At 36.9% G+C, this 109,469-nt stretch overlaps 1 protein-coding gene across 1 annotated transcript; it reads left to right on the top strand.

The window, feature by feature from the left end:
- Positions 1 to 26,364: 26,364 nt before the first annotated feature.
- LOC306845724 (collagen alpha-1(XI) chain-like) lies at positions 26,365 to 104,273 on the top strand. The gene is made up of 67 exons (XM_079378683.1): positions 26,365 to 26,767; positions 31,998 to 32,162; positions 33,861 to 34,074; positions 34,864 to 35,026; positions 46,340 to 46,465; positions 49,210 to 49,308; positions 49,951 to 50,034; positions 51,203 to 51,508; positions 52,205 to 52,264; positions 54,708 to 54,749; positions 54,891 to 54,953; positions 56,461 to 56,535; positions 56,939 to 57,022; positions 57,274 to 57,330; positions 58,456 to 58,509; positions 59,686 to 59,739; positions 60,283 to 60,336; positions 61,240 to 61,293; positions 62,037 to 62,090; positions 62,195 to 62,239; positions 63,997 to 64,050; positions 64,142 to 64,186; positions 64,923 to 64,976; positions 66,114 to 66,158; positions 66,720 to 66,773; positions 67,974 to 68,018; positions 68,275 to 68,328; positions 68,423 to 68,467; positions 69,293 to 69,346; positions 69,497 to 69,604; positions 69,946 to 69,999; positions 72,023 to 72,076; positions 72,200 to 72,244; positions 72,345 to 72,398; positions 72,499 to 72,543; positions 72,651 to 72,704; positions 73,408 to 73,461; positions 73,882 to 73,935; positions 74,059 to 74,166; positions 74,346 to 74,435; positions 75,947 to 76,000; positions 84,535 to 84,642; positions 85,248 to 85,355; positions 85,880 to 85,933; positions 86,515 to 86,568; positions 88,534 to 88,641; positions 90,451 to 90,504; positions 91,014 to 91,067; positions 91,147 to 91,200; positions 91,333 to 91,386; positions 92,417 to 92,524; positions 92,628 to 92,681; positions 93,126 to 93,179; positions 93,260 to 93,313; positions 96,473 to 96,526; positions 97,099 to 97,206; positions 97,423 to 97,476; positions 97,588 to 97,641; positions 98,745 to 98,852; positions 98,993 to 99,046; positions 99,467 to 99,502; positions 99,594 to 99,647; positions 99,766 to 100,015; positions 100,164 to 100,276; positions 100,388 to 100,456; positions 100,976 to 101,209; positions 102,549 to 104,273. The coding sequence occupies exons 1-67, from the start codon at positions 26,647 to 26,649 to the stop codon at positions 102,693 to 102,695; spliced, it is 5,451 nt and encodes a 1,816-aa protein (XP_079234809.1). The 5' UTR covers positions 26,365 to 26,646; the 3' UTR covers positions 102,696 to 104,273.
- Positions 104,274 to 109,469: the final 5,196 nt, after the last annotated feature.

The raw sequence follows: 109,469 nt of genomic DNA, 5'->3' as shown, positions 1-109,469 counted from the left end.
ATTTAGCTCCAACCCTAATTAAACACACCTGATCCAGCTAAACAAGTCCTTCAGGCTCAATTGAAAACTACATGGTTCGAGTGTTGGAGCAGGGTTGGAGCTCAACTCTGCAGGGCCGCGGTACTCCAGGAACTCCAGTTTGACACCCCTGCCTTAGAACAAAGGCTTTTCAGACACACATATCCATTGTTCCACCTTCTGCTGTTTTTATTGTCATACCATCACTGCCTTCTTTGACTAGTTCTTTAAATCAACGGCCCAACTTTGAATGTTTCCACCTTGGGGACTTCGATACTGCACATGTGTGCATTTTTTTAACACTTACAAACTAATTTATTTTTGTTTGGCTTACTAGGTCTGTAGCCATATAAAAAATTGTCTGGCCAGCGGAGAACCAGGACATTCATCACAAAAGCAAACTGAACAAATAGTTCCTGTGCTCCAAGTAATTTCATCCACATTGGGGTCTTCCGTTTTTTCTGTGACCTCCACACTGAGGTGTCAAGGTCATAGGGTAAACCTTTCTCAGCCTGGCTCTTCAGCCCTATGGTTGCTATTTATTCAAATATTCTGGGGCTGATGGATCAAGGCTATGGGGCGAAGCCTTGGGTGGAACAGATGTTTGCTAGCTATCTGTCCCCTGAGTCAGCACCATCCCTGAAGACTCTGACGTTACCCACCAAGCTATTCAGTGGCGGTGTTGCAGGCATACCAAAATGGCCTGTTCAAAGATCTGGATGAAGGCGAGGAGATGGGCTCTGAAGATATTAAAAAAAAACTCTGTTTAGTTGGAGATTTGTCTCTCTGGGCCACCAAAGAAATGGCCAGAGCCATCAGCCATTCTATGGCTATGGAGAGACATCTCTGGTTGAATCTGTCTGATATTAAAGAAAAGGACAGGTTCTTCCTTCTGGACATCCCGCTAGTGCCTTCTGGCCTCTTCAAGAGGATTCAGGAGGCTAAAAAACAGAAGCATAAGGCTTCTGAGAGTGAGGCTTCTGAGGGCAGGCCCCTCTGGGGAAAAGCGGTGCATCATGCACTGCCTGTCTCTCTTCAGTGCCCTCAGGAGATTGGTCTGGTAACCCTGCCACCTTCTGTGCTTCAGGGCACAACAGTCTCCAGTGAGCTCAGTTCTCAGTGTCCACCCGGAAACATAGCAGCTCTGGGTGGCTTGCATCCTTGAAGGAGGTCATTAGAGCAGTCAGATCAGTCATCTCTACCAGTCATCCACTTCAGGGCACCAGACTAACTGCTCAGACTACTCTCGCGAGACAGATTCCCTTCGTACACTTTTTGGCAGTGTGGAAGCATCTGCCAAATTTGTCACAATGGGTCCTGCAGACTGTGGAGAGAGGCCACAGCAGGGGTCTCCAACCCTGTTCCTGGGGAGCTACCATCCTGCAAATTTCAGCTCCAACCCCAATCAAGTACAACTTATGCAGCTAATCAAAGTGTTCAAGGTTACTGAAAATCATAGGCAGGCGGTTGGAACTGAAGTCTGCAAGATGGTAGGTGGAGACCCCTGGGGCTACAGAATCCAATTCGATTCTCATCCACCTTGTTTCAACATGGTAACGCCCATGCTGATGTATCCCGAGCAGGCTCTGGTGATGTAACAGGAAGTGGCTGCTCTCTAGATGAATGAGACCATAGAGCATGTTTCACCAAATGTGTGGATGGAACTCTGGCTCCTCTCAGACTCCAGGACATCCGCATAATAAATTATACCTAATACCTATGATTGGTTGATACTGGCTCAGTCAGAGCAGATAATTGTTTGGCATCGATATGTCATCCTCACCCATATGAAAGAGCTGGCGTTAAGGCTGAATGCCAAGAAGACTGTGCTTTCTCCAGTTCAGGTGACCACTTATCTTGGTATGGTGTGGGATTCGACAACAATGCAGGCACATCTGTCTCCTGCTCATACCGTTGCGATTCTCACAGCCGTCAACAGTGTCAGACTAGGCCATCCACTCACTGTGAAACAGTTTCAAAGACTGTTGGGTTTGATGGCAGCTGCATCCAATGTGATACCTTTTGGTGTGCTGTACATGAAACCCTTGCAGTGGTGGCTCAGGACCAGGGGGTTTTCATCAAGGGGCAAACCATTTTACATGATCAAGATCATGCTGCGATACCTTTGTGCCTAAAGGTCATTGCACACTGAGTGCGAATTTTTTGTCCGAAATTTCCACACGTTGGAAAATAAATACGACCTCACATTGTGTCAATCACGTTGATACACTGCCTCCAAAACTTTCGTCCGTCATAAAAAAAATTGGACCAGGTTTGATTTTCTGCATTTTCACATCCGTAACAAACATTTTGATAGGAAAGGAGCTCCTTGTCATTGCATAACAGTTACAATGGATGCATCCCTCATGGGCTGGGGAGGAATCATGAGTGGTTGCTCGTGTTCTGTGGAGGGACCATCTTTCATGGCACATAAACTGTCTGGAGATGTTGACCGTGTTTTGAACATGCAAACACTTCCTCCCAGACCACAGGGGCCATCATGTGCTTGTTCGTACAGACAACACGTTGGTGGTCTCATATCAACTGACAGTGTGGGGGGGTGGGCTTGGGGGGTTGAACTTCCTGTGGGCCAGAGAAAACTGCTCTCCCTGAAGTCTCTATTCCTGGGCACCTCAATCAATGAGCAGGCATCAAGTCGAGGCAGTGGCTGAGGCCCGGGGAGTGATGGAGCAGATTTGGAGGGTAGGGTTGTGCCCGAATAGCAAATCCGTATTCGGAAAGGCACAGAAAACAAATTATGTGTTCTACGGAGCCACAAATATGACATGGTTAGCCGCTTGCTAGCAGTAGCCTGTTACATTGCTGTACATAAAATTTAACTTACCACATAAACAGAGAGAGGTAAGGAGAGATGACCGATAGGACGATGTTGAATGATTTGCAGATCCTGAGAACCACTGACAAACATCTAATCTCCTGGCTCCCTGAAAGCACTGAAATATATTTTTCTCATATATCTCATATATATCGTATTTATTCCCTTAACGGTTGCAGTAGTACACATCATTATCTTTCCGAATACCGTATTCGGATTCGGGCACATCCCTATTGGAGGGTGTTCAGCCATGCTCAATTTGACTTCTTTGTGTCTCCAGAAACCACTCGTTGTCCACTCTGGTTCTCCCTCACACATCCAGCTCCTCTGGAACAGGATGCTATAGTACAGACGAGGCTGAGGCTACCTCTGTATGCCTTGCCCACGTTCATTCTGCTCCTGGGAGTTCTAGAGAGAGTCTGCTGGGATGAGATCGGTCTACTTCTAGTAGCCCAGTTCTGGCCTGCCTGAGTATGGTTCTCAGACCTTGTGTCTCTTCTCAACGTCCCTCTGTGGGAGCTTCTGACTCAGGCGGGCAGCACGATTGCACATCCACTCCCGGAATTATGTAAACTATGGGAGTGGCCTTTGAGGGGGTAGAAATGATAGATTCCGGTCTCACAACTGAGGTTATAGAGACCATTCCCCACTCCAAAGCTCTCTCCACAAGGAAACTGTACTCCCTGAAGTGGAAACTTTTCACTTCATAGTGCGGAGATCAGCAGCTTGTTCCAGTTAAAGGTGGGGTATGTATTTTTTTCAAAAACGCTTTAGAAAACTGAGTCGGGCCGAGTACCAAAACAAACTTGTAGCCAATCAGCAGTAAGTTGTGTGTCTGCTCATGATGTGGAAGAGAGAGCGCTCAGTGCACATGACGGACATTAGCCGAGCCGAGCGACATCAGAAAGATAGAGATGGCGGATAAAAAAACAAAAGAGGAAAACGTCTGCGGAACAAAACAAGGCTTACACTATGTCTACACTGGATGCGACAGTTGTCGTGTCACGCCACAACAGCTAAAGTTTGTCTACACTGGACGCGACGTTAAAAATCATTTGAAATTTGTGTCAATACATCATAAATAGGGGGGGATCACGTGACCCTTCGACGGCGATGCAGGCTTGAATCTTTCGCTCTGCTCACTTTGCCATATTTTGTATGATCCTGTCAGTAAAATTTGAACCACTCTGCATTGGACCTGTCATGAGTGCTAAGGCAGACAAAGGGGATCGGAAAAGAGAGATTGAGCAATCGCCAATGAAGAAAAAATTCAGAGATTCCGCCATCTCCAGAGAAGACCTCGACGAGGCTATTGCTAGCCGCATCGAACTAGCATTTAAAGAGCAACAAAACACGTTGAATTCGGTTGTGAATTTGGCAGTAAGAGAGGCGATGGACTCTGTGCTGATTCCAGCATTACGCGAACTGCGTGAAGACATACAAGCGACCAACAAGTCTGTTAAAGAGCTAAGAGAGGAGTTTGAGACCATAACTACCGCGGCGAAGCAGACACGTGACCGCGTAGATTCTGTTCAAGCAGCTGCACGTGAGGATAGGAGGACAGTCACGGGCTTAAGAAATCAGCTGGAGCGACTCACCGAGAAGGTGACGGATATGGAGGACAGGTGCAGGAGGAACAACGTACGACTGGTGGGGCTGCCAGAGGGGGCTGAGGGATCCGACGCGGCTGGTTTCCTCAGAGTTAATATTTCTAAGTGGATTCCTTCCTTGAAGGGCCGTGACATTGAGATCGACCGGGCACATCGCGTGTATGACGGAGGGAGGGGCTCCGATCGGCCGCGCACCCTCATCTTCCGTGTACTGAGATGGCATGACAGATCAGATATCCTGAAGGGTGCTCGAAAGGCTTATCCGGTGAAATGCGCACAGAACAATGTCACACTGCTATTTTTTCCCGACTTTAGTCCAGCTACAGTGATCAGGAGAAAGGCATTTGGTCCGGTTTTGAAGAAGATGACAGCGCTTGGTCTCCAGCCCTTCCTCATCTATCAGGCCGTAATCAAACTACGGCACAAGGGGGAACAGAAAAGCTTCGATTCCCCTCAGAAAGCAGAGGATTTTATTAGCTCCCTGTCCCAGCAGAAGACGTATGCCGCGGCTCTGCGCGGGGGAACGGCGGCCGCTGTTTCTCCAGCCCGGCGGGAGGAGTTTGATGGTCGGGATGAACATGGTCCCAGCGGCTCAGGAGCGGATGATGGCAGAACGGACATGGACGCTGACTAAATTTGGTTTTTGCTTTTTTCTTCTCTCCACTCTACTACTGAGATATTGTTCCTAACTTCCTATATATTCGGTACAACGATCTCATTGCTGGCAAGACTGACACCCCTTTTTTTCTTTTTGGAGGGGACTAATGGAGAGTTGGTTTAATTTAAAATATTTTTTTCTGGCAGTACGAGCTTTTTGGGAGACATGTCCTGCGTTGGAGTGGATCGGTCACGAACCATCACTATTTTTTGTTGCTCAGTCAGACCTATGTTCTCGGTAATGTGCGGTCTGAGTTGTTCCTTGTTTAAGGTTGTCGGTTGTTCATGTTTTTATGTGGTTTTTACTTTTTACAACAGACATTTATACTTTAATTTATTTTACCTTATTTCTAAAGGGATTTTTCATCTAGGAGGTTTGGTATCTAAAATACACGTCAACGTTTACACGCTATATATTCAATGCATACTCTAAATATTTTATCACTAAATGTGAATGGGTTAAATTCTGCTGTTAAACGAACTCGTGTGTTAGAATATTTACATTGTAAATGTATTTCCTGTGCCCTAATTCAAGAGACACATTTAAAACAATCCGACGTGGCACGTTTCCAGAATAAGTATTACAAATTAGCAGCTTTTTCCTGCGCTCAAAATAAAACTAAGGGGGTGCTTATTCTTGTTAACCGGAAGTTAAATTTAACAATTGAACACCTTGGTAGTGATGAGAAGGGTAGATTTGTTTTTATCCGATGCAAAATATATAATAATAGGTTAGCCTTGGTCTCTATTTATGGTCTGAATGAGACAGACAGTGCAATCCTTTCACAGATCTCCAAAACTCTGCTTGAGCACATTGATTGCCCTCTAGTGGTGGGTGGGGATTTTAATGCTGTCATAAATCCTGCTTTAGATAAATCTCAATCTGATACAACAGCCAATCCATCCTCTAAATTACTGAATAAATTTATCACTGAGTTTAACGTAATCGATCTTTGGAGAATTCAGAATACTAAATCTAAGGACTTCACTTTTTTCTCTAATAGACACAAGACTTTCTCCAGGATAGACTACATATTTCTCAGCCCATCTTTACTTTCGTCAGATTCCTCCATCTCTATATTACCAATTTTATTATCTGATCATTCTGCTGTGCTATGCAGTGTTCCTCTTTCCGATGTTAAAGCCAAGTCCCCTAGATGGCGCTTTAATGTATCATTATTAAGTAATCAGACTTTCATTACTTCTTTAAAAGAATATATTAAGGAGTTTCTTGAAATTAATATGCCCTCTGGTGTGGATCCTCAAAAACTGTGGGAGACGACTAAGTGTGCTATACGAGGTTTCTGTATATCTTTCTCTTCTACTCTTGCCAAAGCGAAAACCCGCCAGTTTACACAATTAGAAAATAAAATCCAATCATTACAAAACCTACAAAAACAACATTTTACGGAGCAGCAGGCTACACAGTTGTCCTCTTTAAAAGAAGAATATGATTTGCTTTCACAATCAAAGTCGGAATTTATTTTACATAGGACTAGGTTAAAATATTATTTTGAATCGGAGAGACCTAGTCATTTATTGGCTCTTAGGTTGAGAGAATGCGAGTCTAAGGCATATATTAGCGCAATAAAATCATCAGATGATCAGGTCACTACAAACCCTGTGGCAATTAATGAAATATTTAAAGGTTTCTACACAAATCTATATAAAGCCGAAACAGATTTTGATGAATCAATCTGTAAGCAGTATTTAGATAAATTGGAACTGCCTCGGATCTCACAGATAGATAAAGAATCTTTGGAGGCCCCATTAAGTTTGGAGGAACTCCATGTCTCTTTAAAAAGCCTTCAAAAGGGCAAATAGCCGGGCCTAGATGGTCTCCCCCCGGAATTATACTTAGAAATTTGGGATTTGGTAGGGACACTTATGCTTAATTCATTTAATTTTGCAATTGAACATGGGGTATTTCATAGAGATCAAAAAACATCACTGATTTCATTACTTCTTAAAAAAGGGAAAGATCCATTAGATTGTTCCAACTACAGACCAATTTCGCTTATCTCATGTGATCTAAAAATGTATGCTAAAGTTTTTGCTTCCCGTATGGAGAAGGTAATTCATAGTCTGATAAAGGAGGACCAAACTGGTTTCATCAAGGGGCGTAATGCATCTGATAACATGCGTCGACTCCTTCATATTCTTGACTTTGCAGACTCCCACCCAACCCCTTGTGCAGTCTTTTCACTTGATGCAGAAAAAGCCTTTGACAGGCTAGAGTGGAATCATATGTGGGCAGTTTTGCAATGTTTCGGCTTTGGTGAACACTTCATTTCTATGATTAAGACATTATACCACTCACCTGCAGCATCAGTCATAACTGGTAATGTTATTTCCCCCCCATTCCCTTTACAGCGGGGAACGAGGCAGGGTTGTCCGCTTTCCCCCTTATTGTTTTGTCTATCTCTTGAACCCTTAGCACAAGCCATCAGGAAGTCTGAAGTATCGATTAAGATTCATGATCATAATCATAGTATTTCGTTATACGCTGATGATATTATTCTATATTTAGACCACTTTGATATTTCAGTCCCTAATATAATTAAGGAATTTGATAATTTTAGTAGCTTATCAGGATATAAAATAAATTGGAGCAAATCTGCTTTAATGCCAATTAACAATATTAAAGTTAATTCTTCTATTCCCTCATTCATCCCTATTAAGGACTCTTTCACCTATCTGGGCGTTACCATATATAAAAACATTCATAAGATTGCCAGGGACAATTTTAATAATATTTTAGTTAAGGTCAAGAATGACATTCAAAGATAGAAGAATCTTAACGTTTCCCTCCAAGGAAGAATCTCCACTGTTAAGATGAATCTGCTACCTCGATTTAATTTTTTTTTCTCTATGCTACCGCTTTCTCCCCCTCCAGGTTACTTTAAGGAGATTAACTCCATAATTACGAAATTTATCTGGAATGATAAATGCCCCAGAATTAAACTTACCACATTACAACATCCTAATAGTGTAGGAGGACTGGCTGTACCAAATTTTGAACTGTATTATTGGTCGTTCCAGCTTAAGGCTCTTCATACTTGGGTTGATCCTCAATCTACAGTTTCTTGGAGAGTGATTGAAGCTGACAAGGTTAAACCAAATAGACTCCAAGATATTTTATTTACTGGCACAGGGAAAAAAGGGGATAATTATAAATTTGGTCCGGTTGTGGCCAATTCTATTAAAATCTGGAAAACGGTTGAACGTCGGATTGGAGGACCCTTCAAATTTTGTAATAGTACACCTTTATGGCACAATTTTAATTTTGTATGCAGAAATCGCCCATTTGTCCAACCCTCTTGGTCTTCTTTAGGTGTAAACACGTGCGGTGATATATATGATAACCAGGGCCTATGTTCATTTCAGACGTTAAGAGCTAAATTTTGTCTACCAGCATCTGCATATTTAGTCTTTCTTCAATTACGTTCCGCTCTCAAAGCGTATGGCGTTCCTTGGTCTTCTCCCGTTTCCTCTCATCCTATGCGGGACTGGATTGCACCATCTGCTGGTCGGCCATCTGCTTCCTTAATATATAATAAGATTCTTGATTGCATTATAAAACCTCTTTCTATTAAAACTATTTGGAATAGGGAATTATCTGACCTTAATTTATCTGTCGACTGGGAGAGGGTGTGGTCTAATCTCAGTTTAACATCTAAAAATCTGGCGCATCGTCTTATTCACTTCAAAGTCATTCATAGAGCATACATAACTCCTTACAAAAGATTAAAAATGAAACTACAATCAAATTTCAACTGCCATATATGTAATACTCCATCATCAGGTACTTTTCTGCATATGTTTTGGGAATGTCCTATCACTAGCAGTCTATGGACACATGTAAACCTGGTTTTATCATCCTTACTGAAAATTGATTGGTCAGTTAACCCAAGTTTGTGTCTTCTTAATGATGATTCTGGTCTTTGTATAAGTTCGATGCAAAAGAGAATGTTGTTTGCTGGTTTTACAGCTGCGAAGAAGACAATAATACAGAACTGGTTTACACCGCATATGTGTGGGAAAACATATTGGATCCGTAGCCTCTTGCAAATAGTGTCTTGTGAATGTACAACAGCACGAATCAATGGAGCCAAGCCTTCTACCATTGATGCTTGGCAGTGCTTTCTCTTTGAAATACGTGACTGTATGGAGGAGTGACTTCTGTGGGTTTCTTTTTTCTGTCCTTCCTTTTCTCCCTCCTTTTGACTGGACTTTGAGATGAGTATGTGTCTGTTGTTTTGTTTTATTTTATTATTTTATTTTCTTAATATATTGTTTTTTTTATGTTGTGTTATGTATGAAAAATAAAAAATGTTGATAACAAAAAAAATACATCATAAATAGAACGCGGCTGCAGTTTACTGTCGGGGATTTGTCGTGTCGCACCGCATCCAGTGTAGACAGCATCACTGATTATAATGAGTATTTTGGTGCGCCGCGCCGCACCACACCGCTCACGTCTGGTGTAGACATGGTGTTACGATAAGGCGAGAAGTAGGACCCATATAAATATCGGATCAGTTTTCCAGAGCTGGAGAGAACGCAAGGAGCAGGAAGGCCTGCGATTGGACGCCGAGGTTGTTTTGTTTCTTCTCGATATGTGAGTAACATTCTTTGTGCTGTGTTTCACAGAACAAATCGTTGCCTGGGTTGCGTACATATGTGTGGGGCGGAGCTATAAAAATGGGGTGAGACCCTTTTGGGGTAGAGGTGTGTTTGTTTTGGTGATTTGAAATATCAACATTGGCTACCAGAAATCACTTACCCAACCCTTAACTGCCCGGTTGGTTCAGTGTTGGAGTTTCTACAAGAACAATTCTCCACAGGGTTGACTCCCTTTACCTTAAAGGTATACGTTGCAGACATAGCTTCTTACCACATCCTTTTGTGTGGTCATTTATTTGGAAGAAACCTGTTGGTGACATATTTACTCTGTGGTGCTAAAAGTGGTAAGTTTCTGACACTAAAAACTGGGTTTTTATTAGCCATTTCATCTCTGAAGAGAGTTGGCTACCTTTAGACCCTTTCTGTGGCCGCATCATATCTTGAGTTTGCACCAGGAATGGTGAAAGGCTGGGTTATGGGTCGAAGGTGCCCACTAATGTCCCATGACCCATAGTGCTGCAGGCATTTTGTCCTGCTTCCTTCAAGGAGCCAGACCAGAAGAAGCTTATTTTAGTTTGTTCAGTTTGAACACAGGGCACCTATGTCCACAGAACTGCCCTCTGGAGGAAAACTGACCAACTTTTTGTCTACGTTGGTCCCCCTGAGAGAGGCCTCCCAGCAATAAAGTAGACATGAAGCATTAAGCTTATGAGTGGTCTGACTTCTCTTCACCTCTGGGTTCAGGGCCTACTCAGCTAGGGGTAAGGTGGCATCCTAAACCTTTCTGTCAGGTGTATCATTACACAACATTTGTGAGGCAGTGGGATGGTCATCCCTAGTGATCTTTGTTAGGTTTTATAACATAGATGTGAGGGCCACTCCAGGCTCTAGAGTGCTCTCGTTCTAGCAGAGGTGGTATTTTTATTCCCAAAGTGTTTCTGATACAGTGTGAGCGCCTTGAATGAGAACGTCTCTAGGTTACATCTAATCATCCCTTACGGAAAGAAAATATATTTTATTATATATGAACGGTCAAAATATTAAAGAATTTTCAGTATATTGGTAATTATATAGAGTAATACATTGTGGTAATATATTACAATATACTGAATAATACATAAGGACTTGCCGCTTTCCATGTATTGGGGAATACATGTCAACATATATGGTGTTCATGTAGTCACATTTATATGAGAATATATATTAGCAATATATGAACACAATTCAAGGTAAAAATTTATTTTAATATATTTTCATATATGGAATTATATATTTGTAAATATATAAATATTGGCTACACATATAATTTAACATATATGTAGTATAATGTCACATATATATGTGAACATGTATACAAAATATATGTCTCCAAATATGAGCAAATTTATTGTGTCATGTATGTGTGAATATATATATATATATATATATATATATATATATATATTAGTGCTGTCAATCAATTAAAAAAATTATCACGTTAATCACAGTCCTGGACTTAATCACGATTAATCGAAATTTTTTAATATTAGGATTTACCTGTAAATGTGTTGAAATAAAGAAGTGCATGACAAACTAGTTTAAGGAACAATTGTGAAAGGTTCTGTTTCCTTAAACTAGTTTGTCATGCATTTCTTTATTTCAACACATTTACATGTAAATACTAGTATTTTAAATTTGCAATTAATCGTGATTAATCACAGTCCATGACTGTGATTAAGGCGATTGCATTTTTTAATCGATTGACAGCACTAGTAAATACCAATTAAGTATGAAGTGTCTGTATAATTTGTGTTATTAATTTGTAGTGCTTGTTAAATGGGTAGATAGGTTAAATGTGTGTTTAGGCAGGACTTGGCTACACTGTATTAAAATGAATGTTTTTTACAGTTTTACCTGTAACAAAGTTGAAATATGGCATTGCCAAAATCACTTTACTTGGCCAGTTTGCTATGAACCACCGATCCAAAATAAAATATTCACAAATGTTCGAAGCTTCATGAAGCAGTGTTTCAAATGGTCTCATCACTATAATCACTATTCATGAGATGCACAAAAGCTAAAAACTCTGACCTAATTTATGCATTTATTTGTTTGTTTGTTTATTTATTGTAATCTAATTATATATTCAACATTATTTGCAGTTTGTCACTATTCAAAACTGTATAAAGGATACTACTTTGCTATTTTTTAAGGAAATTTCCATCCCTGGTCAATGTGATCTGGCCACTAAATAAAAGAAAGATGCAGATCAAATGCTTAATGGAACAGGCGTTAGGTCTGGATTGATTCAAGAAATATAATGAGAAATGTTGTCTTATCAATGGCCAGGTAAGAAAATACATCAAGCTACGAGAAAATGACTCACAAACTATTGTTGCAATTGGAGCTCTGTGGATCACCAGGAATGCAAATGGAAACAAAACTTTGACCACGTTGGTAAAGACCATAATGGAAAACCTGTGCGATTTCTTTCCAGTCAGACTGTTCCATCATACTATTAGAAGCAGATGCTTCAGAACAAGTAAAGTGTCAGCTGATGAATTGGGGAGGACACTGGTGGATCTCCTGTCCTGTATCTGGACATGAGATAGGAGCACCTCCATCATCCTCAGCTAATGGGTTGCAGCAGTGTCATGTCATACTAGGATGAATAACAGCATGTAGCATTGCTTACGGGCAACTCTTTTGTGTTTATCTTAGTCACAGTATTATCTATAATCTGTTTAGTTGTTTAGAATCTCTCCCATTAAGTCCCATGATACTTTTGTTAAATGTTATGAGATTTTTTTACTCTTCTGTGTCAAATATCCAGCATTCCACAGTTGTTAGCTTTTTGCTGATGGACATTCTCTCTTTTCTCTCTGGGATGACCAGTCACCATTCCTTTAATTTTCCTTCCACTGAAAGTGATATGATTACAGTGTGGCTAATCCAGTGCATGTGTTTTTCCAAACCCTTGGCCAGAGCTGCCTCTTTGGTCTTCAGCTTGGGTTTACAGCAATAATTGGGAAGAAAATCAAACCAATATGTTCTTAATTTACGATCTGTGGTGCAGCGAGAAAGTGACATCTTTAAGTTTCTCGAACACAGTTACACCCCCTGCATTTTATTTGCATTCCTCTTGAGTAAGTGTGTGTGCGCGCGTTTTTGTGACAAATCAGGGCATAAATTTGTATAATGACACAGGTATGACATGGGTATTACAAGGTGAAAGTGACTTTTCAGGACATTGCCCCATGTCCCCACTTTTCAAAACGCTTATAAATCATACAGAGTGAGGTTTTTTGGGGGAAAGTAGAAATGCACAGTCTCCTGTGAGGGCTAAGTTTAGGTGTAGGGCAATAGCACATATAGTTTGTACAGTATAAAAACCATTACGCCTATGGGATGTCCCCACTTTTCACAAAAATAAACATGTGTGTGTGTGTGTGTTAACAGATGTCAAAAGGCAAATCCCTTGATGTGGCAATTTACAAGCACGCGATACAGTAACAATTTAAGAATTATGACACCAAATAATAATAATCATAAATCTGAATGACAATTATTGGTTTATGTTTATAACTGTTATTTGTTTTTTATAATAAAAATATATTGTAATGATAGACATTTGAACCTAGTTAGACAATCCATTTAACTTTTTTTTAGATAATGAATGGGACATATAAATAAAGCGGGATAGTGTTTATAGCAAATACTTTTGCTGCCATTTAAATACTACAAAAATATTGCGCAACTTTCTTATATTACAAAAATTGTTATTTAAGCCCATGAGGGGGAAAAAATAGGTTGTTTTTTGGAACATGATAGTTGTTTTTTTACTGGTCAAATTCACACCAGCCCTACACTAGTCTTCTGCTTTTCAGTTTTATCTGGTGACATTTAGATTAGGGAACACTATTCACTATTTACTAGTTACTTATTACCATGCATCTTACTAGCATGTTGGATGTTTATTCATTCTAATAAAGCACATATAAAGACTTACTCTGCATGACCACATTCTAAATCCCTTAGCCATACACAATACCTAGGAGTTTACTGAGGAAAAACTCTTAGTTAATAGTGAATAGTGTAATCTAAGGTTTTAGCTTTTATCTTCGGAGAAAATACCCTAGTAATTTTGCAGGAGTTTCATACAGAAGCTTCTATCACAAACAATAAATAAATAATAAAAGTGCAACTTTTTGTCTCACAATTCAGATTTGTGAGGTTTTTAAACTCGCAATTGCAAGAAAAAAGTAAACAATTTTTTTTCTAACTCTGTGAGATGTAAACTCAGAATTCAGAGGGGGAAAAAGTCAGAGTTGCAGATGTAAACTCAAGATTGTCAAACAGAGGCAAACATTTCTTTTTGTAGTTACATACATTTTACAGCTTGATACTCTTACTGCATCTAATTGTATTTTCCCCAAGAAGGTCTACGTTCATTCTCAATGAGATCAGTTCACTAATAGATGATTGTCATTATAAATATATAACAACCAAATATTGATTATTTTCTCTTGGGCTTTTTAGTTATAACAAACGTTCAAGGAACACATGGTTACAACAGCCAGAGAAAAAGAGGAAAAAAATAACTAACACAAATGTCAAGGGTCAAGAGCCCAACTAAAGCAGACACTGATCTCCAACATGGTTACTTCAAATGAAACAATAAATCAAGATCTAAACCTTAGTTAATTCTCAATAAGATCTTCTGTAGATGTCTGACAGAAATAAAGTCAGTCTGGTTATTAATAAGTGGAGCTGGTCAGGCTGTTTGTCTGGTTGTTTAATCAGATTTTGAGAGATTTAATGTATTTTATTTCAGTTGATTTCATCTAAGGCTATGGCTGAAGTCAGTTGTCGTAGTTCTTGTGTTTCTCTTTTCTTCAGTGATTCTGTTTGTTAACAGCAGGTGTTCATCACTAATGCTCAATCAGCACTTAATTAATCACTTAATTACTTAACTGCATGTTTTAAAACTTACATGGTTTAAGCCAAGGGAAATGTGTTTACTAAAACGGTTTGAGTTACCCTTGTTGGGTTTTACAGTGCATTAGGAAACATGGTGTTAGCTTTCACTGTTATGCTGATGATATGATGCTCTATATTTCTTCGTGACCCGAAACATACCAATTTGCTAAACTAACAGAATGTATAGTTGATATCAAAAACTGGATGACTAGCAATTTCTTACTGCTAAATTCTGAAAAAACAGGTGTTACTTATTGGACTAAAACCTTTTGCATGTAATAACCTAGATCACTGTCTAATACTTGATGGCTGCTCTGTAAATTCTACGTCATGAGTTAGGATCCTAGGTGTACTTTTTGATAGCAATCTTTCCTTTGAAAAACATGTTTCTAGCATTTGTAAAACTGCATTTTTCCATCTTAAAAACACATGAATTATGACCTATGCTCTCAATGTCAAATGCAGAAACATTAATTCATGCATTCATGACCTTGAGGCTAGATTATTATAATGCTTTATTGGGTGCTTGCTCTGCACATTTAATAAACAAACTCCAGCTGGTTCAAAATGCAGCAGCTAGAGTTCTTACTAGAGCCAGGAAGTATGACCACATTAGCCCGGTTCTGTCAACACTGCACTGGCCCCCAATTAAACATTGTATATATTTTAAGATCTTGCTATTTACCTGTAAGTCCCTGATGGTTTGGCACCTCAGTATTTGAGTAAGCTCTTATCACACTATAGTCCTTCACGTCCGCTGCAATCTCAAAACTCTGGCCATTTGATAATACCTAGAATATCAAAATCGACTGTGGGCGGCAGGTCGTTTTCCTATTTAGCGCCCAAACTCTGGAACAATCTACCTAACACTGTTCGGGAAGCAGACACACTCTGCCAGTTTAAATCTAGATTAAAGACCCATCTCTTTAACCTGGTTTACGCATAATACACTATCACATTTCTATAATTCGTTAAAGGATTGTTAGGCTGCATTAATTAGGTCACCCGATGTACTTGTTACATCGTTAGAAGAATGGCATCTACGCTAATATTAGTCTGTTTCTTTCTTATTCTGAGGTCACCGTAGCGACCCAGATCCAGACTGTATCCAGATCAGATGGTCACTGCAGCCCCCCTGATCCAGTCCGTATCCAGATCAAATGGTGGATCAGCACCTAGAGATGACCTCTACAGCCCTGAATGTCAGCGTAGACCACGAAAACTAGATGAACCCCAGAGATTGATCCCCAGTGAAGACCCTGTCTCCTAGACGGCCATCGGGACAAGACCAAAGGAACCACATGAGTCCTTTGCACAATCTGACTCTGCTGCAGCCTAGATTTAAACTGTTGATTTTGCCTGGCCAGAGGAGAATGACACTATTTCGACACACTATTTCCCCCTCTAAATACTGTAAAGCTGATATAAAACCACCCAGCTTCATATCAAGCTAATGTAAAGCTGCTTTGACACAATTTGCATTGTTAAAAACGCTATACAAATAATAGTGACTTGACTCGACTTGAGTTGATGTTCCGTGTGTATGGTGAGATCAGTTCAAGGCTGACCATATCCACTACGATGATGTCAGGCAAATGAAAACTATTTTCTTTTTTTTCCCTCCAAATGACAAAAACAGTTGTGGCAATTACTTAGGAATGTTATATTTTATTGCCCCCTAATATGTAAAGGTTATCTGATCATAAAACGTATTTCTTCTGCTTTACCTTATGTCCTATTTGCTGAACTCCCATTTTAACAATCCCTCCCACTCTAAAGACAACATTAGAACTGAAAGATCTTGTTGACATGTTTAAACTGGAATTTGGTATAGTCTTAAGTCTAAAACTTGTCTAGATTTGTCTTTTTCTAGAAGTCTTTGAATTGGCACTTACTGGTCATTCTTGAACTTCCTGTTTTGTTCTTCAGACTAAGTGACAGACAGTGAATGGAGAGTTGTGAAGGAATGGGATAATGTGTTTTCCAGAGCACCTAGTCTGTCTTAGAGCCTGCAGTGTAAACCTTAAAATGTTCTTTGTTTACTTTTTCTCCAGAGATCTTGCTGAGTGTTTTTATTTTCATAATTTCCATTTGTTTTTAAGCAGCACACTGATTCAAATTAATCAGCTTAACAAAATTAAGATATTGCTGTATATATAAAAGGAAATATAAAGTAGGATTTACTCCTTAAGACATATTTGGTTTGTCTCTTGTGGTGTTCTTAGTCATTTGTAAAGCACGTCCCAAGTGTGAACATTGATTAACCTCCTCCAGTGGCATTCCCTGTGTATCTGCACCTAAGAAAACAGATAAGACTGGCCAATGCTAATAGATGTAGAGAGTTACATCTATCTGTTACAGTCCCTGATGTCAGTGAGTTAACTCTATTGCAGTCAGTTGTTTAAACGAGTCGTGTGATCATTTTAAAATGAATAGCTCTGGGAATAGGCTCTGCTGTAATTAATGTACAGGCGTGCTGTGAACACATGCAGAGAAGCTGGCGCTAATTATACAGTTCAAACTGATTTATCATAAGCCATTTTCTCACTGAATATTCGGTCATGCTTTTCATTTCTCATCAGAAAGTAAGATTTATAGGACGATTGTTTGTACACTATGCTGTATTTCTGAGCTGAAAATCATAATAAGGACAGCAGCACTATTGTATGTAGGCTATTTCAAAGGGAAAGTATTCAAAACAAAACCTTCAGAGCACTGATGACATCGCAGTGAAAACCCTGCTAATAAAGAACATGTAGAGACACTTATAACAGAATTACTCCCTTGTAGGATTACGATAAAAAGACAAAACTATTAAATTCCTATAACATTTTGTTCTTTAAGAGCAACTTCTGACACAGCACAGTACAGCAATGTACATTATGTTCTTTGAAGCTCCATTTAATAGATTCACTGATTAAAACTACTGGTTTCTAAAAGTATACAGCATGTGACCAGTTTCAGTAATTGAATCACATGAAGTGGAAAAGGGTAAACCATAGAGAAATAAAAGAAAATATTTGAAGCTTTATCATTGAAAACAAGGGTCTTGGCTTCTGTAAAACTGTGTAACATCTTCCATTCTTACAGTTTTTTACTACTGTATGTTTCAAGTGTGCTCATATTAAATCGTACCATGGAGACAGACTGCAATCAGTTGATAAGCTTCAGAATCAGAATCAGAATGAGCTTTATTGGCCAAGTATGTTTACACATACAAAGAATTTGTTGTAGTGACAGAAGCTCCACAGTGCAACAGAAAGACAGCAACAGGACAGGACACAGATAATAAAAGAATATATACAAATCCAAATAGGCAATGTGCGAAGCAGCAAAAACACAATATATAATATAGACAACTATGTATGTACAGGTCAAGTATGTGCAAATTAGAAATGAGAAAATAAAAATAAAATAAGTGTGGTGAATGGATAATGTACTATAGTTGTGTGTTCCACGTTTATTGTTGAGTGTTCATGAGATGGATTGCCTGAGGGAATAAACTGTTCCTGTGTCTGTTCGTTCTGGTGCTCAGTGCTCTGTAGCGTCGACCAGACGGTAACAGTTCAAAGAGGGAGTGTGCTGGATGTGAGGGGTCCAGAGTGATTTTACCAGACCTTTTGCTCACTCTGGATAAGTACAGTTCTTGGAGAGTGGGGAGGGCTGTACCAATGATTCGCTCAGAAGTCCGGACTACTCTCCGTAGTCTTCTGAGGTTAGATTTGGTAGCTGAGCTGAACCAGACAGTTATTGAAGTGCAGAGGATGGATTCAATGATGGCGGAGTAGAACTGTATCAGCAGCTCCTGTGGCCGATTGAACTTCCTCAGCTGGTGAAGAAAGTACAACCTCTGCTGGGCCTTTCTGACAATGGAGTCTATGTGAATATCCCACTTCAGGTCCTGAGAGATGGTGGTGCCCAGGAATCTGAATGACTCCACTGCAGTCACAATGCTTTTCATGATGGTGAGTGGGGGGAGAGCAGGAGGGTTTCTCCTGAAGTCCATGATCATCTCCACAGTTTTGAGCGTATTAAGCTCCAGGTTGTTAAGACTGCACCAGACAGCCAGCTCCTTAACCTCCTGTCTGTAAGCAGACTTGCCCCCTTCCTGGATGAGGCCGATCAGTGTGGTGTCGTCTGCAAACTTCAGGAGCTTGACAGAGGGGTCTTTAGCGGTGCAGTTGTTGGTATAGAGGGAGAAGAGCAGTGGGGAGAGTACGCAGCCCTGAGGAGCTCCAGTGCTGAAGGTGTGAGTGCCGGATGTGAATTTACCAAGCTTTACTAACTGCTGTCTGCCTGTCAGGAAGCTGTTGATCCACTGACAGACAAAGGTGGGGATTGAGAGCTAGGTTAGTTTATTCTGAAGGGTTTCTGTGATGATGGTGTTAAAAGCGGAGCTGAAGTCCACAAACGGGATCCTCACATAAGTCCCTGGTCTGTCCAGATGCTGCAGGATGAAGTGCAGTCCTATGTTGACTGCATCATCCACAGACCTGTTTGCTCTGTAGGCAAACTGCAGACGTCCAGTAAGGGACCAGTGATGTCCTTCAGATAAGCCAAAACCAGTCTTTCAAATGATTTCATGGCTACAGACGTTAGGGCCACATGTCTGTAGTCATTAAGTCCAGTAATTTTGGGTTTCTTTGGGATGGGGATGATGGTGGAGCGTTTGAAGCATGAGGGGACTTCACATAGCTCCAGTGATCTGTTGAAGATCTGTGTGAAGATGGGGGCCAGCTGATCAGCACAGGTTTTTAGGCAGGCTGGTGACACACCGTCTGGGCCTTGTGCTTTCCTTCTTTTGTTCTTCCTGAAGACCTGGCATACATCTTCTTCGCTGATTTGAATTGTAGGTGTGGGGGAGAGGGGGGTTGCTGGAGGTGTTAACCTGTTAAACTTCGCCCCCCATTGTGGGCCTCACAAAAGGTGAAAATAACCTACCTAAATTAAAATGGTAACAGTTCCTGACAAAGTGTGCTACACAAACAAATTAGGTATCTTTGGAAAGAAGACACTCTAGGCTTTACTATCTATCATCCAGAGTTGATAATGTTCAAAAAGATAAAAAGTTTAGACACTGACGTGCCTTGAAAAATATTTTTCCACACTGAATGTTTTTTATTTCATATACAAATACATGAAATAAGTCCTTGAGCAATCCAGAAAAGTAATGGATTGAAAGCCTTTCTGAAACTATTTATAGTCCCCCCACCCCCCTGTTTGAGGAAAAATAACCACCAAATGGATTGCAGAATTATACAAGCTATTTTAGTCATTATACATATTCCTGCATAGTTTTTCAATTATAAAATAATAGACAGATTTATTTGAGCACTAAAAAATAAAAAAATAATTATTTGAGTAAAAAAAAACAAAAAAAAACAAAATGCTTTGTATATAGTATGTATACTGAAGTATTCTGATTGCCAGACATGGTCATACAGTCAGTAATCACACGCTGATGTGCTTCCATTCAGATGATAATCATACAGATGGGCCATATAATCAATAATAGCTGAACATTGAATCACAATGATAGCCGTCATAGAGTCGGTAATAAACACGCTGATGTCCGTCCATACATATGATAATCATGCAGATACGGCCACATTCCCCACACAATACACACACACACATATAAAAAATGTAGAAGAAAAAAAAAACAGTTTTTTATGTAAAAAGCAGATCGTTAAGTTACGCCCCGCTCAGATGACAGCTGCGTCACAGCGTGCGTCACGGCTGGCAGGAGAGAGCGCCAAATTCAAATAAACTATATTCCGCTTTTCTGAGCCTTTTTTTCCGTGGACGGTCTCATTCTGTTTGTAAAACTGTATGCTACAACACCGTGTTGTTTTTTACCACCAAGACGTTGTTTTTGAGCGTAATTTATTCCATAACGGACGCGAACAATAACTCTCCCGAAGAAATGAAATGTAAACAAAGGAATATTCATCCTTATTACAAAGTTATTGTTTTGCTGGACTAAAAGTGCTCGCTGGGATGTTGTTCTGTGGACTCTTACCTGTCTAACTAAACTGGGATTTCAGCAGTGGACGCGTTGTGGCTCGTTATTACAATGATAATGGTACGTACTGCTTTTTTATTCTGCCTGTTTTGATGTATACTGCTTACACAAATGTAGGAAATACATTCCTTATAAGCTTTCCATCGGAAAACAGCGATCAATCGTCGATGCTTGAGGCTTAGACCTTCAGAATGATATATAGTTTGTCAAGATTAATGATATTCTTTCACGTTAAATTCATTCATAAACATTAAACTAGTGGGGAAAAAACCCTTCAGTGCGCCGTTGCTCTGGTAAACGTTAACAGGTTAATGGTTGTGTGAGAGGTGTTCAGGGCGGGTGTGGGGTGTTTTCTCAAAATGACAATAAAACTCGTTCAAGTCGTCTGCCAGGTGTTGATTCTCCACAGTGCTGGGGGATGGTGACTTGTAACTGGTTATATCCTTTATGCCTTTCCACACTGAAGCAGGATCACTGGAAGATAATTTTTTCCTTAGCTTGTCAGAATAATTCCTCTTTGCTGATCTCCTTTTCCAGTATGTATTTGGCCTGTTTGTACAAGACTTTATCCCCCTTTCTGTAAGCATCTTCTTTGGCCTGACAGAGCTGTCTGAGTTTTGCAGTGAACCATGGTTTGTCGTTGTTATAGATTAGATGAGTCCTGGTAGGAATGCCCATATCCTCACAGAAACTGATATAAGATGTTACAGTCTCTGTGAGCTCATCCAGATCGGAGGCAGCAGCTTCAAAAACAGTCAAATCAGTGAGAGAGAAACAGGCTTGTAAGTCCTGCTCTGTTTCATAAGTCCATCTTTTAACAGATCTTAACACAGGCTTTGCAGATTTAAGTTTCTGCCTGTAGGTTGAATAAGATGAACCAAACAGTGATCAGAGAGTCCTAAAGCTGCTTGTGGAACTGAGTGATATGCATCCTTTATTGTTGTGTAACCGTGATCCAATATATTATTGTCTCTGGTTGGACATGTGATGTGCTGTCTTTTGGCAGTTTGCGGGAGAGATTTGCTTTATTATATTCCCCGAGAATGATTAAAACAGAGTCCGGGTGTTGTTGCTCACTCTCTGTGATCAGATCAGCGAGTTTCTGTAAAGCTGTGCTCACGTGCGCTTGCGGTGGAATGTATACACTCACGAGAATGAACGAGTAGAACTCCCGCAGCGAATAGAATGGCTTGCAGTTAATGAAGAGCGTTTCTAGATCTGAACAGCACATCTTCTTTAACACAGTTACATCTGTACACCACCTCTCATTGATGTAAAAGCACGTCCCGCCGCTGCACGTTTTCCCCATTGATTCTGCGTCCCGATCTGCTCTGATCAGCTGATAATTAGGCAGATGTAGCACGCTGTCCGGTATGTCGCCATTCAGCCAGGTTTCCGTGAAACACAGGGCAGCAGAGTTAGAAAAATCCTTGTTTGTCCGGGAGAGCAGAAGGAGTTTGTCTGTTTTGTTGGGTAGAGAGCGGAGATTCGCCAGATGGATGCTAGGCAACGCCGTTCGATTTTCCCCCACCTGCGCCTCCTGTAGCGTTTGACCAGAGCTGGCTCCACCAACAACAATGTCCAGCAAAATGTCCGAAAAATCTAAATCCGGAAAAAGATTTTGTGGTGTGTTCTGCCGAATGTTCAGCAGGTCATCCCTGGTAAAACTGATCTTATTTGAATAACAAAATACAGGAAAAACAAACAAAAACAGTACAAACACTGGAGAGCAACGCACAATAGCTGCCATCAGCGGCGCCATCTTGTTTCAATGCCTTCTGTTGTGAGTATGAGATTCAGTTTACTTGTGGTGGGTATTTAGATTCATCCTATGACTCAAATCTTTTTAATCAGTTAGCTAAAATGATTCGTTCAGAAATCTTGTTATGATGTCCTGATTCATTCACTTAACTAATTTGTTAAAAACTTAGATAACGTCATGACATCATTTTAATTATGCATGAGGTGGTCAGCACTTCTTAGACATACATAACTCTTCCACCCATGTCTCGTTGTTTTTAATGTGATTGACTTACATGCCGAACTGAATGAACAGCATTCAGTCTAGTCAGTCCACAGATCCTCATTGACAAAGGGTGACCATACATCCTATTTTTCCTGGTTGGGAATTCTGAATTGCTAAAATGTTCAGGTTTTTGCTTTGTATTCCTCTACAGTCCTCATACATTATTTGTGCATATCTGCATTTAGCATTTGGAGATTCATTGGTAACACTTTAGTATAAGCACCAATTCTCACCTAGTTGCTTATTAGGCTATTATTAACATATTGGCTGTTTTTTTAGTACTTATAAAGTGCATATTCTGCAAGACCTTATTCTACATCCCTAATCTGAATCAATACCTAAATTTAACTACTACATTACTAACTATTAATGAGCAGCAAATTAGGCGTTAATTAAAGCAAACGTCATAGTTAATGGTTTGTTAATTTGACCCAAAAGTAAATGTGACTGAATCATTCATGAAAAAATACTATTTTATAGAAATATTTGAAGATATCCATTGAAGGCTTAGTAGAGGCACAAACAGTATACAGTCATTTGAATAGTCAAAACTTTGCCAAAATTATAGTACTGTCCCAGTGAATTACTTTAAAATGGAAAACTATGAGTTCATATATTTCCTTGGACATTGCTGCAATAGCACAACCAAATAAATGTGACCACTTTTAAATAAATAAATAAATAAATAAAAAGATTGTATTAAGCAGCTGGTTATCCTTCAGCACTGAAATTCTTGCTTAGACTGGAACACATTCCAGAGTCTTGTGGTTAGGTCAGTCTTCCATAACCAACCATACACGTTTACTGTAAGTTCAGCCTACCCTCACGGCCACATCTAATGTCAGATAACGGTAAGTCTGAATATATTAACTCTGTTGATCTCTCCCAACCAGCAGGATGTTTTAACTACCATCCAGCATAGGATGAAACTGCGGCCTCATGTCAGGCCAAGACAGAAGTCAAGACAAAACCTCAAAAGCCAAGATGTAAGCGGTGACCTAGAACAAGAAACTTTGAGGCCAAGATCTGACCAAAATCAAAAGGTCTGGAGGAGCAAAGCAGACCGAGATCAGAGTAGGAGCAGGAGTCATGCCTCAAAACTTCTGGTCAATCAACATACAGTGTAGATTCATTTCAGCTGCTTTTGAGCAAACATCTCAAATATCTGGCGTGAGCGAGTACTCCTTTTGAGTTAAATTTGAACTGTAAATTAAACTAGTCAAACAAATTGAAAGCTTCGGGATGTCTAAAAACAACAAAAGTGAAGGTCATTCACTTACAATGGCTCAATTATAGAATAATTATACTATTCATAACTTGGATGTATGTGCACTGATTGCTTAATCATATGGTTTATATAATGTGCAATACAAATATGGATCTTGCTGTAAATTGTACGTTTCAAACAGAATAAAGACAACTATAAAAACATTTAGAGCTGCGTGTCTTTATATTTCATCTTTTTTAACTCTTCTGTCTGCCTCAGTTAAGGAATCAGTGTATGCTTGTTTTTTTGAGTATGCCAAAAATATGTTTTAATTCAGGGAAATGTGAATGAAAAGAAAAAAATAGAAAATGATACACTAAGAATTAGCATAATTAGCATTCACAAATGTTCAATGGACAAAGTTGAAAACCAGACAGAATGTTCTAGCAGTGGTTTCTAAAACCCCTATTGTGTACTTTGTGGAAAACTAAATGAATGCTGACTGCATAAGGTAGTTTTATCTGACAAATGGAAATCTTTCCATGTTCCCACTCTCGTTACTTTATACCAGCAGGAATGTTTTAAAGCTTGATACATGTATTATTTTGTTCTTGGTTTTTAAGTATTAAACTTAAAAAAATTACACTCAAAAATTTAATTTTCCAGATGAGTTTGAAAATAAGCATTACATCACTTGCTCAACAATGAATGCTCTGCAGTGAATGGGTACCATCAGAATAAGAGTCCAAAAAGCTGATTAAAAAAATAAATAAATCACAAGTAATCTCCAAGACTCCAGTCTATTAATGAATGTCTTTTGAAGTGAAAAGTGTGTGTGTGTGTGTGTGTGTGTGTTAACTTTAAACTGTCCCTTCTGGCCAAAGTAGAATCCATAATCTGTAATAATGCTTTCAGTGAAAAAAAAAAAAAAAAACATTCTGTTGTTCTCTCACATCAAAATCCGTAGACATATTTCTTTAGAACTGTATTGTATTCCAAACACATAGCTTTTTGCTTCCCAAGACATTAATTGATGGACTGGATTTGTGTAGATTATTTCTTGATTATTGTGATGGTTTGTTTAAACTCTCATGCTGACGGCACCCATTCACTGTAGAGGATCCATTTGTGAGCAAATGATGCAATGTTATATTTCTCCTTTAATAATCTGGCATTTTGCCCACTAAGCATCTTTCCAGTGAAACAAGTGCTTGAACCCTGAACCTGTCCCATCTGATATTGAATAGGTTCTCATTTTTTACAGCATTTTGAAACATGTGAAACAGATACATGTGAAACAGTTTCTTTGTTTCAGTTCTTTTATTGTTTCCCTCTGCATTCTCTGAAAGAATCAGCATGGCCCAAATTTAATAACGCATAATAATGGTTAATGTGTTCTGAATTTCAGTGACAATTACCGCTGTTATGCTGTCAATTATGCATCTTAACCTTATACTGTGGACTGACTGCTGGATTATACAGATGCCACCTGCCCGATGACTTTTAAAGAGTAATTATTTTCAGACGTCTGTGGTGCAGCAATCCCATAAGCAGACTCTTTCAAGAATGTTTCTGGAAAGAATTCTGACTTGGCCAAGAAGTCTCATCTGTAGTTCTCATTCATGTGAATGGTATCTTTTCTGGCTATCATTGCTTCTTGTGGAATTTTAAATGGGCTACCTCAGGCCAACAATTGGTTTGCCTCTTTAAAATAAAATTTTTCTGAGCTAAATTCTGTCTAGTTTGACTATAGTACTTGTGTGTGCCATCACACCAATTTAAGTTTAGTGTCATTCCAGCCATTTACACTCAAAAATAGTGTTTCCAAAAGGTTTTTTTTTTTTTGAGCGAATGCCATAGACGAACAATTTTAAATTCCCAAAAAGTGTGAAGAACTTTTTAATAATCTAAAGACATTTTTTTTCCACTTTAAAGACTTTTGCACAATGGAAAGATTATATGGAAGTTAAAGTTTTTTTCATGGACCCAGAGATTCCAAAAAAATTCATTTAAGAATGTATAGTGGAGCAACATGCCATTTCATCAGGTCTGCCGTGGAAATACAGACAGCTGGAAATTCAACAAAATATGCTGAAATAAAATTAATAATTATAATAAAATAACGTATTTCCAAGTGGTGGTCTACAAATGTGTAAAGTAACAAAAGAAAGTAAACTAGTCCTTATACGGTCCTATATCACTCATTTAGGATGCAGGATGATAATCCGGGTTATGTGAGTCTCTCCTCCGGTAAACCGGTGTCCCATCATCATCCCGGTGTTGTATGATCCCTCAGAGTAGATACACCTTTGCTCTGAGTTTTCGGGGGAACGGTGTCAAACTTTTGAAGCTCTCATAAAAATAATGGGCGGATCTTTCCAAGACTAGTGATTTCCCCGTGTTCATTTCTTTTTTTTTTCCTCACGGGTCAGGTTTAGTCCACACGTCCAACCCTCCAAAAGACTTGAGCTCTTCAGAGAACAAACCGGTTTTCTTTTTTTCATGAGAGCCCGTTTACCTTCAGTCTGAGAGTCTACTGGGCGGAGGGACTGAGGAGTTTGTTCACGACGAAAACCAATTGATTTTTTTTTCGCTCATGGCAGTGCAGAAATAAATAAAAATTAATCTGGATCGTGGAAAAGGAACGAATTTTAAAATAAGACACATTTGAGGGCGCTGGTCATGGATAAGGATAAGGAAAGATGGTCCACGAGATGGAAAACGAAAAACTGGCTCAGGAACTCCGCTTTAAGTGCAATCTTCAGTCTGACTTTTGTCCTACAGGCAACACATGTGAGAGCAGGTAAGGAAAAGGTTGAGGAGCATTGTCACGAGCCTTACAGTGATGCCAGCCTTCAGTATAGCCTAGTTATATAATACTTAAAATGTGTAGTGAATTGCACTTGCAGAATATTATAAAATTAGCTTGTATATATTGTAAAATTTATTGGCTGTATCTCAAAACCTAGTGAGCTGCCTACCTAGACAGCATTTATGGCCAAGGCTCGTTCCGAACTACAAGGCATTTCTAAACCTCAATATTTAAAATTATATTTAATAATAATGCCCAAAATGCTGCTTGATGAGAAAAATCTTTGACTAAGCGATATCACTGGCGTATGCTCGGCTGTTAATAATGCCATTGTTTCAATTCAGCTATAGATTTATTCACTAATAGCTACAAGATGCTGCAATTGAAATTTAGATTAGAAGAGCTCTACCAAGACAAATTTTTAAGTATTTCAAAGTGTCCTGTTACATGTAGATTCATCAGAGTTGTTTTAAATGTTGTTAAATTAAATGTGTGGAAATATTATATTTGTGTAAATACATTTTAAATACCAGTTATAATATCACTGGTGACCCTGGTCTTTAAAGGTTTACATATACAAAACAATTGGCTATTTCCCAAAATAGACTGGTTCAATAAATAGCAGAAAGGTTAATGTCTGCAATATTTGACATGTTGATGAGGCAGCATTCGTGGTACCTGCACTACCCTGCACACACCAGTGAGGCACTCGAGTGCCCAGAATTAGTTTAGGAAATTTTATTGCTCAGACAGAGAGAGATACCGTTTCTCCACACTATCCCAGTCCACACTAAAGACCCATCAACTGTCAGAAAGCTACTGTAGAAGTGCTTTCTGGTTTGGACACATTGCCTACCTTTAAAAGTGGACACTTGAGTGTTTTAAAGTGGCCCTATCCATCATTTATACATGTAGTCTTCCTGTAAACGCTACTCTAAGTAATAAGCAAAATTAGGGCATCTTCTTTCTAACTCACCTGTATACTGTTTGAGGATCACAAATAGGAAACAAATATTTTTTTTGTATACTGTCTTTCTAGTAAGCTTTCAAAGTGACTGGTCTCTCCTGCATTAAGCTAATACAAAATATAATAATTAATCTGTAAAATGAGAAAGAGTAGCCTATATTCCTTTGTTGCTGTTCTGATGGCCATTTCAGATATATAACATACCTCTTTCAAAATGGCTGCCTGATAATGTCTTCAACACATTGCGCTTCTCTAGGCCAATTGGGAGGTGGGGATATTTTGAAAGTGAGTTTCCACATTTTTGGTTTAATACGAAGCTTGACCACAACTAAATTCCATGCATGAAAGCTACCTTTTGTCTGTTGTTTTTGGATTTAATTGAAATCTATATAAAATATCTTCTACAGCAGTTCACAAAGTTCACATGAGATATTGGCCACACCTGCTCAGATATTCAATGATTCAACCAATGAGGATACAGGGCCGGGGACATTTCTTTTTTGAAGTTGTTTTTACGTCACAGTACGGATAGGGCAAATGTCATGTACTGGGTTTTATTGCTTGTTGGATCAGTTTGAATGTTATGATTTTCTTGCCTGACCAATTGATATTGCTTCTCTTGTGTATTTGACGGCATTGACATTCTTGCCAGATTTCTTCAAGGTTTGCAGTCATATTAGAGGCTGGATTATGCAGATGATTAATTATTTTCTGCTAAATACTTTTGTCATATTTTATTTATTAAATCTACCGTGACATTATTCATGACACTGGCTCTCAAAGAAAGAATATCTGGAAAATGCAAAGAAGAAAAAAATGTATCCAGTGCTTTTAATTGTGGATGTACATTAGGAGCAATGTGCTTATTTGCTGCTTTAATGGATTTTGGATGCTGACATTTTTTTAAGAGCTTCTGTGAGAGGGGGGTCCTGTTCCTGCCAATTCTCCACATCTGGAATATATGAGGCCTTTAGGTATGCAGTAATGCTGAGAGGCATTCTGAAGAGCACAAAGAGACCTTTAGTTTAGAGTTTAGAAAAGAAAAAACAGTAGCACTGCATTTTGGAAGAGACTAGTAAGAGTTACAGATTAGTACCCTCTCCTTTAAGAGTTTGGGTGCCTTTTATTCAGACTGTTTTTGCATCTCATTTAGAATTACAATGCAGAGGACTGCGCTTTGTTTTGTCAGTGGGGGTTACACTGAATGGAAACTCTCAACAGACTGATTTGGCAAAGCTATTAAGACCTCACCGCATCAAGCGCACAAATGTGCACATGAATGTAGACACGCTGGGCTTTATTGTGTGCAGCTGTTTTAACGTTATCAAGAAAATGACGCTGTTCTAAGCAAATACTGCAGATTTTTGGTAATAAACATTTTTAAAAATCCTAAAAATTATTTATATACTATACAAAAAAATGTATACTGTATAATGTTTATTTGTCCCGCTTAAGGAAAAATGGTTTTGGGCAATACAGAAATGTTATTGGGAAATAAATGTTACTCTAAATATTACACTATTGTTCAAAAGTTTGGGGTGAGTAAGATTTTTCCTTTTTTCTTTTTTGTAATCTTGCTCATGATTGCATTTATTTGATCAAAAAGACAGTAAAACAGTATTACTATGAATTTATATATACTGTATATATATATTTAAAATGTAATTTATTCCTGTGATGGCAAAGTAAAATTTTCAGCAGGCATTTCTCCAGACTTCAGTGTCACATGATCCTTCAGAAATCAATCTGTGCAAAAAAAACCTTTTCTTATTATTATCTCTTTTTATTATCATTTATCACTTTTCTTATATTTTAAAAACAGTCAGGATTCTTTAATTAATAGAAATAACAGCATTCACTTGAAATAGAAATCCTTTGCAACACTGTAAAATTCTCACTTTTAATCATTTTAATGTATCCATGCTGAATAAAAGTACATAGATTTAAAAAAAAATATCTAATATAATATCTAATTTTAATATGTATCTTTTTTTTAGTATCTTTCAAAAGTAAAATTTTACTGACCCCAAGCTTTTGAACATAATTTTCTCTGAAACATAGTCCAATTTTCTTAGCCTCAGAGTACAGAATAACAAAAAATTTGTGCTTTCAGTGTATTAGGACTTTGTTGGTGGTACACCGAGCCAAAGTTATCTGCAGGCTGTACCATGCCGACACCATAATGTGTTCAGCATGTGCACTAACCCTAAAAAAGCACCACCCTTCAGCTCCTGACCACATATGTGGAACAGGAACTACCGGATAAGCATTTCCTGCACACTCTTACCATATGGTTACAGAAAAATAATAATAATAATAAAAAGTCAAATTATTATTTTTTTTCTTTTACATGAACTACTGTAGCAAGAGAATAACTCTCAGATTTTTTTTTTTTTTTCTGCTCTTAACCTTAAAATATAATTCAGCGTAACTGTGATGACCAGGCGTCTGAGTGACTTTTCCCCAGTGTCTATTTTTAACAAATGCAGCTCATCGTACTTCATATTTTATAAAGGTTTTGCTGGTTTTATTGTGCCTTATGGGCAGTGTTATAGGGCTGATCTATCAAAAGACTTCAGTATAATCCTTCTAAAGTGCCTTCCCAGCCTTCGTTGAGTGGGACAGGGTGGAAAATGAGCCTTTTTGTGATGTCAAAGCATATGAAAAGAAAACCCTGGTTTGGATCCAACAGAGTCCTGAGAGAGAGAGTAATGAGTCTCCGCAACTAGTCATTCTGTTTATACGGTTTATTGTTTTTAGGCCTTTGAAAGAGATACTTCCTGTCTGCAGCCTGACCAGCAGACAAATATGTCCATTTGACCTCACTCAGAAGTTTTTGTAGTCTCTGGTAGTGGGGGAGTCAGAATAGGAGTATTTATGTGCTAGTCATCCATTCAGCCTCTTAAACCTCCTGAGAATCAGAGACTTCACACAACTCGGCATCCTCAACCACATTCGCAGTGGTGATGACAAACAGATGCGTCTAAAGGACACAAAGTTGCTTACGGATAGTGATGGATGTAAGTAACCCTGCTGATGCTCTTATCTCCCTGACCTTGCGTACATCCTCATTCATCAGTCTCAAGTGAGGCCGGAACTTTTCCTTTTCACGGCATCAAAGACGAAGCCTATGCTACTCAAGCAGAGCAATAAATCAGTGTGACATTACAGTGCTGCTCAGAGTCCACTTTACAGTACCAGCCTCTAAATTGCCATATTAATCTTATCATAAATCTCTCAACCTGTTTAAGCATTAGCATAGATTTGTTAAGGATCATTAGAAATTAGCCATTTGTGGGGTGCAGGCTGAGTGAAACCAGAACCTTTCATATATGACATTGGTAGTAGCAACATGATGAAGTGTAGTACCTGACATATTGGTGGAGCTGAGCGTCTTGTAAAGTCTGGGTCATGCTGAGCTGCCATAACCGTAGAAGGGTAGTGACCAGCACCAGTGACTTTAACTCCTGGAATGTTTGGTTTTGTAGATGGATCTGCATCTAGGGGGGTCAATTATCCCTACTGGATATTTCTTTACATCTTTACTGCTGTGCTGCTCGGGTTCCTTGTAAAAGTACAATTGCTTCATTGGACGGTCACAGCACATATGCAATGGCGGGGAATTAGGTACAATAAAACCGTTTGCGGCATTGCAAAATGACACCGTGTGGCACCAACGAGAGGGATTTCATGGGAATTTGTTTGTTCATGTCCATATTAACAAATGGCCCATAAATGTCCTCACTTGCTGACCGATAATTGACTGTAGATATACTCACTCCACACCATTCAAGGCAGGATAAGGACAAATAAGCCCTGTTGCATAAGACAAAGCGGTCTAATTAAGGTTAACAATACTGACTTCTTGTTTTTAAACTTGGATAGTGTAATAAAATTACATAAAAACCCAACTGTACTTGGAAGCAATTGTGAAGATTAAATGGCTGGACATTTATTTCCTTTTCACAAGTTTTTTCCGACAACTGTAGTTTCATCCCTGTTCTCATCTATATGACAAATGAAAGGTATATTTGGATAGTGCTGCTTAATTTTTCCCTCGTAGACTTTTCCTCATTTCTAATCTAGCTGCTTGCTAACAGAATTATTGCCTTTAGTTAAATTAGATGTTCAAATGGAAATAACTGAACAAAATTGTTTTGATTTGATGTAGCAAAGCTAATAATGTTTGCTTACCAATGAAATTATGAAAATGACAAACGCTTTGATCATAGCAACCAACGTTCTGCCTCACAGCTGAACCCGTGGATGTGCTCAAGGTCTTAGACTTTAAAAGTTCACCAGAAGGAGTGAAGAAAACACAAGGCTTCTGCACCATCCGGAGAGGATCCAAACCAGATGTGGCCTACAGAGTGGACAAACAGGCTCAACTCAGCACCCCAACCAAGCAGCTCTTCCCAGGTACGTGAATTGAGCTAATCTATGCACTCTCATTCCTTCTTACTCTTAAATACAGCAACTGTTCTGATTAGGCAAGGCTGTAAATCACCTCTAAATGTTGTAATTGGTTTTCTCTTGGAAAGTGACATTTTAAGTTGTTTCTTTCTTCTCTTTGAAATGCATCCAACAGGAAGTACATAATGTAGCTTGACCGTCTCAGTTAAATGCATTTGGACTGTTTACAGTGCTAGAAGTCTGATGCCCAGACCTTGATGAAGGAATTAAAGCCATGTTTATTGTTTCAAGAAAGAGTCCATTAAGAAAGAAAGAAAGCACTTTGGCTACTGTTTTGACCTACATAGGCTCATTGGAAAAACATGCCTCTACCCACGTTTTAGAAAAACTGCAAAAATCAATCTATACATACAATTCACTGCAGTTCCAGCTGAAATAAACATAAGTGAAAGTAAAAAACTAATGTTTATTACTTTTTTTAGCAGTTACTTGCACAATACTGTTATGACCCCAGAACACTTTTACCATAGTGCATGATTTGTAAACTGATCCATTTTGACATTTGCATTATATAACCAGCTCCATATGTAGGCTATGGCTTTTCTGACGTAGTAAACTTGCTCAGTAGCTCACCTGGTATAGTCGTGCACTTGTGATGCAGAGGACTTGGGTACAAGTCCTGTGAAACACTCAAAGAGATTTAAACTTTTAGCTCCACTCACTGGATATTTCATTTCTGAACTGCCACAATTTAGTGCCACTTACTGGACATTTCACTTTGGAAGTGTGCAAGAAACAAAGTCACTTTGCAGAAACGTCACCACCTGCACATTTCCCAATGAGCCTGGGTTTTATACTAATTCATCCATAACTAACTAAACAAAGACTTAGAAAGATCCGAACTGCTGTTAACTGTTGCTGCTGTTAGTCCTGTAGCATAAACTAATATGTTGTTTGTAGCATCATAGATGATGAACTATTACATTTAGTTTCAAATAAGGGCTATTTTTCATAGCAATGCTAATTATTCACAAAACCAGTGTGTCAGATGTCTCCTGCAAGTCCATGGTTAGCACAGTTTTGAGTATAGTTTTTGCGAATGGGATGTTGAAATCTCTAATTATTTGCTCCATCTATAACAACAACCTCATGTACATTTACTAGTTTAGTCCCATTAACTTGGACCTTCTGTTCTGTGTGTGTTGGGTATCTTCCAAATTGGCCAGACTGCAAAGGGTAAATGAAACACAAAATAGCAGGAGATTAAATTAACAATTTGTTTTCTGTGATTTTTGGCTAAAATAAAATCGTCTCCAAACCTTATGATTTTAGGACTGAAAGTTTTAGCAAAATAGTATGTTGGCAGAAAATCTCCTTCGAGGTTGGCAAAGTAAACAGCACTTCAGAGATAGACAGTTTGAGCTTTAGTTCCACTACAGTGCTCAATTGTAAATCTGTTATGTCACCTGACACCTTGTAAAGTTAATGTGGCAACAGAAAAGACAAACGTTTCCCCTACAAACGATGTGGGGACTACTGGGTTGTTGTAAAAGGGCTACTTCATATCATAAGGCCGTTTAGATCACAGTATTGTCTGATATTCTGTAGTATTGTAGCTCATCAACATCATGGAAAGGAAGACAAGCAAATTAATCATCAATAACAGCAGATATTTAACCCACAATGCCTTTCCTGTGTCTTCAGGAGGAGTATTCCCTCAGGATTTCTCCATCCTTATGACGATAAAACCAAAGGCGGGAGTACAGTCCTTCCTTTTGTCGGTATACAACGAGCAGGGCATCCAGCAGCTGGGTGTGGAGGTGGGCCGTGCGCCGGTCTTCCTGTATGAGGATCAGCATGGGAAGCCCGCTCCTGAGGATTACCCCCTTTTCCGTGCCATTAACCTTGCAGATGGAAAGCAAGTTGACTCTTTATTTGTATATTTTTTTATCTTTGTGAAGGTTTTTGGTCTAAACAGATTAAACATCTGAAGTAGTACAATATAATACATCAATTTCAGAGGTAATCTTATTTTAATGGACCTTAACATCTTTTTTGTGTTTTGAACAAGCTGTAGTACAGTTTTCATCAACTGGCCGTTGAATGTGTTTGGATTGGTTATGCAATTTGCTTATGAATTTTTCCTAGTGACCAGTTTAGTTTATTATTGTTACTATTTTCCATCTGCTTATTCATTTATTCATCTATATAGATATAATTAAATTAGGAAAACTGTGAATGCACAGCCATATGTAACTAATTTAGCAAAGCAAACATTTACTTTATAAGAAACGAGAATGGCAGTAAGCTTCTGTGCTTTTGATTAGCCACATTGAGGTTTACATGTGATAAACAATGGTGTATTCTCACAATTCATGTAATGAAAAACTATTTTCTTTTTCAATTTGAAAAACTGAAAAAACAGTGTTAAACAAAAACCAGCTTGTGAAATATTTATAATTGAGTCAATATGAGAGGCAGCGCTCATTAAAACGCCTTTTGAAATGCACATGGATTGAGAGAGAATGCTGTTTGTCTGTTCCATTTAAATGATTTAATTCAGGAACATCCTGTACTAATACAAGGCAGTTGTTTTTTTCACTGTATGAGTTTTGGTTATGCAAGGGAAAGTAAACATATATCGTTCTCACAAACTTAATGGTTCTTCTTTGTTATCTTTTCCACACAATTTTCTCCCAAACGATAGGTGGCACCGTGTGGCTATTAGCATCGAAAAGAAGACCGTCACAATGATTGTGGACTGTAAGAAGAAGATCTCTAAACCACTAAGCAGAAGTGACCATGCAATCATTAACACTGATGGCATCACTGTCTTTGGGACCAGAATCCTGGACGAGGAGGTCTTTGAGGCAAGCAAAGCTGTTTTACAAAAACCCTGGTGGATATAGTCAATTCCAGTTATGATTTGTGGAACAATGTTAATAGGCCAATGATACACTCTCAGAAAAAAATGGTACACGAGCTGTCACTATTTACCCTTAAAGGGTGCATATTAATACCAAATGTGTACATATTAGGCAGTCGTGGCCTGATGGATAGAGAGTTGGACTTGTAGCCTGAAGGTCGTGGGTTTGAGTCTCAGGTCCAGCAGGGATTGTAGGTGGGGGAGTGAATAACCAACACTCTCTCCACCCTCAATACCACGACTGAGGTGAGGCCCTTGAGCAAGGCACCGAACCCCCAACTGCTCCCGCCGCAGCATGGCTGCCCACTGCTCCGGGTGTATGTTCACTACTGTGTGTACACTTGGATGGGTTAAATGCAGAGCACAAATTCCAAGTATGGGTCACCATACTTGGCCACACACCACTTCCCTTTCCCCTTTGAAAGTGCCACCCCAGTGACAAGATTTTGTACCTTTTTTTTCTGGGAACTGTTTAGTCACTAGTGCTTACTTAAGTTTAGCCACAAAGAATACTCACACTGTTGTAGTGTGTGTCGAAGCCATATGAATGATGCTATGCATGAAAATTGGCAAATTATTTGATTTACTGCTCAGTCAGATAATGTTTGTCAAGAGTCTTTCATTTCACTTACACATAACAGTCAGTGGGTTTTATTTGCCCATAAATCACCAAAAGATGTGTTTGAACAAAGGAGCATTCCAGTCAATATCTTAACAATTAAACTACTCTATATATTTGGCACATTTTATCATATATGGAATGCTGTTGAGGCCAGTGGGAATTGCTTATAAACATAGTGACCTGCTGTGACTTTTGAGAGAATTGGGCTAGTTGTGGTTGTTTGCTTTTAAATGAACAGTTTTATTCCCCTTTTGAAAGAAAAGGCCAAACTGGGGCTAAATTTTTACTTGCTACAAAAAAGCAATTTAATTCTCCTGAGCTATAAAATGGCAGTAGAATAATCATCTGCATGAAGATACAACTCAGTGAAAGTACAGTACTGTAAGCAAGGTTTACTAAAGCTTGAAGTATTCCATTGACATTTCTCTTTGCTGTACGAAGCAACACAGCAATGCTGTGTAATTCTGCACGCCATATTGCGCGCTCTCATTTCTTCCTCTTCCCTGCTGGCCCCAGTGTTAGAGGGCTGTGATGAGCCTGCAAATTATATAGCCTGAGAGGTAAATCTGCCATAGTTAATGGGCTCATTTTCAGCAATTGCTTAGCATCTCATCTCTGAATTCTTCCACCCACTGTACGGTTGCTCATAATGTTGGAAACTATGTTAAATTTTGCTGTCCAGTGGTAAACACAGATGTTTCAATCAAGAGAGTTGATTATGATGGAAGCAACTGTCAAAAGCTTTGCTAATAGGGTTAAGCACTGTGAAATGAACCTTTTGTGGTTTTTGCTTTGTTTTTATGTTGAACATAAAATGCAAGTTTGGGTGTATTGGTATTTGTATAAAACAAATTATACATGATTTTTATTAGAATTTTTTGCTTAGGCCCATGCAAATAGATTATTTAAATGGTTAAATGATTGCTTGTATATCATAGAAATATAAGTAAGGAAGTTTTATAACCCCCAGGTTTATAACCCCAAACACCTGTAGGTGTTCTGCGAAAATGACTTTCGTGGCTTTTTAGTTTATATTCTAACCTTTCCTCTAGATGGAGAGAGTATTTGCAGATGCTTATGCTGAATAATATTGAAGTTGTGTTTGTTTGTATATGTGTGTGTTTTGGAAGAGAACGTAAGGTTACAACCTATACACCAGGGCAGCCAGACAAGAAATACATTTATATTAAACAGCCCAGGGAAGGAATTCTGATGACAGCTTTGATAATTCCAAGACGAAAACGCTATTCGCAAATTCACCCACTTAGGAGTATATATATATAAACACACACACACACACACACACACACACACACACACAACACACAAGGACGTTTGGAAGGCAATGGAAGCAATATGGAAACACACACAAAGGCAATGGAAGCAATATCTCCTCAAAATATTGGATAACACAAATCTGTAGTATGAAAATAAAAGAATGTAAATATTTTAAAATATAACACTAATATTATAAATTACTCGTTTTCTGAAAGAAATACTGTCCAACAGCAACACTCACAGATAAAGTTACAGTGGGAGCCTGTCTTACCTCCCCTGAGCCCACTGAGTTTTAACAGACCTCCAAAGTGTGCGGTGAGTTAGATACTTAGATATAACCACTTTGTTAAATCAAAATAAGACTTGTAATGGCCTGAACGTGATTTGAGGGAGTTTTTATTGAGTAATCATCTTGGTGAAATTTAAAGTAAATCTCTGTGTCTGTGACCAAAATTTACTGAGCTTGGATGACTGATGCAAAAAAAAATCAAAAATAGTTAACTACTAAAATAAAAAGCTGAATAACATAATTGTTTCAATTGTTACTGCCTTCAGTTATCAGTTTGGAATAAATGTAAAATGCTTAAAAACACAAACTTGACTAACTCCTCATTTCAGAGCACGACTGCACAGCACTGATATATACATACTGTATAATATTGGATTTAAAATGCACTAGGGTTAGTTGTCACACTCTGTATTTGGAAATTATTATAGTTCTTTCAGCAAAGTTGTAATTGTTTAATAAACCGTTCGTCGAAACAATGAAAAGCAAAAATGTAAAAAGTGAAAAGAACAATATGAAACCTTTGTTAATTGCTAATAGTATAGGATCTAATAAACTGAATAAATGCATCAAACAATTCACAACATGGCTTAAGAAATGTGTGACAATTTACCCCGACTTGGCATTTAAGAAAATTACCTTGTTCTGAGAACACAGCTCAACTTTTCAGTTCAAATCTTTAGCATTTATTTGAATTTAAGTCAATGTGGTTTTATTGTGTTGTAATTTTACTTGCTAAACCAACAACTATAGCAAAAATATTATGACATTGTAAGTTAAGTTTAGTGTCCTGAATTCACAAAATAACTCTAATTTAGGTTTTTAAGCAGGTTTTGAGACCCACAAAACTACCACTAGAGAAACACAATTTTGTAAATTTCCACCTTATAGTTTTATTTTGTAAATACACACCTTGTGACAGCTAGAAATATAGTGTAAAGTTATTCAGTCTTCTCAGTTGTTAAGTTTTAACATTTTTCCCTAAACTATACAGATATAATTTTGAAGAGATTTGATATGCACGTTCATGTTCTTTTACAAAAGTTCTTTGCAAGGATTGTTTGTGAAGTGGGAAACATATCTTGTCACTCTTGGCCAAGGAAGTAGCCAGGCTTAGCCAGCCCTGTGAGATATGGCATGGATTTAGGGATCTCTGGCCAGAAGTCCAGCATGTCATAAGGAATCCAAATTAGTGTTCCTTCAAGGACATGTGTTAGGCATTGAGTGGATGGAAAAATCCAGCTGAATAACTCTGAAAAAGAGCAGAGCACTTGACTTTCAGATTATGACTGGGTGTTTCATCTTTGCCATTTTTAGTAAGTGTGATCATCTTGTTGTTGAAATTAAACGTCCTTTTGTCACAGAATAATAAATAGGTGGAGTTCTTTCTCCATTAATTTGTTCATGACATCCTTGAGGGAAACTTTTTAGAGTCTTTTTCTGCAGGTTACATTGCTACACCAGTAGGTGGTGATAAATTATTGTTTTTATAAGTGAGTCAATATCTCCTTTGGCTCTGTTTGGAACTATTTTCATTGAAAGTAATTGGCAATAATGTGTCTAATATACAATAAAAAAAAATAATGAGTAAAGTAAAATGTTTAAAAAGTTACGTAAATATACCTTTTGTTTACTTGAACAGTTTTAAAAATGAGGTCCCTGTCTGTCGCGTGTATAGGTGCTACTGATCTTTGAATTGAAGTTATGTATCGCTTATTATTTTCATTATGGTCACAGCTGAATACTTGTTTGCATTTGTAGAGACACCTATAAATAAACAGTTTGTAGGCTGGTCGTTCAAGAAGGCGCAGATTCTCATTTCAGTTGCAAGTAAATTATTTTTTTTGTGAGATTTGTTTGTTGTTGGAGATGAGCTACTAGGTCTGAACAAGGAGCATACCTCATTTTGGACCATCTGTGTTTCTAGCTTTTGCAGATTGCTTACGCAGGTGTGAACCTGGAACTGCGACCGAGGGGAAAATATGATCAGAGTGTGCTATGACTTGGCCGAGGATTCAGAGCTGTTTAAGAGATGTGTTCAGCTTAGTTTTTTTGTAACGAAAATCTAAATCTAGAAAATCTTGAAATAAGCTTTTTTTACTTCTCTTTAATCACTTTTAGTATTCAATGGAAAAAACAAATAAGCATGCAAGTTAGAAGCAACGTAAAACGTATATAGTCAAAAGAGCTCTTTATAATCAGTTAGCGCTATGCTAAGCTAATAGCTTGAAAATAATGAAATTGTCAGTCCTCTGTCGTGTGTGTCATGTGTTCCTGCCTCTTGTGTCCATATTTGGTTTGTTTCCTGTCCTTGTTATATGTGTTTATTAGTTAATTCTTGACCAGCCGTGTACGTCTAATTATCTATGATTAACCTGTGTATTTATAGTCCTGTCTGTTTAGTTTGATTTTGTCTGGTCTACTCGTTACTCCCCGGTGTTCCTGTCTGTCTCAGCCTTGCCTTGCCCTGCCGTGGTGTGTTCAGTAAAGACTGTTCTTTTGAAGTTACATTCTCGTCTGCGTGTTCCTGTTTCCTCCTCATGTGTGCACCATGATAGAAATTCTTTACTATCATATTTTTTAGCTTTTTGTAAAATAATGTCATATGCAATTAAAAATACATTAACATTTCTATTTTTTTAAGAATACATCTGGTGTAGAATTTGCTTTGACAATTTCACAGTTGCTATTAAATTTCACAAATAATCACAATGAAACTGCAAGTAATACATTGACTTAAGCATGAAATTTTGTAGTAAAATAACTGAAATAGTATTTTTGTCCATTAATCTTTCTGAAATTATTTTTCTATTTTTTTAAAAATCATTGGTTATGGTGTAGTTTGCCTCACTTTTTAACAGAGCATCTGTCTCGAGTTATTCTGTGTTTAATTGTTTGATGTATAACTGGACTCATTCTTCCTAAACTCTCAGAAAAAGGTACAAAAGCTGACACCTTTGTATCTAAAGGGTCCACATTAGTACCTTAAAGGTCCATATTAGTACCTGAAGTGTACATATTAGTACCTGAAAGGTACCACCCCAGTGACAGCTTTTGTACGTTTTTTTTTTTTGTTTTTGTGAGAGTGAAGACACCTGTGGACATACCGGTCACGTAGGCTATGTAGGCTACAGATGTTACTGTATGCTGTTTCACATTTGGCCTTCTCTCTCTCTTTTTTTTTTTTTTCTCTGTATCCTCTTCTCCCCTGACTGGCCCTCGCCTATGTCCTGCATGCTGCTGGGAAACATATTTTACTGTTTAACGGTTCCCAGTAGAGTGATAAGGTAACATTTGAGGCCTGCTTCAAGGCTTTGTAGCGGCTGCTGTTTGGAGGATTGCTCTGGAATGGGGCAAGCACATCGTTTTTTGTTTTTTTTTGCCTTAGCACCTCTAATGTTATTCAAAGTGTGCATGGAATCTGTCTGCCAGTGCAGAAAATGAAGCTTTTTCCCACATCTTGCTACAGAGCCTGTCTGTATTTCATGTAAATGTGAAATAAGATCTGGGGTGCATTAGATACCCCATGTTTTCTGTATTTGACAGTCAGTTGCTGTTTGTGCACTTTTTAAACAATATCATTTTCCATGATATTATTCCAGTCTGTATTTTCTTCTGAATCATTCCAAAACTCTTTGCTGAATATCTAGGTTAAACTGTCAGGAGGGATAACTACTGACTACAGGCCTTGAAATATCGCTGACTGTGACTTTCACTAATCCTACTCCTGGAGGGCTAACATCACGGTTGGAGTTCAGCTTCAGCCAGCTGCAGCACACACGTCTGAAAGTTTATTGTAGTGAATTTGAAGACCTTGGGCGCATCTCAATCATCTCAATAGCTTTTGAGCTTGTGATTCAGTATATCGTGTTTACGAATCTAGGCACTGGTAAGGAATCTGGCTCGCTGGTTTTTGTGATGCATAGTGGAAATTTTCAGGGAGCGAAAATTCCAGTGCACTAGAAGTATTTCGCAGTTGAGACCAACTTCCTGATCAGTGCCATGACTAAACAAGGGAACTACGCACCTCTTGATAAGCTGGTTCAGTTGGGTTTGTTTAATTTGGATTGGAGCTAAACTCTGCAGGACAGTGGGCCTCGAGGAACTGGTTTGGACAACCCAGCATTAGACCCAGCATCTTACATTTTTAAACACAAAAACACATTCTGTTTAAATTGTATATTTTAGGTGTTGTAACTATTCAGCCAGTACATTTAAACCGGAGGTGGCCAAGACCCATTTTAAGTGACCCTAGCATGTAAAAATGTTAAGCTAGAGGTTCTTACTGACTTCATATTACATTCTTCAGAATAAAATGTATTTGCTATTTTACTATTTAGTCAGTTTTATTATTGTTGACTGCTACTACAGAATTTTCTGAACCTCTCGAGCAACCAAGGGTGGTGAATTTTCGAGTTGAATGTAGCTTAATTTGAAAAGTTCATTCAGTCAGTGACACTTCTTGTAGATTCACTTTTCGTAACATCTGGCCAGTCCTGTGGACCACAGCTGTTGGGCTGGAGATTGACCAGAGGTTGATTAAGCTGGTTAGGGCTGCCATGACATGGTTTTCTGTAGAAGGGACATAAATATAATTTGACAAAAAAAAAGTTCTACAGTATTTTTGCATAGTTCACTCAACCTCACCTGTAAAATAAGTATTAAAATAGTGCAGTGCTGGAGGCCCCACACCATTGTCAATTTGCATTTGACCTTAATTTTCACTCTTGTCTGTTGCCTATTGGGACAGAAAGGTTACTTGGTAGGTCATAGAGACTGGCAGGAATACCTGGTGTTCCTCAAGTCATAATTATGGAGTGCTGACAGTTGTAATCATAAGTGATGATTTAACCTTTGGTCTAGTTTAGTTTCAGTGCACACATATTGAACCAAACTTTCTTCTCTGGGCTGGACCTCTGACGTGTAAATTGCACAGTCCTCTAGAGAATAGGGCATTAACACTTCATCAGGTAAGGGAGATGATAAGAATTGGTGGGTGTCATGTGTTGAACTCATTTTACAGCTGCCTACTCCATTAAGTTTTGTCATGCTGTTACTAAAAACACTTCTGGGCTTTGTTCTTTCTCCACATTTTTTGTACAGTAATCCATCCAGTTTTTATATGCATGTTATTGCTCTTATTCTGAACGATACATCCATCCATGATAGAACCAGGTACTCCCTATGAGGTGTGCGATAAGAAACGCTTCATTCAGTGTATAAAGTAATCTTATATAAACACTGCATATTCTTCGCTGTGTCAGTTAAATATATATTTCTTCTTATTAAAGTTACAAAAAATGTTTAAGTCAACAGCAGTGAGAGATTTTCTCTTTTTTGTTGTTTGATTAACATGACAGCAGGAAAATTAGACTGCTGTCATTTTAAGAGCTGCCCGGATCCAATATACTGTTACACATGTTTTCTTTCTCAGCTGTTTGCTTTCACTTAAGCCCTAAATAACAGTGTTTATGAGGATACTTGCAAAGATTGGCATTTTGACACAGATAAGTGTGTGTATTTAACAGTACAAAGTCTATAAAGCAGCAAAAAGTACTCTGTTCAATACTCCTGTACTCTATGAGTACCGTCTTCACGTGCGCCTCTCTGACAGCGCTCAGAAACAATCTCTCAGACAGCACACACATAGTGAATGAGTTCTCTTTCACTGCTGATTGCATTTCAACGGTTAAAATAACTTAATGCTTACAAACGCGTTGCAAGAGAAGTTTTCGTGACCACGTAGCACAACAGCATTACGTGAGCTTGTAACCACAATAGCAACGATATTTCAAAATCAGTTGACAAATTTCTACTAGTTAATCGTGTATACCGCTATATTGCCCACCCCTACTGCCCTACAGAAGAAAAAATCTGTCACTACAAGCTTCAGCTTAGATCTTTAGGATGATTTTTTTTTGTACAAGCATGTTCATTTTTAGTTCAGATATTCCAATAGAGTCTGGTGTACAATAATAGTGGTGGTCATTAGGTGGAAGTGATCTGAACAGTCTTGTATACAATTGCTTCATGGCCTGCGGCACACTTGAGAATATTATTATTATTACCACAGCAGGATAGACGAACACCACATGTTGCTGTTGTAATTAAAGAGTATGCAAAGCAGGTGAAGCTTTTGAGAATGCATTGGTTAAGGGAGAGGTTTTAGATTTTTTATTTTGTCCTGTCCGTGTATAGACAACTATAAATGTATAGCTGGCCATTTGAAAGTATCTGTCTGTCCACAGCATTTGGGTACATGCTACTACTGCTGCAGAAATTCTGAAATCATTGCTGCTTTATAAAAAAAATAGTATTAACTTGGTATTAACAGTAAGTACTGTTTCTTTTGACATCTGTAGCCTGGATTGTATTCAATTCCTGCCAATTTGAATGTTTTTTATATTCTAAGCCTGAACAGACTTAATAGAGCATGGCATGCAACTAGAGATTCTGAGTGGATTGGTGATGCGCATGAAGAAAATCAAAGCACAACAAGTAGCTGGTGGGGATTTTGATACCGATCTGTTGTTGGAAGTTTTTGGCCTCTTTTTCAATATTTAATATCCAGAATTTGAAATTAGCTCACCGTGCTGTACAAGGAGTTTTTCTTTGAGAAGAATGTGTCTGTTATGAATTAACACAGCACTCAGCAGACATTGTAAAACAGGGCAATCCCAATGGATGCTCAAGTATTCAAAGTAGATTTATATCTCCCTGTTTCCATCAGTGTTTAGTCCAGAGCCATGCTAGTATATTATCTGTTCTCAATAGTGAGGAAGAAGATGTGCCAGACGCTTAGAAAAACTACTCCTGTCCAGTGATGGAGAGTCATTGGATGGGACTCAGACTAGGAATAAGCTGAAAAGGGAGATGTGTTTGACCAGAGATGAATGTCAGTAGTGGGCCAACACATTTTTGACTTAATGTTGAACTAGGTCAGGTGTGTTTGAATGGTTTGTCTATGTTTGAATGGGGTCACTGAATATCAGTGTTCATGTATCAAAGGTGTCATAATGTACATTTTTTTTTTTTTTTTTTTTAAGGGGATACCAGTGCTGAGTTGTTTTAGCATTATTTATAGGCCTATATAATAATATTTTGAAATGTCTTTTATTTTCATATTTTTAGTTTTCATTTATTTAAGTTTAAACTGATTTTTACATTTTTATTAGTTTTAGTTTTTTTATATTTCTATTTAGCTTGAATTTATTTTATTTCAGTTTTAGTGTGTTGTTTTAGTACACACACTTTAGTAGTTATTATTGAAAAAAAAATACAAAATGTTTTTTAGTGTTATTGCATTAAACATGTTATGAAATTACAGTAGTAAATGTTTAACACCATAATTTAGCACATGCAGAATTTATTATTACAGATTCAAATCGTTTTCCAAAGAATGTCTAGAGTCAGACATCATATAATAAATTTAAGTTATTTATTATTAATGACCACTCTAACAGAAATTTCGAGGACCGTCTCGCTGCAGCCCACAAGATCCAGGGGGCGGGGTTGGATCCAGATCCAACTCCTCCCACCTTACATGTGCCTAAACCTACCCATCTCCACCCCCTGATCCCTAAACCCACCCATCTCCACCCCCTAGATGTGGATCCAACCACGCTCGCTGGATCTTGTAGGCTGCAGCGAGCTACTTGGAAATTTCTACTGGCATCTTTAGGATAGAAGAGTGGATAATGGGTAAAAGATAACAAATATAATCAAATTTTTCCATATAATATTTTTTAAAAATGCTTTAGTACAATCACAATGTAAACATAATTTAGTTCATTTTCAAAGCAACACGTTATTTATATAGTTTTGCAGTTAATATTTTTCTCACACAATAAAAAATTATATTTATACATATACAAAATATCTTGCTGTCTTCTTATTTTAGGAATTTGGTCCCATATCTTGATATTTGGGATACCTTGGTATAAAGGTTGAAAACAATTGCCTTAGATTACATAAGATGACCAGGCCTAGGCTAAATTTGCTGACTTGGGAAAATCTGTGAAATTCTGTCTTTAAATATGTGATTTCTGCCACAGCTTTTGAGAACAACACCTCTACATTAATCGTACAACTTTTTTGAAATATAAAGTAGCATTTAAAATGCATTTGCTCCTAAACATGTGTTAGTTCTTAATCATGAGATGTTTGTTGTATAGAGGGATATCAGAGCTCTCCAGTGTGTACAAGGATTTATTAACCATGTTTGCAGGAAGCATCATTTTGGTACCATAAAATGTCATCCAGCGCCTTAAGCTCCTACAGATGTAGACCCTGTAATTTAATGTCGTCTGGATGTTAGCATTCTCCTCCACAGGCCACCCCGCTTGATTCGACTTTACATGCCAATCAAATCAAAGAAATCTGTGTGTTTATTTACCTTTGCCCTTCTTTGACTTTTTACCTATTTATGATGCATTATATCAGTATGGCACGGGGGGTCTGAGTCTAAGTGGGTCAGCAGAGGTATTCTGCGGTTTCTCCAGCAGTAGTTTACATTCTCAGAAGAGTCAGAGAGTTCCCGCTTGAAGAATTCCTCAGGTTCGGCTTGTGCACGGCTTGTGCACGGAGCTGTTTGGCCTTTGTGTCGAGGTGGGAGAAGGGATCTTATTTCCTTTCCCAAAATTTTTATGAAAAACAGACGGCCTCAGATATTTCACATCAGCACGGGTGCTGGTTATTTTTCTTGCCATTCCTCAGTCATTAGCGTAGGACCGCTCTGTGAAATGTGACTCACTGTGGAGCACAATAGTGCTTTTTGAATGGGACACACTATCTATCTATCTATCTATCTATCTATCTATCTATCTATCTATCTATCTATCTATCTATCTATCTATCTATCTATCTATCTATCTATCTATCTATCTATCTATCTATCTATCTATCTATCTATCTATCTATCTATCTATCTATCTATCTGTCGGCCTGTCTGTTTGTCTGTCTGTCTGTCTGTCTGTCTGTCTGTCTGTCTGTCTGTCTAGATATGGCATATATCATTTGTATCTATAGACAACCAGTATTTTTCTGATAAATGTCTCTGTGATGTCATCCAGGGAGACATCCAGCAGCTTCTTTTGGTGGCAGACCCTCGTGCAGCCTATGACTACTGTGAACACTACAGCCCTGACTGTGAAACCCCCCATCAAGATACACCACAGGCCCAGGAACCCAAGGAAGAGGTCAGTATGTGTCTGGATCTGACCCAGACGAGTGTGTTGTGTGTGTTTGTGTGGTTGTGTGATGATGTGTTAATGAATTATATACTGTCTACACCCACAGCTTCTGTCTGGGGCTTTCTTAGGCCTGGATTCAAAAACATTGCCAAATATCTGAATTATCCATCAGTGTTTAGTAGGGATATATATGAGTAATCGCAACAACTAGTTTTCTACTAAAAACACTGTTCAAGCTCTTCAAACTGATTTCCTTTGGTGTTTTTGCCTCGTATCCAGAAAGACCGGAAATCTATACTTTTCCAACAAATGTCTCATCTAAATATCAGTATTACAAATAAATGCATTAGGTGGTGCTGTGGATGCTTGATGGCAAGGTGAGGGAAGGTCATCATATATTTACAAATGTATTTTAATATATTTGTAAATAATAGTTTTTTTTTACATATATTCACATTTGTCACACTAATGTTAGTTTATCTATTTTTTGTATAACTAATATTTTAAATGTCCACCCCTATTATTCAGTCTATTATTGTAGTACAGAACATTTTATTAGAGCTGCAGATCTGAACAGACTGTCCTTACAGGATCTATTGTGAATCAAAAAGTGTGATCTAGAGGGATTCAACTATCCTGATACTCCCAAATTGAAACAGTGCAGTTTGTCTGGTTTTCGGTATTAAGCTTTTTCAGTGCGTCAATGTTTTCCAATAGTATTTCATAGAATAACCAATGAGCTCACGGTGGAAACTATTTTTCCCCCTGCCACAGAGTCTGAGCCCACTTTTGAGTGGCGTGGAAATATATATATTTTTTAATGACTCCTGCATGCTTGCTGGGAAAGCCTACTTTCTCCCTCCACAGCTAACTCTGGAATACCTGGAAAAGTGAAGCTATGTCTCTCAGCTGTTAAAGAACTCCTGATTGTAACATGATGATAAATCACCGTAACTGCTGCTTGGGGTATTGAGATCTACACCACAACAGTGGATGGAAAATGTAGCTTCACTTATCGTGGAAGATGCCAGAGCAAATCCAACGGAGAAATCAGCGAATTAATACAGAACAGTAAAAACAAATTAAATAACTATATAGTCAGCTTTTTAAAAGCAGATGATATATAGCTTTATAATCCGTGTTAACTTACTAGTGTTGTAACTCAGTCCAGCATCAGCATCCTAACATCTATATCTTTTAGAAAGAGCAGAGAACTTTGGACGCAGGCCCGTTCTTTTCTCCTGCAAGGAGCTCCCCTGCGCCGTACCAAATGCTTGAAGACACATGTGGGAAATGGGGACGCGTTTTTAATGGCCCAAGACGATATTTATGCCTTTCATCCAGCTCGCTGGCTACAGCCATGGCAGGCTCCAAGCCTGGCAAGACCCTTTAATGCTGTAAACCGACTCGCAGCTTTTTCTTCCTTTTCGCTTCTCTTCTGCGGCCAGTGGAATGCAGCCAGTCAGCTGCATTTTTTTCCGTGTTATTTTTATTAGCTCAGCTGATGCATAGGGACTTAAATTCATCCCTTTCTGATGGACAAAGGCACATCACAGAATGCCTGTTAGCTTGCTATACCACTACAATCTACTATACCTCACCTTATGCTTATGCACCTTATTACAATAAGAGAGGAAAACAAGCAGAGAATTGGAAGCATATGTTTATTATTGCTTGTTTGTCATAAACAGCGTAAGTCATTTATTATTGGGAAGGATTTAACAATAGCTCTTTGTTGAATTGTTAAATTGTGCTTAACAACTTTCAAAATCTGTTTGTGTGCAAGTGGCTTAAGAGTGTAACATTTCATTTACACGCTTTATAAGAAGCAGAATTATCCAATAAATAATTTTAATAATCTTTTTCTAATTACATGTTACTGGTACTCATTGCTTATTTTGGCACATTGTTAATACTTGTTATCTTGAAAAACAAAAAATGTTTTAAATTACAGGTTTATTCTCCAGTAGGGATGGCACTAGAGAGTTACACTATAGTAAAGTTCATTATTTGATGACATTCATGAGATTTGTATTCAATTTAATGTGACTGGATACATACGAATGGATTTCCACAGAAATTCAATCTGCTCGTATTGCATGAATGAGGCCCAGTTGGGCTCAAAGCATTTAGTTTGTGCTTTTGTACCATAAAATGCTTTGAATGAAAACGTGTAAAAAAATGTTAAGCAAATCATCAAATCAAACTAAGCCTTTACTGATTTGGTGGTCTAAACGGAAGGGAAGGTCAACAAAATTAAAGTTCTCAAATATTTAAACTACAAAAGGGTTTTGTAGTTCACTGATCACCCATCACATCAACGGCATACCTAAGTGCATTTTGGATTAAATGTGATATGCCAATAATGTATGCTACAATGCATCTTCCCCTTAGTACACAGCGACCCCAAAAAGCATCTGAACACTTAAAAATATAGCCTCACTTAAAAATGTATGAACATTTTTGCATTAATTCACAAAATATCAAATCAAGTGGTATTTTTTTTTTTTTTTTTAATGTACCGTTCAAAATTATGCCCATATACCCACAAATAAATAAGTTATAAATAAGTAACATTTTTATAATAAATAATAATAATACATTTAAATAATAATAAAAGTTTGATATTTTTGTTTACACAATTTTCTTGGATATCAGATATTCAAAAAGTGTTCAAATGTGTTTTGAGGACTGTACAAGGGCTCGGAATTCAAGTCTTTCTTTCTAACATGCATCCATCTCTCTCTCAGTATAATAGTGAATACACAGATTATAATGAGTTCTATGACTACACAGAAGAAGGGACTGCCACTGAAAATCCCACTGACAACGTCGGTACTGAGACCAAGGTAAAGACTCTTGCTCATTTGTATGGCCCAGGCCCATGTCAATCACTGTGGGAATTTCTTCAGCCCGCCCACTTCCACACTGTGTGGTCTCTGATTTATTACCCCGACTCTCACGCTCTTTGTCACTTTGCCTTTCTGTCTCCTCATGTGCCATCACTTTCATTCAAATACAAGCTCCAAATGTAACTTTTTGCTAGATCTGCAGATTTTGAGAAAATGTGTTGACCATGCATGAAACTGTATTTCATATTGTGTTTATCAAGAAATAATTCTTTTAACTTTTTTAAATAAAACTTTTTTTTTTTTTTTTGTCATTTTAGACAAATAGTGCAAGTCAGTATATCCTATCTTACTGAAGGTTTTTTTTTTTCTTTTAATTTGTAGACAGTTTGATTTATTTCAGAGTGATTTAAACCATCTACTATTGTGTTGAAATGTGTAATAAAGTTGCCGGCCAGCTGTTATTTACTTGCCAAATCTAACTTTTACTTACACATGCACTTGCTCATGTTTCAAATTCGGATATAAACAGCTAAGAATAAGCAGTTGTTTAAAAATGAACAATAAATGAATATTCACATCTCAACATTAGATCCATTTTTTTCTTCATTCTGAGTGATGTGAATCTCTTGTGTGATATAGCCCAGCACTGCTGACACTGGAGACTACTATATTGAGCAGGACTATGGCACTGAAGCCCCTTCTGTTTCCTTTCCATCCAATGAGGTAGAGATCTGCATGCTTCTAATTTTTATTTTCCATGGTCTATTTTAAGCGGGTTTCTATTTAAATAGCCTTCTTTTGGTAAAGCTTTTCTGACTTTAGAATATTATTTTGCACCTCATTTTCTGGAATAATTTAAATAATTGCTATATTTTAGATCGCTTTACCCAAACTATGAGAGAAAAGTAGAAAATCATCCACATTTGAGGTGCCAGCTCTACTCGAGGTGGTTCATTGTGTTTTTTCTTGACTTTTTCTTTAGTCTGATTTTTATGGGTAAAAGGCAAATAAAAACCACTATTCCATGTAACGGTTTACGTTCAGCTGAAAGCAGTGAAATCAAAGCATTTTCATTATTTATGTTATTTCAATAGTTTGATGATTCTGTCACAGTTTGTTCTAAGACATCGCACAAATGAAGTCTAAATGAAGAACATCCAGCTTTAACTGGAACAATATGTCTTTCATTTAGCGATGGCCAAATGTCTGCTTCAAATGATACAGTACAGCTACATGGGCAGATGCGGCCTCATAAAGCACTCCTGGTATACAAAACAAAGGCTGGAATTAACTGGAGAAATCTTAAGTACTTTTGTTCACTGGGTGAGGAAGGCTGTCAAAATTAAGGCCAAAATAGTTTTCCAGTAAAAGAAAAAAAAAATGCTGGAAGGCATAGGATGTACAAAGTAAGACAAGATTTATCACATGTAAGGTTGTTGTGATTTGTCATTTTATTAACCAAAACAATTCAAATTTTTAGTTTCTATTCACTGTAGTAGTAAAATATTGAATGTTATAGTTGTTTGTCACATAAAGTTGCAATTATTATTTGAATTATTGAATTATTATTATTATAAATAGACAATATAAATAGATATGAATTATTTTACTTAAATGTCATGAAATTAATTGACAAAGGAAGACATTTTTTAAAATATCTATTGTACATTTGTAAGGTCATATCATAAAATACACATTTAATTGGAAATTAGACCAATTACACACTATCATGTCTAAAATGATCCCATTTAAAATTATGCTTTGCTAGTGCAGTTGTATTTTCACCTGTAGAGCTTTGTTAAATGAGTTCATTAGTTTGATTAGGTGTCTGCATTGACTAACCTCCCTGTTTCCTTCATTCGCTGACCTCCTGCCTCCCCGGGCCGGGCAGAATCCATCGCCAAAAGAGGAAATAGTAGACGACTACATTACAGGGATAGAAGAAGTTGGAGTGGATCCCACCGTTGTCACCAATGAGAATGTGGATATTGTGGAGTCCAAAAGCACTAATGGTGCAGAAAACCAGGACTTCAAGGAATATGACATTAATGAATATGATGCAAAAGAGATAGACCCCAGCATCTATGAGGATTCGTTCTATGACTACAATACTAATGGAGCTAAACCCACCGGATCAACCTACGAGAGCGAGTTTGGACCAGGCCGACCTGCTGAAACGCAGGTCACGGAGAGTAATGTGAGTTGACTTCTCCATCTTTATGTTGGAAACAAGTCAGTTGTGTGGCAAGAGAATGCTGAGTATGTTTTTTTCTTACAACCACATAACTGTAATTCTAATGCTCCTAATTAATAGGAATAATGTCCATTTACCTTATTATGTTTCAGTATGTCTGCTGACACAATCGTTCAATTGTAGCCATTTTGCTTGTGGTGTGTGGGAGGCAGGAAATCAAATGTTAGCTGTGTGATTGCAGTGTTGATCTGTTATAACATGAGACTTATTTTCACAGCTCAACACAAGCACTCGTTCACACAGACACTACACACATGCACACACTGACCACAGTGGCTTTGTGCTCCTTTTCTTCATTCCTGGAGAGATATATCATCCTGGTCCACAAAAACAAAACACACATTCACACACTAATGGGCTGAATTTAATACTTGTGTTAAATGACTGTAAAAATATTGTCAAAATACTTTCCCTGTGGGTCTTATAAGTGGACATTATAGGAAAAGATGGAGTTCACACTTCTTTTCTAATCATCCTCACAGTAATCACTGAGCATGTTCACCACTTGGCTTTATAGAGTTATACAGTCCATTTTGGGCATTAGCTTTAGTGCTTAATGTGCTGTTTTATAGCTGTTTGGTCTACAGGAGTAGTACTTACTCTGTCATTAAATCTCAGTTTGTTTTGCCTCTGTTGTAGGTTGGTGGTGGCTATGGTGGTGAAAAGGGGCAAAAAGGTGAACCTGCAGTCATTGAGCCGGTAGGTAAACTCTGCGTGTACCAAATTAAATGCAACTACTCATAATGCGTCATATTTTTCCCCTCAATAGTGTGGCAGTTCAGAATGTGGACTGCAAACAGATATATATAATATATTAACCCAAAAATAAAAGTTAACACTTTAGTGTAGGGGCCAATTCTCACTATTAACTAGTTGCTTATTATTAATTATTAACTAGTTGCTTATTATTAACATATTGGTTGTTTATTTGAACTTATAAAACACATGTTCTGCATGACGATATTCTACAACCCGAATTCCGGAAATGTTGGGACATCTTTTAAATTTGAATAAAATGAAAACTAAAAGACTTTCAAATCACATGAGCCAATATTTTATTCACAACAGAACGTAGAGAACATAACAAATGTTTAAACGGAGAAATTTTACACTTTTATCCACTAAATGAGCTCATTTCAAATTTGATGCCTGCTATAGGTCTCAAGTTGGCACGTTGGCAACAAAGGGCTGAAAAAGCAAGACATTTTGAAAAGATTCAGCTGGGAGAACATCTACCAACTAATTAAGTTCATTGACATCAGGTCTGTAACATGATTAGTTATAAAAGGGATGTCTTAGAGAGGCAGAGTCTCTCAGAAGTAAAGATGGGCAGAGGCTCTCCAATCTGTGAAAGAGTGCATAAAAAGATTGTGGAATACTTTAAAAACAACGTTCCTCAACGTCAAATTGCAAAGGTTTTGCAAATCTCATCATCTACAGTGCATAACATCATCAAAAGACTGGAGAAATCTCTGTGCGTAAGGGACAAGGCCGAAGACCTTTGTTGGATGCCCTCAGACGACACTGCATCACTCATCGGCATGATTCTGTCATTGACATTACTAAATGGGCCCAGGAATACTTCCAGAAACCACTGTCGGCAAACACAATCTGCAGATGCCAAATAAAGGTCTATCATGCCAAAAGGAAGCCATATGTGAACATGGTCCAGAAGCGCCGTCATGTCCTATGGGCCAAGGCTCATTTAAAATAGACTGTTTCAAAGTGGAAAAGTGTTCTATGGTCAGACGAGTCCAAATTTAACATTCTTGTTAGAAATCACGGACACCGTGTCCTCTGGGCTACAGAGGAGGGAGACATTCCAGCGTCTTATCAGCATTCAGTTCAAAAGTGCATACGGTATGGGCATCTTGCATGTTTTGGAAGGCACAATGAATGCTGAAAGGTATATAAAGGTTTTAGAGCAACATATGCTCCCTTCCAGACGACGTCTATTTCAGTGAAGGCCTTGTGTATTTCAGCAGGAAAATGCAAAACCACATACTGCAGCTATTACAACAGCATGGCTTCATAGTAGACGAGACTGGGTGCTGAATTGGCCTGCCTACAGTCCAGATCTTTCACCAATAGAGAACATTTGGTGCATCATTAAACATTAAATACCTCAAAGATGACCATAAACTCTTCAGCAGCTGGAAACCTGTATCAGGCAAGAATGGGACCAAATTTCTATGTTCTATTGTGAATAAATTATTGGCTCATGTCATTTGAAATTCTTTTAGTTTTCATTTTATTCAAATTTAAATAACGTCCCAACATTTCCAGAATTCGGGTTGTACATCCTTAATCTGGCCCAATACTTTAACTTAACAACTATGTTATTAGCTATTAATAAACAGCAAATTAGGAATTTATTGAGGCAAAAGTCAGATTAAAATGTTTGTTAATAGCGAGAATTGGACCTTAAAATCAAGTGTGACCAAATAAAATTAATAATTGTATATTATTATATACAGTACCATTCAAAAGTTTAAAGTTGGGAGGATTTTTAAATGTTAAATGATTTTTTTAAAAGTCGTATGCACACCAAGCCTGTATTTATTTGATCAAAAATTTACAGTAAAAACAGTAATATTGTGAAATTTTCAAGAGCCTTTACTCCAGTCTTTAGTGTCACATGCGAGAAATCAGTTTCTAAAATGTTGATTTGGTGCTCAAGAATTATTTCTTATTAATAAGAATGCTGAAAACAGCTGTTGCTTTTTAAAATTTATTAGATTATTTGTAACAATGTAAAAGTATTTACTATTACTTTTGATCAAAATAATGCATCCTTTATATGCCAATGTAGTCATACCTGCCACCTAATTATTCTTTGTACAGTTGTACAGGAAAGGGAAAATGGCAGCAGTCCAGGAAAAAGGATTCTTACATTAATACTTTCAAATGTCAACGTATTATTCATCTGATTTTGACCGCAGTTGCATTATTCACTTTTCTTGAATAGTGAAAAAGGCGATTGGTTCAGTTGGACTAAATGAACCACATCTTTTGAGTTCCTCTTCACTCTTCACTGATTTTCTTTTTATTTCCGTACTGCTCATGCTGTGAGATTTACGGCCTGTCCAGCATGCTACCATACTCATGTTTTTCTTCCTCTCTTCCCTTCAATTCCTTTCAGGGGATGCTGGTAGAGGGATCCTCAGGACCACCAGGTCCCCCTGTGAGTATCACCTTGTTCCGCACTCTTTTTATACATGACGAAATTCCATAGGAAAACTTAACTTTATGGAAAATGGCAGCATAGAGTGTTTCTGTCTGTTTGTTACATTACCTTTGACGTTTCGCATGTCCTTTTTGTCAGGGTATCCCCGGCACTCCAGGTATACAAGGCTCCCCGGGCCTCCACGGAGATCCTGGTGAGAGAGTAAGTTGACATTTCCCAAAAAAATCATCCCTCATATAGGTTACCTACTATCTCTTAATCCTGTTTGTGGTGTTAAAATATCTTATTCACGTATATACACCAGTTATAGGTAAATGTTTCCCGGTCAGAAATTTCACAATCTCTTTCTCACTTTATTAGAGGAGTTAGACTTCCACATAAAGACAATAGTAAAGTTTACATTGTTTAAAGCTTTGAGAGAATAAGCCAATGACAAGCAGCAAGTCGTAACTGTCTAAACGAGCAGATGTGTGCATATTACAAAGACCTGAGAGGCCACGTTGAAACCCGATCTGCCTTTAAATCCTCACTCTATTAACACTTCCAGAGGAGCAGCAGACTTATAACCTCTCATACACATTAAGACATACTCATTCTCCCATAGATTCTTATGTTTGATGCTGTTCGCACCATTTTTCAGAATTGTAAATGTTCTCTGTTGATTACTGAATAGAGAAAAGCTGTCCACATATTAACGAACAGCTGGATTTTTTTTTCGTCTTTACGGTGGTGCAGCTTGGCCTCTTCTTCTTAACCTCCCGCAGAGGTAACCTTTACAGTGCATTCTGGGAAATGGACAGCACTCCCACCATCATTGACCTGCGTCTCCTAGCACAAAGGGCTTTTTGTCTGTGAGGGGAAGCGATTTCCCACTCGCTTTGATCTCCATCAGTTCCTCCTCTTATGAAGCTGAAATCTGTAGCCGAAAATGCTTAAATAACAATGACGGCCACTTCCCTGGATGGGCAGTACATCCTTCCTGATTTATATACAGAAGCACATGTGTGCTAGGTGTCAGTGTATATGTTACATACTGTAGAAAGGACGTTTTCCCAGCCTTAAATCACACACACACATGCACTCACCGTCATATGGGAACAATTTAAAGTGAACCATCTACAAGAGGAGCGTGACATGCCTGCTAAAGAGATCTCTTCCCAAAACTACCCTAGCAGCATTCCTTCATATGAGTGCATGCGTTCAAGTCCTCCCAGCTTTTCTTGTGGGGTGTTAGTTTCATTACAAGCACGCACACAATTAAACAGCGCAATGAAAGGAACTATAAACAACACAAAACATACATAAACCTCAGTATAAATATAAGGCAAAATAAACCTAAGTGTATTATTATGGGATAATGACGGGGCTTTAGCACATTAGCTATTTTTGATTTCGGGCGTAAGGAACGCTGCGGAAATCTCCTGCAGTTTAGGTGCAATTTGCGAAAGCGCCACAGCATTTTTCTCTAAACTGTTTAGTCAAGCTTTTGTTTTTGTGAACTGTTTAGGGACTTTGAGTTAATTTAGGTGACCTAACCTACAATTCAATAATTTTTTCCTGTATTTTAAACTTTACAGAAACAATCTCTTTCCATGCCTATAGTTTTCTTTTTTTGTACAGCCATTTACACATTTGTTTCCCACACACTTTATGGCTCATTTCCTTCTGTTTCCCCTCCCTCTTTTCTCCTTCTCTCTTCATCTCTCAGGGCCCTCCTGGTCGTCCTGGTTTGCCAGGCGCAGATGGAGCTCCGGGGCCCTCTGGCACCATCCTCATGTTACCGGTAAACTCGTCCAACCCATACATTTCCAATGATTCTGATTAAGGACAAGATTTTCCAGCCTGCAATCTTAGAGAAACCACTGAACTTACCTCAAAATCAGCTGCAAATGGCCACTTCCTCTAACATTGGACAAATTACTATCATTGTAAACGTCCAAGCAGGTTATGAATTGTTACAGCTGTGAAAAGCCCTAACCCCACCCCGTAACCCCACTGCACTCATGCTACACCCAAAAGTCTACATTAACTCTACACAAACTGGCACTTTGCAGCCCAGATGCAAAGCCATAATGACAAGACCGTTGAGGCTACTTTATGTTGTAGTGGCCCCTCTAAATTCAGCATGCATTAAAAGTACTGAAATAAACTTGCGATTTCTGTGTTTGTGGATGTTTCTCTGACAGTTCCGTGCTGGTGGGGAAGCTCACAAAGGTCCGGTGGTGACGGCACAAGAAGCTCAGGCCCAAGCCATCCTTGCCCAGGCTCGGGTGTGTACCCTTGTTCATGTTGCCCATGATATTTTATTTATTTTTTTGGCTGAAACGAGTGTTTTAGGTGCAGAGAATGTATATGAGCAAGTTTAAAGGGACTGTTAAAACTAAGACAGGTTTATAGTTCTCATAACACTGTATGGTACATGGAAATGTACAAGTTGCCAGTAACATGACTTATGTACTCTACTGCAGTTAATGTCAGGTTTGCAAACTTTTTTTTTTGACCATTTAATTTGTCGCTGCAGTTGACAATGAGGGGACCACCTGGACCAACGGGATTGACAGGACGTTCCGGCCCTGTGGTGAGCGTCCCATTTCTAAGTAACATTTAATAATGACTATATAATTTGAGGAAAACATTAAACAAAATTATTCCTTTTCAACAAAATAAAACTATGTTCTATTACTACTGTACCACTTTCACTTCATATGTTGAATACATTTTTACAAGCTTTTTACCCAAGATTTCCTGGGTATGTGTTGGTAAGTAATTGTAGTGCAAAAAGAAATAGAGGTATATTTATATAAAGCAAAATATATCTATAAACAACATGTATGAAATAAGTTTCATGAATAGGTGGTGTTAGAATTTAAAAATGGTTTAATCAGTTGCCAATGATTCTGTGACAGTCTTGCCTTTTTGTATTTAAAAAGCACAAATAATTTTCAGTGTAAATTAATAAAATTTAATTTATCAAATATATTGCACACAATGAAATTGAGTTGTGAACAAGAAGTTAAGGCATTGTGATGCTTGTTCAATTTAATTGTGTTTAATTATTTTTTATTATTATTTTGTATTTGGAAAACATAAATAATTTTCTATATAAATTAATAAAATTCAATTAAATAAACAGTTTTACAAACCTATATACAGTATATATTGCACACAATGAAATTCAGTTGTGAACAAAGTGCATTGTGCTGCTTGTTCAATTTAAATGCATTTAAATACAATGATCTAAAATCCACATGCATGCAAGATTTACCTTCGCGAATGTCTCTTTTGTTTTCCCATGTCATACTTTCAAACCCAACTTCCTCCAGTTGACATCACACAAACACTGATAGGAACATGTGTTGCTCTCATCTGGCTATGATTTATGACCAGAAAATGAACAGTTCTTCGGTGCTGATGTGCTTTCAGTCTGTCTGCTGTTTGTTTTCACGTTGCCTTCTCAGATTTCTTTTGTCATTTTTGAGTTTCTGTATTTTATCCTCTTGAGATGAATCATACTAAGAATGCCACTACAATTTCTCTCATTCTTTCCCACAGCTGCCTCCAAATCAAATGTCCTTGCAATGGCAGAGGAATGTGTTTGGGTAGCCAGAGTGTGACCCAAACACAGCTCCACGCATATGATATTGGTGTTTAGAGAGTTGTGTGAGACGTAAAACTCATCTGTGTATGTATGTGTGTGTTTCAGGGTGGTCCTGGTTCACCTGGTGCTAAAGGGGAAAGTGGAGATCCTGGCCCACAGGTGACTATGTCTCTTTTTAACAACAACTTTAATCCTAACTGTAATCCATAATGATATGAGTATTCCTGAGACTCAGTATCTGATCATCATTCCTAGTATTTTGCACTACCATTCAAAAGTTTTTAAATAAATTTGTATTATTATTCAGCAAGAAAGCAATAAAACCGCTCAAAAGTGACAGTAAAGACATTTAAAATGCTACAAAATATTTAGATTTTAAATAAATGCTGTTCTTTTAAACTTTATATTTTTCAATTAACCATAAAAAATGTATCATTGTTTTTACAAAAAGCAGCACAATTATTTTCAACATTGATAATAGTAAGAAATATTTCTTGAGCTGAAAATCAGCATATTAGACTGATTTCTAAATCATGTGACACTGAAGACTGGAATATTGGCTACTGAAAATTGCATCTTCCAAACCTAAACTTTTGAACTTTTTGACCCCAAACTTTATGTGCTGTTATATACTTGTCACTTTGAGTTGGGATAATGTTGTATTAAAAGTGCTGCACATTTGATAATCACACTACTTTTCTATTCATTTAACATGTTTTTGAATGATTTAATCAATTAATTCAATCCCATTGAATGATGAAGACCGCAGAGTTGAGATGATTAGATATATATTAAAAGCCATAGTTCACCCAAAAATGCCGATTCTGTCATCAGACTTTTGAATGAACTATTCCTTAAAGGTGCGTTACATTGGAGGAAATATTATAGTTAAAGATGTGCATCATGCTTATAAGTGACTATGTTTTCTTTAGGCCCATCCCGAAATTAAATTGGTTCTAAAAATGCTGATTTTAAATGACAAAAGAAACCAAAGTGGAATCCAGTTGTAGTCATTATTTGTTGCAGATTAATTAACCGAATTAGGGTGTTGCGTCAGAGTTTTGCTCTGCCTCGGAGCCCACAGGTGCAGCCGCTATAAACTTTAACGCTGTCAGAACAATTAGCGTGCTTCCTTTCATGGTATAGCTTACATGCAATTGAATGTAAAATATGCTGAGGGGCTAAACACTCATCCGACTCTGAAGCAGAACTATTAGGCTTTAAGCATTACGTCACATAAAAAGTAACGATTTAACAATTGCTTTTATATCATTTTCAACACTGCTTTGTCATTTAGCAGTACGCTTTCATTACAGAATGTTGTGTGTTTTTAAGGGACCAAGAGGACTTCAGGGCTCTACTGGACCACCTGGAAAAGCAGGCAAGAGGGTAAGAACAGGAAAAATCTGCTCATGCTGTGAATTGGTAGTGTTTGATTGTGGCATGACATTGAAAAAGCAAAAAGGTGACATACATAATACATCTGCAACACTGCTGCTGAAGTACTCAGGCAAAGTGAAGCTGAAAAGCTCTATGCAAGAAGCCCACTGTTCACTCTCCAACCGCGCACCAGATTTTCCATGAAACTGTCTCTGTCTATTAGCCTTGACCTTAATTTACCTGTTTCAGCTTAACTGAATGACATATGTCTGTTGGATTCACATTCACATCTGCCAGTTTTAATGTTGCTGCCAAACGTTTCTCAGATTCTCCTTTGACACAGTTTATTCACAGTTTTGTTATAAATGAGTCAAATTGCCACAATAACTCAATCCCCAAACGTGCCGTAGACTCAACACACCTTATTTAGGTTGTGTGTACTCGCTCGCTTCACGTCATCTCCTGTCTCACATGAATTCTGCAGTTGTTTAAAACATATGTTAAGCACATTAACCTGCAGCATCAGGCTGATGATGCGACTTGGTTTTACAGGGCCGTAATGGAGCCGACGGAGCCAGAGGAATTCCTGGAGAATCAGGAACCAAGGTAAAATCACTTCTGACTCAAAACCTCCACTCAAAACACACTTAGCACTGATTGAGGTTTCAGAACTGCTTCTTTTGTATTGAAAACTGGGAGTGGGAGTGTTTGCTACTGTGTGTCTGGGTCATTTAATTACTGATTTTGAGTTAATCTGTTCTAGCTAAAATAATCATTTCAATTAAACGCTGTTATAACATTGATAATGTTGTGGAATTATAAAAAAAAAAATTATTATCAGACTAATGTTTTTGTTTGCTTTAGTAACAAGGAAATTATAAGCAAAAGGTAACACTTTATCTTAAGGTCCAAATCTCGCTATTAAGAAACCATTAACTACGACTTTTGCCTCAATAAACTCCTAATTTGCTGTTCATTAATAGTTAATAAGGTAGTTATTAAGTTTAGGTATTGGTTAGGACTAGGGATGTAGAATATGGTCATGCAGAATATGTGCTTTATAAGTACTAATAACAACCAATATGTTAATAATAGGCCTGTTAATAAACAACTAGTTAATAGTGAGAATGTGTCCATTTTATCCTCAGAAATAAATAAAAAAAAGTCAGATGTGTTGTTTTTGATATATATGAGATATGTGAAGATGGCATGAAATATATATTTTTTAAATATACTTAATTTTTCAACATTAATTTGAAAATGTACTGTGTAAATATATTTATAATAAATAGCATTTGTGATTAAAAATGTAATTTTTAAGTCCAATTAAGTGCGCACACACACACAAGCTATGCAATTATTTTGTTAGATTTTTTTTTTATCAATACACAGCCCTAGTTTTAAGGACATGGCCAGAAATACGTAACATAATAAATGCATAAAAACATGCACTTAGGCTTTAACTTTGACAGCCCTATTTTTATTCTCGATGTAATTACTGTCTAACAGGGGGACAGAGGATTTGATGGACTTCCTGGTCTTCCTGGTGAGAAAGGACACAGGGTAAGTGCTGAGCTATTCTTAAGAAAACTCATACGTAGTTTCCTTTCATTGTTGTAATACTTGAAATGAAAGCGAATTGTTCTAGACAGCAGAACGCGTGCCTGACCCCCACCCGTGAGAAAAATGTCTTTTTAATGCTCAATTATCAAACTTCCAGCTTGTCTCAAACAGCGCTTTAAGATTGTGGGAACAATTCTTGCCTGGTTTCATTTTATTCCTCAGCAGCAGTTTTCCTACAGAAATCTACTATATTGCATTAACTCTATTTGAAAAGCTTCTCGACGGCTCCTGCCAAGACTGAGTGCATTTTTATAATGTTCCATGTCTGCCACTGTACGTTTTGTTTAGTGTGCTGACAGTCATAGTGGCAGGAGAAGTTGACCTCATTATAGTGGCACTGGGTTTTTTTTGGCATGCTTGCATTCTTCTGGCAAACGAAAGCTGCCCTCGCTAGGCACAGCAGAGTGTGGCTTGCTTGGCCTGGGCAAGTATAGTGAAAGAGGCCCGCAGATCACAGGGAGCTGTGTATATTTCCAGTCAAAGTGCTGTCCTCCTAATCCTGCCTTGGGTAATTACAGGCCCCGCTATGTTATAGCCTCTTCTTATAGGGATGTAGTCTTATAAATAGTGGTCATGGGCCCTAACAATGCATGGAGCCAAAAGTAGGCAGGCAGACAGGGACAGTAATAATACATTTACTCTTTTTCTCCCTCTGTCATTTAATGTCTTTCGTTTTCTTTTAGGGTGAGGCAGGTCCTATCGGCTCACCAGGCCCTCCAGGAGAGGATGGACCGAGGGTGCGTTTGTCCAAGTGACACATTCATTTCTTATTTTGATTCATATGTACTTGCATATGTGTGTGCAGACACGTTGGCAAGTGTGTTTGTGCTCTTGTCTGCAGGGTGAGGATGGTGAGATTGGACAGAGAGGAATGCCAGGAGAAAGTGTAAGCATATCCATCTCTATTTACATTTTGTATTCTCTTGTCATGAATTCCTTTCAAAATATTTTTTTTTATGTGAACTATTCAAAGCTTAGTAGACATTGTTTGAAGCTTTAACCCTCTTTTTCATCACGGTGTAGGCACAGACTCATGAAATATTTCCAATATTGTGAAGTAGTTTCATGTTTGCCATCATGGCAATAAATTATATATTGAAATATATTAAAATAGAAAGCGTTTATTTTAATTCGGAATAATATTTCACAATATTACTGTTTTACTGTATTTTGACCAAATAAATGCAGCCTTAGTAAGCATAAGAGATTTCTTAAAAAAAAAAAAAAAAAAAAAAATAGACTCCAAGCTTTTGAACGTGTATTTTTAATTCATGAAGGGTCTAAGACCACAAGTAATGTGACCTTTTCATGTAAGGTGTGTATTATCAAGTTAAAATTTTGTATATAACCTAATTAGGAAAAGTGAAATATCAAGTTAAGAATGGTAAGCATGTTTTTGAATTATTCAAATGTGCTTTGGGGCTCTCAGGACAGAACGTGAGGGTTATTAACTTCACTTTATGCCTAAAAGACCTTGACTGCCCACTATAATCACTCTTCACAGCCCACCCTACTCTTTCCACCTCAAATCTCAGTATTTGTTGCTCATTGCTCATTGAGGTAATGGCTCTGTATGAAGCGCTGCAGTTTTCTATTTTCTCCAGCTCTCTTTCTTGCTCTGTTTCTCACGACACACTAATAGTCTCACATATTTTACTCGCTCTTTGACTAAATACTCCATCAGCAGAGATCTAACAAATAACAGAATCAGCCCTGAAGATGTAGAACCTAATTGGAGCGAGTCCCACAGTTGATGTAGTGAACCTCTGGGTCTACAGCACTAACCCAATGTACCTTTGTTTCTGTTTTGCTTAGTTGTTTCTAAACCATTTTGAATGAATTAATAAAAAACATATTCAGAGTGTCCTTTCTTAAACCTTGTGCTCAGACCGGAAAAATAATTAACCTTTATTTTTCCTTTAAGATGATTTTAATATGTCTCTCTGAGTTGACCCAAACACAGTATGCAGATATTATTGAAGCCTTAATCGGTCTAGATCACAAAGGAGTCATACTTTTGAAAAATGTGACTGTTACAATGTAACTACAGGGGGTCCACCACTAAAGTTCAGCTAAATGTTTTCCTGTCTCTCCGCTTTAACTTATATTACTCATCAATAATGATATTGTAATGTAATGAATAATAATGAATATGAATATAATGATATTGTAATGTAATGAATAATAATGAATATGAATAATAATGATATTGTAATGTAATCATCGTCATAAATTGTTTAGTGACCTAAAACTGGACCTGCGGGCCAAAGCTGGTCCATGATGCCTTTTGATATGTCCTGCCATGCCATATCACAAAAGGGGGTTAATACGATTTAGGTGAATGCGATTTTTTTTTTATGTAAATTTTAATATAATATTAATTCAACATTTACTTTTTAGCCCACAGCCCTCAATGTAGTTAGTTTTTTGGCTCTTTATAGTAGAACGTTTGGCCAAATCTCTTGTAAATGTATGTATAAATATGGTACTTGTTGTAAATTCAAAATACAACACATATGTACTGTAAAAGGGGTCCATACTCCATATCTCTATCTACCAAGGGGTCTTTTGGCCTGAAGACTACTTGTGTTCAGTGTAACGGACTGATTAGTTCTCATAATATGTCTCTTTTTTTATTACCAGGGTCCAAGAGGACTTCTGGGCCCCAGAGGTTCTGCTGGGACCCCTGGACAGCGTGTATGTACCATAAACACCATACTTACTTAATTACAACTGTACAAATAGCATGAAACTTACAGCTAAAAACTTCTTTTTTATACACATGCAGGGTCTTTCTGGATTGGATGGACCACCTGGCCCTAAAGGAAATATGGTAAGGACTTTCTCTCCCCTCTTCTGGTTACCTCATGAAGGGGTTTCCTGGTTTCCCAACCTCTTACCACTCTGAACCATATTTGTTGTCCCGAGTAAAGGTCACATCTAAGTAAGGCTATTAGATTAGATAAACACAGTAGGCCTGGCAGGAGAGAGCTAATGTCACTGTTACTGCAGCAGCAGGGGGGTGATCTTTGACCTGGAAGTGCTGAAAATAAGAAGGCATGAAGCATGCCACTAAAATATATGCATGTATGTGTGTATATGTGTATATATGTATGTATGCGTGTATATATATATATATATATATATATATATATATATATATATATATATATATATGTATGTATATGTGTGTGTGTGCGTGTGCGTGTGTGTGTGTGCGTGTGTGTGTGTGTGTGTGTGTAAATATTTTTTTTCATTCACTCAAGGTCTCAAACTACAACTGCCTTTCTTATGCAGTTTGTTGTACAAGTTTTACCCATCTCTGTCTCTTCCTCTTTGCCAGTGGTTTAAAGCTGCTATAATAGATTTTATTACAGTAGGCTGTGCAATTCAGGAAGGACGGCCAATGGAAAAAAGATGGATTTGCAATTTTCACGTGTCTGTTGTTTAACATGTATTTTTGGAGTTTGAGGTATTGGGACTGTTCTTTATAAAATGTCATAGGCTCCCTGAAACAGTGAAGTGTAGGAATAATAATAGTGTTGTGTTTTTGTTAAATGTTGTAACAGGGTCCTCAAGGAGAGCCTGGACCTCCTGGGCAACAGGGGAACCCCGGTCCGCATGTAAGTATCAGTTAGTTGATCACCTTCTGTCAGTCTTGCCTTTTTCTCACTCTCTCTGTCTTTCTCTCAGACAACCTGATTGTGTTTTTCTAATCAAGAATCTTTCACTTCCCATTTTCCATGACATTTTTGTGGCTTTTAGTCTTTGTCTATTAGCTTTGAAGTAATCTATACACCGAACTCCTAAAAGTTGACAAAAACAATCTTTTGTAGATACACAATATATACACTACTGTTCAAAAAGGTCAGTAAAAGGTCAATTTTTTAAAGAAATTAATACATTTATTTAGCCATTTCAAATAAATGATGTTCTTTTAAACTCTCTATTCATCAAAAAAAACTAAATAATAATAAAATAAATCCACTAAACTATTATGCAGCACAACTGTTTCCAACATTGATAATAATAAATGCTTCTCAAGCAGCAAATCAGCATTTTAGAATGATTTCTAAATTGTCATGAGACACTGGAGTAATGGCTGCAGAAAATTCAGCTTTGCATCACAGGAATAAATTACACTTGAAAATATATTCAAATAGAAAATAGTACTTTTGAATGCTAAAAATAATTTGCAATATACTGTTTAGCGTATTTTTATTAAATAAATGCAGCCTTGCTGACGCCAAACTTTTGAACAGTAGTGTAAATGAACCAAAAGCATTGATGATTCATGTTCATGTACTGAGTAGAATCTTGTCCAATCAGATGCTTTCCAGAATGAGAAAGTCCCTCCCCCAGTACCACCCCCAACTGACTAGCTATTAGCAAATCATGTTTATGACTGTGACATACATCTGCTATAGATGTTTGGCTAGTTTAAAAGAAAAAGGAACCCACCCCTTCAATATCTCCCACACACACTTCCTATTTTAATTGGAAATGTTTCAACACAGTGATTTCATTGATTCATTACATGCTCTTTTTATGCATTTTCTGTTGTATTCGGTTAAAGGTGGAGCTTAATGAACTGTCATAAAAAAAGAATTTGACAGAAAAAGTCATGTGGAAATATTAATTCACAGAATAACATATCATGTTCATCATTCTTTCTGTTTTTTCCAATATAAACATTACTGTCAGATTTCCCCTGAAGACTCCATGTTGTACTGCCTGACTTCTGAAATCTTGTCTTGCAGGGTCTGCCTGGTCCTCAAGGTCCGATCGGTCCACCTGGAGAGAAAGTGAGTTTGCCCCTGCAGCCATCGTCTTTGTTATTACAGATGGCGTTTTTCTGGCCTAACCCTATAAACGATTCAACAGACTCCTCGGTTTCCAAGCTGTAGGTTGCTAACAGATCAATGCTGACTAGAGGAAAACCACATACACACACACACCTCAAGAATCGCTAATGCTTTGACAAGCAGGAGATATGCTTACACACATAACTGTCATTGGTTGGTCTCTCAGACAAGCGTTTTCTCAGGGCTCCTGGAGGGAGGCCAGAGAGTCTGAAATGTGAGTCCAGAAGTGGTGGAGTGTTTCCAGACGTACCATATGATTAGATTTCTTCTTTACCAAGAGGAAAAACATGATAATGAAGTGCTTTAGAATTGAACTGCTTATAAAAGTTGCCCAGCGAATCACTTGGGCACACCAGTAATCGCAGCCTTAATTGTGTGTGTTTTTCCTCGCTCTTCTCTTTCTTCCTTCTTTTTTGTCACTTATCCTCTTTCTTTTCTCTCTCTCTCTCTCTCTCTCTCTCTCTCTCTCTCTCTCTCTCTCTCTCTCTCTCTCTCTCATAGGGTCCCAATGGAAAACAGGGGCTCCATGGACTGGCTGGGGCTGATGGGCCTTCCGTAAGTGGATTTTTCTGTATTTCATATTCTCCCCTCCCCTAAATCTCCATGTTCATATCAGAAATACTTTGCATCATCACACATCATTAGCCAGTAACCAGGTTGGTGATAATCCTGGCTTGAGGGGAATATATTTACCTTGCACAATTTATAATTAAAGTGTCGGGTGCCTTTCAATCCATAAATTGAAATTTGAATTGGAATGACAGTGATGGAAGTGGAATTTACTGAATTTCAGTCCAAAGAAATTCAACACAGACACGGCAGAGGACTTTCATTAGTCCAACACAACATCAAAATTTGCAAAAACAGAAATATTCTTTGATTTCAGTCTTATAGCCTGTTTCATGTGGATTGACTTTAAATATAGCATTCTGGGGAATGAAATTCCACTGTGGTCCATAAAATTATATATATAATTTCTTTATAATATTTGGTGTTGTTGGTTATTGACGTAAATAATATCTAATACTTATAGAATAAAAAAAAAAAATCTAAATAATATGATTTTTTTTCAGAAATTTAGTATGTATTTATTTTTGGAAGAAAAATATTGTATGGTAAAATAGTCTTTGAATATATATGCGTATGCCTTTTTTAATTGCATTTATTATAATGTTATTGTAATGGGTGTTTATGTCACAAATAATAATATACATTACCATTCAAAAATTGGGGTCTGTAAATTTTGAAAGAAATCTTATATGACATAAAGCTATGTTTATTTTATAAAAAAAATATAGTAAACATTATAAAATTAAATTGATTACAAAATAACTTTTTCTATTTGAATATATTTTAAAATATTATTTATTCCTGTGATGGCAAAGCTGAATTTTCAGCAGCCATTACTAGTCTTCAGTGTCACATGATCCTTCAGAAATCCTTCTAATATGCTGATTTGCTGCTCAAGATCTTATAATATAAGAATACAGAATCTTATAATCTTACAAAAACTATCTTATTATTTTCACTGTTGTTTTCAGTATTATTTGATAAAGAAATAAAGGTCAAAATACCAGCAACAGTAATGCACAACCTCTAAATATTTCATTCCTGCAAAAAAAGACTGGCGTTTTTAATATTCTGAATATTGTAAATTACTGTACACTAAATCCATGAGACCATACCCAGCTGCATTTGCCTCGTGTTACTTTCAGACTTTCAATGAAGATGCTTTTGTTTATAATCTTTACACAGGGTCATCCTGGGAAGGAGGGTCCTCCCGGGGAGAAAGGAGCAGCTGTGAGTGTATTTTTAGTTGGTCTCGAAATGAATTGTCACTCTAAGTTCCAGTTATTACCCACATTTCAAGTACAAAGCCACTAAACACCCGTAAGGCACAATTTTGCAGCTGTCTAAAAGTTCAGTAGTGAAATTAAAGCCATTTCTCTGTCTGTACTTAACACTTAATGTGTGGCCCCTTTAGATGTTTAAAACCTAATTCCCCTCTATTAATCCTGATTGATTCAGTGTTATTATATTTACTCATTTCCTATAGGGCCACTCAGGTCCCCAGGGGTCCATTGGCTATCCCGGTCCCCGAGGCGTGAAGGTAAACAGCCTTGATTCTCTTCATCTCACTGGTTCTTTATTATGTGCTTTTATTCTATCCATTAGAGTCGCTATTTATTGTTCTGTCCATTTAGGGTGCAGAGGGCGTTCGTGGTTTGAAGGGTGGCAAAGGAGAAAAGGTAAGCAAATTACCCGTTCCCTGTGTCCATTACTGAGCTCTTGGGTCAGCCTCTAAAATGAGATACACAGATGACAGACCAGCAGCTACAACTGGAAGGCCATTTCAGGGACTATTTGCAAAATGGCTTCATTCAGGTGTTATGGGTGTGTGGTATAAGGCAGAGCCATACAACTGGATATCAGTAGAGATTTATAAGCAGGAAAGTGATAGAAGAATTATAATATGTTACAATTGTTTGTACATATATACAGTATTGTAGCTCTATCTGCTTCAGGCTGTATCCTCTGCAGTGGCCACCAAGTGTCAGTGTTTCATTCAATAGTCAAGACTTTTGTTTCTAAAATGCATCTTTATTTATATGAAATAATAAGTCTAAATCTTAAAATTTTAAATTTAAGAACACTTTTGTAGTTTGTTAAATGAACATACAATCGTAAATATGATTTAATTTCTCAGACTGAGCCAGTTTGAACCTGCAGTTTACACTATGGCCACAAGATGCCAGCATTTAGCCATTATGTTCTTATGGAGTATTGGATTAAAAATACTAGATAGTTCATTCAGTATTTTTAGTTTTTTACTTTGGAAGTTTGAAAATCTATGAAATGACAATTTTTATTTAAATATTTTAGGTTACCACATTTATCTATCTAGCTAGCTATCTGTCTGTATGTCTGTCATAAGTTTGCTGTTTTTCATTCATTCATTCATTCGTTCATTCGTTCATTCATTCATTCATTCATTCGTTCGTTCATTCATATGTACATATATACAAAAGTTTACATTTTCCCCAAATGTATGATCTGAGTTTGACTGATTTCAGGGAGAGGATGGTTTTCCTGGGTTCAAGGGTGACATGGGCCTCAAGGGTGATAAGGTGAGTAACAAACAAGTATAGTTACATTTAATTTCAATCAACTCTTATAAACACTTATTTATTATTTATTTAAGGTGAGTTTTAACCATTTAGTTGTTACAAGTCTAATATAATGTTGTTGCTGGTTGCTGCATTGTTTCTGGTGTTCAGGGAGAGGTTGGCGTGTTGGGCTCCAGAGGAGAAGACGGACCAGAGGGGCCGAAAGGTAAATCAGGTCCCACTGGAGAAATTGGTCCCATGGGCACGGCAGGAGAGAAGGTCAGTTTGAAACTCATTACGTTCAATATAATGGTAAAGCACTTGAAATGACCAGCCCTGGCAAAATCAACACTAGGGTTTTTGGGGCACTTAAGTGTCTGTCAGGGATTATTAATACATGTGTGAATTAAAACCTAAAATGACACCGAACTCATAATCATAAAATATTGTGAATGCCAGTTTTAAATGTCAGCCAAATACTCCATTACAGCGCCAATATGCTTTTACAGTTTATGGAGGGTGGTGAAATGCTTTATTGTTACTGTATAGGGCCTGATGATTATTTAAAACTTCAAAATGACAATGTGCTGAGTTTGTTCTTTTTTCTTTTCGTTTTTTAGGGCAAACTTGGTGTTCCAGGTTTGCCTGGCTACCCAGGAAGACAAGGTCCTAAAGTAAGTACTGACACGTTTCCTGTTGCAACTTTATCATTACTTCATGTTATTTCTATATTATTTTAATTTATGTTTTCAAAGCATTTCTAAGATTAGTAAATCTAGATTAAATTTAGACACTAATCCTAAATAAAACTATGAAGTTATCATGTCTCTCTTAAACCACTGTCAGTACTGCTTTATTTATATTTTGCCGAGCGCTGCTTTTGACACGCAAGGCCTGCTGTTCTCTGATAGCCTGTGTTTATATAGTTAATAGGATAAACTCATTCTCCATGACGCTGACTGCTTTATCTCTTGGCCACCCAGCATGCAATAAGTGCAGGTCTGTGAACAGCTCAAGACTGTGCAGACACAGTTTGTGATGTTTATCAGCTAATTCATTCACCATCAAACACCATCAAAACAAGCATTTGATTCAGTATAGGGCTGGTCCACTCAAATAGCTTGAACTCCCTGGTATTTATTCATTGAGTTTTACTTTTGAAGTTTTTTATTAAATGGATCCTACTTTGCTTGAATAGCAAGTGGTGCAAAGTGACATTGAAGTAGTGTACAACCTGCTTTGTCAGCTATTTCAGCTCTGGGTTTACAGTTGATGTTTGGCCTGTTCAGGTTTCCGTTTAAATTATTTGAGGAGTGTTTGAGCGTGGAACAAAGTGTGGAGTTATTATTTCATATGGAGTGAGGAGGGTCTTGTTTTGTTATTTGAGTTCCAGTTATTCCATCACGTACGGATGCACGATATATCAGTGTCATATTGATAATTAATGGGTATTGTTATTTTTTTAGTCATTATTGTTGATATTAATATTTCATTATTTTACTAATTTCCTCTCCTTTAACCTTTGACTTGCTACATGTTTTTTTTATTACTACTATATTATTTGCCATAATCTATGACTCACTTAAGTTTATTTTTAAAACACTAATAATTTAGTAGTATTGTTAAATGTAATCTTTAGCAAATCTGAAAAAAATAAAATAAAATAAAATTCTAAATTAATACCCATTTTTCATACTGTAAAGCAAAATGTTGGGATGCCTGAATTAACTAGTAGAATTTAAAACAAAAGATTTTAGTTTTTAGCTTTTTTTTTTTATTCACTTTTATCTATTTTTTTAAACACACTTATTTAGGCACTGATGAAGAGTTTAATGCCAAAACTCTTTGCAATTCGTTATTTTTAAAGCCTTTTTTTTCATGTGTGAATCTTTTTCCCCCTCAATTTAGACAAAGAGTTTCTGCCATTTATTGATTATGGTGCATAACATAAAAATAAGTGGTTTATTGTGCATCCAACATAAGCATAACATGTTAATGGGTTAATGTTAGTGTTTTAATAACACATTAAACTTCTCCAAGTGCTGTTTGTGTGCATGTGCGTGTGTGATTCAAAATTAGATATTAGATATAATGTATCAGTTGAAAAATGTAAAACCCAGAGTGGAGCTGGAGCATTGCGATTAGTGTTCACTTTCAGTGGGAATGGGAAATTGCTGTCGGCCTTCTCCACTCACTTCCCCTTGTTCAGTCAAACTGCAGTGTTTCCTTTTCTGTGTGTGTGCGTGCGTTCATGCGTGTGTGTGTGTGTGTGTGTGTGTGTTTGCAGTTGTCTGTTTGATTTGCTCCATTATCCTGTGCAGGCAACCATCCCGTGGAGTAAATTACTGATGCGTACTCATTGTGCACAGACCGCTTCCCCTTCTTTGCTTGCCAAAATAATTTGACCTTCAATTTTATCTCCTGTCCTTATGCTAACAAGCGCACACCTCTCATGTTTATCAACTCCTAAAGCTAGTATCACCCATATAACATTAGCATTACCAGTAACGATGTTGAATTATTCTTCAAGGACACCCTCTCTCTGTCAACACAGCTTCACTTTTGCTCAAAAAACAATGTTTTTGGCATGTTTTAAAGGATATTGGATACTTTTTAAGTGAAGTGAGCATGTTATTTACATGATATCGTTGAAAACTGCTCCCCTCAATGTATCTAATAATCTGTCTCCATCTACAGGGTTCAACTGGTTTCGTTGGCTTCCCTGGAGCCAATGGTGAGAAGGGAGGAAGGGTATGTATGAGCCATTTCTATCACACCTCTCTGGTTCTGATTACAAACAACTTCTACCAGACGTTGACTAGTCTTAGAGCTAAGTTATTGTAATGATAGGTTTTTAATTGTTTTGTTTTTTAGGGTATTGCTGGTAAAGCAGGCCCACGAGGACAAAGAGGACCAACGGTATGTCATGCTTGAAACTTTTAAGTAGAAAAGAACACTTTTTTTTTTCCACATACGCTAGTGATATACAAGACTTATCACTAATAACTCTTGTCCTCAGGGTCCCCGTGGTGGAAGAGGTGCCAGAGGCCCAACAGGAAAACCTGGAGCAAAGGTCAGGCTTCATTAGTCCAGATCCAGCTAACTTAATTAGTTATTGGTGTTTGTGAATGCTTGCTTTTAACAGCCACCTTTGACTGTGTTTCATTTTTTAGGGAACAGCAGGAAATGATGGACCAGCTGGTGGCCCAGGAGAGAGAGTGAGTGATCGCTGAATTAGTTCTCCCATTCAATTGTATTTTTCAGATTTCCAGGTCAAAACTTTTCCATTAAATTTCCCTTACATGTTACTTTCTTCATGTTTTAGGGACTCCAAGGACCTCAGGGCCCTGTCGGATTAACAGGCCCTAAAGGACCACCTGTATGTGGTTTTATCAATTTTAAATGTTTTTGATCATTTTAATGCTGTGGAAAGAAGTTATTCTACTCTTCAACTTACTTTAGAATTTCCACTGCGGAAGAAAATCGTTTATAAGGGAGAGAAAAGTCAAAATTGAGATAAAGGAAAAAGTTGAAGTTGAAATTATAAAATAAAATTCATATTCATGATACAAGTTCGAAATTATAATGACTTTTTAGTGTCTCATAAATTCTACTTTTTAACTCAATTTGTTTTCACTTAATTTTAGTTTTTACTCTTCTTTCTATTAAATTATAATTGAATTCATTGAAACATTGAACAAAATATTGAACAAATAAAACGTTGAAATTATAATTTTGACATTTAATGATTTAATAATTTTGTGTCATAAAAGTGTAATTATGTTAAAATGATGACTTAATTATTAATCATAATTGGAAAAATTATAAATTATGGCAAAAAAAAATTTAATGTCATGTTAAGTAATAATTTCTACTTTTTATGTCTTTTTATTTTGATTTGCGAGAGCATTATTGTTTTTCCTTATGTGGTTGAAATGGGCTTCCATACATTACACTTACTATACTATAGTACAAATGATAGTTCTAGCTGTAACCATTAAACCACAAAAGCATAATAGCCACAAGTCTATTATATAATAATTACATAAATGTAATCACTATTAATTATGTAATTCCCTCAGGGGCCTCCTGGAAAGGATGGATTGCCCGGTCACCCTGGACAGCGAGGAGAGACTGTGAGTATCGTTTTTTTCTTCATAAGTGTTTTCTGTCTCTTGAGTAAAGAGGAATAAATGTTGTGGACCGTGTTTATATGTGTATTACCTTTTAGCTGCTGACAGTGTCAAGGCGCTACACTGCTCTTGGCAGGTCTATCTTTCTGTTTTTAATCAAGAACGTCTGACAGATGGAGTGCTAAAAGGGGAAACTCATTTGTTTCACCCCTTTTGGTTTTTTTTAAGATGAAAATACTACACTTGAATTTCACTGATTTTAGGAAAAAAAGTGGATGTAACAAAAATAAGTGCTGCTGACTTTTCAGTGGCTGGATATGTACAATTTAGTGATATTTACATAGCTTCCGTCAGGTTTTCTCCAAGTTTGCTTCCAGAAATGTGATAAGTATGCTCACAATGACTATGCTTGTCCTAAAACAGGGTTTCCAAGGAAAGACTGGACCTCCTGGACCTGGAGGTGTCGTTGGCCCACAGGTGAGCTATAGCAGTTGCTGTTATATACGAGTAGAAATAAAATGTTAAAAAAAATTAGCTCTTATAAAACATCTCCTGCAGTTAGCCAGAAGTTAAATAAAAAAACCTGTTTGAATTTGAAAGGGCTCTACAGGAGAAACTGGACCTGTTGGAGAGAGAGGACATCCTGGATCACCAGGCCCCCCTGGAGAGCAAGGTCTTCCCGGAGCTGCTGGCAAAGAAGGTGGAAAGGTATTAGGTTTGCTAAGCACGATCTCTTCAGATCACTCAAGGGTAATAACTGGGAAGAATTCACATAATGTTCACTCCAATTTCACAATGTGTAGGTGGCTGGTAAGGCCTACAAATAGCAATGGAGGTTGGTGGTTTTAGGTTTGAAAACTAAATTCTCATCGTGTCTCTCCTTGAAGGGTGATCCAGGTCCTCAGGGGGTTTCTGGGAAACATGGCCCTGCCGGACTAAAAGGCTTCCCAGGCCAGAGGGGGATTCCTGGCACAGCGGTAAGAACAAACGAGTTAATGTCGTGTGCCCCTCCAAATGGCCATTAGCTGCTTAACCGCCTGCTGTTCATGCAAATGCTTACACTGGATGGATGCCTCAGGAGAGGGTATAGTCCTAACTATGAGACTGAAGCTCATGGAGATTAACTGGCATATTTAATGTGCATTTAGACCATAACACCGCAAAAAGTCCACTGCAGTATATTGCAGTACAACCAGGGACATATAAATAGCTCATTTTGATTTTATATAGACTTTAATACACAAAAGTCCACGATTTATTTGAAAGAAACTTGTGTGTACCAACATAATCTCTTGTTGCAGATACATTTTAGAAAATTTGTTCATTTTTTTATCAGATTTTACAGTCTCAAAGCTGTACTCAAATGACATAAAAGAAATGGGTAATACTTTATAATAACTGCACGCTACATGCTATAAATCATTATATATGAATTTCTACATGCTAATTCATCATTTATAAAGCATTGTCCCTACCCGACGGTAATAAGCAGTTTATAAATAAAGCTATAAATGCTTTGTTCTTGATTTATGAGCATATCTATAATTTGTTTAATAACTGTATTTTCATAATTTATTAGTGATCAGTTTATCATTTCTAAATTAAGTATGACATTATTTACAAACCTGTTATTTAGTTGTCGTCAGTGGTTCATAAGATCATAAAACACATTATTGATATGCTCATAAATCAAGAACAAAGCATGTATAGCTGTATTACAAACTGACTATTTACTAATGCTTAACTAATGGTCCATTGCGTGCAGTTATTATAAAGTTTTACCAAAAAATGCTAACCTATATCTCATCAAATGCTTGACTTTCAGTAAATTTCAAAGATGCAGTTTGACATGTTTATTGTCCCTCTGATCTGGAACTCTGTGGGCTTGAAAATGACTTTGTACATAACAAATCGCCACAGTTGGCCAACTCAAAGCAGGCATATGTCACAGGGACTTGGAAATGTCTCTACTAGTTTTTCTTCATTAAGAGTATTTAAAATTGTGGGACTGAATATAATCAAAAATTGTTTTGTTTTTAGTATAAAAAACAGCATCTGCCTTCGTGATGAATTTCAGTCTCCACTAGTTATCTCTTTCATAAATCAATTGTTGTTGAAAGTCACATTTGAAACACAAAGCCAGTATGATTTCAATAAACAACAGTTGATGTTGCCGTCACTTGCTGTTTTGATGTTTACTTTTAGCTGGCTCATATGTTTTTCATGACTCAGATGGGAGAAGAGTGACGTGTCCTTGGCGGCACATGACATTGCACTGCCAGCACTTGTTTCTGATGTAGGAAATAAAGAGATTGGCAGTTGTATAAACACTCTGGGCTGTATTTCCAGGAGACATATAGTACAAACAGCTGTCTTACACTGGCACAAACACATACAAGCACACGCAGAGTTTCAGATGCCACTTTGACAGATTCTGAAGCACAGCTCTCATTAGAGAATTAAACCGCTCTCTCTCCTTCTCACACAGGGTCCATCTGGTCTGAAGGGAGGCGAGGGTCCACAGGGTCCACCCGGTCCTATTGTAAGTACCTGTGTTACCATAGAAACTCTGTCACTGCAAACGATCAATCTGCAAGCTTTGCCTGTATTAGTGAAGTGACATCAGGCAAATTTTGGAGCGGGCACAGTCAGCAGGTGGTGAATTTAATGACCAGTAAAGTTGGCACTGAGAAGCCCAGTTTGGTGTGTGATCTGATCCCACACAGTCTGATCATGCTGAATGAGTCAGGCCTAATCAGTAAGTCCGTCACCACGTCAGTAATTGCATTTGAATCATACATGAAATATGCTTAGAGATTCAGGCCTGTTGTCATTAGGAATGTAAAATGTACTGTGATTTTGATACGGTATGTGCTTGTGTGGTTTGTGAAGTGCACTCGTGATAATTCTGCTAAGCACCAGAGCGATCAGATGTACATTGGGAAAAATGCCTGACTTGGACTGAATTATAATTATATTTTATAACTGAATTATAAAATACTAATGAAACATTTACATTACATGTTTAGTGTCAGAATATTGGACTTGTGTATTAGACCTATAATGAAAATATTGAAAAGGAAAGAGAAATATTTCCTTCTTAAAACTTCAAGCAACTTAATTGAGAAATATATATATATTTTTTTATATTTATATTAAAAATATCAAAATCATTTATATATAGTGTGTGTGTGTGTGTGAGAGCGCGTTTTTGTGACAAATGAGGACATCAATTTGTATAATGACACAGGTATGACATGGGTATTACAAGGTGAAGGTGACTTTTCAGGACATTGCCCCATGTCCCCACTTTTCAAAACACTTATAAATCATACAGAGTGAGGTTTTTTGGGGGAAAGTAGAAATGTCTCCTGTGAGGGCTAAGTTTATAGGGTAGGTGTAGGGCAATAGCACATACAGTTTGTACAGTATAAAAACCATTACGCCTATGGGATGTCCCCACTTTTCACAAAAACAAACGTGTGTGTGTGTGTATGTGTGTGTGTGTGTGTGTTAGTGCTGGGCAATGATTAATCGCATCCGAAATAAAAGTTTTTTGTACATAATATATTTGTGCGTACTGTGCATATTTATTATGTATATGTAAAAACACACACATACAGTATATATTTTAAAAATATTTACATGTATTTACATGTATATATTTATATTCATATAATTTATATTATATAAATATATTTAATATATAAACATAACATATGTTTCTTAAATATATACATGTATGTGTTTGTATTTATATATACAAAATAAATATACACAGTACATACACATATATTATGTACACAAAAACTTTTATGTATATATATATATATATATATATATTTGCCCAGCACTTCTATATATATATATATTGCACATAATGCATAAAAAAGCCACTTAACATTTTAACTTCAGAACAGTTCTGTAATTAATTCTGTTCTATTAGAATGTAATTCTAATTTATTCTAAAAAATAAAAAAATGATATCATGTAATGTTTAATTAAATGTATTATCTTAATATATCTTATTATATTTATGTACAGTGCCGTGAAAAGGTTTTTCCCCCCTTCCTGTTGTTTTTATTTTTTGCATATTTGTCACACTTAAAAGATTCAGATAATCACACAAATTTTAATATTACACAAAGATAAATACAAAATGCAGTCTTTAAAGGTGCAGTGTGTAGATTTTAGCAGCATCTAGCGGTTGCTGCTAAAACAGCTCAGTCCCCCGCTCACCCCTCCCTTTAGAGAAGCTAAGGTGGCCGATACAGGGCTAAGATGTCATCGTCTAAGACCGCAGAGAGCAATGAGGTTTCTTTACAAAGGCAAATTTAGGAATTATATTTACTTAATTATTTAATAAACAGATGTCATTGCGAATATTACTGTTACTTGTTCAGCATTGTATCAGTGTTTTTTCGCAAGAACAACATAGTGTCGAAACGCGCTCTGTAGAGCAGTTTGTCCTTTTAGGGCTACTGTAGAAACATGGTGGCGACTTCCATGTAAGGGGACCCGCGGTGTATGTAGATACAAATTGTTCAATCTGAGGTAATAAAAACATAACGGTTCATTATGTAAGGTCTTTATACTCCTCTGAAAACATAGTTACGTATATTATATTGCATTTCTGTCTATAGATCATCCTAAATATTACACTGTGCACCTTTAAATGATGATTTCATTTATTAAGGGAAAAAAGCTGTCCAAACCTACCTGGCCCTACGTGAAAAATGAATTGCCCCCTCCTGTTAAATCATGAAAGAACTGTGATTAACCACATTATTTTAGAAAGCTGAGTTAAATTTCACTAGCCACACCCAGCCCTGTTTACTGCCAGACCTGTTGAATCAAGAAATCACTTCAACAGAACCTGTCTGACAAAGTGAAGCATGCTTAAAGAGCAACACATCATGCCGCAATCTGAAGAAATTCAAGAACAGATAAGAAACAAAATAGTTCACATGTATCAGATTGGAAAGGGTTATAAAGCCATTTCTAAGGCTTTGTGACTCCAGTGAACCACGGTCCGAGCCATTATCCACAAATAGAGAAAACTTGGAACAGTGGTGAACCTTCCCAGGAGTGGCCGGCCTACCAAAATTACTCCAAGAGTGCAACGACGACTCATCCAGGAGGTCATAAAAGAACCCAGAACAAGATCTAAAGAACTGCAGGCCTCACTTGCCTCAATTAAGGTCAGTGTTCATGATTCAACAATAAGAAAGAGACTGGGCAGAAACAGCATCCATGGGAGAGTTCCAAGGCAAAAGCTACTGCTGACCAAAAAGAGCGCAAAGGCTCGTCTCACATTTGGCAAAAAATATCTTGATTGTCCCCAAGACTTTATTATCCCCCAATGTGGCTGAATTAAAACTATTCTACAAAGAAGAGTGGGCCAAAATTCCTCAACAGTGATGTTAAAGACTCATTGCCAGTTATCGCAAATGCTTGATTGCAGTTGTTGCTGCAAAGGGTGACACAACCAGTTATTAGATTTAGGGGGCAAATACTTTTTCACGTAGTGCCAGGCAGGTTTGGACAGATTTGTTCCCATAATAAATGAAATCATCATTTCAAAACTGCATTTTGTATTTATTCGGGTTATCTTTGTGTAATATATATAGAGAAAGAGAGTTCAAGTATAAATTTTGTAATAATAATTTAAATAAAATGTAATATTTTCTGTTAGTATTTTACTTATATTTTACTAATACAAATATTTTGCTATTAATACAATAAAAATAGCATTATGTATACCCTTGTAAAAAAGTAATATATTTAAAATAAATTTATTTCATATTAAGTATAGTTCCAATCTATTAACATATTTACTGACATATTGCTGGAGACTTACTGATATAAAAAATATATTTTAACTTTATTTGAAGTGCTACTTGTGCACAATACACATTTTTAATGTCACTGTTGATGATAATCATATAATCTTTGAATAATATCGGCCTTTAAATGTGAGATAATTCAAGTGTACCTAAAGTAAAGCACAATTAAATATATTTCAGTATATCTTTAATTGGACTTCAGCACTATTTCCGCACAATTAAAGTACAAGATTAGTTGTTCCAATTTAGCAGAATTTAACAATACCAGTTTAGTATTTGCAGTACAACTGAAGGGTATTTTTATATTTATTATTTATATATTTTTATAACTATGATAATGTAGTATACTTAGCATGAAATAAATGTATTTCAAATAAATATATATTTATTTTTCTCAAGGAAAAAATGTATTTATATGTGTTTACACATAGTGTATAGTGTTAAAGTATTACTAACTGTAATATTGTAGATTCAATTTTACTTGGACATTTATGTAATACTTTTTTATTATGAATTTAAAGAAGCATGTTCAATAGTTGAATTAAGTGGTGTTGAAAGTTTCACTGTTTCACTGTTCTTGCTATTGACTCCTAAAATTTTGGTATGATGACAACCCCGGGATCCTATAGAATGTAGAGTAAAATCGATCTTCCATTCTGCATAGAAATAACATCCTGCTATTAAAGTAACTGCTGTCTGTCTTCTCTCGTAGTGTAGTGAAGGCACAGCAGTACAGCTTAAAACCATCAAAGCTTCAGCTGTGCGCTATGTGAAGCCCCTTTCAGCTTGAGGAAGATCGGTGTAGGGATTCATTGTCTCTCTTATATAAAAAGCATCTGTACAGCCCGACAAGAAAAATCTCTGAAATCAGAAGGATTTTGAGTCAGTGGCCCACCCACAACAATCAGCCATCTTAATTTGCCTAAATAGACCTCCCGCAGGTGTCTGAATTGAGTCACAGGCAGCAGAGTACAACTCCTCTGAGAAGTTTCTAACAAAGAGTTGAGTCAGTTTGCACAGTGTGCATTTTGCCTGAGTGTGTTTGTGCGGTGGTATATAAGATGAGAAGTGAGTCAGGGCTGTATGTTGTGTCAGTTTGAAGTAGAATGTATAACGGTCATAGTCTGTGGTGTCAGTGGACCATTCATTGTGGAAATGAGCAGAAACATCATATTCACTATCACACTACACATCCATGACTAAGACAAGAATTATCTAGGATTATTAATTTATCACTATTATATCAGCCTACAGTTTAAATAAACAATCAACAATATGTACTCCACCAATTGATTTTAAAAAGTATAACATAAAAGTATAAATTGAAACATTTAAAATGCAATAATTAGAAACATCAGAAATACATTGTCATAAGCAATTATGGTTTTTACATTGTAAATACTCAAGATTTATTATATAACGTTTTAAAGATGAATTCAACAAATTATAGTACATTAAAGAAAAGCAGAAAGTTCTAGTTCTTCATTCATGCCATTTGGCGTCAGTGATTTCAGTTTATGAATCCAAAATGCTTCCCGTTTCAATAGTTATTCAATTATCAATTATTAATCAATTATTTATATTACCTTCTCGACGTGACCCAAAAACGTCTTCTATTCCTATACATTCCAATTGCTTGATGTCGTGTCCCATTTCATTAAAATGTCTCACTACTGAAGAGGTTATATCTTGTCGTCGTATACTCAATTTATGTTCGTTAATTCGTCATTTCAACTGACGCAATGATTTTCCTATATATATCTTTTGACAGGGACATTTTAACATATATATCACATTACGAGTTAAACAGGTAATACAATATGTAATTTTAAAACATTTCTGTGTTACTGGACTCAAACTCTTTACACTTCACCAAATTTTGGCATGCGGCACAGTTTCTGCACAGGAAACAGCCTTATATATATGCAGTCCTTTTTCTCCTTACTACATCTGAATTTGCATCATATCTGATAGGTTTCGTGATCTTTTAAAAGTGAACAATGGGCGATATTTAAAGATTCATTAGATGATAATATGTGCCAATATTTATAAATGATCGATGTTATTGTATTACTGTGCTCATTGTATGTCAAGGAACAATTTACTGAAAAATGTCTTTGTTTTTTATTGGGTTTGTTTATTTTCATGTCTATTCAATTTGTTCACCCTATCCAATGCATTATTTAACCAACTTTGTGGATACCCTTTAGAACGAAATCGTTGAAATAGCAGTTTTACCTGTTCAGTACTACAGTTACGTTTTAATCTATGTAACTGACTGATCGGTAAACTGGCTGGATGATAACTGTCAATAGATAATATTGTGTTTTTGTCCGTTGGTTTTCGAAATACTGTTGTATGTAATGACTCATTGATCTTTGTTACTTTAACGTCCAAAAAAATTATGGAATCACAGCTTTTTTCCATTGTAAACTTAATTGATGGAATTTTCGAATTAATAAACGACACAAATGAATCTAATTCCTGTTCAGAACCTGACCAAATCTTGAAACAATCATCTATATAAGGCATCCCAACTTTAATATTTGACTGAAATTATTATTATTGATAATTAATTAATTTTTCGATTAATAATGATAATAATGATTATTATTATAGACATGATCTTGTTAAATAAATAAATGTGCATAGTTTGGTGCTATTGGAGTGCCCATCGCTGTAACTTGCACTTGCAAATAAAAATCTCTCTCTCAAAAAAAATTGTTCTTGGTTAAGATTAATGTAGTAAGGTCCACTATATATTATGGTGGTAGTCTGCTGTCATCATCTTTACAGTAAATATTTAGTGCATCCAAACCTGCCTCATGAGGTTTATTTGTGTAGAGTGAAGGGACATCGAGTGTTACAAGGAATTTGATTCAATTTATTCCAAAAAATCAGTAGTATTTAAATAGGATGGCAGTTTTTTCACTATCGGTTGAATCAAAGAATCAAGAAATTTAGATATAGTTTCTGTCAATGACCCATTCCCTGAAACAATTGATCGCATTGGAGGATCTTCTAGTGATTTATGAATTTTTGGTAAAGTATATAAAACCATAATCCTAGGCTATTCATTTTTTAATTATTTAAATTCTTGTTAATTAATCCATTTCCTGTCTAATCCTATTTGTAAAATTTCATCAATTTGTTTTTTTATAGGACTCCAGGATAAAATGTCTCATCATGTAACATCCCTTTTATTTTCTCGATGTATGTACTAGTATTCATAACCACAATCCCTCCACCTTTATCTGCTCGTTGAAAAGTCAAAGTCAGATCATTAATTAATGCTGATAATGCTTCTCTTTGCTTCTTGTGCAATTCGTAATGAGGTTCTTGTAATGATTTTTCCACATCGTTTTCTATAAGTCTACAAAAAGAATGATTATGAATTACTGGCGTGAAAGTACTTTTTGGTTTAAACTGTTGTACATATGGAGTTGCATTCACATTCAAATAAAAAAAACTTCTCAATTTCACATTTCTTTCACATTTATTATTTGTATTTGTACCTTTAAAATATATATAAAAACCTCTTTGAAAGTTATAATTAAGATGTGTGCAGTCAGATGTTGAGACAATGTTCTGCCCTAGAATGCGTTGTGCAGTGACCTTGACCCCTCCCTATGTATAGAAGCTCTACCACTGCTGGCTAATGCAGTCAGCTGTTGTTGTGTGTGAGTTTTAGCATGTGTTTCTGTGGGTATGTGCATGCATGTGAAAGCAACCGGATGTCTTTAAGTAACCGGTGAATAAAGCCCTCGCTCTGAGAGATCTCTTCAGTGCTAATCCTTCAATGCTAATAGATGCTCTAATGGATTGTTTCTGAAAAACACATGCTCTGCATTGGTTTTGAACCTGAAAGCTCGCTCTCTCATAAACTTTTGTCAGTCATTAAGACCTGCTGATACGCTGTAAGAAAAAATGTGTTTAATGTGGTACACAAATGTGCCTTAGTGTTGTTCAGTGCAGAAAAAGGATCTGTATATGGGAACATGTTCCTCAGAGCCAAAACAAACTACCGGATAACACAGTTCCCCCAGACACGGAGCACCTGGAAATATCAGTGACATTTGGAACTGTCATTTCCAGGCCTGGAAAAGTCACGAAACTTTAAATATATTTTGTTGTGGTTTTGTTTAGCTCTAAAATATTTTTTTTAACTATATACAGTGCCTTCCAAAGTTTGGGATCAGCAAGATTTTTAATGTTTTTAAAAAAGCAAGTTTTTAAATGCTCATCAAGGCTGCATTTATTTAATCAAAAATACAGAAAAAAAATATATTTTAATATACTATAAAATATAATTTATTCCTGTGAATCAAAGATGAATTTACAGCATCATTGTTCCAGACTTCAATGCCACACGATCCTTCAGAAATCTTTCTAATATGCTGATTTATCATCAGTGTTGGAAACTGTCGTGCTGCTTATTTTTTTTTTTTTTTTTTGGGGGGGGGGGGGGGGGGGGGACTTGTGGTACATTCTGTCAGGATTCTTTGATTAATAAAAGGTTAAAAACAGTGTTTATTCAAAATAGGATAATGTGACTGAAGACTGATGAAATTCTTGACATTTTAAAGAATATTCAAATAGGAAACCAATATTAGAAATTGCAAAACATTTCACAGTATTACAGTATTTTTGTTTTGATTTAGTTTTTTTTTCCTGTGTATTTTTAGTCAAATAAATACAGCCTTGATGAGCATAAAAGAGACTGCATTAAAAAACATAAAAAATCTTACTGATCCCAAACTTTTGAAAGGCAGTGTATGTTTATGGCACTCAATGAGTAAAATGCAATAAATATTTATATTTGAAAGCATGAAAGAGTGTGTGTGTGTGTGTGTGTGTGTGTGTGTGTGTGTGTTTAGATAGATAGAAGAATATTATACTTTAATTCTTTTCATTGATTGGTGCATAACATTTTCACAGATATCTCTATAATACATCTGTGGAATATAATAATATAATTTGTATTATATATCTATAATACAAATTATGGAATAAACACACCCAACAGAAGAGCAATTGTTGTTGCGAGCAAATGATGTTTGTTAGTGGAACTGCAGAAAATTGTTAATTTGGTAAAGTAAAAATATGTTTTAATTTTTTAGGTAACCCAAGACATGAATTGTTTTCAATCGGAATGTTCTAATTCGGTTAAAAATCTCTCCTGGAATCCAGTTGTGTTCCAGTCAGATTTAATGGGATGTGTGTGTCACAGGGGTCACCAGGAGAAAGAGGAGCAGCTGGACCCGGAGGACCCATTGGTCTAACAGGACGCAATGGCCCTCAAGGACCCCCTGGACCTGCAGGAGAGAAGGGTGCTCCAGTGAGTGCACGTTGTTTAGAGATAAAAAAAAATGCTGATGTTATCTTGTACATTTTCCAAAAGAATAAGAAGGAAAAATACTGTGAATTCAAGTAAATTGGACCACTTTTTGTTGAGATGAATAGCAAAACATGGCCTAATTTACCTGAATTCACCCTAAAGAAAGTAAAAAACTCACTGTGCCTTTATCAGATGCGTGGATCCATTAAGTGATGCACTAATGTCTAGAGATTCCTGTAGGAAACAAAAGGGGCCAGAGGAAAAGAGTTTTGGTTCATTAAAATTCATCTTTTCAATAAACACATCTAGCACAGATAAAAATCCTAACAGCATCCAAACAGAAACTCAATTCAGTTCATTTAGACTTTTACAGCACACAGTTGAAGCTGAAATCAATTAGTTGACTGAAAGGTTCTATAATAATACTGAACATATTCCTCTGCAAAGTGTATAAATGCTGTTAATTAATTGCAGTGGATCTGCCATTAACTTCTTTGTTTGCTCAGCCTGTCTGTATTAACCAGATTAGAGTATTCCTCATAGGATGTTTCTCAATCAGTACTTTCAGACATGTACGTAAACTGTTATTTCTTAACTTCATGCAGGGTGAGAAAGGACCTGCTGGTCCTGCTGGCCGGGATGGCATCCAAGGTCCAGTCGGACTCCCTGGCCCAGGCGGACCTCAGGGTCAACCTGGAGAGGATGGTGACAAGGTGCAGCACTTTATTCTAAACTCTACAGAATTCAAAGACATCATGCCCCTCTCACATCTGCACACCATTAGTGGCAATGCGGACAGAGTTTTGACTTATCCATCACTATAACCAAACAAGACACAAAATCATTACTATAGTGAAATGTTGAAACCAGTGAAATCGAGGCGCACACACATGCACATAAACCAAGTAAACAAACGTGCTTTGAGGCTAATGCATTCCAGAATCTATTATCGCCCTGTTAAATGTAGAATAGTGCGTTTTTAGATCCTTATCACGTCCCAAAGCCACATTATTCCTTTCGGCTGTGGCGGCAATGGTGTTGGAGGGGCCAAGTAATCAATTAATTGCAAAAACATCCCAAGGTCTTGGTTTTACTGTTAAATTAAAATCTCTGGAGTAAAGTTAACACTGCTGTTGATGCTGAAGTGACCTTGAAAAAAATTTGATGACCAGGCAACTAGGGAAAAGTTGTAAACAGCTTGAAGTTTCTTGATTTTCAAAAACTTTTTTTTCCCCAGGGAGAAGTTGGAGAACCAGGTCAAAAGGGAAGCAAGGGTGACAAAGGCGAACATGTAAGTTGAACAGTATTTATTATAAATAAAACATTCAAAATATTAATTATTATATATTCAACTGGTAACAAATTTTATAATAAGGTCCCATTAGTTGAATGCTTTTGACTTATTTGTACTTATAAGTCAGTCATATGCCACTGTTGCTACACTTTATATATAATATATTTGTTACAGTATTTATCAATATTTGTTAACATTATTAAAAATGCAACTGTTTATGTTAGGTCATGCTAGCTTGGGTCCATGAAATAATATTTACAGAAAAAAATCAACTTTTGGTTTTAATAGTGTATTAGTAAATGTTGAAATGACCAAGATTAGTAAATTATTTTAAAGTATTTTTCATTGTTAGTTTATGTTAACTAATATATGTTAACTAAATTGAACCTTATTGTAAAGTGTTACCATTTATTTTATAATTTTAATATTATTTTATTTGTTTACATTTTTGCTGCATTTACATTCACTTGCTTATTTTTACACAAACAAATGCTATCTCTGGCACTTCAAATGTTCATATGAGATCTAGCTTCTTCATAACCAGTCCCTAAAGTTGTCCTGATTGTCTTTTGCTGTAGGGTCCACCAGGTCCAGTTGGTCCTCAGGGTGTAATTGGAGCTCCAGGTCCTGCTGTGAGTACTTACAACCTTCCATTTGAGCCGTATAGAATGAAACCCAAGGATTTTTTTCCATTAATCCTAGAGTAGTTGTCACACAAATATATCATTTTTTATCACTGCAATGATTTCACACATAAAAAGTATCTTCACTGCTCAAGCTTTCTTAGCCTAACATGATTGTTTCTTTTTGTGGCCTAGTGGTTAGTGATGCATTAACCTTGAAACAATGTTTAAACAAATGTTTTATGTTTGAAAGGCATAAAAACACTTGCATGTGGCCAAATCATTAGAACATTGTAACTACTGGCCCGGTAGGGAAAGTGGCAGTTACGCCAACTGGACAAAAGTTTCTTACATTGGGTCATCTTGATTGTTTAACCCTGGTCTTCATTGCTCCTTGTGTTAAGTTGCTTTGGATACAAGTGTCTGTTAAATGACTAACTACTCACATTTGCTCAGTTTTGCCTGTGTCAGGCAGCCTGCTGAGTTGATAAAGCAGCAATGAGAGTATGTTGTCAGGGCCAGGTGGCACACAGTTGAATATTTAAAGTTTATGACTCAAGCTGAACACTCCCAGCTGGGCCTCTCTGTTTCCTTGATACATTAGCTTGATACAAAGCTGATAATTACACCTATTCTGTGCAGTTATATGAAGAACATTCTTGTAAACTGTTTGGCTTTTCTACTGAATAGGATATTACAAATTTGGAAACGTGCGAGACGTTAAATCTATTAGATGATATAATGATGTTAATGCTGCTTAAAAGATCTTAGTCACTTAAATATAAGCAATATTTGACTGAACCTTCTCTCTTTATATGCATACATTATTAGGATTGTCACTTGATTAAAAATGTAATTAAATTAATTAAATGCAATGATGTGATTTCCACACAAATTACCATATTTTCCCACATGAAACACAAAATGGCCTTATACTGTAACATGCATTTGAAAACGAAACACATCGACCATATTCCCAGATTTGTGATAATCGTTTGCAAATCTGTTGTCAACAAAAGAGAAGCTTTTAGGTCTCCCTGTAATTTTCCACAAAAATAAAAACTCATGATTTTACATTTGAAAGCAAAGAAATAGTAGTGCAGTATTATTGTCATACTGTAAAATTATTGATTTGATTGATTTTAGAACATTTTAAGGATGGAGTGTCTGGTTTTCCTTCTTTTTTTGTCTTTCACTGATTACATGCCTGTACATGATTTGCTGATGAACTAATTGAATTGATTGCATATTGGATTTAATCAATGACATGAACTAGTCATTTGCATCAGTAATTTCTAAGAAAAGCCCTGATAATCATGATAATGATAATAATTCAAAAACATGATTGCAGTCAAGTTAGCACTGAATAGACATTCAGTCCATTGTGTGTATTTATTTTTCTATGTTAAGCATAGTAAATTGATGTGTTAGATCAACATAATTAGTAAATACATGCATTAATAAATTTTATATTTTTTATGATTGACGCTTGTTAACCATCATGGTGAAGTCTGTCCTGTAGGTCCATCAATACTGCATTCCCTCATATCTTGCAGTGACCTGCCATTCAGACATGTTCTTCTCACAGGCAGCGCTATTACCTCACATTTTGAATGACTTCATCTGTTTGAACTGTGCTGAACCCTTCTTTTCCCCTTCCACTGACCCTGTAGAGCAAGCAGCATCAGAAATGAGGGCAGCACATTTTCACCCTCAATAATTCCCCTGAGCGTTCCTCTGAATGACACGTCTTTTCAAGCTTGACTTTTGATGTCTCAGGGGGTAGATCTCATTTTCATGCTTGTCTGCGCCGTACACTAGAGTATGAAAGACATTCTGGGGTCAGCAAGTTGACTTTACATGTACAGAGAGTGTTGTACTGTACTTCCCCACCATCATGTTCAGAGTTTCTATCAGCTTCAGATGTTAACGTCAGTGTGTTATAATTTATCTAACTGTTTTTTTCTTGTGTAGGGAAGTGACGGTGAGCCCGGGCCCAGAGGTCAGCAGGGTATGTTTGGGCAGAAGGGAGATGAGGGCCCCCGTGGTTTCCCAGGTCTTCCCGGTCCCGTCGGACTGCAGGTACAGATATCATCTTTACACTAATCTAAACACACTATGGATCTGCTGCAAGCATGTTATTTAATTTACACAAAGCTCCACTATTAAATATCATTGAGGCAGGATAATTGAGCAAGGAGAGCAATAGCCATTTTTTAAATCTGGATTCAATTATGTTTCTCTAAACTTGGCTGATTGATTCAGTCACTTTCCGTTTACGTGACGTTTTCAAGGTGAATTGTAATTTTGTGCCAATAGCGCCACCAATTGGATTTGCAAAAATAATGATTGCTTTTCAAAAGGATTCTTTGAATGCTTCCTGTCTGCCATTGGTCGGACAAACAGAGCCCCACTCCAACTTATCAACTTCAGTTCATTGGTTGAGCCATTGTTGCTAACATTGAGACACGGAAATATTTTGGTAACCAATTTTCAGAGAAACAGCTTACAAACTGCTGTTCTTTTGAACTTTCCATTCATCAAACAATCATGAAAAATGCATCATTATAGGCAATAAGTTTTTAACATTGACAATAATATGAAATGTTTCCTGAGCACCAAATCAACATCATTGTTGTGGATCATGTGACTCTGAAGACTGGAGTACTGTTAAATTTTAAATTTAAATTTGAAAAATGTTATAGTATTTCTCAGCATTGTTGTTTTTATTGTATTTTTTAATTTTTCTGGGATTTGAGTCTAATAAATACAGCCTTGGTGAAAACCATTAAAAAAAATTTACCGACCACAAATTGGTACTGTAGCTGTCTTAATACTAGACACCAATAATAATAGGTTAATATAATAGAAACTATTATAACATCAAAAAAATTACACCCTTCACCTTCATGGGAATAATGAGGAGGTGATTTTCAAATGGCAACAGAAGCTGCTACTCAACACAGCAATATTACAGAGTCACTCAGAGCAATTGACTGGTAATCAAAGGTAATAGGAATAGTGATTCAACCCAACTGTGCTAATTGTTTGTGCTCTGCGTCTCCTTGTTTGGTACTCTCACTGATCTTCCACGATAATGATTTTTGATCCGAAGAAATTAACCATCTTAATTTGTTTTCTCTCAAGTTTTGAATAACTTGCTAATGAGAAGTAATTGGAGTTTATTAGAATGGAGACTTTTCATTATCTTTTCAAAACCCACTGTAAATATAACGTAAGCTGTTTTGGCAGTTGGGGAAATTGTTTCCCTCAAAATGCCTGTGAAATATCACTTCTGTCCTTTTATAGTAACACAACATTTATCAAACCAATAAGCAGTAAGATATGCATTAATGGGTGCCAAAGAGCATGTCTGCTAAATACAATGACCCAGAATTGCCTTGTAATTACAGATGTTAACTATGAACAATGGAGAGACGTCTATTGGTATTGTTTGGTGATAATGATCTGAATAACATTCAAACCTCTTTAGTCAAGCGCAATTATATTGCAAAATGAACTGCTTGCCAAGCTTTGCCTCTTTTTGTGTTTCATATTTTAAAAGTGACACTGGGTGGGACACATTCACAGGGACCCAAATGCAAATGCGTTAATTGCCATGAGGTTCCTTCTACTGCTAATTACCAAAAATTGTTATTTGATTAATAGTGTTTACCCGATGGCTCAGAGCTGTAAATGTATAATATTAATATTCAACACTGCGAGACTGATTGTTATTCTAAATTGTCATGTTGTTCATGGGGGAAGAGGAAACATTAACGTATCCTCTCTTGTTACTGAAGGTTTTAGCATTTTTTAAATTGTAATAGGTCAACTCTTATGTAAACTGTAGTTGCGCCTGATTAATATGTAAAACTTGTTTTCCTCTAGGGTTTGCCAGGACCGCCAGGTGAGAAAGGAGAGAATGGAGATGTCGGCTCAATGGTGAGTTTGTAGGATCCTTGTTGTCAAAATGCAGTGTTTACTATATTTTTGTCATAATTAGTCTCAACTATGTGCTGAACATGCATACTTTCTTTATGTACTGTATATCTTTATTTTGAAGTAAGGTTCAGTCGCATCTACCATTGCTTGTTAAATAAATATCTTGTGGAATCTAGTCATTTCATTTGGAATTCATACAACTCGGAATTCACTCGTGTTCAAGATGTTTGTGCAAATTCACCACATTGACCAACAAAAAAAAAACACTTGGCTTGAAAATGACAACTTCTGCTTCATGCATTGCTACAGTATTGATATTGGACAGTCACATTTCTGAAATTTCACTAATGTGACCACACCTTCATATCATTAATGTTAGTGCCACTTATTCACAAACAAAGATGTGCAGATTCTTGTAATACAGGTCGGAATGATTCAGATTGAATCTATTGATTCTTTCAGAGTTTAGTATCTTAATTGTTTGACAAGCTGTTGTTTTTTTCTTAAAGGGTCCACCTGGTCCTCCTGGTCCCAGAGGTCCTCAAGGTTCTAGTGGAGCAGATGTGAGTTTAACTGGGCAATATTTGTATAGAAATGCCATCAGAAAGATTTGAATCAGCAGTGTTGTTATTTGATTGACAGGGTGCTCCTGGCCCTCCCGGAGGTATCGGTGCAATGGGTGGAAATGGTGAAAAGGTGGGTATTTCTTGAATAAATAAACATGAATGTACATAAATATGCATTGTAGTTATTATGATGAATGTTTATAGATGTTACAGTGTAATCAAGGTAAAACTGAACTTGTTTCCCTTCATCTCTTCCCCTCAGGGTGAGACCGGTGAGGCAGGTAATCCAGGACCACCAGGAGAGCATGGTCTAGTAGTAAGTATTGGTTTGTGTTTGAAAGTTGTTGAGTCTGATTTTATGAATGTTTACCAGACGTGTCTGACCTGCATGTAATTGAGGCTAATCTATTGACATTCAAGGAGCTTAACTACACAAATCCTTGTTTTTAACTCGGAACGCATAAAGCTAATGACCTCTAAAGGGATAGTTCTCCCAAAAATGAAACTTCCGTCATTAATTACTCACCCTCATGTTGTTCCAAATCCGTAAGACCTTTGTTCATCTTCTGAACAAGAATCAAGATATTTTGATGAAATTCAAGAGCTTTCTGACTCTGCATAGACAGCAATGGAACTGACATGTTCAACACCCAGAAGGGTAGTAAGGACATTGATAAAATAGTCCATGTGACATCAGTGGTACAACCGTAATTTGAAGCTACACGAATACTTTTTGTGCACAAAGAGAACAAAAATAACAACTTTATTCCATAGTACAGTCCCTTCTCTTCAATGTCATTCTCAAGAGTACCACATGTTATTAGCACAGGCAGCTGAAGGCTGCTATAGTGCTTTGTTGTGGATTAATTTGACCTCACTCTACTTTGGAACATCCATGTGAATATTTTCCTCTAGTAAATATATGCTGAGGTGAACATCACTTGCATTCCAGATGGTTGCTGCTATCATCATCCTTTTTCACCCAGGGATGTTATTTCAACCACCGCCTGCTGCACAAACCTGTTTATGTGATATCAGCATCTTAAATGCTGATGTTTGTCTGTTGGTCTCAATGCTTTTTGAGACTAAAGCTTTCTGCTTACATTAGTAGTTTAAAGCAACAATCAAAGTTAGTTTTAAAAAACATCATTACACGTTGCAGTTATAGGAATTTCCTTAAATTCAAAATTTGAATTGCATTTCACCCTGTTGGCTACCTCAAATCAAATTCAGAAATTCAATTACTCAGAAACTAAGCAATAAGTAACCGTTATTGTCTTTATTGCCAACATTTTATATTTAATCTCAAATTCAAAGGATGTTGATGGTTGTTGTGTCTTCCATAGGGACCCAAAGGTGAGCTTGGAGAGAAAGGAGAAGCTGGCCCTCCTGGAGCTGCAGGACCCGCTGGTGCAAGAGGACCCCCTGGAGATGATGGTCCCAAAGGAAACCCAGTAATTCTCCATCAGTGACATCCCAGAAAGCACCCTTCGTCTATTACACTGAAAGTATAGTATACGATGACTGAATTGATCCATCATTTCTTTTGTAATTTAGGGTCCTATTGGCTTCCCTGGAGATCCAGGTCCTCCTGGTGAGACCGGAGCAGGTGTAAGTTCACTATTAAGACATTCAAAAGTATTTGTTTTGCGTCAGTAAAATAACTATTTCTGTGGGGAACAAATGCATTTTAAAATGCTGGAAGCAATAGAGCGAGGGGAAAAAACTGTGCATCTCTTTTCCAAAGCACTTTATATATAAACATTTCAAAGAAAGTAGTTTCATGTGCCCAGGTTTCCACTCAAGCAACTTTTTTTTTTTTTTGCACACAGTGTTCAACATATATTACAGGCTTCATTGCACATTTTTAAGGGAAAACATTGCATAAGGTGTAGAAGATCAATCAAATAAGTAATCAACAAGTTGTCAAAATAGTCATTAGTTACAGGCTTAATGTCCAGGGTATTAAACAAATGTTGTAAGGAAACTATAATATGATGCTTGATGGAAATGAAATATTAGGGCAATGTTGTGATGTAATGTCGTTTCACACAGGGACTGGATGGCCTTCCTGGAGACAAGGGAGATGATGGAGAAGCCGGTCAGCCTGTGAGTGAAAGTCGACTTTCACTGAAAATCATATTTTATGATGAAGCTTGCTAGTAATGCATTGAATTTTTACACCACAGGGTCCACCTGGTCCATCTGGTGAAGCTGGTCCTCCAGGACCCCCTGGAAAGCGAGTGAGTACTTTACCAGGCATTTTGTCCATTTGGTTCAGTGTTGGATAAGCTACTTAAAGGGACACTTTCTTATTCATAGTTATTTATACTTGATTTGATTACATATTTAAAAAAATGCAAAATACGCTTTTAAATTAATTTAAACTCATTTAAATTAGATTTAAAGGCTCTGTACCAAGTCTCTTCTCAAATATTAGAAATATTAGGGGAAAAAAGCCAAAAAAAAAAAAATCTAAAATTGGAAAAATAGGTAATGTATTTGGTGGTGATCTATTTCAGATGTGTTATGCCGACAGCAGTACAACTGTGGGCCGACAGTTGTTGGGCGACTGGTTATACTGTATCTAGAAATGTACACATTTTTCAAGATTCAAGATTCAAGAGTTTTATTTGTCACATACACAATTATACAGAGTATAACCAGCAGTGAAATGTAGGTCAGGTCCGCTCCAAGGACAGTGCAATTATAAAGTATACAAATATTAAGAAGTACAAACATAAAATAAAAGATAAGATAAAATAAGATAAGATAGGATAAAAAATATAAATATAAATGTGTAGGTCAGTATGTTGTTGACAAATAGTAATGAGAGGAATGTGCAAAAAATAATGTGCAAAAAGTTGTACAGGTTATTTGAATAGCAGCAATATGAGGTAGAGAAAAATTATGAATAGCTTATTGATATATGATATTTACATGGAGAAAAAATTATTAATAACTTGTTGATATGGTGATATTTACATGGCGTCAAGTGATGTTATGACACAGAGTTAGAGTTTAGGAGCCTGATGGCCTGGGGGAAGAAGCTCCTCCTAAGTCTCTCAGTTTTTGCCATCAGGCTACGGAAGCGCTTACCAGATGGAAGCAAAGTGAATAGACAGTTACCAGGGTGATTAGAGTCCTTGAAGATTTTAATAGCTCTACTTTTGCAGCGTTTGAGGTAGATGTCCTGCAGAGAGGGGAGAGCAGACCCTGAGATGCGCTCAGCTAAGCGCACAACTCTCTGTAGTGCTTTGCAGTCCTGATTGGAGCTGTTTCCATACCACACTGAGATGCACTGAGTCAATACACTTTCTATGGTCCCTGAATAGAAAGTTTTCAGGATTGCTGGTGAGACCCTGAATTTCCTCAGCTGTCGCAGATGGTACAGTCTTTGCCTGGCTTTCTTAACCTGTGATTGGATGTGTGTAGTCCAAGTCAGGTTCTCGGAGATGTTTACGCCGAGGTACTTGAAGCTACTCACCCTCTCCACAGGGGTCCCACTGATCCTGAGAGGAGAGTAGGGCTGCTGCTGTCTCTTCCTAAAGTCCATGATCATTTTTGAAAACATTAATTTATGATGTGCCATGAAACAGGTACAATAGGTTATGGACTAATGGGGATTCTAAAAGGAAATGTGCAGAGATCCAACTGTTGCTGTAGCTACAAATGTTTTTAATTTTTTGCATTTTTCATGTACATCTGAAAGAACCACATACTTATGGATCAGCGTTGTTAGACTGCTTGCTGGATTGTTTTATCCAACCGAATTATTCAGACAGATTCTCAAACCATTTTGGATCTTTTTGACGCATCTGTTGAAAGAACGACTCTAGACTCTAAAGTGAATAATTTGCCAGTCATAGTTCATATTTTAAGCAAAGTGATGTAGCATTTCATGTCACTATGCTACCTGGTTGAAAAATAAAAAAATGTTACCCTATTTTAAAAGTAGCATCTCTACTGTCAAGCTACTGAAAATAAATCTAGTCAAACTAGTAGCATCATTGTGGAAAACTAACTTATTATTCCAACAGCTCAGACTTAGTGTTAGATATATGAATATACCCACTGCAAGTACCAAATGTTTGGTGTATAACACTTTTCGTTCTTTAAAAAAAAATGTAAGAATGTACTTGTTTGCATTAACCCTTTGTTGTTCCTTTTATAATCTGCTGAGACCAACATTTTCAAATAGGTTTATGAGCTTCCCTTGTAAATACATGCTAAAAGTAGCCTATATTTTATGGGTCACGTTTATTTTTAACAGATCTGAACTACACAAACAATAAATCTTTAAAAAGAGAGCACAGTCAGGATTTTACTGGGTCTTCCCTCAGTAAATTGTTCCCAAGTGAGTAAAGAGTGCACGCTTTGCTTGGGAAAAGGCATTCCTGTGAAATCTCAGCATTACATAAAACCTGTTTGGGAAAAAATGGGCTTCTCACATCAGTTTGCATTGCTTAAGAGCAGTTGAGCTGAGACTCATAACTTCAGAGAGAATTTCATTTCAGTTGTTTTCCAAAGTGAGTTTTATTGCCATATATATGTCAGGAAAGAAATTAAGACTGGTTTCAATATATGAACAAGTCAGGCTTTTAGTCTAAAAAATCGAATTTTCTCATATCAGCAGAGCTGTTAGTAGCAATAAAAATGCATTTCAGGGCTTTCCATTTTCACCTGCCTTACTTACAACTTTAAGTGGGTCTGTGCATGAAGCTGATTCGTTCGGCAGACCTCGGCCTTCTGTGCGTCTTGAATCTAAATGTGCACACCCATATTGATCATGGACTTCTGGGAAAAATATTTCCAGCAAATACCTGCATTGTGTTCATTCTCACGCTGAGAAAACAATACCATCTATTCATCTGAATAATCATATTAACAGTGTTCACAAATGTGTGGACAGTAATGCTAAATATCTGGATGCCGGCCCAAGCCATTAGCCACCATTACTTATACCTTTGCTTCAAAAATAATTGCCTTAATCAGTATTTTGTTCTTTTCCATTAAAAAATCTAAACATCCTTAAAAACATGATGCATTTACTTCAGAATCAATATTGTGTATGAAATAAGTGTTGCTTTTGAGTATCTTGAATTATGTTACTCCATTAACAAATGTTTAAAAATGTGTATTAACAATAGCAAAACCTCTGAGTCATAGACATCATAACAGACGTAAGAGGTATAAAAGTGTTTATATGTGGTTTCCGGAGTACGTTTTGCTTTCTGTGAGATATCGGTGAACAAAAATATAGTGCCGTGTTGATAAAAAAAAAGAAAGTACACTACCTTGTTGCCATGGTACATTTGGATACAATACTTTTTTTTATTGTTGATGGCTCTTTATAGATATCTGCTGCAGGAGGTTTTGAGTTTTGTTTTTCTCTATTCAAGGGTTCTGCTGGCCCAGCTGGTACAGAAGGAAGACAAGGAGAGAAGGGTGCAAAGGTAAGATGGTTTCCGTTATTTAAGCTGGCACCTGAACATCCAAACAACATGTTTGTCATTTGTATTGTAGCGTAAATTGTTTGTCCTCCTCAAAGCTTGATTTGTTATCTGTCCATGCTTTTGTCTGTCGAGTCCAATCTCTCACAACACTTAGAGGTCCTGACATTAAAATCCTCATTGAAAGATCTGAGCATGAGAAAGCCTAATTGGATGCCACAACAAGTTAAGCTTATACTACAGGTTCAATCAGAGGAAGTGACAGGAAATCTATATTTTCCCCCTAAAAGATTTTGTTCTTCAAAATGATTTGTTGATCTAGTTCATCTTATCACATTCGCATGGATATCATAGTTGATGTTTGAGGACACTTGCATTGAAAACGTCAGCTAAATGACCAAATATATATATAGAATGTCCTTTACAAATATTTGTATTTTTTCAAATCAATTATATTTTAAGTTTAGTAAGTAGCTATTTTATGTCAGGTCCCATTCGCCATGTCAGGGTTTTTTTTTCCATGTATGATTTTTTCCCCCAGTATATTGTTCCTTAATTCTACTTTCATCACACAGGGTGAGGCCGGTGCTGAAGGACCAGCGGGCAAAACTGGGCCTGTGGGCCCCCAGGGGCCTCCTGGAAAGTCTGGAGCTGAGGGCTTACGTGGCATCCCGGGGCCTGTGGTATGCATTTAGAAACTCTGATATAGTTAAAATTGCTGCATAATTATATTAACTGAGCAGAATAGTACACAAGAATCTCTTATTTTGAATAATTTGGCTTTTCAGGTTGAATCACTCTCCTTGTCTAGTCGGTAGATTTGAGTAAATGTTCCGTGCATTCATTTTTGCTATTATAGTATGTATTAATGGGCTTCTGGTTTCTGTCTGCTCTTTCAGGGTGAGCAGGGACTTCCTGGAGCTGCTGGCCAAGACGGTCCTCCTGGACCATTGGTAAGAAGAGACAATCAGGCACCATTATGTTGTTCATTTAGACTAATGAATGTCAATCGATGTGGTATTTGCCTAAGGACTGTGACATTTATGTGTCTTGACTAATTCTAGGGTCCTCCTGGTCTTCCTGGCTTGAAAGGTGACCCTGGTACTAAGGGTGAGAAGGTAAGTTTTAACTAGTACATTTCTAAAGCACAAAAATAAGAATACTGCAAATGGAACATATCAATATATCATTTTAGAAAACGTCATGTGATAAATTTTGTATTTGTATTTTATATATTTTACTAAAGAATTAGGGGTTTATATACACATACAGTATATAATTCATATTCTATGTCTGTGACACATACATTCAGCTATGTATGTATCACAGACATAGAATAGATTTTAAAATATATTCAAATAGAAAACAGTCTTTTCTTTTCTATTTAAATTGCAGTAATATTTCACAATATTGCTCTTTGTACTGTATTTTTGATCAAATAAAGGCTGCCTTTGTGAGCTTAAGAGACTTGAAAAACATTCATTATATATACTTTATATGCCAAAATCATCTCCAAGGAGGTTCTACGCCTTAAAAATGTCTCCTTTCCTAAACCTGTCTATGCATATTTACAATAATGCTGAGCTCAGTTGAAAGTTTAAGATGTGAGAGCAACAGGCCTCACTGGCATCTCTATTTCAAATAATGACAAGGTATAAACAAGCTCTTAGTGCTGTAGATTAAATACAATGATTAAACTGTTACTCTGCCTGCGATACATAATCAATGCAGTATACATCTGTAAATCTGTTTTATGAGAGGAGACCTGCTGAGATGTGAAGTATTAATATTCTGGAGAGGCAAGTACAGTAGGTGTGACTGTAAATATCAGGTGTTGAATAGAATCTAAAGAACTTGAGCACCTCTCAGATTCGTTGCCTTAAATAAGATTTATATTGTACACACTGTGGTAGCAAAAGATCCAGAACAATAACTTGTATTTAGTACATGATAAAAAATAAATGTTTGCCACTTCAGCCTTTAAATTGAGATTTGCATCGATTCTTTTTCTGAATAATGCATGACATTGTTCCACTGAACATTTTGGCAATAAAATTTCATAGTCATAGGTTTCAAGTAACCCAAATTTCTGGGTTAAGTACAACTTACGCTCTATCAAAAGCATCAGTGGAATGCAATTTATCAGAAAAGTATAATATAGGCATATACACTGCTATTAAAACCCGTGACTTAGTAATACAATTTCCCTTCACTCATCCAGGGTCATCCAGGTCTGATTGGTCTGATCGGTCCTCCCGGTGAGGCAGGAGAGAAGGGTGACCGAGGACTGCAAGGACCTCAGGGAATTGGTGGAGGCAAGGGTGATGCTGTGAGTGATGTGTGCTCTTTACATACACCTGAGTCAGTTCAGGATCTGGGTGTGCTTTCGTCTGCTCCTCATAGATGCTGTTATGTAAGAATATGTTTTGGTTTTGCCCTGAAAAATATGAAATGTTTTATTGACCGCAGGGTCCCGTTGGTGTTGCTGGTCCCTTCGGTCCCCCAGGTCCTCCTGGTATTCCTGTAAGCAGTTTTTTTTTTTTTTTTTACCTATATTTTCTTGTCAAACCTTTTTTTTCCTGAAAAGACATTTAAATGCTCCACAGCTATTAAGAATATTATTAGTATACTGTTTGCTCAGGTACTATTCTCTTTCAGAAAATTCTCTTTTCTCTGCTCGCCCACTCTTGCCATTTATTCCACTGAATTTCAATTATTTTGAACCGTAATGTAATAATTTCATGATTTTTTTAATTATATGAATGTTTTTACATTCATTAAAAGAAAGGTGCTGTGCATGACCCAAAATTCAGATTTATTTCATGCAGATTTCAGGAATCTTATTCTGGCCGTGACAGTCGAGTTAATGCATTGTGCATGTAAACATGACATTTTACACCCTAACATTTGCTTAATTGACTTCCTCGTTGTCTCTATCTTCAGGGAACACAAGGACAGAAAGGATCCAAAGGATCAACTGTAAGTGCTGAACCTCTCCATTACACATGGTTATTGAGGTGGTTCATTTTTTTGTTCCAGTTTAAATGAAGCGTGTTTTCTGTTTCCCCAGGGTACAGCTGGCCAGAAGGGAGAGCCTGGCCTGATTGGACCACCAGGTCCTCCTGTAAGAAAAATCTTATATTGCATGAAAATAAGTCAAATTGACATTCTTATGTGTCCAATGGGATTGAAGTCAACCCTACAGAGTTGTCAGTGATTTATTTTTGATTTTCTCTCACTAGGGCCCAGCTGGTGACATCATTCAGCCCCTCCCCATCCAGACAAGTAAAAAATCGCGGAGGTCACCTGACATGCAGGATGATGAAGCAGCAGGAATGGTGGATTATGGTATGGAGGGAATGGAGGATGTGTTTGGATCCCTCAACACTCTCAAGCAGGACATCGAACGCATGAAGTTCCCACTGGGAACCGAGGATAACCCAGCCAGAACCTGCAAAGACCTGCAGCTCAGCCAGCCAGACTTCCCAGATGGTGAGAGAAAGTTACTTTAGCATAGATAAGACACTTAAGAGTCAGTTAAGTCTGTCTGAGGTTAAAAATAGTTAATAATCAAAGATAAAACAGATAGAGATGAAGAGAGATATGAAGAGTTACAAGAGTTGCATGTTTTTGACTGCAGGACATTACTGGATCGATCCAAATATGGGATGCATGGGAGATGCCTTCAAAGTGTACTGTAACTTCACTGCAGGAGGAGAAACTTGCATTTACCCCGATAAGAAATCCTCAGGGGTGAGAGGAACTCATTTCTGCTAAATCTCATGATTGGTAGTAATATAAATCAAAAATAAAGAACTGTATTATCTTAGGGAGTTATTTGATCACAGTTTCCATTTGTTCCAGGTTAGAATATCAAACTGGCCAAAGGAGTCCCCAGGATCTTGGTTCAGTGAATTTAAGCGTGGAAAAATTGTAAGTGTCCATTTTTCTCCTGCATTATAAACTTCATAAACTTTGAATTATAGCTCAGCAATTTGGTCATGAATGTCTTTATTGCTTGAAGAGTGACAGTAGTTTAGGGCTGGTGGGGAAAAATGGTTCTTATTCAGAATGTTTCAGTTTTTTGATAAAAGAAAAAAAAAAGGATTATTTTCATAAAATTGGGTTCTTTTAACTGTCCTTAAATGTCAGCATTCTTCTTCCAATGCAACCTGAATGGTATCTCCACATCGCTTCAGTTAGCAAGTGAATTAGAGTGTTTTAAGACTAAAATCAGTTTTGTATTCATGTTGTCAGTTTAAACTAAATACTAAATCTTAGTATTTTTATGTACGGACTGATTATTAAAAGGTTCTTTCTCAAAAGTACTAAAAGAATTGTAAACGAGAACCATTCAATTCCTAACGATTCCCATCCCTTCGATACTTAGAACGGTTTTTGAAAGTTCTTCTTTAGGCCAGATGTTTGACCTGTCTATTCCCTGTGTCTCAGTTGTCTTATGTGGATGTTGAAGAGAGCTCAATAACCTCAGTCCAGATGACGTTCCTCAAGTTGCTCAGCTCTTCTGCCCGGCAGAACTTCACATACATATGCCATCAGTCTGTGGCCTGGTATGACGCCAAGGCTGACAACTATGACAAGGCGCTGCGCTTCCTGGGCTCTAATGAGGAGGAAATGTCCTATGACAACAACCCCTTCATCAAGGCTCTTTCAGATGGCTGCTCGGTGAGAGTGCTGTTGATCAGTTTGCTGGTTATATTAGGGATGCTCCGATATTACAATTAGCAGATTCTGTACTATTTTGCCTAAATAAATTAAATTATATGTACAAAAAGTAAATAAGTTGCTTCAAATGCTATAAGTGAATTTTGGTATCACAACATTTTAACAAAGTAGGAAAAATTGGATATTCATTTTGAGATTTTTTTAATTATATTTAACTACTTTTAAAGATGTGTTTTTAAAGATTACCTTGAAAGAAATTAAAGATTAACTTAATTAAAGTGAACATTAGATGAGGGCAAAGGTGAGAGGAAATGAGCTGTACAATTAAACATTTAATATTGGCATATATATATATATATATAAAACCTCTGGTATCCAATATCTAATATATCCAATAACTGATATATGTGACCCTGGACCAGAAAAAAAAAAAAAAAGTAATTAGACTCAATTTTTTTTAATTGAGATTTATTCATCATCTGAAAGCTGAATAAATAAGCCCCCCATTGATGTATGTATGGTTAGGATAGGACAATATTTGGCAGAGATACAACTATTTGAAAATCTGGAATCTGGGGGTGCAAAAAAATTCAAAATACTGAGAAGATTGCCATTAAAATTGTCCAAAGGAAGTCGTTAGCAATGCATATTACTAATCAAAAATTAAGTTTTGATATATTTACAGTAGAAAATTTACAAAATATCTTCATAGAACATGATCTTAACTTAATATCCTAATGATTTTTGGCACAATAGAAAAATCAATCATTTTGACCCATACAATGTATTTTTGGCTATTGCTACAAATATACTCGTGCTACTTATGACTGGTTTTGTGGTCCAGGATCACATATTGTATATTCATCCTATATGTTAATTGAGCAACATCCCATTATCACAGCAAGAATAAGGTTTGTATTGAATATTCTCTTCACTTCCTTTCTCATAGTGTGGTCTGCAGCACTGTAAAAGCATACAAGTGAATCAGTGTTAATTTTACATTATTTATATGCTATTATATTATTTATGAATATTTAACCACTTATTTTATATCTTTACACATTTTTTACTTTGATTTATTATAATTATATATATATTTTTTTTTAATAATTTTAGTACTTATTTTGAATCAATTGCCAAGTTTTAGATTATTCTTCTAATATTTATATTTTATTTTATTGCATTATTTTATTTCTATTAATGTAACTTATTTTTAATAGTTGTCATTAACACTACCAAGTCTCTTGCCGCTTGTCCAATCAAATTAGATTATCAGAACTAACAGTTGTATAATTTTGCTTAAACAGTTTATAACACACTTCATCTCTTTCTCTTTCAGCAAAAGCAGGGATATTCTAAGTCTGTGATGGAAATTAATACTCCTCGCATCGACCAGGTGCCTATCATCGATGTCATGTTGAATGACTTTGGGGAATCCAGTCAAAGGTTTGGCTTTGAGGTAGGCCCTGTCTGCTTCCTCGGCTAAAGGACACCCCGTCTTACCTTTTTGGCAAAGGTCAAAGAGTGTGGCCAGCCAAGAGACCCCCTGCCCACCCTCTCCTTGCGCCAGAAACACACACACCAGCACCCGCACTGTGTAATCGGAAATGGAATATTCATCGAACGACTGAAACCTGCAATTGGAATAAACCAGAAAGAGGACACAAACTACCTGGTGGACAATGGCGCATTTTCAGGAGAAGGAGGAGGAACCATTCCTTTACCATCTCACCCCCTGTAGAGCCTGTAGGAGCCTTTTCCCATTTCCAAACTTGTTTTTTTTTTCCTCCACTTGAACTCTTAAGCCTTGTTTTTGTTTTGCCCCATTCCGACCTTAATCCCAGCACCATTTACTCCTGATCCCAGTCTTTCCCCAAACCCCAATCCAATTGATTAATTAATTCCCAATCCCGTTCCTGCCCGTTTTCCCTGTATCCATTACAGATCCTCCTCCAGGTGCTGCTCAGAGCAAGACAACCACAGTGGTGTGCTCTTGTTGTAAACACCCAAACACTTAAGGTGCTATTGAAAGTGCATTTTTTGGTAAAACTGTAATTATTATTTTGTACAATACTGTTCTTTAATGATTGCCTTTAAATCTTGCATGTGCATCAAAATTGATTTGATGAAATATTGATAACTATCAAGAGTATTTTCTCTAGAATTTTGTTGTTTTCATGTTTGAAAACCAACAGTGCAACAGATTTCTTCACAAGATGTCGATCAATTAAGTGTCCCTGCCAAATATAAAATAAAACAAGCATTTCAAACCATCCAAATTTGTAATTATAAAGCATCCATTTTGTAAATATTTACCAATTTTAGCACTTGAAGTTTCCTTTTTTGTCCAGTAATATATGGGCATGTCTAACATAGGTGAAGGTCTTCCACTAGCTTTCTTTTGTTCTCAAGTGGTAGCAATGATGCTGTGGTAATCAGTGACTCTACAATGCTAAAGAAACTTGATGAAAAGTAACTTGATGTCAGATTGAATTTCTCGACACTATACCTCAATCTCTTAAAAGACGTATCCAATTCAAAGATGTTCAACCCTGTCCATACAGAGCCTTGGTTAGAAAATCAAGTTTATATATTTGAGGCAGGGAATTTTAAAATAAAAAAGACTATTTGTTAAACTTTTGTTTGGTTATTTTGTGATTGCTATAATTAACCCTTTTAGATCTAAAGCAGAAACAACTATTTCGAGGTGCTTTTCATCAGTATTACAGATTCTGGACAGTATTGTATTAAAATTGATAATTGTTTACTGTTTGTATGAATCACATCTGTGTGATTCCCTCAATCACACTTTTTTGTGCTGTATGTGCAAAAGCTTGTTGCATTCTTCATTTCTCTTCATATTTAAAGTTTCTGTGCTGAAATGTGTTCAGGTTTTGTGGTTCTGTAATGCTCAAACTTTGTTTTGATTGCTTTATTTTTCTTATGGTTCTGTCTGTGTCCCTGAAAACCCTTCAAATATATGACAACTCAGAACTTACACGTCTGTGTAACATACTTATAATTTATGTAAAACTTGGAATAAATGATCGAATACATTTCAAGTAGATAATCTACTTTGTTTCAGTTTTGCCCAAACTAACAAAGAGCTATCATTTCAGTTCAAAACCACTCACTCAATCAGTTATACCATTTAAGCCACAATATCATTGGATGTAAAGCATGTTTGGTCTTCTACCGAAGCTCACAGAATGATGCTGAAATCTAGAATGATTTGCCGTTTCTTTACTAGCTGATGTTGCTATGGTGCTATAGGGGAACAGCTCACGCAGATGTGATTATTCAGCTGCTGGAGCAGAAACTCACTGTGGTAATTCACCTGATGAGCAACACACTGCTTTGAGCACCTGCATATGTAGTGCCTTGGATGTTAACAGCCATGTATTTAGCGACCCTGAATGGTCTGAGGTAGGAAATTACCTTTTGGGATAAAAATATTGGTGCATAAAGTAGAGCTCATAAAGGGGTAAGGAAACAGTTTGATTCTGAAGAGAGGGTTTTTGTTGTTCTCTCTTTAGACAGAGGACACGATTACAAAGGGCTACAGAAATCCAAAAATTTAAGTGGTACACATTTTTAAGGAAAAAATACATTTCAAGGGCTGTGGGTGAAGAGAAAAAGGCCAGTTTGTCTCTGTGTATCACTTGGAGAGTGCAGTAGGCTATATTAGTAAAGTTTTTCCTTTATTTTTCTCCCTGGCTCCCTATCTTTACAACCAAAAGAGTGTAGGTTTTGTACCACTAGCATCACCAAACCGAATAGCAAAAAGATTCTCAAATAAGTTTCAGGCCTACCTTGTCTCCCATAGGACAGACAAACCGATAGTCCCGCCCCCAAATCACGCAATTGATTGATTCCAGGATGATGTTTTGTGATTCTCGAACAAACAAAACAAAGAAAGTTACGATAGTGCCACACTGATCAACAGTGTTTACATTTGTTTTGCGGGAACTGACCCACAAATGACATATTTTAACATCAACAAAATCACACACTTTACCATTACATCAGCAAAATTAAAATGTGGTTGTTGTGGCAAACCTGGAAATATCAGGGAATTTTAAAAAGGTGGTTTTCAGGCATTGAGATGTAAATGTTACATGACTTCTGTACCCAAATTAAATATAGCTAATAATTCTAATTGTTACATACAAATGGAGATTCTCCCCAGTAATGTTTTAAAAATACCTATGAATGACTGAAAAACATGATGGCTGACATCTGAAAACAACTACCGGTATTCCTGAAGAGGGGTTAGTGCTTTCATGATAATATTCATCAATCAGGAGTCAGTACAGTAGCCTGCGCACAGCTGCTCTGTATTTAAACTGCACTTCTGGTATGAATAACAGTAATTGAATTACAGAGGTGCAAGGACCTGGCGTTGCATCAGCTTTTACTGTAGTTCTTCTCTTTTGCCTTTTGTAGCTTGAGGTCATCCTTCTGTCAAAAATAAATAAATAAATAAACACTAATGTGATTCTACAGTGCAAAATACAGTATTACCTGTGCAAATAATCATATTAATAATAACTAAATCTGGAAGCATACTAACTACAAACAAAACACTTACAGTGTGAAATACGTTAAAGAGCAAAGAGTAATACAAGGAGGAATATTAAGCTGATTGGACAAAATTCTGTGTAGTGCAGGAAAAGTCATAAATATTTTTGGAAGATTAAAGGCCATTGCACACTGAGTCCGAAGTTTTTCTGTTTTTTTTCATATTCCTCATAATTCCGTCATTACAGAATTCTGCCAAAGATGATCGGCCAAGACTGAAATTGCTTATCAAATTAAGTCTATGTAAGTTACTGTATTTATCTTTCATCTAAATTTATGTTCCATGTTAAGACTTCAGATTTGTTTTAAAGACATGTTTGTCAGTATTTTTATTATTAGCCTTGGAAATAGAGTACTGTGGCTCTGATAAACTTTGAAAGATCCAATATAATATAATTGGACTATTTTTAATATTTTGTGTGCAAAACAGATGCACACAATTTTCTTTTAATTACTTTTTAGATGGTGGACGAAACAAGCAACACTAATGTCCAGAAATAGTATTCTCCAGTAAAACTGCCAAAAAAAAAAATGTTTAGATTTGCTTGCATGACTTTGCTTGTTTTGGGATTCTGCTTGGGTTTTCATAATTTTTATTAACACCTTTTGTTTTTGTGATTAGTACAAGCTGTTTTGTTGTTGTTGTTTTTCCGTTAGCTGCCACAAAACAGTGTAGCTCTTGTTAAAAAGGACTGATCAGTAGCCAACTGTTGTTCCTCATAGAAAAATAAAACTCTGCTATCATCCTCTTGAGTTTTTGAACACTCTATAAAAAGCATCAGTGTAAACTGTGTGGACCTAGTACTCAGAATGCTTAAGTTTAATACAGAAAGATGTTGCATCAAAAGATCCTGACAGCTACTTGTGAATGATTGCCTTGAAATACCTTTATTGTATTATTCATTCCTTCCAAACTTCAAAGGTACTTGATCACTTTATAAAAGTGATTGTCAATGTCCTCAAACATTCAACTTTCAGAAGTCTTTGTACTTGAGCCAGTGAGATAAATCTATATTAGGCATATGTGCCTAGCATACTGAGCAGAACCATAATGCCAACATCCCAATTCAATAATGAATTTGCTTAATATTTTTATAAAAGAAATAAGATAAATCTGTATTGTAGATTATAGTCACAGCTAAAGGTAGTGCAAGCGTTTCGGTCTTGACTATATTCACAATCTATTGTCTCTCTTTGGTTACATGGTTATGCCAGTAAATGGAGACAAATAACTGTCTTTATGTGCAAGTGATTGGAATCAACACTGCTTCATTCAGTAAGGAAACAACAATAATGTGTTGCTCAGAGACAACAGTTCATTCTACAGTTGCTTCTCTTGAAACTATTTCTGTTAGCAGAGCAAAAAAAGACAAAGTAACTTGCCATATTGTCTAAAATGTCTATAATTTTTTTTATATTTTTTCAGGATTTTTTTGATTAATAGAAAGTTCAAAAGAACAGCATTTATTTTAAATAGAAATAATTAGTTGCATTATAAATGTTTTTACTTTTACTTTAAATCAATAGACTGCGTTCCTGCTAAATAAAAATATTAATTAAAAAAAAAGAAATTACTGACCCTAGACTTTTGAAAGGTAGAGTATGCATGGGACAATAATTGTTAAGAAAAATTATGCACTTATTAAGCATGTGACAAAGCTGCCACAGACAACCAAAAATAATTTATGAATACATAATTCAAAAACAATATAGTCAAACAGAGTTATGGAATGACAGATTTGAAGGAGGAGAAAAGAGCAACTGATGAGCAACTACACATGACAAATTGTTTATTTGTCCGCTGTGAGTCACTGCGCTTATCCAGATCCAGAACTTGTTTAATCATCATTACATTTTCTATTTAGTCATGGCTGATATATTTTAGAGTTAGCTCATTTCACAGGACACAAATTTCTGACAGAGGCTTAAATCTTGTTCATCATGCCCATTAATTCTTTAAAAAAATCTTATTTTGTTTTAATTCTTCTAATGCTTTCTTGGGTGTTTACGGGTCCAACAATACCACGTGGATTAAGTTAAATACAGCACACCACATACAAAGCTTTACTTAGAGTGTGCAGCGATAGTAATATGAAAATGAAAATGGATTTATGGCCAAATGTTCCACGAGCAGAAAGTCCATTATCTTTGGCTTCCCTGCCGCCTCCATGTTTGATGTGCCTAAGTGTCCAAAATAAATCAGCAAAGCTTATTTGCCTTTATTGAGACAGCTCCTGTCTGAGTAATGACTGGTGAGCCGCTCCAGCTCATGAATAACGTCTCTCCGTAAATGTTCTGTTTGTGTGTGTGTGTGTGTGCGTGGGTGGGTATGTTGTGTGCCTGTGTGTGTGTGTATGTGTCTGGCGTCCCGCTCCTGTTGGGAACACCTTTCATTCAGAGCTCTAGCAGGCAGCAGCTGTGGCCAGATGCCAGACACAAACGTGCCCAGAGTTAATGTGTTAGCGTGATTCAGGCAATGCACATTGCAGCCTGCTGGGTCAGTGTCTCAGCGTGTGGCAGCCTCTTTCTCCCTGTTTTTCTCTCTCTTTTATTCGCAGTCTCTTTTAATTCAAAATCTTTTTGTGCTTTTCTGAAGCCACAACAACATGAAGTATAATCAAAGGCAACCAGGCCATTAATGATAACCTGTTGAGGGAAGCAAATGTCCTGGGATGAAAGTCTCTTTCTTCTTAAAAAGAAAACATGCCCTAAAGGCCCTCAGTAGAACAACTTAAATAAAGAATTCACTGAAGGCCTCATATAAATACAAAGTATACTTCAGTTTTTACACACCAGGGTATGCATACAGTGCATGTGACATACTGTCAATTTCATCATTAGTATAAAATGCGCATACTGTAGGCAGATTTTACTGTAGAAGTACTGTATGGAAGCCTGTTTCCACCCCAGGATATTTTTTTTTTATTATTTGGATAAAATAAGATAAAATCAGATAGAATAAGATCAAATAAAATAATTTTGACTGTTTATCTCCCAATTATGCCTTTTTGTTCTTGCAATTCTCGCAATTTCTCACAATTCTGGCTTTTTTTCTCTGAATTATGAAGGGAAAAGGCACGATTCTGTGTGTTTTTTGTTGTATATGTGTGTTTTATTTCCACCAGGGAATAAAAAGGTAATTGTGACTTTTCTTCTGACAATTCTGACTTTTCTTACCTTTTCTTAACTTTTAAATATGGATATTTTTTGCATCGATTCACTTCTGAAGGCCTTTATTAAAAAGAAAGAAGAAACAAGAAAATCATATACAACCTAGGATGGCTTGAGGGTGAGTAAATCATGGGGCAATTTCCATTTTGGGGTGAACTATCCCTTTAATATCTTGCAATTCTGAGTTCAGAATTATCTGAGTTATCTGACTTTTTTCTCATAATTGCAAGAGAAAATGTCAAAATTATGAGATATAAACTCAGTATTGTGAGAAAAAAATAGATTTTTGGTGGAAACAAGCTTCCGTATAGGGTTAGGGTTAACACCAGCCAAGGCCATAGTTTTATAGACAGAAAAAAAAGAAAACAGAGAAGATGACAACAAATGAACAACAAATTCCTTGAGAAAGCAACAACAATAGACACCTGCTTTGACATGTGCTTGTGTGCGAAGGTTAAGCGATCGTGCAAATCTAGTTTAAATGAGTAGAAAACAAATATCGCATTGG

The sequence above is a fragment of the Barbus barbus genome, assembly GCF_936440315.1.
Source record: "Barbus barbus genome assembly, chromosome: 26".
Lineage (NCBI taxonomy): Eukaryota > Metazoa > Chordata > Actinopteri > Cypriniformes > Cyprinidae > Barbus > Barbus barbus.
Note: the sequence above shows the minus strand (reverse complement) of the source record. Positions and strands in the feature narration are given on the sequence as shown.

Excerpts from the sequence above, each read along its gene's own strand:
- LOC306845724 (XM_079378683.1), top strand. The coding sequence starts at position 26,647 with ATGGATAAGGATAAGGAAAGATGGTCCACGAGATGGAAAACGAAAAAC. Across the intron at positions 68,329-68,422 it reads CCGGTCCCCGAGGCGTGAAG|GGTGCAGAGGGCGTTCGTGG; the intron begins GTAAACAGCCTT and ends CTGTCCATTTAG. Across the intron at positions 91,387-92,416 it reads CAGGAGAGCATGGTCTAGTA|GGACCCAAAGGTGAGCTTGG; the intron begins GTAAGTATTGGT and ends TGTCTTCCATAG.